Source organism: Panthera onca, chromosome C1 (genome assembly GCF_046562875.1).
Source record: "Panthera onca isolate mPanOnc1 chromosome C1, mPanOnc1 haplotype 2, whole genome shotgun sequence".
NCBI classification, from domain to species: domain Eukaryota; kingdom Metazoa; phylum Chordata; class Mammalia; order Carnivora; family Felidae; genus Panthera; species Panthera onca.
In genome coordinates this window covers 50940023-51066709 of record NC_138346.1, presented here as the reverse complement: position 1 = coordinate 51066709, position 126687 = coordinate 50940023, and the positions used below count along the sequence as shown (strand labels likewise).

The following is a 126687-nucleotide window of genomic DNA, read 5'->3' as shown; positions in this document are numbered from 1 at the left end:
ATTGTTATAAGTAACACAGTGTTCGCTGCCTCCTTAATGAAACGTGCAGTGCTTTAAAGAGATCCTGTGGCTTCTGCACATTATATAAGCCATAGTTAGTTTGCCTCAGAATGATTGCAGAAAAATTGTAAATTTAGTCTCAGAAACCTGCTGCTTAAAGCAGACTCAGCCAGCTTTTTAGTTTTCAAAGCTGCTCTGTATAAAGCAGCACATTTGGAAATCTGTTGCTGATATACCCTATTCATACTCTATTCATAAGAAGACCACCTGGGTGGCTCAGTCGGTTAAGCGTCCGACCTAGCCTCAGGTCATGATCTCACTGTTCTAGCCTCAGGTCATGATCTCACTGTTCGAGCCCTGCTTTGGGCTCTGTGCTGACAGCTCAGGGCCTGGAGCCTGCTTCAGATTATGTGTCTCCCTCTCTCTCTCTGCTCCTCCCCCACTCATGCTCTCTCTCTCTCTCTCTCTCTCCTTCAAAAATAAATAAAAATATTTTTAAAAATGTTTTAAAAAAGGAAGTAAAACTTAACTTGAAAGGGACATGGCATACATGAAAGAATCACAAAAATGGAAGGAGCAATGAATTCTAAGAAAATCCAGTATTGCTTAGGTTTTCAAATACTGGGACATTAAAATATCTTTGAATGTTGATAATATACTCTTATTAGCGAAATAACCCCTCTCTTGACTTCTATGCCAGGTGGCAAATTCCCAGTCTACCAGCTTAAATTGGCACCATGTTTCACACTGCTATTGCTTTTCTGGGGAAGCAATGTAAATACAAAATAAATACAGCCCCCACCACTACCACCATCATTTAACGTTAAACAGCAGTTTGACACAAAGCAATGGACTTGACTACAATGACCAGAGTTAGGTAAGCTGCCTCAAATTCTTTGAGGCAAAGAATATAACCAAATACTAGGATTAAGGGATTTTTTTCCTCTCCTCCATGGGAAACAGATTAGTTTAATTCATGTGAAAGATTTATTTTTCTTTTATGTATCTTTTATTTCTAGAGGTATTTCAAAAGGTATCTATTCAAAGGGAAGGTTTTCTAAATTTTAATTTTTTATAACAAATTGTTTTAAACATAAAAAGAATAGAGGGGCACCTGAGTCGGTTGAGCATCCAACTTTTTTAAAAAAGAGTAGAGTATAATAACCTCCTATATACTCATTACCCAAGTTTGACGCTTAATATTTTCCCAAACTCGAATGCAAAAGATTTTGATTTGTCTATAATCAAAACCAGAATTTTTTAATTTATGCTATAAATAATACATGATTATAATACAAATAATAAAAAAACTAGAAACTCTTGAAAGAGATCACTTTGAATTACTTTTTAAAAGACAACTTTTTAGGGGCACCTGGCTGGCTCAGTTGGGGGAGTATGCAACTCTTGATCTCAGGATTATGCATCAAGCCCCATGTCGGGTACAAAGATTACTTAAAAATAAAATCTTACCAAAAAAAAGACAACTAATTATTGTTGACTCAGGATGGGCCTGGAGTTATAAACAGCATTCTTAAAATGGGGCTAGTTTTATTTTCACATCTTTTAATGATAATGTTTAACCAGATATTTAAAAAAGGAGCCTGTAAGGACAAACATCAAAGTGGCGTGCCTAGCAACAGCCAAACCAAGTAGTAAAACTTACTAAGATCAGTTAAATACATATCTGTCTATCAAACTGAAGCTAAGCTCACAGCAAGTGATACCACAGCTGTCTGAGTGGGGCCTCCTAATCTTGGCTTGATCGGAGAAGCAAATAAAGAACGCACCAAAGTACATTCATTATGCTGAGTCACTGGGTTGAAAGAGAGAAAGATAAACCACTTACTGAACAATGACATATTTTTCTTTTAGGTGATTCACAAGTCTTTGAGGACCGGCAGGCATAAAGCCACTAGGCTTTGTGTTACCTGTCCAGTCTACAATAATACTCACCAGTATTTGTTCTGTATATTTTGATCTCAGGCAACTTTGATTATGAGAATTTGCTTATGTAAAAAGCTCTCTGGCTGGTACATAGGTGCAAGTAAAAAAAAAAAATTTTTTTCTTAATCAGATAATATTCAGAATCCTAGTGAAGTATTTTATTAACCAAAACCTTTTTAGATTAGTATTAAACATGTGCTAGATATTTACACTAATTGACAAGAAAATTACAAAATCATTCTGATTGACTCAGTTCATTTGTTTATTTAAAAAAAATTTTAATGTTTATTTATTTTTGAGAGAGAGAGACAGAGAGAGACAGAGCATGAGTGGGGGAGGGGCAGAGAGAGACGGAGACACAGAATCCGAAGCAGGCTCCAGGCTCTCAGCTGTCAGGACAGAGCCTGATGCAGGGCTCGAACCCACGAGCTATGAGATTATGACCTGGGCCCAAGTCAGACATGCAACAAACTGATCCGTGACAATTTAATAGTTTCTCCATGTTTCATTTCCAAAATAATCATGGAATACCACTTTTCCTGGCCATATTGGCTGTAGCTTCGGGAAATTTAACTTATTATATTGACAAGCTTGATAAATACATCATTTATTTTTTGTTTAGTAAATTTTAAGTTAAGCCTAAGATTCATTATAAGAAAAAGAGCTACAATAAAATAGAGAAATATTATTCTTTATAATTTTGTGTTTTTCATGATATCAAATGCCTTTTCCTCTCTATGACACAAAAAATCCAAACTGCATTTTCTTCATGAATTTACAACATGGGAAAAAATGAGGTCTCCAAAATTTAGAGCAGCAAGACTTCATACTTTGGAAAACAAGAAAAATTAAGTATAAAATTAAGCTGCTTTTGAGGTGCCTGGGTGGCCCAGTTGTTAAGCATCTGACTTCAACTCAGGTCATGATCTCACTGTTCATGAGTTCGAGCACCATATCGGGTGAGCTGGAGCCCTGCTTCAGGTGAGCCCGGCTTCTCTCTCTCTTTCTCTCTCTCCCTCTGCCCCTCCTGGGATTCTCTCTCTCTGCCTCTTTTTTTCAACGTTTTTTTTTTTTTTGTTTTGTTTTTTATTTATTTTTGGGACAGAGAGAGACAGAGCATGAACGGGGGAGGGGCAGAGAGAGAGGGAGACACAGAATCGGAAACAGGCTCCAGGCTCCGAGCCATCAGCCCAGAGCCTGACGCGGGGCTCGAACTCACAGACCGCGAGATCGTGACCTGGCTGAAGTCGGACGCTTAACCGACTGCGCCACCCAGGCGCCCCAACTCTCTCTCTGCCTCTTGCTCACTTGTGCCCTGCCCCCCCCACCCCGGCCTCAAAAAAGCTGCTTTTGTAGTGAAAAGAGCACTTTTATACAGTGCTGTAATCTTTTTGGAGATCAATTTGGACATATGTGTAAAATACATTAAAAAAATCCATGACTCCTGGGGCGCCTGGGTGGCTCAGTCGGTTAAGCATCCGACTTCAGCTCAGGTCACGATCTCGCGGTCCGTGAGTTCGAGCCCCGCATCGGGCTCTGGGCTGATGGCTCAGAGCCTGGAGCCTGCTTCCGACGCTGTGTCTCCCTCTGTCTCTGCCCCTCCCCCATTCATACTCTGTCTCTCTCTGTCTCAAAAATAAATAAACGTTAAAAAAAAAAAAAAAATCCATGACTCCTAAATACAGATCTGTATACCCATAAACTGAATATTTGAACCCTGGAAATAATCCTTAAGAAAAAAACTCAAAAATAATTTTGTGTATAAGGATATCCAGGTATTACTAAAACCTGTTATATATCTGCTGCTAGTTGAGGCTTTTGATAGAAGTTCTTGGTCCTCTGTTAGCTTTTGAGAACTAAAAGGTAGTATTTCTTGGTAAAGTAGTCCATATAATAAAAGCAAGTAGATCACCAACTTGATGTGATATGAGTAACATTTTAAGCTCTTGATAAACTATTATAATATCACTTACCTTCAGTTCAGATTCTTAGTAGAAGGGAGAGAGTCGGGTGAAATACTAAACTATCTCTCAGGCCCGTTTAAAAGTACTAGGGTCATAACGCAAGATTTAGTAATTCACATAAATAGGCCTTCAGAGAGGGATACCTGGAACTTTAGTCATCTGAAAAAGGGTCAAGACAAGGCAAGCACTGCCTTTTCAAGTCACTTGGCCTGTGGACAATGACTAATATGAGGTACAAAATCCACTAACCTCTGGGAACCAAAACAAAGTTTCCACTTGGGGTTCTTTGTATTCTCTGTCCACTAACAAAGCCAAATGCCAAAATCAATCCTTTCATGGACTGAAGAGGTCATTGGGCAAACTATGTGTTTTGTAGGCATTCTGCGGTTCTGCCCTACCTTTTTAAAAGCCCCCAATATTCTTGAGGTGAGACAAAAAACATAAGGACACTGACTGCAAAGGCTGCTTTTAAAATATACTTGTATCCAAAAGAGATCCTCTTTCTCCTCATCCTCGCCAACATCTGTTGTAGCCTGAGTTGTTAATGTTAGTCACTCTGACAGGTGTGAGGTGGTATCTCATTGTGGTTTTGACTTGTATTTCCCTGATCATGAGTGATGTTGAGCATTTTTTCATGGGTCAGTTGGCCATCTGGATGTTTTCTTTGGAGAAGTGTCTATTCATGTCTTTTTGCCCATTTCTTCACTGGATTATTTGTTTTTTTGGGTGTTGAGTTTGGTAAGTTATTTATAGATTTTGGATACTAACCTTTATCTGATATGCCATTTGCAAATATCTTCTCCCATTCTGTCGGTTGACTTTTAGTTTTGCTGATTGTTTCTTTCACTGTGCAGAAGCTTTTTATCTTGATGAGTTCATTTTTGCTTTTGTTTCCCCTGCCTCTGGAGATGTGATGAGTAAGAAGTTGCTGCAGCTGAGGTCCAAGAGGTTTTTGCCTGCTTTCTCCTTGAGGATTTTGATGGCTTCCTGTCTTACATTTAGGTCTTTCTACAATTTCGAGGTTTTTTTGTGTATGGTGTAAGAAAGTGGTCCAGGTTCATTTTTCTGCATGCCGCTGTCCAGTTTTCCCAGCACCATTTGCTGAAGAGATGGTCTATACTCTATTGGATATTCTTTCCTGCTTTGTGAAACATTAGTGGCCATATGCTTCTGGGTTCATTTCTGGGTTCTCTATTCTGTTCCATTGATCTGAGTGTCTGTTTTTTGTACCAGTACCATACTGTCTTGATGATTACAGCTTTTTAAAAAAAATTTTCTTTAATGTTTATTTATTTCTGAGAGAGAGAGACAGAGTGTGAGCGGGGGAGGAGCAGGGTGAGATGGAGACACAGAATCCAAAGCAGGGTCCAGGCTCTAAGCTGTCAGCACAGAGCCCAACATGGGGCTTGAACCCACGAACCGTGAGATCATGACCTGAGCCAAAGTCAGACACTTAACCAACTAAGCCACCCAGGCACCCTGATGATTATAGCTTTGTAACACATCTTGAAGTTCAGGAGTATGATGCTTCCAGCTTTGGTTTTCTTTTTCAAGATTGCTTTGGCTATTCAGGATCTTTTCTGGTTCCATACAAACTTTAGGATTGTTTGTTCTAACTCTGTGAAGAATGCTGGTGTTATTTTGATAGGGATTGCATTGAATATGTAGATTGCTTTGGGTAGTATCAACATTTTAACAGTGTTTGTTCTTCTAATCCAGGAGCATGGAATGTTTTTCCATTTTTTTATGTGTCTTCTTCAATTTATTTCATAAGCTTTCTATGGCAATGTTTATAGCAGCCCTATCAACAATATCCAAAGTATGAAAAGAGCCTAAATATCCATCAATGGATGAGTGGATAAAGAAGACATGGAATATATATATACAAGGGAGTATTACTTGGCAATCACAAGGAATGAAATCTTGCTATTTGCAACTACATGGATGGAACTGGAGGGTATTATGCTAAGTGAAATTAGTCAGTCAGAGAAAGACAAATATTATATGACTTCATTAATACGAGGAATTTAAAATACAAACAGATGAACACAAGGGAAGGGAAGCAAAAATAATATAAAAACAGAGAGGGGAACAAAACATAAAAGACTAGTAAATATAGAGAACAAACGGAGGGTTGATGGAGGGGTTGAGGGAGGAGGGATGGTCTAAATGGGTAAGGGGCATTAAGGACTCTACTCCTGAAATCATTGTTGCACCATATGTTAACTAACTTGGATATAAACAATAAATAAATTGAAAAAAAAAATACTTGTATCCAAAAGGTGTACACAAATTCTCCAGTCCCTCTTTTCCTTCATTAGCATGGATTAGGTCATTAGGCAGCCTACCAAGAGTGGAGACCTAAGAAGAGTTAGTGTGTTTGGGAGTGAGTCTGGGATTGGCAAGAATAACAGTGATTATCTTGGTGGTCTGGTCAGGATGTGCTAAGCCCAGATAAGAGAAAAAAGAGCTTTCCCCATTACTGAAGAAAGCAGAAAAGGAGGACTGGTTAGCATGCAGGTGAACTCTGAGAGAAGATGTGATACTCCAAAGGAAGGAAGTAATTTAAAAGGAGTTCTAAAGGAGTTGGGCCCAAAGTAAGGATTACTCTCAAAGGAAAATGTGGTGTTACAATTCTGCCACAGTCTGCTCTGAATGAAAGTTTAGGGAACCTGCATCTTTCCGATCCTTACAAATCTAGGAGCATAGAGAATGTAAGGCCCTGAAGGTCGTTGGAGGAGTAGTAGAAAAACTAAAGTCCAAGGAATCAGCCTTCCATTTCCCTGGAACTAAAAAGGGTTGGGTAGAATCTGTCCTGCTTTTTACCATTCCTCCGTTGATGTATGTTCTGACCCAGCCCATCTGAGGGTCACAGAGACTTTCTCAATCCCTTGGAGGACTCAGATATTGAAATTCCAACAGAGGAAATGTGGAGAAGAAAATGTGCAAAATGAGCATCCTTAAACCACAGGCAGGATTTTCTCCAATGAAAGAATTCCATTCAACTAGTCCTCATTTTGTTGTGAGTTCAAGCCCCATGTTGGGCATGGAAACTACTTAAAAAAAAAAAAATATATATATATATATATATAAAAAGGTGCATTGCAGATAAAGAAAATTCTTTTTTTTTTTAATTTTTTAAATGTTTATTCAGTTTTGAGAGACAGAGAGCAAGCAGGGGTAGGGCAGAGAGAGAGAGGGAGACACAGAATCCGAAGCAGGCTCCAGGCTCCGAGCTGTCAGCAGAGAGCCCGACGTGGGGCTCGAACTCACAAACTGTGAGATCATGACCCAAGCCAAAGTTGGACACCCAACTGACTGAGCCACCCAGGCGCCCCTAAAGAAAACTCTTAAGAAAAAAAAAACTTAACTCTCCTTTATTTAACCTAGTAAGGAGAAAAAAATTGTCTGACTTAGGTTTCAATTGTTTTTATTTTCCAAGCTCATGTTCTTATAATGCTTCAAGCTGAGTAGAGAAATCATAAAATCATAAAATCTTAGAGCTAAAAGAGATCTGGAAGATCACTTCTTCCTCTTTATTTTATAGCCAAGAAATCTCAAAAAGGAAAATGGCTAAAATGTAGGAAGCCAAAAAGTTTCAGGAGAAGCAATAAATACAGATAATCCATAAAATGAAAATGAGACCAAACAAAATCTTGGGTTTATTATAAAAATTATTATTGCACTTAACCATAGTTTCTCCACAGATTTGGATATATATTTGTTGTCTCTATTTTTGTTGGTTAAGGAATGGATCAAAATTTTTCAAAATTATTTTTTGCTGCTACAATGGAAATCTACAAAAACGGGTAATAGACTATTTTGGGATCATTGTTCAGAAGCACATTTATCTTAGAAATGGTTACCATGGAGATAAGCACACGTCGTATGACTCTACAGCTTGTGAGTTAGAAGTCATCTATGCTACTAAGACATAAATAGCCATATATACACATACACGCACATAAGCCCATCCACACACGCACAGTGAAGTTATATTGTTCCTCTCCTTTCGTAAAATAATAATAAAACTCCATTCAATGCTGGTCTTTGATGGTGGAAGGACTGGCAAAACTCTACACCTTTTAAAATGTAATATTATACAATGACATAAAAATCACTTTTTAAAAACATTGTGAAAGTAATCTGAATCAAGCTTAAAACATACTTAACATGTAAAATAAATGATGAGAACATACTTCTTAGACATCACTCCTCTTAAAGTAGAAATATAAAAATAAGAAAGTAAAATGAAATGCCTGGTTGGCTCAGTCTGTAGAGCATGTGACACTTGACCATGGGGTCATGAGTTCAAGTCCCATGCTGGACATAAAGCTTACTTAAAAAAGTAAATAAAATACATTTTAAAAAATAAGAAAGTAAAAAAAAGCCCAGAGTAGATTACAAAAATTTATTGAGTTATTTCCCCAAGGAATTCAATAATATTAATACTAATATATTATTAATATTGATAGCAATTAGCTATTAATAATAGTTTTAATAATATTAGGGCCTAGTTATCAGGCTAGCCTTTCTCTCCCTGCCTCTCTAGCTAGATAATTTCTTTGTTATTTGTTTGCTTTCCTTTTTTTTTTTTTTTTTTTTGCTTTTTCTTTTCCTTCAATAAATACAATTTTTAAGCTGCTTAAATTCCAAAGACACTGGCCAAATTCAGAGTATCACAAAGGTATATATTCTGATTAAAGTTAATTTGCTTTTATTTATTTTACTTATTTGTTTACTTTTCAGTAATGGACATTTTCAAATTTTCAAGCAACAGGAGAAAGAATAGCAAAATTAACACCCCCTCCCATGTACCCATCACCCAGCTTTGTTACTTATCAACATATAACTAATTCTGTTTGATTTATAACCTCCTTCCTCCATCATTTTAAATCAAATGTAAAACATCATGGTAAAGACTTTTTAAAATAATTACACTATCCAATTAGAAAACTTTTCCTCCACAGTTAGAATTTTTTATACTTTTCGTAGAAAAGTACTTCAACAGTTTCATTGTGTATAGGGTACAATAGCAGGTACTAAATTCAGTAGTATAAGAATGTCCAGAACTAGAATAATAATACTTCCTTGAACATTCACCACTTAATACACTGATGACTTACTTATGTAAAAAGAAATCTTTTCTTATGCAGTATAATTTTTTTAGACTAATGCATGTGTTTAAAAGTATACTTAAAGAAAGCCATGCACCTTGATTTGTTTTATAGAAACACAAGAAATGTAAAGCAAAAGCAAAAACAAAAACAAAACACCACAAGAAATGTATATTAAATAAATAAAACCAAATGTGTTTTTGCTTTTTTCCCCAAGACAGCTATTTTAACATGTTTGATTAGCAGACAAAACTCTATACTTGCTAGAAGAGTGTACAAAAAGGACAATTACAGAACAACACATCATCTTTCACAGCCTTTCCATAAAAAAAAAAAAATAGTCATGCAAAGTTTCTCAATATTTGCTGCTATTTTCAAATTGAGGCAGCATGTAGTTTTCGAACTGGGTGGCTCAGTCAGTTAAGCCTCCGACTTCAGCTCAGGTCACGATCTCGCGGTCTGTGAGTTCGAGCCCCGCGTCGGGCTCTGGGCTAATGGCTCAGAGCCTGGAACCTGCTTCCGATTCTGTGTCTCCCTCTCTCTCTGCCCCTCCCCCGTTCATGCTCTGTCTCTCTCTGTCTCAAAAATAAAAATAAAAAACGTTAAAAAAAATTTTTTTAAAAGAAAAATTAAAATCTGAAACTGAGATCAGCAAAAAGTCTAGTCATATAACCTTTATTCCCTTTTACTTCACTACTCTTGCACTCTGCTTTCTAGAATTTCAGCACTGAAAGAGTTGTGAAATTTGCATTTTTCCTCCAAGCTCATCGATCCAATATTCCTTACTCTCTTCATGTTAAATACTTATTTATCAATGTATTTAAACCCAAGTCTTTAAAATCTGAAGTCTTTCAATCTTGCTTTTTTTTAAAATCCAAGCATCAGGAAATGAAAGATATAACTATCATCAAATGAGTGACCTCTCAGAGATCACAAAAAATTGTTTCACTCTAATAGTGTCATCCCAAATAGTTTTAAATAACCACTTTTTAAAAAAATATGAAACACTTCACAAATGTGTATATCATCCATGCACAGGGACCATGCTAAGCTTCTCTGTAACATTCCATTTTAGTATATGTGCTTCTGGTGTAAGCACTTAAAGAAACAATTTTTGGGGCGCCTGGGTGGTTCAGTCGGTTAAGCAGCCGACTTCGGCTCAGGTCATGATCTCTCAGTCCGTGAGTTTGAGTTCTGCGTCGGGCTCTGTGCTGACAGCTCAGAGCCTGGAGCCTGTTTCAGATTCTGTGTCTCCCTCTCTCTGACCCTCCCCTGTTCATGCTCTGTCTCTCCCTGTCTCAAAAAAATATAAAACGTTAAAAAAAATTTTAGAAAAAGAAACAATTTTTAAAAAGAATGAGTGCTTTCTTCTACATACTTAGGTCTAGTGATTCTAGCTTTTACTAGTCATTCTCATAGAATTTCTAGAGATACTTCCAGATAAGTATACAGTTCCTTAGGAGCATTTCCAGAGAAGCAACTCCTGACTCAACTGAGAGACTTGAAGATAAAAGTAGAAGAAATGTCAGATTGCATCGTACCAGTTGGTCATCCAGCTGAATGCTGACACCAAGACACATTTTTTAAGTTTTAAATTTAATTCCAGTATATTTAACGTACGTTATATTAATTTCAGGCGTACAATGCAGTGATTCAACAATTCTATACATTTCTTAGTGCTCATAATGGTAAGTGTGCTCCTTAATTTCCTTCACCTATTCTACCCATGACATCAAGACATTTTGAAGGAAAGCACTATGGCTTTCTAATTCATCCATCTAAAATCCAGAAATATAGATGGTTTCCTTACTGTATTGGATCAGTTGATATATGACCTAGACATTTTCTAAACTTCTTGACAATTATTCTCTTGTTTGCTTATTCCAGTGCTTTAGGCAACATTTTCAGTTCACATTACTACCCACCGTGTTCTTTTGGTTGACATGAAATTACTTCTTTTAAACTTCAAGATACACTCACTAGTATTTTTTAATATCCTAGGATTTATTAACTTAGTTAACATTATCCATATTATTCCTGATTTTTTTTAATAATTTGATCACAGTTCTCCATTTCTATCATTTTATTTATTTTTTTCTTTCTAATTTTTTTCTTATTTTTTTTAATTTTATTTTTTATTTTTTAAAATTTACATCCAAATTAGTTAACATATAGTGCAACAATGATTTCAGGAGTGGATTCCTCAGTGTCCCTTACCCATTTAGCCCATCCCTCCTCCCACAACCCCTCCAGTAACCCTCAGTTTGTTCCCCATATTTATGAGTCTCTTCTGTTTTGTCCCCCCGCTGTCTTTATATTATTTTTGTTTCCCTTCCCTTATGTTCATCTGTTTTTTCTCTTAAAGTCCTCAGATGAGTGAAGTCATATGATTTTTGTCTTTCTCTGACTAATTTCACTTAGCATAATACCCTCCAGTTCCATCCACGTAGTTGCAAATGGCAAGATTTCATTCTTTTTGATTGCTGAATAATACTCCATTGTATATATAGACCACATCTTCTTTATCCATTCATCCATTGATGGACATTTGGGCTCTTTCCATACTTTGGCTATTGTTGATAGTGCTGCTATAAACATGGGGATGTATGTGTCCCTTCGAAACAGCACACCTGTATCCCGTGGATAAATGCCTAGTAGTGCAATTGCTAGGTCGTAGGGTAGTTCTATTTTTAGTTTTTTCAGAAACCTCCATACTGTTTTCCAGAGTGGCTGCACCAGCTTGCATCCCCATTCATTTCTATCATTTTAAATAAAAATATCAGGTGTTACACATATATATGTATATATTTATATGTATATATTTATAAACATATATATGGTAGGCATAATCATATATATATGTATGTGTTTAGAAAAAGATAAATTCCTGGCAGAAAGTGGAGAGGTCAACATTACTTGAGGATGATGCCATGGAAGGGAATTTTCTATCATTGACAATCTAGTACTTTCTGAGCACGACCTACATCTGCCTCTGTTTCCAATCCATCAAATCCCTTCAACCCCCTAATTTGACAGCTATCTCTATCACTCTGATGGAGCCATTCTATATAAAATCTCCAGTTGATCTCATTTTATTATGTCAAGTTATTTTTTGCTGTTTCTCTATACCCTGGCCTCTCTGTAACTTTTTATACCACTGGACAACATTTTTGTTTTAAACTCTTATTTAACCTTTGATTACACAACCCATCTTTTCTACCTGCCTTCATGACTTCTCCTTATCTGGTTTCTTTTCACATTTCACTTGCTTTTCAGCCTTCCAAAATTTGTCCCTCAGGGTATTGTCCTTGGCTGGGCTTTCTCTAAACTGGATCTTTTGAGAAATTCATATTTTCTTATTGACCATCACCTCTATGTGAATGGCCTCAATTCAACTCAGATGTCTTGGCTTTACTCACTCATTTGTCCATCTGTGAAAAAGTTATTGAATGCTTACAATATGACAGGCACTAAATAAATAAATTGGGTTCCTCAAAACTCTATAAAACTGTAATTCATAACCCTCATAAGACTAATGTCCAAGTTTCCCTAGCTTTAAACTTTCATATCATGTTTGATGAACCTTTGTTCAATCTCTATATTCATTTTTTCAATATCTTTCACTTATTTTTAAAAAGTGTCTTTTGAGGCATCAGTTCTTCTTATGGGCTTCAACATAATCCAAGTTGTCATGTCCCTTATACCTGGGTTATTACTTTAGCTTTCTAATTGGCCCTCTGATTATTTTATTCAGCCTGTATAATATTTCTTATCATGTCACTCTTACTGTTTATAAACACTACAAGTCCAAACATTTCCACCTGATTTTTGAAGCTTATATAACTAGAGTTACCGTGCTGCATAAATGTTATTCCTAACGTGCACCTGTCTTTATAGACAGGAAGTTTCCCTACAAAATTAATCGTTTTTTTACCTCCATATTTTTGCAAATACTGATTTCCCCATTCTGTGATTTATTTTGTTTCAGTTGATTTCCCCCCTCCCAAATGGAATTGTAAGCTCTTGGAAATCAGGATCTATTTTTAGTTATTGAATTGTATCAATTCTATTTAAAAAAAAATTTTAGTGTTTATTTATTTTTGAAAAAGAGAGAGAGAGAGAGCATGAGTGAGGGAGGGGCAGAGAGAGGGAGACGCAGAATCCGAAGCAGGCTTCAGGCTCTGAGCTGTCAGCAGAGAGCCCAGTGCAGGGCTAGAACTCTTGAACTGCAAGATCATGACCTGAGCTGAAGTCAGACATTTAATGGACTGAGCCACCCAGATGCCCCAAATTTTATCAATTCTAAAATGCACAATTTTTTCATATTATTAACTTCCCTAAAGTCAACATGCATCTTATAATCAAAGTTGACATCTTAAACATTATAATAGTTTACTTGTTTTTAATGTTTATTTATTTATTTTGAGAGAGAGAGAGAGAATGAGTGAACAGGGGAAGGGCAGAGAGGGGAAGAGAGAGAATCCCAAGCAAGCCCTGTGCTGCCAGCACAGAGCCCAATGCAGGGATCGATCTTGATCTCGCAAACCCTGAGATCATGACCTGAGCCCAAATCAAGAATCAGACACTTAACTGACTGAGCCATGCAGGCACCCCACACATTGTAATAGTTTAACTGGCATTATTATTCTCTCCTGGTGGTAAACAAAATAATGGTGTGTATTATAAGCAATAGTATATTAACTGCAATCAAATACCATTTTTTTTTTTTACTTTTACAGCACTTGAAGAAGTAATAGGCTCATTGCAGATATGCCATAAATGCTTGTTGGTTGATTTCTTTTCTAGTTATATGGTTTTGAACCACAAAAGTGGCTGCAATAAAGTAACCCATATACGTAGCATGTTACTAATTTCAAAAATTAAAATAAAAATCATTTGTTTTTTGAGGGGAGGTAGAAAAGATAAAGAATTAGACAAGTATGTGAATCCCACTTTAAAAAAAAATGTTTATTACAAAGAATTGAACTCTAAAGTTCTAAATTATATCTTAAACTCTCTTTCTCCAGGCTTTGAGAAGATCTCACTTACTTTGGACCATGTGAGATCCTTAACTATCATTACAGACATGAAGATTGTATATGGAAGGAAATGTAGAAAGTTTCTGCTTCTGTTTTTATTGCTTATTTTTGTATTATCACTATAGCCATGCACATATAAACAAAAAATGTTTTGTAATCAAAATATTCTAGTAACATATAAGAGGCATTGTATTCATAAAGGAATTTGCATTCAAACTTGTTTTAATTAAACTACTATAATTAAAGTTTATTTACTTATTTTGAAAAATAACAAAGAGAGTTGGGGCGGGGCAGGGGCAGAGAGAAGGGGAGAGAAAGAATCCCAAGCAGGATTGGCATCATCAGTGCAGAGTCCTATGCAGTGCTCAAATCCATGAAATGTGAGATCATGACCTGAGCGGAAACCAAGAGCCCACGCTCAACCAAGTGAGCCACTCAGGTGCCCTTAATTAAACTAATTTTTAAAAAATATCTTTAAAAAGTACGCACAAGGAACAGTGCCATAATCATGACAGAAGTTTGGTTTTTCTCTGTATTTATTTCAGCCTATGTCTGCATATTCTCAATGAAGTGCAGAATTGAGCCCAAAATTGTAATGCAAAGTAGATTTTTTTTAATCATTCATCGATGTTTTCAGCCATGCCAGCCATATCTGAATTAAGATTATATATTCCCATGATGATTTTATCATGTAGTATGTCTGAATGTGTAATGTAGCGGATGAAAGTGGGCACTGGGATCCAACAGACCTGAGATCAAATACTGGATCCACTGCTTACTAGGTCTCTGCATTTTACTTACTTTATCTAAAGGTGGGATTTTTGTGATGATTACAGATAATACTTAGAAAATACCTGGTATAATAATCAGAAGGAAGAGGAAAGAAGGACTTTGTCCGTTTTGATACTTTGCTGTAGGTGGCCAGTTTCTCATAGGGAAATCTGCCCCACCTGTTGTGTTGGCGCTTAAGGAACTGCTGTTGTAAGTGGCTCATCAAGAGTTGAATGTCATGTGGCCTTGTTGGGACTATGGAAAAGGAATTAAGCCACAGGATTGCCCATTCAGTCTTGGGAAGATCTGGATGATTCTGCAGAAGCAAAAATGATTTCAAAATGTATATATAGATACCTCTCTACCAATCCATCCTCACCTGACTGAATGTTGTATAATAGCCCTTTTCCAAAACAGGGGTGGAATGTTCTGGTTTCACCACAGATTTTCTACTCATTTCATTTTTAGAATCAGCTTAAAGATTTCAGGTCCCTTTTGTATATAACCTTTATTCTTTAGCTTTTAAAAAAATAATATTTTTGCATATTAAAAAACAAAGAAGGGGCACCTGGGTGGCTCAGTCAGTTAAGCCTCCGACTTCAGCTCAGGTAACGATCTCATGGTTTGTGGGTTCGGGCCCCGCATCGGGCTCTGGGTTGACAGCTCAGAGCCTGGAGCCTGCTTCGGATCCTGTGTCTCCCACTCTCCCTGCTCCTCCCCTGCTCACACTCTGTCTCTCTCTCTCAAAAGTAAAATAAAAAAAAAATTAAAAAAAAAAAAAAGAAAATACCAAGTACTTGGCATAAATACTCTAAATCTGTTAGAAGAGAGAAACTATATGGGGGTCATGGGAATATATTCCAGGGTGTATTCACTTCACACTTTCCCCTTTGGCCCAGCCCAGGGCCTCTTAGCCCCTGTAAGGCTGTGCCCGTCTTTCAGGATAACCCCTTACCAGTCACATCCCAGGATAGGCAATGCTTCCTGCATGGATGGAATGCTGCCCTCTCCCTCTGACTGGGTCTCATAATCTTTTGCCTCTTCTTTCTCTTCTGCCAATTCTCCAGGCCTGAGAGAGTGGTACTTCTCCCAGTCCCTCTGCATCCAGACTAGCTATGTGGAAAGGAGTTTTGACCTTAAAGGACTTTTTGGAAAACCATAAACTGAAATAGAACAAGCAGTAAAATTTGAGTCAAGGGACCTGGAATCACAAGTGATGTGCTATTAGACAAATCAGTTTCCTTCTCTGGACCTTGGTTGTTGTTCTGTAAAATGAAGGGTTGAGTTGGATAGAGTCAGTGAATAGAATCAGTGTCTTAGTGTCCAACGCTACTGCAGGCATATTAATCTTACAGAACTATCATCAGAGACTGGAGCTATCATTGTGTAGCCAATGATTCTACCCATCTTCTATAGAATGATGTGGTGTAAAGAGCACGGGCTTTTGAGTAAGATGGAACTGTGTTCATCCTTGTTATTAGAATCTAACAAACAAACCCAAACTCTGTGACCAAAGGCAAGGTCCTTCAGTTCTCAATTTAATGTCCTTCTCTTTAAAACTGCAGTAGATATTACCTACCTCATTGGGTTGTCATGAGGATTGAATCAGATACTGTTCATATAGTGCTGGGACATAGCATCTGTTCCTGCTAAGGAGGCCTTTACATCCAGTAGCAGTGCTCACTCTCCATCTTAATCAACACGATCAGCAGCATGCAACAGTTGATCACACTGTCCTCTTTATTTGTACTCTCTGACTTCTCTCTCTCTTTTCCCTCCTATCTTCTGGGCCTCTCCTTCTTAGTCTTCTTTGCTGGATCTTCCTCCTCTTCCTCCCTGTGAATGAGGGGTGAGGCTTCTCTGTCACTCTTCCTTACTAGATCTTATCTACTCTTGTGGCTTTAAAAGGCATCTTTAAGCTGATTACTCCAAAATGTACACGCCTTGCAGAGATCTTTCCTATGAAGTCTAGATTCATATAGTTCAGCTGCCCACTTGACATATCTACTTGGTTGATTCATAGGCATATTAAGTTTAACATATCCCCAACTGAACCTTTCATCTCCACATCACCCCTTTCTTGGTAAATGGAAAATCGCCTCTTTAGTTGCTCAGGCCAAAAATCCTTGTAATTATCCTAGTCTCCTCCACATTAATCTGGTCATAAATCCTCTTGGCTTGGTTCTCATATGTATCTAGAACCTGACTGTTCCCTCTCCCTCTGCTGTTATTCTAGCCCAAACAGCCATCTTCTCTCATGTGGACGTTTGCAGTAGTCTCCTAACATATCTCCTTGCTGCCATTTTACCCCCTCTCCTCAAAGAAGCTAGAAAGATCCTTCTGTAGCATAAGCATAGTATCATGTTACTTGCCTGGAAGCAGACTGGGGTGGAGTTCCAGCATGCAAGACTTTTTTAAGGATTGCCCTTGGTATCAACATTTGTGGAAGGGAAGGGAAGGATCAGGACTGGACAGAGAAGTACAAAGGTTATGCGTGCCCACTGACAGTCTTGGCCAAATACATGTTGGCCTGTAGAGCTACAGTGCCCTTCAGAGTTGTTTCAAATTGGGCTAAGATGCCAGACCTTTATGCTCCCTCATCATGGACAGGGATGTGGTCTGTTCTGTGAAAGGCACAACTGAAGGCAAGGAGGTCTCTGAAGCTGAGGCAGTCCCGAAGGCATTGTTGACTTTCAGCCAAAAGCACACCCAGACAACAGGCATTCACGGAAGGGGGATCCAGGTAGCACAGCACAGGATCTACCACTTCTCTACCCATTTCCCTCCAGTGGCTTCCCATCTCACTCAGAATAAAACCCAAAGTCCTTATCATTTTTCCCTTGAACTCATCTCTTACCGCTCTTCCCTTCACTCACCCCCAAAGCCACGTTTGCCACCTGTAAGTTTCTTGAACGTCTCCATCTCCTTCCTCCCACCACTACACTTCTGGCTCAGCACTTGCTGTTTCTTCCATTCGCAAAGTTCATCTCCCAGATGGCTGGGAGGGGCTGGCTCTTGAACTTTATTCAAGTCTCTGCTCAAATTTCACTTTATCAGAGAAGCCTTCTCTTACCAACTCATAGTACGTAGCACATTGCCCTTTTCCTGTGTTCCCTTATTTTACTCAGTTTTTCTTTTTAGCACTTAAATCATGACCTAACATGGTTATATATTTATATATTGCCTGTCCATCAGCTCTCTCCACCCGGATATAAGTTCCAAGAAAGAGGGGACTTATTTTTATTCGTTGCTATATCCCCAGTGACTGTGACAGTGCCTGGCACATAGCAGATAATAAATATTTGTTAACTATAATTTTGGGGGAGCAGGGCACTGTTCCAAAGAAAATAAGAGCTAACACATTGGACTAAAACGTAGGTTTTATTTGTAATTATAAACTTAGGAGCTGTGAAGTGTAGGATATGTTATTTGCTCTCTCTGCACCTGAGTTTGCTTAGTTGTAAAATGTAGATGATTTTAATATTCATAATAGGCTTGTGGTGAGATCAAAGGGATAATGTGTGTAAAGCATCATTAAGCACCGATAGGTAACAGTGAGAATCTGAAAACTGCTTGCAAGCACAGTTCCTAACAAGTAGGAAGTGCTCGAGCGTTGATAGTTCTTTTATCATTGTATAATAAACATACGGAATAATGTGTGGTTAGAGTTGATTTTAATGAACCTGTGATTGTTTAAATGGTGCAAATCATTGCTTTCAGTTCTTCATTTTAGGGTGTCTTGTAGATAGCCTGGGCTTATAGCTCACTCTTCAACAGGGAGATTTGGTTTATTTTAATTCTACATCAGAAAAATTCAAAACAACAAAAAGTTTGATATGCAGTGTTGGAGAAGTTTTCATTAAGTGCAACTTCTTTACACATGTGTAAATACATTGTGTGTAAGCCCACTTAAAATTGCATTTTAAGTGGGATAATGCATTTTAAGTGGGATAAGGAAAATTCCTATTTAAAGTATTCTTGGGATTTCTTTTGCAAAACAAACCATCCTTTTGAAAGCAGAATCACCATTTCATAATTGATCTGTTTTGTAAATTTATGTTTGCATGCCCGGTTTTTTTTGGAAACTATGAATGGAAGACTTGAGGACATGCTTTATTTACAAAGAATGCATATCCACTGCATAAAGGTTCTACTGATGGTGAAAACAGGGGGAAAATTGGAAAACATATCTTAAGCTCCTCTCAATACAACAGTTCTTATGCAGCAAACGTTTTTCTTAGCAGTGATAGCATAAAATGTGCAAGACATAAGTGAAAAGTTACTTCTGACAGACATCCAGGCAGACAAGAGAAGCTATGCGAAATAGAACTGTTTGCACTATGATTTCGCCCCTTCGCTAAAGCAGGAGCAATACCTACATCAGCCCTTTTTGTTCATGGTCACTATCACAAGTGACACCAACCAAACACAGCAGGAAAATCCCTGCTTTCAAATAGCGAGGAAATATCAGACGTCTCTCCAACTAAGTCTTCTATTTTACCATTTTACGTGAAAAATAAAGCTAGATTTAAAAAGCAATAGTAAGAAATCTCTTAGCGAATTCCTTGAGACGGTAGAAATAATGCTAATTTTCGGCTGACCGGAAGAAGAAACAGCATCCAATCGGGGCCCGTTTCTCAAAGGCCAATCAAACTTCACCTTACTTGCCTGGTGCTGGGGAAAACGGACCTGGAGGTCTTTGTCTGCAGTGTGTGGCTGCTGTTACCTGAACAGGGTTGCACACCTGCGGCTCTATTTTTTCTCTGAGCGCTAAGGGACGAGCAGTTTGGCCTTTTCCACCGTTGGCTAGATTTGCTTGTATTGTTTCTAGCCACTGCTCATGTAATGCACTCCCTTAACCAGGAAATTAAAGCGTTCTCCCGGAATAATCTCAGGAAGCAATGTACCAGGGTGACAACGCTAACTGGAAAGAAAATTATAGAAACATGGAAAGATGCCAGAATTCATGTTGTGGAAGAAGTAGAGCCGAGCAGTGGGGGTAGTTGTGGTTATGTGCAGGACCTTAGCTTGGACCTGCATGTTGGTGTTATTAAGCCTTGGTTGCTCCTTGGTGAGTATATCGATTTGCCACTATCTCGTTGATTCTTTTTAGCCGTATTACTTTCTCATTCCCCCCACCCCGCCATGTGTAATATTCTGTTCTATCCGCTATCCTGCTGAAAAGTTGAAATGTTTCCTTTTTTAGATCTGGAACATCCATTAGCTGGCCAGTGATGTTTCTGCACCACAATCCATCCACAAGAAGCATAGATTCTGGTAGCACATGGCACCTGGTATCTGGATTTTAGAAAAGCTTTCATCCTGTTTTTTTACTTCTCTGGAGGGCAGCATGTTAATGTTGTATTTTCTTGGATTATAAATGAACATAGCCTTAAAAATCATCATATTAAACAGAATGTTTTAATTAGGTAAAACTACAAGTGGCAAGGTTGTTAAGGTTATAGACAAGTTAATACTTGAAATAGCCAAGTGATTGTCATATGGAGTGCATGGCTCCTGTAGCCATATTAATCTATGTGCCTGTTTTTGGAGTGTTATGGGGAAATTGTGTTTTTATTTATAGCTATGAGCCTGATAGTTTTATGCTTTCTTGTATGATGGAGAATATTGTTTCCCTATACAAAGCATGGTCCACAAATAGCAAATGAAGCACAGTTATGAAAACACAAATTTGCTAGCTTGGAAGGATATGTTACGGTATTCTTTAAAAAAAAAAATCAGCAGTGTGTTCAAGTAGGTGTTCATTTAGGAATGCAGAAATTAAGACTTGAAAAGATTAACCATTTCCCAGTATTTATGCAGCCAAGCCATTCTTGAGTAGAAGGAGCACTGTACTGGGAGTCAGAAATAGCTAGGTACTACTGCGAAGTGCACACAGCATCTCCTTTTAAAAACTCTCTGAATTAGGGATTATCAGCTCCATTTTACAGGTGGGAACTGGATTTAACAATGGTTAAGTAACTTCCACAAGGTAACATACCTAGTAAATAACAGAGCTGGGCATCAGGCTCAAGTCTGATCCACTCCTGCTCTACATCATCATATAGATTGCCCCGGAGAGTCCAGGTTTTCAGTCCTGCTCTACCTCTTAATAGATGAACTAGCCCAAGTCATTTATTCTCTCTGGTCTTCCAAGAAACCATCTGTAAAACTGAAGTAAAGGTATCTTTCTCTCATAGGGCTGTCCTGAGGTTGTGAAGTTTTGAAACAAACTAATGGCAGTATACATAGGATTTGTTATTGTGTTATGATTACATGAGTTGCTGCATGAGCTATCTTTAACTTTAAATAAGTATCTCCAACCAGTTTCTGAAGCCCAGTGAAAAATTAAGGGATCATTTAGCAAGTCTGAAAGGTTCACTCAGGACTTGCACACCATATCTAGGAAAGAAAATATGCTCAGGTACATTTTTCAGTTATTTGCCTTCCATCGTAGTACCAATGGTTTAAAATACCTATGGTAGAATTTTAAAATATTTCACTCTCACAAACTTTGTGATTTTTTTATCTAGACTTATCCAGAGTGAGCTGATCAAGGTAGTGTTCTCAGATTGGCGTTGGAACCCTTCCCACAATCCTGGGAGAGTTCTAGGAGAGACTTCTGAAACTAGTCCTTAATATGGTCTCCTCTTTGGGCCAGGAAATGGGATATTTTTGTCAGGTACAACCACCTTTCCTGTGAGAGGTAGATGGACCTTTTTCGGCCTAGTAACAAGTGCCTTATTCCTGAGGGACCCATGGATGATTACATCTTAACTTCTTCCACATGAATGATGCAGTGGTTGTGTCTGACCAGACTAGGTTTCTCTCTGGACATGGGGTTTGGTTCTATGTTGCTTCAAAGAGCTTTCTTTATCTCTTCAAGCATCACAACTCCCACACAGCACTATATGAAATTAACTTTTTTTGTTGTTGGGGAACTATAATCTTTTTCAGTTAGCTCATTAATTCAAACCAGCTTCCGCATTCCAAAAATCTTATATAGGCCCTTGATCTAACAGGTTGACAAAAAAGATCTTATTGAGCATTTATGTCCTAGGATTTGCAAATTATATTTTTACAACAAAATCACTAGGACTTTTCTTAAAACCAACTTAATTTTTAAAAGTAGAAAATTCCATTTCTCTTGGGTAGTTAAAAGTTACACATATTATTTGTTGTATACATTCTGTTAAGAAGTCCCTACCCTTCTCTTTAATTCTAGGTGAATATCTTAGGGTCCTTTATAAGGTTATGGAAATTTCTGATATTTAGGAAGCCCAATATTCTTCGGAGGTGGATAATACATTAAACTTGCATAGCTCTTTATTTTGTACAGTTCTTCCATAAATATTGTTATTTCATCCGCATAGTAATTTATGCTCTTGTTTCTATTCATTTATGAATGTTCACTCCTACAAATTTTCTCAAATAAAACATTTCTCTTTTGAATATCATTTATTTCCTTTTTCAATAATAATGCTTTTTCTTTTGGTTGGTTTTTGTGATGATGAAAATAGTGATTTATAAATTAAGACATACTACATCAGAATTTATACAATAGTTAGTATTTTCACTAAAAGAATCTTTTAAACAGAAACAGGATTCTGGAGATCTTAAGTAGCTATTTTTTATGATACATATGTTATGATTGCAAAACACTGAACTTGTTAGAAGTCCCAACTCCAATAGCATGTAATATATATCCTTTCTAAATTAGTTACCTCATCTTTATACTCCCATAATAATCCTTGGGCAAATAATGAATATTAGTGGCTTGTAAATATCAAGGTAAAATAACTGTAAATTGTTGTTATTGGCTCTCTTTGTTGTTTCTTATTCAACTTTTTAATTATTTTCAAAACTATCCTATAGTAAAGTTGACTTGGTATTCAGTGCTGTGAGGTGTTTTGTTTTTTTGTTTTTTTTTTTACTTCTGTGAGTTTTAACATAATTATGATTCATGTAGCCACTTTTATAATAATAAAATTCTTAAAATTTGTATTTGTTTTTAAAAATTAAGATATGCATAAAAGGATAACATTCTACTTTTTTAAAACAAAGGTTTAAGTAACACATTATCATAATATATGATTTACAGTGTTTATTTCTTTTAACCATGTGTTTTTCCAATAAGAGTTTACCACAGGACTGTAACACAAATCAACAACTTTAAATTGGAGGAAAGCTGATGTTTATATCTAGAATTTAGAGAGAATTAACTTGAACTGTAATACTAAGTATTAGATGAAAGCCAATTACCTGAAATCCATTTATGCTAACTAAAATTGTTTCCCCACACTATTAACACTAATATAATTTTCTTATTTGAAAAGGCAGAGCACAGAAGTTGTATTTTTTTTTTTTTTTTTTGGCTTCAAGAATACTAAATTTGTTTCAATATGGTTCATATTCTGGAAGGGACTTTCAAAATGGGATAGCTAATTCTGAAATATATAATCAACCTGTTCTGTTTGGTGTATGTTCAGTGGAAATGATCTAAGTATCCAGCTTTGATAAGTGTAATAATGATGGTTTAGGGTTCGAAGAAAGAATTTCATTTATTCATGTTTGTTTTTTTTTTTTTTTTGCTATTGAAAAGGCAGAGCACAGAAGTTGTATTTTTTTTTTTTTTTTTTTTTTTTGGCTTCAAGAATACTAAATTTGTTTCAATATGGTTCATATTCTGGAAGGGACTTTCAAAATGGGATAGCTAATTCTGAAATATATAATCAACCTGTTCTGTTTGGTGTATGTTCAATGGAAATGATCTAAGTATCCAGCTTTGATAAGTGTAATAATGATGGTTTAGGGTTCAAAGAAAGAATTTCATTTATTCATGTTTTTTTTTTTTTTTGCTATTGTAAGAAATAGGCAGAGTGGAATTAATTATTATTTAAAAGATGATATGTATTTAATTTATTTGAAGCCATTTTTCCCCTGGAAGTGGTTAGGACTTCCTGCAGAAAATTGAGAAATTATTTTTTTAATTTAAGCATTTCAAATGTGTAGAAAATTACAGACAATAATATAACAGCTGCATATCCACCATCCAGCTTTAACAGATATTAATATTTTGATAGGCTAACTTTTAACTATAAAGTTAAATGTAGGCTCAGTAAGGAGCCCGCGAGTTTCCGATTACCAATTACCAGGGGAATACTGGCCAACCAGTGGATTTGCTGGCTTTTCAGCTACCTAAAATCACATAACAGAAGCTGGCAGATTCCCCAGATAGGTAAGGTAAGAAAAACATTGTTTATGGAAATGGATCCTAATCTAGAAAAGTAAAATACTTGAAATCTTTAAAAAAGAAATGCCCTATATTTTTCAATTGTGTAACTCACTTTATTTTAACTAATAATCTCATGTTTAAACTTGGTTATTAGCTAGAGTCATTTTCCAAGTTTGGTAGATATGGGGAGCCAACTTTAACAGGAAGAAGCTGTAAAAGGGGATAGCCCTATTGGTGCAGGGAATGTGGGTGGAATCTATAAACCCAGCAGTGTTTGCTCTAAGCTATTAGATATTCCTAAACCAGAGTCATTTTGTGGGTGTTTTTTTAACATCTTTTTTTAAGTTACAAAAGTAGTAGATATTGGGGTGCCTCAGAGTGGCTTAGTTGGTTAAGCATCTGACTCTTGATTTTGGCTCAGGTCATGATCTCACGGTTCTTGGGTTTGAGCTCCATGTTGGGCTCTGCTCTGACAGCACTGATCTCTCTGCCCCTCCCCTGCTCTCTCTGACTCTCAAAATAAATAAATATTAAAAAATCTTTTTTAAAGAAATAGATATGTAGAGTAAAAATACAAATGAGTGTAAAGAAGAAAATCACCTGTAATCCCACTATCAACATTTTGTTCTATATCCTTCCTGTTCATTTTTAGGCATATACATATTTTTTGTTTTCACAGAAATGGATGATGGTGTTTTGTAATATAATAGTATTATCACCTAATATGTTGAGAATATATTTCCATGCCATAAATATTCTTCTACATTCTTGTTTGTTTGTTTGTTTTAAGTAAACTCTGCTCTCAGCGTGGGGCTCAAACTCATGACTACAAGAGTCACATGCTTTACCAATGAGCCAGCCAGGTGCCTGAGCATTTTCATTTTAATGGGTGTATGTATTTAACTACATAATAGTATCATATTTTATTTAACCCAACCCCTATTATTAGGCTTTTTGTTGTTTTTTACTCATTTTGAGGGTTTGGAGGTTTTTTTTGTATTATAAACAATACTACAATGAACATCCTGATGGCTAACCTTTGCAACATCCAGGGCTTGCAAGAAATTGTTTGAAGTGAGATTTCAGAGTATGAGATATATACAAGATGAATATTTTGTAATGAGTAGTTCCAAATTGTCTTTTAGAAAGTTGGAATTAGGTCCTCCCAAGTTGCATTTTTTATTTTTTATTTTATTTATATATTTTTTATCTTAGAAAGAATGTATGAGCATGAGCCGAGGAGAGGGACAGAGGAAGAGAGAGAATCTTTTTTTTTTAAATAATGTTTGTTTATTTTTGAGAGAGAGAGAGCACGCAAGTGGGGAGGGGGCAGAGAGAGGGAGACAGAGGATCCAAAGCAGGCTCTGTGCTGACAGCAGCAAGGCTGATGTGGTACTTGAACTAAAAAACCACGGCACCATGACCTGAGTTGAAGTCGGGCTCAACCAACTGAGCCACCCCGGTGCCCCATTTTTATTTTTATTTTTAAAAATTATTTATTTGCTTATTTATTGAGAGATAGAATGAGAATCTTAAGCAGGCTCCACACTGAGCACGGAACCTGACACAGGGTTCAATCCCATGACCTTGGGATCATGATCTGAGCCGAAATCAAGAGTCAGACATTCACCTGACTGAGCCATCCAGGTACTCTCCAAGTTGTATTTTTTAAAATAAATGAATAACTAATAGAATTCCTGCAAAACTTATATTAAAAGTCCGGATGATTATTTTCATGTTGAAGGTGATATGATTTATTTCTTATAGGGTCACAAGATGCTGCTCACGATCTGGATACTCTGAAAAAGCACAAGGTAAAAAAAATGCTTCAGGTCTGCAGCCATGTATAGAAAATATTTTAATTGTTACATTTGTTTTTTTTATTTTAATTTTAATTTTTTTGAATATATTAAATTTTTAAAAAATAATTACTATTATTTTCTAAATTTACATCCCAAGTTAGCATATAGTGCAACAATGATTTCAGGAATAGATTCCTTAATACCTTTACCCATTTAGCCCATGCCCCCTCCCACTACTCCTCCAGTAACCCTCTGTTGTTCTCCATATTTATGAGTCTCTTCTGTTTTGTCCCCTCCCTGTTTTTGTATTATTTTTGCTTCCCTTCCCTTATGTTCATCTGTTTTGTATCTTAGATTTCTCACATGAATGAAGTCATATGATATTTATCTTTCTCTGACTAATTTAGCTTAGCATAATACCCTCCAGTTCCATCCACATAGTTGCAAATGGCAAGATTTCATTCTTTTTGATAGCTGAGTAATATTCCATTATATATATATATATATATATATATATATATATATATATCACATCTTCTTTATCCTTTCATCTGTAGATGGACATTTGGGCTCCTTCCATACTTTGGCTGTGGTCAATAGTGCTGCTGTAAACGTTGGAGTTCATGTGCCCCTTTGAAACAGCATACCTGTATCCCTTGGATACACACCTACTAGTGCAATTGCTGGGTCGTAGGGTTGTTCTATTTTTAATTTTTCGAGGAACCTCCATACTGTTTTCCAGAGTGGCTGCACCAGTTTGCATTCCCACCAGCAGTGCAAAGGAGATCCTCTTTCTCCACATCCTCGCCAACATCTGTTGTTGCCTGAGTTGTTAGGGTTAGCCGTTCTGACAGGTGTGAGGCGGTAGCTCATTGTGGTTTTGATTTGCATTTCCCTGATGATGAGTGATGTTGAGCATTTTTTCATGTGTCAGTTGGCCATCTGGATGTCTTCTTTGGAGAAACATCTATTCATGTCTTTTTCCCATTTCTTCAATGGATTATTTGTTTTCTGGGTGTTGAGTTGGATAAGTTTTTTATAGATTTTGGATACTAACCCTTTATCTGATAATGTCATTTGCAAATATCTTCTCGCATTCCATCAGTTGCCTTTTAGTTTTGCTGATTGTTTCTTTCACTGTGCAGAAGCTTTTTATTTTGATGGGGTCCCAGTATAGTTCATTTTTGCTTTTGTTTCCCTTGCCTCCAGAGACGTGTTGAGTAAGAAGTTGCTGCAGCTGAGGTCAAAGAGGTTTTTGCCTGCTTTCTCCTCTAGGATTTTTAAAAATTTTTATTAAAATTAATGTTTTTTATTTACTTTTGAGAGAGATAGACAGAGACAGAGACAGTGCAAGCAGGGGAGGGGCAGAGAGAGAGGGAGACACAGGATCTGAAGCAGGCTTTAGGCTTGGAACTGTCAGCACAGAGCCCAACAACGGGGCTCGAACTCAAGCCCACATGATCTCATGTGAGATCATGACCTGAGCCGAAGTCAGACACTTAACTGGCTGAGCCACCCAGGTACACCTCTTCTCTAGGATTTTGATGGCTTCTTGTCTTATGTTTAGGTCTTTCATCCATTTTGAGTTTTTTTTGTGTGTATGGTGTAAGAAAGTGGTCCAGGTTCGTTCTTCTGCATGTTGCTGTCCAGTTTTCCCAGCACCACTTGCTGAAGAAACTGTCTTTATTCCATTGGATATTCTTTCCTGCTTTGTCAAAGATAAGTTGACCATATGTTTGTGGATCCATTTCTGGGTTCTCTATTCTGTTCCATTGATCTGAGTGTCTGTTCTTGTGCCAGTACCATACTGTCTTGATTACAGCTTTGTAATACAGCTTGAAGTCCAGGATTGTGATGCCTCCTGTTGTGGTTTTATTTTTCAAGATTGCTTTGGCTATTCGGGGTCTTTTCTGGTTCCATTCAAATTTTAGGATTGTTTGTTCTAGCTCTGTGAAGAATGCTGGTGTTATTTTGATAGGGATTGCATAATTGTTACATTTATTTAGGAAACTATGAGTCCATTTCAGAATTTAATTGGTAACATTCTGGCTGTCATTTTAATAAAGTTGCAAAAATTATTATACCTAATTAAAATATATGGATTTATAATTCATCTTTCCAATTTTATATTCTCTCAGTCTCCCTTCATGGACCCTCACGAACCTGACTTTGAGGCATGTTTTCTTGCCTCTGCTTATGTACTTCCTTTGTGTGGGATAGACTTTCCTCTCTTCTCATCCAAGACATACCCATGCCTGAGTCCCAACTCAAATACCACTTCTTCCCCAATGCCATCTTCCCCCACCCTTCCCACACAACTGATGTGATTTATTACTTATTTTAGCCCTCTATTTTGTCCAGCAGTGTTTTGGCATCATGGAATTGCTGTGGTTTATTAACATGAAGCTTCTGGAGCAGAGGGTAGAGGAGAGAACAACAAATAAGCACCTTCAGTCCAGGGTATAATGTGCTTTGATGGGGAAATGCAGGTGCTACTGGAGAGCATGTGAGATGATGCCCTCCATATCTGGATTGAGTTGGGTTGGGTAGGGGATTGTAAGGTCAGGGAAGTGATGAAAGAAGTGATATTGAAGTTTGCTCTGAATGGGGTGGGGAGGGAGCAGACAGAAAAGTGTTCAGGTAAGAGAAGTGGTTTGTGTGCAGCTCCAGAAGAGAAAGGCTGATGCTTTCAGAGACGGAAAAAAAATTCAGTAACCCTGGAATAGAGAGTGACAAAGAAGGATACCAAGAAACAAGGCCAGGGATGTAAGCATGAATCAGATCACAAAAATCCATGTAAGCCTGGGTAAACTGTTGGACTTTATCCAAAAGTATGTGAAAGTCTTTACCCAGGGAAGTAACAGGATCAAATTTGCAGTTTAGAAAGGTTGCTTGGTAGAGGCCATGTGGAAAATAGAATCGGAGTGTTGCATAAACTAAAGATGGGAAGAGTAGTTACAAGGCAGTTGCAGTAATAGTTATAATAATAACTGGCTGACAAGAAGAGATAATAGCCTGGAATTGCATAAGGATATGAGAAGTACTGTGTTTCCTAATAGCATCCATCTTAGATCAATATTTTAACATAAGTAGGACAAGTTTCAGAGTCTTGTTTACACTAGCAAATTAATACTTCTCAGAGAAAAAAATGGAAACTAGAAAAAATGATAAAATTTATTCATTGGCAAATGTTTCATTATCTATCCCCTTTTATGATACACTAGTTCAGATTCACTTTCATCTGGCGATGTGAAGCAAGCAGGTGTTTAAAAGATCCTCCTAAGGTAAACTGACCAGCTGAATAGAGGGTTTATTGAAAAATTTAGTGACTCTACAAAACATGATTATTGATTTAAATGTGTGGCACATTTCAAAGGCATATTATTCTAAGACTTAAGTGCTATAATTAATAGAAATTCTTTTGAAGATCATTTCAGAAATTTCATTAGGAATTTCATTTTAATGTTTAGATATAGTAATAATAGTTGCTTTGTTAATAAGGTACCCAAGTGCTTGGTGTGTGTCCAACAAAGTACTATGGAAGATAGAAAACTGAAACATAAAACGTTCCAAGTTACTTATTGATGCATTGTTTATTTACAGCAAATCATTGACAAAAACTCACATGTTCATAGATAGGGAATTGGTTAAATAATAGTACACTCACACTACAGAACTATATAGCTATAAAAAAGAACACCAAAAAAAAGAGTCTGTAAATACTAATCTAAAAAAAATTCCAGGACATTTATTTTTTATTTATTTATTTTTAATTTTTCTTATTCTTTATTTTTGAGAGACAGTGAGACTGAGTGTGAGTGGGGGAGGAACAGAGAGAGAGGGAGACATAGAATCCGAAGCAGGCTCCAGACTCTAAGCTGTCAGCACAGAGCCTGACGCAGGGCTTGAACTCACTAACCGTGAGATCATGACCTGAGCTGAAGTCGGATGCTTAACCGACTGAGCCACCCAGGCAACCCTTACTTACATATCTATATCTATATCTATATCTATATCTATATCTATATCTATATCTACATCTACATCTATCTATATCTATAGATAGCATAGATAGCATATAGTGCAATAATGATTTCAGGAGTGGATTCCAGTGATTCATTCCCTATGTATAACACCCAGTGCTCATCCCAACAAGTGTCTTCCTTAATGCCCCTTACCCATTAAGCCCATTTCCTCACCTACAACCCCTCCAACAACCCCCAGTTTATTCTCTATATTTAAGAGTTTATGTTTTGCCCCCCTTTCTGTTTTCATATTATTTTTGCTTCCCTTCCCTTATGTTCATCTGTTTTGTATCTTAAATTCCACATATGAGTGAAGTCATGATATTTTTCTTTCTCTGACTAATTTTGCTTAGCATAATACCCTTTAGTTCGATCCATGTAGTTGCAAATGGCAAGATTTCATTCTTTTTGATTGCTGAGTAATACTCCATTGTGTGTGTATGTACATACACATACCACATCTTCTTTATCCATTCATCAGTAGATGGACATTTGACCTCTCTCCATACTTTGGCTATTGTAGGTAGCGCTGCTATAAACATTGGGGTGCGTGTACCCCTTCAAAATAGCACACCTGTATCCCTTGGGTAAATAACTAGTAGTGCAATTCCTGGGTCGTAGGATAGTTATATATTTAATTTTTTGAGGAACCTCCATACTGTTTTCCAGAGTGGCTGCACCAGTTTGCATTCCCACCAGCAGTTGAGCACATATTTAAATGAGAGGAGAACCCAAGGTGTTGTCTTTGTGTAAGAAAGGGAATAAACAAATTTGCCTGAAGATGCTCTAAAAGAATATACAAGATGCCAACAAAGGTGGTTACCATTAAGGTAGGAGAAAACGGAGTAGATAGGGACAGGGTGAGAGCAAAACTTTGTTTCTTTTTTATAATGTTCTGATTTTTGAACCAGTTCACAATATGTAAGTTTACTAAAATTAGAAATAATAATGCCTATATGTGAGGATTAGGTGAGATAACTTATAGGCCTAGCATACATTAGGTTTGCAATAAAGTGGTTTTTCTTATTATCCCTATTACAAAGGGCATCCCAAGGGCAACCATTGTTAGGACCTCCATACCTACATTTTGGAAGTATGCTTAATTACTAGAAAGGGTTTTAGGCTGGGTCCCCATCACCACCACCACCTGTGATTCAGTACAATTCTTTTCTATCAGGCCCAGTCAATACACATATAAATTGCACTTCCCAACAGCTAAACTACCCAGGCATTGGTAATCCATAATATTTGTAAAGCACTTTTACCTTTCAAGAGGTTTTCCTAAGATTCTCATTTGGTTTTCTCCATAATCCTGTGAAGATACATAGGTAATAGGTAATAAGTTATATATACCTTATATTGTGTGTGTGTGTGTGTGTGTGTGTATATATATATATGTATATTGTGTGTGTGTGTGCACATTGTATGTATAGATACAATATATATATATATTGTATTTATATATATTGTATATATTATCCAGGGCAGAATCATATAATCCTGGTCAGAAGTACACTGGCAATGAGTGAGTTGACATAGACAAGACTTCACTGGGGAAAGCAGAAGGACATTTCAGACTTTATCTTCTAAAAATGTTCTTACCTTTCTAGTTTCTCCCATCTCATCTCTATATAAGAATGTCTCTTGAGTAGACATTTGAGGTTTTTTCTGTTGTCTGTCTTCTACAAGGCAGTTAGGTCAGTAAATGAATGGCCTGTGGCTCTGTCTTCATGGGGCCTAGCTCCCGGAATGTTTTAATCAATGCTCTTTGGGTTGGGAGGCACAGAAACCCTAGCAAGAAAAGAGAATGTGTGTATAGTAATTTAGGGGGAATCTCTGGAATCTGAGGGCAGAGACTGGCTGTGCTAGAGAATAGAAGGCTCTCCAAGATGGTCCCTCTCTGCTGCTGGCATCATGGCCCCTTTCTGCACAGGTATCTACTCTGTTCTTATTTAGGAGCAGAAATTCTTCAGCTTCTTTGGGCACATAATAGAAAGCAGCTATCTTAGACCTCTCAAGTTTGCGGACCATTCAGCTGTCTTATGTACCTATTTTAAATTTCTGAAAATAATTTGATCAGTGTTGTTTAAGTCTGGTGTCTGCCTCAATCTAGTTAGCTGTACTAGGTGGATAAGTGGGGCGCTGCCAGAGCCATGTCTATGAGGGTAGTGGAGGCAAGAGAGGCAGAGCTGGAAGATACTCTAAAGTGTGTAAGGGGCACCTGGCTGGCTCAGTTGGTGGAATGTGCGGCTCTTGATCTCAGTATTGTGAGTTTGAGCCCCACTTTGGGTGTAGAGCTTATTTAAATAAATAAACTTTAAAATTTTTTTTTTAAACGTTTTATTTTTTTTTATTTTTTTATTTTTTTATTTTTCAACGTTTTTTTATTTATTTTTGGGACAGAGAGAGACAGAGCATGAACGGGGGAGGGGCAGAGAGAGAGGGAGACACAGAATCGGAAATAGGCTCCAGGCTCCGAGCCATCAGCCCAGAGCCTGATGCGGGGCTCGAACTCACGGACCGCGAGATCGTGACCTGGCTGAAGTCAGATGCTTAACCGACTGCGCCACCCAGGCGCCCCTAAACGTTTTATTTTTGAGACAGGGAGAGACAGAGCATGAACAGGGGAGGGTCAGAGAGAGGGAGACACAGAATCCGAAACAGGCTCCAGGCTCTGAGCTGTCAGCACAGAGCCCGACGCAGGGCTCGAACTCACGGACCACAAGATCATGACCTGAGCCGAAGTCGGCCGCCCAACCGACTGAGCCACCCAGGCACCCCTAAATAAATAAACCTTTAAAAAGTTTAAAAATTAAAAATAAAATACGTGTGAAATACATGAAAATATCGAGATCAGGTAAAACCGAACACCCATGCTAAGAAAGAGAATATGGTGAGGCATGTCATGACAAGAAACAGTGCCCTATTTTCTTGATCCATTTAACTTTTGGATTCTTTTAATTAACCTTCCACATGGCCCCTTCCATATGCTTGGTAGACTGTAGGAAAGGAGCTCAAATGCATAGATGGGTAGAAGGTTGCTTTTGTGGACCATTTGAAAGAAATGACCATCCTTTCAACCAGACTAATTCATTGGAGTCTCTAGGTTTGAGGCCCTGTGGCACTGACATTTTAAAAGTTAACTGGGTGATTCTAATGTGCAGCCACACTTGAGAACCGTCATACTACTAAAGAATATGAAGGAAAATCGGAAAATAATTATTGAAAAAGAAGTCTGTGTTATTGATGTACTTCCCTTAATCAAGTTTTTTATATGCATATTCATTGATTTATCCAACAAATATTTTAAGTACTTTTTGTGCTAAGGTCATTGCTCACACACAGTGCTTACTCATAATACTGAAGAAGCCAAACATGGTTCCTCCCCTCATGGAGTTTCTAGTACCATGAGGGAGACAAATAATGTCAAAGTGGTAAGAGCTATAATTAGGGCAAGTAGAGGGTGCTGTGAGAGTGTACAGAATTAGCCCTTCTGGTGAGGGATGAGGCAGTCAGAGGAAGCTTCCTGTAGGAAGTATTATTCAAGTGAGTCATGCTTAAGTTGTTTGTTTATTCTTATTACAAATCTCAACATCTCATTCTCTTTTTAATTAACCTAATTTTAATTCATTAGAGAATTTTTAAAAATCATCTTTTTTTTTTTCCCCTTTAAGGTGACACATATTCTCAATGTTGCATATGGAGTTGAAAATACTTTCCTCAGTGACTTTATATATAAGAGTATTTCTATATTGGATCTGCCTGAAACCAATATCCTGTCTTATTTTCCAGAATGTTTTGAATTTATTGAACAAGCAAAAATGAAGGTAAGTTTTATTTTGATCCACAGTTCTTCAAAGACAGCAATTTTAAAATACAGGTCCATTATCTAAGCTTTATTCTTTTTCTGATTAATACATAGAGAACCATTATGAAATTTCCCCTCCAACAATCTTTTAACTCTTACAGCTGTTAGAGATAACTTATTTTTTATTTTTTAAGTAATCTCAATACCCAACATGGGGCTTGAACTCATGATCCTGAGATCAAAAGTCACATGCTCTACTGACTGAGCCAGCCAGGAGTCACTCAATGAGTTACTCACTTTTAACCTTAATATATCATCTTCCTAGGGCTTCCTGAGAAATGTTAGGAGATAAAATTCTCCATTTACTGAATTTTCCTGTGTTTATGTTTACTTAGATTTCCTTTGATGGTTTATAACCACCTGCTGTATGGGATAGATACTAGTATTGTCCTTTTAGTGTATTTATGAAGATTAATATGCATTCATTTTTATGGCTGTGATAGGGATAGTGAATCTATACATTTTTAACAATAGAAAATTATAGGGTACTCCAGGACTAAATGTATTGCTTTACTGAGATTGTGTGAAAATGCTGATCAGAAGCTGTCCGTTGGTTCTCTGACTTTAAAAGACCAACAGATAATATAATACTTCAACATTGGTAATAGATCCCGGTCAAACTGGGCTTCTAAGTTAGCTGTTACCAGTAATTATACCTTGAAATGACACCATTTTTAGTTAGTATACAATTCTTACAAAATTTATGTGAGGTAAATAGATGGGAATGTAGAAGCACTTAGAAAAGTTTATTCTCCTAGAAGACCTAACACTTAATGACATGAACATTAGAATCCAGCTTAATTGAATTCTGGCTAATGATTTCCCTTCTACCTTTCTCCTCTCATTTCTCCGTCTCTCTCCCTTCCTTTTATTTAGTAATATTTAATGAATGCCTTACGTGCCCAGTACTATTCTAGGTACTTTCCTTTAGATTATCTGAAAAATGTAGAACTATTCACCTCTACCTTTCAGCTTTGTTTAATAGCGGATATTTAGACTAAAGAAAACAAAGAGGTTTTCTAATTCAAGCCCTAATATTGGCCAGTGTTTTCTCTTATGAAAGATTTTATAGGGTCTAGATGATAACATTCCAGTGTGCCAGTTGATAGTGTCAGAAATAAAAATGATAATGTTTCTGTATTAGCTGCTTCTCTAAGGCGATGTGAGATAGGCCTTAAATGGTAAAAGAAAAATTTAGGCATAATCCATATTGATATTCATCATTAAAAGATACGTACATGTTGCAAGTAAAATGTGAAAAGGGTAATAGTTAATTAAAAGGGTCCTTTGCTTGGGTTTCCTAAAAAAACAGAACCTGAGGCAAAGATTAGTAGCTGATGCTTCATTTGAGAGAATCCATGGGTGGTGAAAGTGGGAAGAATGGGAATCGATTCAGGGACTGATGGGAAGCAGCACGAGATGGTGTGTTCACCCTACTGAGCACAGGTGCACAGTTGAGCTGACGGTGAAATAGCTGTGTGCTCAGCACATATACCTGCTTTACCACTTAAGGCATCTCCAGGCAGGGAGTACAAAGGAACTGTACCTCAGTATAGACTTTGGGAGGGAAAGAAGAGAGAATTTATCTGCCTGGCTCTCTGTCAGCTCCTGTTTCCCCCTGGGGAAAAGTTTACCCATGGGATGGTAACTAATCCCACAGTTCCAGATTACAGCACTCCTCCAGCAGCTGCCTTGAAGCCAAATTCAGTGGCCTGTGGTGTAACTTTTCATCCAAGTTCAGAAGCAGCAAGAGAATCCAGAACTTGGGGTGTACTTGTCTATGCAGAGACGATAATAGGGAAGAGCCAGGCCTTCTTAGGCAAGCAAAACTCATTAGGCCTAAGGGGGTGGTTCCACAGAAGTGGAGGCTGAGATGGAGCAAGCTTGGGGCCCATGAGATAATAACACTAAGAGAATCTGAGGAGGTACCTAAAATGTTTCTGCTACAAGATGTATTAGAATTCCACAATTTGTTCCAATCTCTCAAGCGTTATATCTTACACCGCAGTTGTAACCTCAGCCAATATTTCCTTACCCTGAAAATTCTTTACTGTTTAGATTAATACTTTTTAGTTTCAGCATTAGCATTCTTGAATTTTCTTCATTTTTGTTTTTCTGGAAGAGATCTTTTCATAACCTTGTCTGTTGTATATGCAGGTTTTATTAAATGTGATTACTCAATGAGTTGCGTATTTCAAAACTACCTTTCTAGGCCATAGTTTCTTGTTTTATCTTTTTGTACACAGCTGCCAGATGGAATCTCTTCTATTTCCCCATGTTCTTCCTCATTCTGTAGTTGTAAAACCCTGTTGTTTGGTTTCTCTGTCTTCCTCTATCTCTGACCCCAACATCAGTTGTTAGGTATATGCCTTAATATGCCTTAAGTAACAGAAATACACATGAGAGGAAAGTAGCAGGGTAACTTCTATAGCCTCAGGAGTTCTTTCATGAAAATTTACTTGTCTTCCCCCCTTTTTTTAAGGTGTAAAAGGTTTTGTTTGTTAATATGGAAATGTGTTATTTGATATTCCATGTTTACTTTATTACTCATTTTATAAGATGGGATTTCAAAGACATGATGTAAATAAGGTATGTCACTGTAGAAAAATTGGAAAATACAGATAAGTAGAAATTTGCCCTACTTAAATCATTTAGACATAACTACTGTTAGCAGTTTGGGAAATTTTTTTATATATCAGAAGACTCACTTAAAAAAGACCTACATTTGGCTCAGTTAATCTGCCAACAAATATTAATTACTTATTCTGAGAAGATATGAAAAATACATAGTGCTTCCCTCAAGGAGCTTGCAATCTAGTTGAAAAGCTACTCCTAACAGCACGAGAACACAGAACACTTGATAAAACAGGTACACTGTCACACAATTCCTGTCTGCCCATGGCAAAATGGTGATTCAAATTTTTAAGAGAACACTTCCTTCTTATCAGAACAAAATTAATTTATTTTCTTAGCAAACATTTATGGAATATCCACTATGTGCCTAAAATTGATTAATTGATTATTCCATTCATTGCTCACAATGAATTGTATTTTGGTAATTGAATATGTTGAATCAAGCAAATTGATAAAATGAATATTTTTATTTTATAATTTCAAGTAGTATAAGAATGTGCAACTGATTTAACAACTTTCTAGGTGAATAATGAAGATTTTTGATTGATTTTTATTGCAGGATGGCGTGGTTCTTGTTCATTGTAATGCAGGAGTTTCCAGGGCTGCTGCAATTGTAATAGGTTTCCTGATGAATTCTGAAGAAATCTCGTTCATCAGTGCTTTTTCTTTGGTGAAAAATGCAAGGCCTTCCATATGTCCAAATGCGGGCTTCATGGAGCAGCTTCGTACATACCAAGAGGGCAAGGAAAGCAATGAGTGTGACAACATATAGGAATTAGAAAAGGGTGACAGTTCATGAGTTACATTCCAGCAGATAATGGACAACTGTAATTTCTGAACTGGCCCCCACAGCCACCTGTCCCCATTTTTGAAGAGTAGACTAGTAAAAACTTCCTTTTGTCTTGCATTTTTCAAGTGGAAGTGGAGGTTAATTGATTGTCTTGAGCTAGTGTACAAATATGTTTTTAAATCATGTCATGTTTTCCTTGGTATTATAATGTGGGATTGGATGCTTCTTTGATTTGCTAAGAGGAAATAATGTATTACCAATAATTGGTTTCTGTAGAAGAAGAAGGTTTACATTTGAAATCTTTATTAGAGCATGAAAAGATTAAATCAGTTGATGAAGACTTTTAGTATTTTTCTATGCCAGCAACCACTTCCATGAAGGGAAAAACTTGAAGTGCTACTTGACTTACTATTTCAGAGGGAGGTAAATTTCTATGTAAAGAATTTGGGATTAAAAACTAATATCTTAAACCTCCCAAAAGAGATAACCAAAATCTGAAGGTTGACACAATATAGGCATACTTCGTTTTATTGCGCTTCACTTTATTGTGCTTCGCAGACGATTTGTATTTTAGAAATCGAGAGTGGTAACCCTGCATCAAAGAAGTCTTTGGGCACCATTTTCCCAGCAGCATTTGCTCACTTTGTATCTCTGTATTGCATTTTGGTAAATCTCACAATGTTTCAAATTTGTTCATTATAATTGTATTTGTTATGGTGATCTGTGATCAGTGATCTTTGATGTTACTGTTGTAATTGTTTGGGGGGGGGGGTGCCATGAACCATGCCTCTGTAATATGGTGAACTTAATTGATAAATACTGCATGTGACGTAACTGTTCTACCAGTTGGCCCTTCCCCCATCTCTCCTTCTTGGGCCTCCCTATTTCCTGAGACACAACAATATTGAAATTAGGCCAATTAATAATCCTACAATGGCCTCTAAGTGCTCGAGTGAAAGGAAGAGTCGCATGTCTCTCACTTTAAATCAAAAGCTAGAAATGATTAAGCTTAGTGAGGAAGGCATGTCGAAAGCGGAGATAGGTCGGAAACTAGGCCTCTTGCGCCAAACTGTTAGCCAGGTTGTAAATGCAAAGGATAAGTTCTTGAAAGAAATTAAAAGTGGTACTCCAGTGAACACGCGAATGATAAGAAAGCGAAACAGCCTTATTGCGGATATGGAGAAAGTTTTAGTGGTCTGGATAGAAGATCAAACCACCCACAACATTCCCTTGAGCCAGAGCCTAATCCAGAGCAAGGCCTTAACTCTCTTCAATTCTATGAAGGCTGAGAGAGGTGAGGAAGCTGCAGAAGAAAAGTTTGAAGCTAGCAGAGGTTGGTTCATGAGGTTTAAGGAAAGAAGCCGTCTCTGTAACATAAAAGTACAAGGTGAAATAGCAAATACTGATGTAGAAACCGCAGCAAGTTATCCAGAAGATCTATCTAAGATCATTAACGAAGGTGGCTACACTAAACAACAGATTTTCAATGTAGATGAAACAGCCTTATATTGGAAGAAGATGCCATCTAGGACTTTCATAGCTAGAGAAGAGAAGTCAATGCCTGGCTTCAAAGCTTCAAAGGACAGGCTGACTCTCCTGTTAGGGGCTAATGCAGCTGGTGACTTTAAGTTGAAGCCAATGCTCATTTATCATTCTGAAAATCCTAGGGCCCTTAAGAATTATGCTAAATCTACCCTGCCTGTCCTCTATAAATGGAACAACAGAGCCTGCATGACAGCACATCTGTTTACAACATGGTTTACTGAATATTTTAAGCCCACAGTTGAGAACTACTGTTCAGAAAAAAAGATTCCTTTCAAAATATTATTGCTCATTGACAATGCACCTGGTCACCCAAGAGCTCTGATGGAGATGTACAACGAGATTAATGTTGTTTTCATGCCTGCTAACTCAACATCTATTCTCCAGCCCATGGATCAAGGAGTCATTTCAACTTTCAAGTCTTATTATTTAAGAAATACATTTCGTAAGGCTATAGCTGCCATAGATAGTGATTCCTCTGATGGATCTGGGCAAAGTAAATTGAAAACCTTCTGGAAAGGATTCACCATTCTAGATGCCATTAAGAACATTCGTGATTCATGGGAAGAGGTCAAAATATCAACACTAACAGGAGTTTGGAAGAAGTTGATTCCATCCCTCATGGATGACTTTGAAGGGTTTAAGACTTCAGTGGATGAAGTAACTGCAGATGTGGTAAAAATAGCCAAAGAATTAGAATTAGAAGTGGAGCCTGAAGATGTGACTGAATTGTTGCAATCTCATGATAAAACTGTAATGGATGAGGAATTACTTCCTATGGATGAGCCAAGAAAGTGGTTTCTTGAGATGGAATCTACTCCTGGTGAAGATGATGTAAAGATTGTTGAAATGACAACGAAGGATTTAGAATATTACATAAACTTAGTTGATAAAGCAGCAGCAGGGTTTGAGAGAATTGACTCTAATTTTGAAAGAAGTTCTACTGTGGGTAAAATGCTGTCAAACAGTATTGCATGCTACAGAGAAATTGTTCGTGAAAGGAAGAGTCCATCAATGCGGCAAATTTCATTATTGTCTTACTTTAAGAAATTGCCACAGCCACCCCAACCTTCAGCAACCACCACCCTGATCAGTCAGCAACCATCAACATCAAGGCAAGACCCTCCACCAGCAAAAAAATTACGGTTTGCTAAAAGCTCAGATGATGGTTAGCATTTTTTAGCAATAAATACTGTATTTTTAAATTAAGGTATGTACATTGTTTTTTTAGACAATGCTATTGCACAATTTAAATAGACTGCTGTATGGTATAAACATAATCTTTATATGCACTGGCAAACCACAAAATTCATTTGACTCACTATTGCAACATTTGCTTTATTATAGTGGTCTGGAACTGAACCCACAATATCTCTGGGGTATGCCTGTATTTCTATAGAGGTTACAGTGTTCACAAAGTTTTTATGTCCTTTTATGAAAATGTACCTACTTTTCATTTTTATTTTTAACTTAATTCTATTGCCTGTATTTATTTTTTTTCTTTTTAAAACTTTTGTATAGATGTTCTCTCTTACATGATTGTGACCTAACGGTTCTTCAGGTAATCTAGTAGTCTTTTACAGTATGTTTTTTATATCCTAGCCTTCTGTTTTGGGTTACATGTCATAATTTTTGGTATCCTTGGGTCTGTGAGAAAATGTTTTACACGGAAAGATCATTTTTTAGGTGTGATTGTTCAAATTTGTTTTCCAGTTTGGTATTCTAGAGAACGTATTTTTAAGGAAAGAAGAGTTATGGTTTTGTAAGAAATTTTAAGTATTTTGTTAGAAAGTCTAAAATCATGTACAATTTTATCTCTGGCCAGAGGCGTAATAGTTTTCTTTTTCTTTTTCTTTTTTAATTGTCTCCATATTGGCAAGGCTGAACTCTGTACATTATAAATTTGCTTAAAGATATTCTTTGAATTATTCAGAATAAAGTGTACTTAAAATTAATTATAATAAGTAAGATAGAATTTATCTAATAGCTTTCAAATAGCCTTTCATGACTTAGAAAATTTCATTGACATCTAGATTTTATTAAGAAAGTCTTGAGCTCTTCTTCAGTAACACATTACAGAGAGCAAGGACATTCCTAGGTGTAAGTTGGAAAGTGCACATTGAGTATATTTGTGCATTTGAGAAGGCAGTCTTTCTTATGCTGTCATGATCAAAGAGTAGAAATGATAAATACAAATTATGTTTTGAGATTGCTTGTAGCCTGGCAAGATGCCATTACATGCAAAGCTATGAACTTTGCTTCTGTTGAGAAGCAGCATAAATGTAATCAACTTACAGTGAGCTCTTTGAGGCAGGCCAAGGAGACAGAATCCTCCTGAAGTATGAGACTGATCTGTAATGTTGTCTTTATGGTCAGTATTGCTGAGGGTTTGCTAAGTGAACCTTTTCTTTTCACATGAAAGCATTTATTTAAATACATTTTCTTTTGCTAGGTGTTCCTTAGTTTTCAGCCATTAAATGTTGTGAAGCCTTGACTAGAACTTGTTCATAATGGATAGTATATTATTTATGCCTCTGGTTTGTGTGCTTAGTTGTTGCCTATAGTTATCTGGTTATGGTGCAAATGCATATTTTCTGTATCATTTACAGAAATGCTTTGAACATCAATACTTTTTTAAATGTTAATTTATTTTGAGAGAGAGAGAGAGAGTGCACACATGTGCGTGAGAGCTGAGGAGGGAGAGAATGGGAGAGAGAAAACCCCAAGCAGACTCCACACTGACAGCACAGAGCCTGACACTGGTCTTGATCCCACGAAGTGCGAGATTACGACTTGAGCCAAAATCAAGAGTTGGAGGCTTCACTGATTGAGCCACCCAGGTGCTCCTCAGTATTGTCTTGTTTTAAATGATAGAAGTTTGCTGTATTTCGAATAGGTCAGTGAATGTAATTCAGTCTTTTAAATTAGGAGTACTGTATAAGGCAATTGTGTGTCATCTGTATGTCATACACACAAATGTATTTCTTATGCTTCCCATGGATGTGTCTTTCTGTCAGACCTGTTTATAAAAAGGAAATTGTTTCATTATGATCCTCTATCTCACATATTATAAGTAAATAAAATGTATACCAAATATAGGTCTGTTTTGAGGAGAGGAAAAATGTTTCAAGCAGTTTTTGCTTCTATTTTAAAATAGACTTTTCTACCACTTTTAAAGAGGAAATATCATCTGCTTTTAAATATTGAAAAGAAATCTAGAGCCTTCCTAGCAAGCTGAAAAAGATGAGTAAAACAAAGATACTAGAACATATGATAAAACTCTATTTGAGTTTAATATTTTTTAAATGTCTTGGTAACTTTGTGCTTTATTTTGTTTTAATGTTCATTTATTTTGAGAGAGAGAGAGAGAGTGTGCGAGTACACACACATACACGTGGGCCGGGGGTTGGGGAAGTGCAGAGAGAGAGGGAGAGATTGAATCCCAAGCAGGCTCCTTGCAGTCAGTGCAGAGCTCGACATGGGGCTCCATCTCACAAATTGTGAGATCATGACCTGAGCGGAAATCAAGAGCCATTTAACTGAGCCACCTAGGTGCCTCTAACTTTGTGCTTTTTTTTTTTTTTTTTTTTTAAACTTTGTGCTTTAATATAGGTGTATGAGGGGCACCTGGGTGGCTCAGTCGGTCAAGCATCTGACTCTTGGTTTTAGTTCTGGTCATGATCTCCCAATTCAGGAGACTGAACCCTGCATGGAACCTGCTTGGGATTCTGTCTCTCCCTCTCTCTTTGCTTCTCTTTTTTTCTCTCTCGAAATAAATAAACTTGAAAAAATAATATAAGTTTGTGATTACATATAATTTGAATTGAAAACCCAATAAGTATTTAGATTTTTGGAAAATTGAAGAAATATTTTTCTTAGTTTCTTTTGGGCAAAATGTAGACCATTATACTAACTCAAAGATTTCAGGGAAAATGTAGTATAGTATTTAAAATTCTTATTGCAGGGCATCTGGGTGGCTCACTTGGTTGAGCTTCCGACTTTGGCTCAGGTCAGGTCATGATCTCACTGTTGGTGGGTTTGAGCTCCACATTGAACTCGCTGTTGTCAACGCAGAGCCTGCTTCAGATGCTCGGTCCCCCTCTCTTTCTGCCCCTCCCCTGCTCATGCTCCTTCTCTCAAAAATAAACATTAAAAAAAAAATGTTATTGCAGTTTTACTTTTACATCCCTTCTTCCCTTTTGAACCTGATTGAAATGTATGGGTATAGAACTTGGAAATTTCTTTGCCTGTGACATACGGAACCTACTTTAATTCTAACGAATAATTTTAGTGATGGTGGGGAAAATTTCTGAATTTGTCAATGTGATTATCAGTAACTCAAATGGTTCAAATGTATAAAGTTCCCTCAAAAGTAATTTCTCCAAATATTCCAAATGTAGCAAGTTTAAGAATCCCGTGTTAAATATTAACACCTTTATAAGCAAAACCACAATACATTTAAAAATAATAGAAATATAGCACAATGGATTGATCCTCCTTGAACACCACAAGGATTAAGGGCTTTGACTCCCGCCCCCTGCCCCAAATTTAACTACTAATAGCCTACCGTGGACTGGAAGCCTACTGATAACAAACAGGCAATTAACACATTTTGTATGCTATATGAATTATATACTGTATTCTAACAATGGAGAAAGGAATGTTATTAAAATCATAAAGACAAAATACATTTATAGTATTGTACTGCCAAAAAAATCTGCATGTAAGAGGGCCCATATAGTTTAAATCCATGTTCAAAAGTCAACTGTATTTGGTTTGCTAGGTGACTCTAAGTAATTAATTTTTGTACCCAAAGGATCCTGAACATCTTTAGTCACTCTGTAGTTACAAATTTAAAGAACATTTTAAAGTTTTATGTTCTTAAAATCCATATACTGACATTTCAAGGTAACAAACTTATGGTTTGTTTCCATTGACACACTTTTAAAAATAACTTCTAGCTAAACTTTTCCATTTCAAGTGATGCTTTGACCTACTTATTTTGTATCCATATTTATAATGTAGCCTTTATTATTTCTAGGTATTGATAGAATTTAATAAAAATAATACATTTACTGTTTCCACCTATTAATACCTTTATTTGAGGCTATTTTTTTTTAAGGTTTATTTATTTTTGAGAGAGAGAACGAGAGGCAGAGGGACAGAGAGAGAAGGAGACAGAATCTGAAGCAGGCTCCAGGCTCTGAGCTGTCAGCACAGAGCCCGACATGGGGCTTGAACTCACAGAGTGCAAGATCATGACCTGAGCTGAAGTCAGAGGCTTAACTGACTGAGCCACCCAGGTGCCCCAAGGCTATTTGTTTTAAAAGATCTACTACTTATTGTCAAATTCTGGGTTAAAGGTTCTGTTGGCAAGACACAAAATTACACGTTTTGGAATATAAGATAGTTTAAGGTCTGTGGAGATTTGTGGTGCCAGTCACTTGAGGAAATGAAAAACTAAAGATCATATAATTGGCATTACAGTGGATAAACTGGCAGTGAAAATTTGATAGAACATCCTAGTATTTTAAATCAAGAGAATGTGTTGAGTCACTCTTAGATTAAACTACTGAATATTCTAACCATGACAGCATTGAGATTATTTGGACATAGTCTGACTCCTACCTCCCATGTTCACTATCACCTCTCTGGCCTCATTGCTGACTGCTTTCTTCCTCTCTCTGCTTCAGCCACACTGGCCTCTGCTTTTCCTTAAAAATGCAAGACCTCACTGCATTACCAGCTTTTCCCTCTCTACCTGTAACACTTTTCCCCCAGAAACATCAGATCTGAGCTCAAGTGTTAACTCTTAGTAAAGCCTTATCTGGCCACCTTATTCAAAATTGCCCCATCCCTACTACTTGAATCTTCCTTTCCGGTTTGTTTACTGCATGCCCTAATTATCACCAACATTCTCTATATATTTTACTTATTTGCTTTGTTGTTTTTCCATCAAAACTTGGGCTCCCAAAGAGGGCAGAGACTTTTACTATGTTGTGTATGTATACCAGTGTGTATCCCATTGCAGATTTTCAAAAATTGCTTGTTAGAAGGAGGGAGGAAGGAAGGGGAAAAAATGATACATGTTGTGGCAGTTTAATACTAGCCACTGCAGATTACAATTAAAGCTATGGCAGATGGTCCACAATGTACATCAATGGCCATATCTGTTAGTGCATGGAGGTGATAGTTTGGAATGATAGGTCTGAAACAGGATCCACATAGCACTCGAAGCAGCAGCAAATAGTGCCTTTTTCCTAAGGTAAAGTCTTCCACCAAAATTATTTAGAAATCAAATAATCACCAACAGTATTCAGTATATGGTATTTTGCATTCACTCATGATATGAAAGAACAATGTTTATGTGCCAATAATCAATTTATTGTCTCTCAGCTCTAAACCCACCCTTCACTGCTCCTGAAAAAAGGAAGATGGGCCATTGGAATATTTTTCCATTGACAGCTGGTCTGATGCTGAGTTTTGTCAGTGGAAGGCAACTGTGTTGGAGAGACCTTTCAGGAGGAAGGGGCATCTCTATCTGGTCCTGGTGGGCTCCCACAGTACAGTACAGTTTTCTGGCAGTACAGCCAGGCTCCCACAGTGCTCGCAGCTTCTCCCACCACCTGGTCTTCTAGTGCAGGTGGCTTCTCCACTACCTGGCGCCTGTAGCACCCAGCACCCAGCAGCTTTCAGAAAATGCCCTGGGGCGGTGTTGTAGTAATGCCTATGGTGAGACAACTCCCCATCAACAGTTTTTCCTGGCACCCTAGAGGGTGACTTCCATAAGTTCTACCAGTCAACATCACAGCACTTTCTCTGCCCTCCAGTGAGCTATGGCTTCACTCTTTAACGAGATTCAGATTTCAACCCTGAGAATGTTCTCCCTTGAACTCTCATCCTCATGGGTGGTGGCTGTTCTTTGTATCTGTATGTCTGCTGTATCCCTGTATTGTTTAGGGTTCTCTTCTTTCTAAACAATCCCTCATTACTCCAATCCTATTATAGTTAATAAACCTTTATATTAAACTTGTTCAAATTAGTGTGTGGTTTATCTCACACACCAATTGGATCCAGATTGATCCAGTCTATAGTTTACAATTATTTTAGTAATGGTTCTTGTGGAGTATTTCTTTAACACCACCAACAACAACAAAGTTTATTTTTGAGAGAGGGAGAGAGAGAGAGAGCACAAGGAGGGGAAGGGCAGAGAGAGGAGACAGAATCCCAAGCAGGCTCCAGGCTGTCAGCACAGAGCCTGATGTGGGGCTCAAACTCACGAACTGCAAGATCATGACCTGAGCCAAAATCAAGAGTCTGATGCTTAACTGACTGAGCAGCCACCCAGGAGCCTTTCTTGTGGAGTATTTCTAACAGCATGCCAAGCTATGCTACAATCATGCAGATTATGATAGTAATTGATAATGATACTAATGTTGTAGGATTATTTTTCGGAGTTTAATTCTATCAATATAAATGATGCCCAATGTAAGGATATATACACAATGACCTGATTTTGTTAATGCTTATTATCTACAGGGTGGTGATTCTTCAGTTAAAAAAAAAAACAAACAAATAGTACAATTTGCTTTTGCTCTTGTTTTTTACCCACTCTTCCACTTGCATATCAGCAAGAGAGGAAATGTGTTCCATTGCTTGTATTCTGAGCTGCCATTTCCCTCTGTCTATTGCTCAGTTCTTCTACTAAATTTGTGAATTTACTTAATAATCACTGTAATTCCTACTGTGCAGCTTCATGAACTCTTAGGGGTACATGAAAACAGATAATGTCTTGCCACTAGAGATATGTTTGTATGTACCTTTTATAAAAGCAAATGTGTGTGTGTGTGTGTGTGTGTGTGTGTGTGTGTGTGTTTTCCTGAAATAAGAGTCTGAGCTCTGAAGTCAGATTGTCTTAATTTAAATTTCTACTCCAGTGCTTACAGGGGTAAGTTAACATCTCTAGGCCTCTTCACTGAGTTGTTTTAAAGATTGAGATAATATAAACTAATCTTTTAGCACAGCACCTGACACATTGTTATTAATAAGTGTTAGTTACTATTATTATAGTAGTAAAAGTATAATAGTTATCGGGGTTGGATCCAGTTGGCAGCCTCATCTGATAAACCTATTCCCTTCGAAAGATAAATACGTAAATCTTTAAGAGCACAAGAAAGCAAGAAACAATGTCATCAGTGGAATAGAAATTGTGAACAATTCCTAAAAATATGTAGTATTAAGGATAAAAGGAACCACATCTCAAATCATATGTACTTAGGACTCCTTTGAAGATGGAGTCATTCCAGAATTGCTCTAAGCGTAGAGACTATGGATGGATATTGTCTGGGGAAAGAGTATGTTGATGTGGGCTGTGTATAAGGGTTGAGGAGTTACATGGACATTTGGCCAGCTCCTCCACACTTTTGCTGAAGAATTAGCAGTGGAGGCCTTTAGCCACTAGTTGTTAAAACAGGGATGTAGGTGCTTTGCCTAGTGAGGCAGATAGCTACTGAGAATACAGGAGCATTTCCCCTACCCCCACCATTAAAAAGACCACTAATGTCCCTAATGGCAATTAGCATCACTCAAATAGTGTGATTTTCACACAAAAAGAGACAAATAGATCAGTGACACAGATTAGAGTACAGAACAACATACCTAGGTATATGTGAGGATGACTTCTCTTATTGTGGTCACTGATAGATGCACTAGGGCAACTCAAAGTTATACGCTTTCTCGGGAGCCTCATCACATTATAGTCTCATATTGTAATTACAATTTTTTTGATCCTGCTTTTTTTTCACATCTCCATATTGTATTTTTTTTTTTTTTTGCCCCACCTCCAGTTTAAATAGAATTTAAAAATAGTGGGGAAGGGGTACCTGGGTGGCTCAGTCGGTTAAGCGTCTGACTTCAGCTCAGGTCATGATCTCGTGGTTCGTGAGTTTAAGCCCGCATTGGGCTCTGTGCTGACAGCTCAGAGCCTGGAGCCTGCTATGGATTCTGTGTCTCCTTATCTCTCTGCACCGCCCCCCCCCCCACCCCTGCCCGCTCTCTCTCTTTTTCTCTCTAGAATAATAAAACATAAAAAAATAAAAACAGGGGGGAAGATGCCATACTCAAAAAGGACTTAAAGAGAATGTTATAAAGGGTTTATTTACAAAGGTGTAGGGGGAACACTCAGCAGATGGAGAAGCACCTTGAATCTAACAATAGTGGACAGCCATTGCAACCTCTTGGACAGAAAGTGCAAAGGGTAAAAGAAGTTACCTGAATGTTGGAAAAGTTGTAGCCATGGAGAGGTACTGCTACATAGGAGGGGGCGGTGGCCGTAGGTAGAGGCACAGAGCCATTGCCAAAGTGTGGCCTGACAGGGAGGGAGCCCTGGAGATAAATACCTGGACTTCTCTTTCTTCTCTTCCTCCAATCTCTTCCCTGTGACTTTAGTTGGCCAGACTCTGCCAGAAGCAGGAAGTCAGTGGAAGCCAGATGACACAACCTTTATACATAGATCTCCCCAGGCGCATGGCAGGACAGAAAAAAGAGTAAATCTGTAGGATCCAAGAGAGAACATCTAGGATACTTAACACTGAAAATCATTTGGGATCCTGATTGTCACCCACCATATTTATTATTATTTTCGGTTTCATAAAATCTGTGAACTCTGTAAGAATGCCATGTCTACAAGTTACTGACAAAAGGGTTGGATTGCTTTGGACAGAGCAATTCTACATATTAGTACATATAATTAGACAACAGCTCTCTTAGCTGAATTTTCCTTTTCATATGGTAAGTTAATCAACCATTTAAACAAGTATAATTCATCCCCTAAGTAAACTCTTTCGTATGGTTAACAAGGCTAGTGTGTGTGTGTGCGTGTGTGTGTGTGTGTGTGTGTTTTCATACACCTAACCTTTCTCCGTCCAGCAACCTAGTAATTCCATCACTGAAAGAAGTGGTTCTTTATCTGACATGACTTCATAAACCAAAGCTATCTCTGGTGTATCCTTTTTTTCAGAAACAAAAAGATTTATAAATTTTTCCCAGGATTGGGAAATGTATAATTTCCCATAATTATACTTTTTATATTTAATTTATAGTGTTCTCCTTTCCCATTTTTGAAAAGAACTCATATAATCAATCATTGCCTATCTTCAGCTGTATGGAACTCTCACAACATGTCTCCAATATGATCTGGCTTTGAGGACATTATTAGCAGTTTTTCTCAGTACTTCTTCAACACATAGAACTAGTTTCATATTAGACGCTCCCCTGTAGGCTCTACTTTTTCATGGAACAAATATTTATTGGTGATGACCAATAATTGGTCTGACCACATGTCAGACACTGTGTTTTAGGCACTGGGGATACAAGGGTGAGCAAAACACAAAAATTCCCACTCTGTGGAGCTTGTGTTTAAAGTAATACTGTTTAGTAATAATCAGACATCATCTACATTGATTTTCTCCAATTTTAAAATGTCTGAACCATGGAGCCCTTTTTCTTAGGAGAAGTAGACAAATTATGAAGAGTCTTGGCCTGCAGGGGCAGTATTTTCTAAGGATCTCCAAACACAATTACTCCTGTCCTATTGAAGGGAACAGAAGCCTTAAGAAGAAATACAAAAACTCCTCCTCACCAGTAACTTCCTACAAAGGTAATGTCAATTAAAACCAAAAAGTTTAAAGAAAGCAAATTCCTGGTTTTAGCATCACCAGGAAAAACATTTGTCTACAGATACCAATTGTGTATTCTTTTCATTGTAAGAAAAGATCCATAAAAATTACAGGTTTTTTTCAGGTTTTAATTTAAATTGTAGTTAACAGACAGTAGAATCTTGGTTTCAGGCATAGACTTTAGTGATTAATCATTTACGTATAACACCCAGTGCTCTCCCAACAAGTGCCCACCACCCATTTAGGCCATCTCCTTGCCTATCTCCCCTCCAATAACCCTCAGTTTGTTCTCTATAGTTAAGAGTCTATTTTATGTCTGCCTTTCCTTCTTTTTTTTTCCCATGTCCATCTGTTTGGTTTATTAAATTCCACATATGAGTGAAATCAAACAATATTTGTCTTTCTCTGACTTATTTTGCTTAGCATAATACACTCTAGCTCTATCCACATGGTTGCAAATGGCAAGATTTCACTCTTTTTTTATGGCTGAGTAATATTATTCCATTGTATATGTACCACAACTTCTTTATCCATTCATTAGTCGAAGGACATTTGGGCTCTCTCCATAGTTGGCTATTGTTGATAATGTTACCCTAAACATAGGGGTGCATGTGTCCCTTTGGATCAGTATTTTGATATCCTTTGGGTAAATACCTAGTAGTGCAATTGCTGGGTCCTAGGTAGTTATATTTTTAACTTTTTGAGGAACTTCCATACAGTTTTCCAAAGTGTCTGCACCACTTTGCATTCCCACCAACAGTGTAAGAGGGTTCCTCTTTCTTCGCATCCTCACCAACATCTGTTGTTTTCTGTGCTGTTAATTTTAGCCATTCTGAAAGGTGTGATATCTCATTGCAGTTTTGATTTGTATTTCCCTGATGATGAGTGATGTTGAGCATCTGTTCATGTGTCTGTTGGCCATCTGGATGTCTTTTTTGGAAAGATGTATATTCATGTCTTCTGCCCATTTCTTAACTGGATTATTTGTTTTTTTTGGGTGTTGAGTTTCATAAGTTATTTATAGATTTGGATACTAACCGTTTTCTGGATATATTATTTGAAAATATCTTCTCCCGTTCCAAAGGCTGCCTTTTAGTTTTATTGATTAATCAGATTGACAAGACCTAGCATTCATAATTGTGTATGTACAATACAGATGCAAAATATGCAAAGCATAAACTTACAGAACTGAAAGAATAAACAGACAATTCTACAATCATACTTGGAAACTTCATTCCTTTCTTACCAAGTGATAGGAAAAATGTACAAAAAATAAATAAGGATATAGAAGAACTCAATATCATCAACCAACATGATCCAGTTGACATTTATAGAATTCTCCACCCAACTGCAGCAGAATATTCATTTTTTTCAGGTGCCCATGCAACATATGCCAAGATAGACCATATCCTGGGCTATAAATCAAACCTCAACAAATGTAAAATCATATAGAATGTATTTTCTTAAGTTAATATATTTATTTTGAAAGAGACTGAGCATGCATGTGAGTTGGAGAGGGGCAGAGAGAGAGGGAAAGAGAATCCCAAGCAGGCCCCATGCTGCCAGTGCAGAGCCCAAAATGGGGCTTGATCCCACTAACAGTGAGATCATGACCTGAGCCCAAATCAAGAGTCAGATGCTTAACTGACTGAGCCACCCAGGTGCCCCTGGAATGTATTTCTTGACCACACTGGAATGATATTACAAATCATTAATAGAGCGACACCAGGAAAATCTCCCAACACTTGGAAATTAAGCAGCATACTTCAAAATAATCCATAGGGTAAATAGGCAGATATTTCAGAGAAACAAAACAAACATTGAACTGAATGAAAATAAAAATAATCATAGAAAAATGTGTGGGGCATAGCTAAAACAGTGCTGAAAGGGAAATTTATAGGAGACATGAAATATATACATTAGAAAAAAGGACAGGTCTCAAATTCATAATCTAAGCCTTTACTTCAAGAACCTAGAAAAATAAAAAAAATAAAAAAGAACCTAGAAAAGGAAAAGCAAAAGAAATACAAAGAAAACAGAAGGATGAAAGAAATCAATGAAATTGAAAACAGAAAAATAATAGAGACAATCAATGAGACAAAGAGTTAATTCTTTGAAAAGACCAATAAAATTAACAAACCTCTTATAAGATTGACAAAGAAAAAAGAGAGAAGACACAAATTACCAATATCAGCAATTAAACAAAATATCAGACTGTGGACATCAAAAGGACAGTAAAGAGGTACTATGAACAACTCTATACATATAAACTTGGCAACTTAGACAACGACAATTTCCTTGAAAAGTACAAACTACTACAACTCACCCAACAGGATTAAATAATTTGAATAGCTCTATAAACTATTAGGTAAATTAAATTAGCAATTTAAGAGCTGCTAAAAAGATAAATCTCCAAGATCAGATTTTCTTATAAAACTTCATTGGAGAATTCTACCAAGTATTTAAAAGAATTCTACCAAGTATTTAAAAGTAGTATTTAAACACTACTTCTACACAATTTTGTCCAGAAAACAGAAGAGGAGTGAATCAAATAAAAAGAAAACTACAGCCAATATCACACTTAAAATATAAATGTGAAATTCCTTGACAAAATATTAGCAAATAGAATTTAGCTTAACTCATTACAAATTCATTAAAAAATGAATTGTATACCATGACAGAGAGGGGTTTATTTCAGATATGCAAAGCTGGTTCAACATTTGAAAGTCAACCAGTATAATCCACCATGTTATCAGGCAAAGAAGAAAGGTCCCATGATCACAGCAATCAGTGTAAAAAAGGCATTTGACAGACTTCAACACCCGTTCAGCATCCTCCCAGAAAAATAAGAAAAAGGAAGAACTTTCTCAGCTTGATAAAGAGGAACTACAAAAAACCTATAGCTAACATTATAATTCATGGTGAAAGACTGCATGTTGTTTTTTTTTTTTTAAATTGGGAACAAGGCAAGGATGTGCATGCTCACTGCTTTTCTTCATCATATTGTTTCAATTTTTAGCCAGTGCAATAAGTCAAGAAAAGGAATTAAAAGGTATACAGATCAGAGAGGAAGAAATAAAAGTGTCTGTTTTGTAGACAGCACTGTTGTCTACATAAAAATCCCAAATAATCTATAAAAAAACTAGAATAAGTGAGTTCAGCAAGGTTGTAGTGTACCAGATAAATATCTAAAAATAATTTAATTTCTACACACTTGCAATGAACACTTGGTCACCAAAATTTAAAAGGCAATACCAGGGACGCCTGGTGGCTCAGTTGGGGATCTCATGGTTTTGAGTTCAAGCCCCACATTGGGCTGTCTGCTGTCAGCACAGAACCAGTTTCGGATCTTCTGTCTCCCTCTTTCTCAGCCCCTTTCCCTCCCCTGCTATCTCTCACTCTCACTCTCTCTCAAAAAAACAAATAATAATAAACAAACTTTAAAAAAATAAAAGGCAATACCATTTATAATCAGTCAAAAAAACAGAGAGAGAGAGAGAGACAGAAAGACAGACGGACAAATACTGAGATATAAATCTAACAAAACATGTATATGACTTATATGCCCCAAATCTCAGAATGCTGATAAAAGAAATCAAAGATCTAAATAAATGGAGAAATATACTGTGTTCATGGACTGGAAGATTCACCATAGTGAAGATGTCAATTTTTCCCAGGTTGATATACAGGTTTAATGTAATTATTATCAAAATCTCAGCAAGAATGTTTATAGATATAGATAAGATTATTCTAAAATGTATACAGAAAGGCAAAGAACAAGAATAGCTATAGGAATTTTGAAAAGGAAGAAAAACGTGTGCTTATTATATACCAGTACTTATCACATAGCTGTAAGATTTACTATATAGCTACAGTAATCAAGATTGTGTGGTTGGCAGAGAGACAGGCACATTGATCAATGGAAAAAGAAGAGAGAAGCCTGGAAATAGACCCACAAAAATTCAATTGACTTCTGACAAAAGTATAAAAGCAAAGAAAGAAAGATAGCCTTTTCAACAAATGGTGTTGGAGTAACTGGATATTTGGATTTCCATAGTTTAAAAAATGAACTTTGTTGCAGTCTAATACCTTCAACAAAAAATAATTAAAATATGGACACAGGTGCCCGGGTGGTTCAGTCGGTTAAGCGTCCGACTTCGGCTCAGGTCATGATCTCACAGTTCGTGAGTTAGAGCCCTGCGTTGGGCTCTGTGCTGACAGCTCAGAGCCTGGAGTCTGCTTCGGATTCTGTCCCTCTCTCTCTATCTCTCTATCTGCCTCTCCCCCATTAATGATCTTTCTCTCTCTCAAAAATAAATAAACATCAAATTTTTTTTTTAAATGGAGCACAAATTTTAACTTTAAATGTTAAATTATAAAAATTCTAGAATAGAATAGGAGAGACTCTTTGGGATCTAGCACTAGGCAAAAAGTTCTTAGACTTGACACCAAACTCATGATCCATAAATGGAAAAATTTATAAACTGGACTTAATCAAGATTTAAATTTTTACTCGGTGAAAGACCTTATTAAAAGGCTGAAAAGATAAGCTACAGAGTAGAAGAAAATACTTGCAAACCGTATATCCAACAAAAGACTTGTTATATAGAATATATTAAAGAACTCTCAAAACTCAATAGTAAAAACTCCGTCAAATTAGAAAATGGACAAAAGACATGAGGAGACATTTTACTGAAAGGATATACATACGATAGATAAGCACATGATAAGATGTTCAACATCATTAGCCATCAGGGAAGTGCAAATTAGAACCACAATGAGGTATCATTACAGACCTATCAAAATGGTTAAAACAAAAAATAGTGACACCATAAATTTTGGCAGGATGTGAAGAAACTGGATCACTTTACATATTGCTGGTGGGACTGTTAAATGGTACAGCCACTCTGGAAAAAAGTTTGGCAGTTTCTTAAAAAGCTACATATACAACTACCACAAGACCTAGCAATGGTAATCCTGGCCATTTTCCTCAGAGAAATGAAGATGTATATTAATACAAAAACCTGTACATGAATGTTTAGAGCGGCTTTACTTATAATAGCCCAAACTGGAAACAACCTAGATGTTCTTTAATGAGTAAATGGTTAATGATATCATGGTGGCAGTGCATCCATACCACAGAACACTACTAAGCAATAAAACCGAATGAACTACTGATACCTGCAACGACCTGGATGAACCTCCAGAGAATTATGCTGGGTGAAAAGCCAACCCTCAATGTTATACAACTGCGTTATTTCTTTAATATAACATTCTTGAAATGACAAAATTATAGAAACAGGGAACAGATTAGTGGTTGCCAGAGATTAAGAAATTGGTGGCAGCAGAGGGAAGTGGCTGTGGTTGTAAAAGGGCCACATGACAGATCCTTGTAGGACTGGATACGTCTTCTGTCTTGATGTATCAATGTTCAATATCCTGGTTGTGACATTGTACTACAGTTTGGCAAGATGTGACCATTGGGGTAAACTGGGTAAAGCAGATATAGGATGTCTCTGCATTATTTTTTACAACTTTCTGTGAATCTACAAATATTTCAAAATAAAAACAGTTTCATTAAAAAAAAAAAAATGTTAACAAGGGGCATCTAGGTGGCTCAGTCAGTTAAGCGTCCAACTTCAGCTCAGGTCATGATCTCACAGTTCATGAGTTTGAGCCCCATGTCGGGCTCTGTGCTGACAGCTCAGAGCCTGGAGCCTGCTTTGGATTCTGGGTCTCCCTCTCTCTCTCTGCCCCTCCCCTGCTCCCACTGTGTCTCTCAATCTCTCTCTCTCTCTCAAAAATAAATAAACATTGGGGCGCCTGAGTGGCTCAGTTGGTTAAGCGTCCAACTTCAGCTCAGGTCATGATCTCACAGTTCATGAGTTCGAACCCCACATCCGGCTCTGGGCTGACAGCTCAGTGCCTGGAGCCTGCTTCAGATTCTGTGTCCCCTTCTCTCTCTGCCCCTCCCCTACTTGTACTCTGTCTCTCGCATTGTCTCAAAAATAAATAAACATTAAAAAAGTTTTTTTAATAAAAAAAATAAACATTTAAAAAAGTGTTAACAACAACAACAAAACCCACGTACCTGGCCTCATAGAGTCTACAATCTAGTTGGGGATAGATATTATTCTAAAATTTGTAGAAGTGTATAATTCAAAGTGTGATCTTGTCTAGTTACACAGGAAAGCTTTTCAAACTTTTGAGCGACATTTGAGATCAGTTCTAAAAGAGAAATAAATGTTAACCAACTAAGGGGGGTGGGGTGTCAGAGATCTTACAGAACTGAGGGAAGAACATGTGTAAAGACCCAGGAATGGGAAGAAGCATGGGACATTAGAGTAATGGAAAGAAGGCTGAGTGGCTGGAGCAGTGAACAAGAGGAGATGAGATGGTGTCAGAAGTGGCTGAGGTGTTAGGCCAGTCAAGTAAAGGCTTGCAGGCAGCTTTAGGATTCTGCTCTTTTAGAGCAGTGGAAACAAGGGAAAGGTTTTAAGCAGGAGAGCAACTTGCTCAGAAAGTTATTTTTCAAAAGGTCACTCTCTTGGGGCGCCTGGGTGGCTCAGTCGGTTAAGTGGCCGACTTCGGCTCAGGTCATGATCTCACGGTCCGTGAGTTCGAGCCCCGCGTCGGGCTCTGTGCTGACAGCTCAGAGCCTGGAACCTGTTTCAGATTCTGTGTCTCCCTCTCTCTGACCCTCCCCCGTTCATGCTCTGTCTCTCTCTGTCTCAAAAATAAATAAACGTTAAAAACAAACAAACAAAAGGCCACTCTCACTGCATTGTGGAGAATGGATTAAGAAGGAGAAGGAAGAGCAATCAGGAAGCTAAGTCCAGGTATCAGATGATAAAGCTGGGATTTGGCTATAGCAATAAAAACATTAGGGAGTGGATATATCTGCAAGGTATTTAAAAGCAAAATTCACAGGACCTGGCACCGGATTGGTGTTGGAAAGAGGTTTTCAAGACCGTTCCAAGGTTTTCGGCTTTACCAGCTAGATAGCTGGTGGTATCTTTCTCTGAGATAAATATATTCATGTTTTACAGAAAAGACTTTAAGTTTGGGCTTTTATATTTGATTTTGGGGTGCCTTTGAAATATCTAAGAGCAGATGTTGTAGAAGCAATTGAATATATAAATTTGGACCTCAGAGAATGATCTGGTTTGGTGGTATGAATTGAGAGTCACTGAGGGTAATGGACACAGATGACATCACATAGGAAAGAGTTTTGAGTAAGATTGAGCCTTGGGGAACAACATTTAAAGGCTGGCTAGGGAAGGATGAGTCAAGAAAAGAAACGTAGCCATATGATCACAGAGGTAGGAGGAAAACCAAGAGAGTATAATGTCAGTGAAACTAAGGAGAATTTCAAAGAGTATTTAATGTGAATTGATGCTGTTGAGATTTAAGATGAGCACTGAAAATGTCTGGATTTAGCTTCATAGAGATCTTTGGTGACCCTGGCAAGAGCTCTTTGGTGAATTAATGGGGAAAGAAGCCAAATTAGTTTATTAAAAGCTATGTAATATACTGAATGACAGATAACATTAGTGTAAATTTCAGTTATTGAGTATATATTTTATGTATCTATGCACTAGGTGAATAAGTCAATGTATGACATATGAGTTAGTTACTATTATTTAAACTATTCAGATTAAAAAGCTAACTTTCAGAGATTTTAATGTCACGTAACTATGGAGTATTTAAAATCAGGCTTGCTCCTGTCTTAAACAAAATGCTGCCGCTTCTCTAAATGAAGACATTGTCAAGTAAGAAAAGACTTACTTTTCCATTATTTTGCTCTTTTTTTTTTACATAAACTGGGTAAAATGTATGACCTTTGAACACCCTAGAATTTAGGCTTATTGAATTAAAAAAAATAATTTAATTAAGGAAAATGTCAAACATACACAAAATTATAAAGAATAGCATAATCAATTACCCATCAGTAATTATCACCCCGTGGCTTTTCTTGTCTAAAGGATTCCCTTAGCCATTATTTTCCTTCCCTGCTCCTGCCCTCACCCATCCCAACAGATTATTTCAAGGCAAATCCTAGACAAAGCCCTTTCTAAAATCAATCCTATTTTTTTTTTCAAAGTTGTCTACTTTGCCTGTTATAAACTTCCACAGGGCTTTCAAATATCTGATTAAACCTGTATGACAGCTCAAATATAAAAGCAGGAAATAAAATTACACCTGAAAGTTATACACATTTAAAAAAATATACACCTTATTTTTTAGAGCAGTTTTAACTTTACAGCAAGTTTCCCATATGCCCCCTGCCTCCTCCCCACATAGCCTCCCCCATTATCAACATCTCCCACCAGAATGGTACACTTGTGATGATGGGTGATACTACATTGACACATCATTATCATCCCAAATCCATCATTTATATTAGGGTTCTAGGGTTCCTCTTTGTGTTGTACATTCTCTGGGTTTGAATACATTTGTAATAGCATGTATCCACTATTATGTAGTATATTATGTATTATATACAGGGTAGTTTCACTGCCCTAAAAGTCCTATTGCACCTACTCATCCCTCCTCTCAAAGTTATGTAAATTTTGAGGCTACTTTTTCACTTCCAACAGATGAAAGGAACTATTTAATTGGTTTAAAGGCTGGGGTACCCTGGGTGGCTCAGTCGGTTGAGCGTCCGACTTCAGCTCAGGTCATGATCTCACACTCCGTGAGTTCAAGCCCCACGTCATGATCTGTGCTGACAGCTCAGAGCCTGGAGCCTGTTTCGGATTCTGTGTCTCCCTCTCTCTCTGTCCCTCCCCCGCTCATGCGCTGTCAAAAATAAATAAACATTAAAAAAATTTTTTTAATTGATTTAAAGGCAACAGGTGAACCAGCTAAACTGATGTTTCCTTTGATATTTGGCTGCCCCCTTTCTGCCAGTTGTTTACAAAAATTCATACACTTCCAAATGTAAGAGTTTATTTTTAATTTATAAAGACATGGCTTTGGTAATTATATTTATAGACATCAGATAATGCAAATAGTTATTAATGGATTTATATTTTTCTGAACATGTTCCCTATGTCCTAAACATTATAAAAGTCTCTAGGAGATCATTTATCTTTGGCCCTATGAAGTCATGGTTCCTCTGTGTGCTTTACATGACATCACAGTCTAAGTGACTCGCAGCTCATGCTATACCAAATGCCAAAGTCTGAGATAATGAGAACGTGAGTGACAAGATGCTTCCTCTCCTTGCTTTCTTTCTGAAGGTGACAACCTCTGTCCTTTTCTTAAAGTTTGACTAGAGGTGGATATCTTTTTCTTCACTTTAATTTAAAAAAATTATTTGTGTTTATTTTTAGAATAGATGGAGAGTGGGCTTTTAGGAGAACGAATTTACACTTACACACAAATGTTGCAAATTAATAAATATTTATAAATAGCTACTGAGTATTGAGTTATATATATGATATACACAAGCAGTTTGGCTGTGAATATATCAAATATATTGAACATAAATAAATTTTGAGATTTCACATATTTCTGACTTTTAAAAAATTTGTTTTGGCTTTAGAAAAAAATTGAAATATATATAAGGCCCAGAGCTAATTTTCAAGTGGGCTCTCTGTAGCCCAAGGTACTCTATCCAAGTGTTTCAGGGCATTTGGAGGTGTGATAGTCAATAGACACTTTAGGGCACAAGAACCCTGAGTTAGTGGGGCTTGTATTCTTCCCTTTTTTCCAACCAGAGCAGTTCTGTTGTATGTAATAAGTATCTGCACCATACATTGTTCAACGAAAGGGTTTCTCATCAAAGTTTGAATATCCACTTTCTACAAAAATAGCACTTTGATGAAATCTTATGTTATCAGAGGGCAGACTTCAGGGAACCATGAGTCCAGAATAGAAACAGGGAATAGGTGTTTCACTTTATTTTTTAAAAGAATTTTATTTTTATTTATTTTTTAATGTTTATTTTTGAGAGAGAGACACACAGCATGAGTGGGGGGAAGGACAGAGAGAGAGAGGGAGACACAGAATCCAAAGCAGGCTCCAGGCTCTAAGCTGTCAGCACACAGCCTGATGCAGAGCTCGATCTCACGAACCATGAGACCATGACCAAGTAGAAGTCATAAGCTTAAGCGACTGAGCCACCCAGGCGCCCCTTAAAAAGAATTTTTTAACGTTTATTTATTTTTGAGAGAGAGAGAGAAAGAGAGAGAGAGAGAGAGAGAATGAGAGATAGAGTATGAGCAGGGGGGAGGCAGAGAGAGAGGGAGACACAGAATCTGAAGCAGGCTCCAGGTTCTGAGCTGTCAGCACAGAGCCTGACGTGGGGCTTGAACTCATGAACCATGAGATCATGACCTGAGCCAAAATTGGACACTTAACTGACTGAGACATCCAGGTGCCCCATAGGTGTTCCATGTTATGTGAAATCTTATTTAATATGTTCAGAAAGGAAAGTAGGAAAACAAGTATTGCAATTAAGATAATAATATTCATGTACAGAATATGGTGAACATGGAATATTGTTAAAGATAATAAAAATAAAGATAAAATAAAATAAAAATAAAATAATATATAAATAATAAAATAAAATACTATATAAACAAAAAAATAAAATAAAATAAAATTAAATTAAAATAAAGAAATATAAAAAAAAGTAAATCATGCCACACAAGTTTTCCATTCAAGTTAATGCAAGTTATGATCATTTCATTTTATCAAAAAGGATAAATAGTTAGAACTATAAACTTCATTGTATAATATAAATAGAAGTACTTATAATAGACTTAATGTCCAAAATTATAATTTAAAAAATCTGAAAACATATAAAATATATCAAAATGTCAGATAATTAATCTTTATTCTAAGTTTATTTATTTAGAGCTCATTCATTCATTTACTTTTTCATTATATCACTCATTTACTTTTCCAATATATATTTACTGAAAATTGATGGAAATACAATAAAGTAAAGTTATGGTCCCTATCCCCAAGAAAATCCATCTACTATGGCTGAGAACAAAAACTTAAGGGGCGCCTGGGTGGCTCAGTCGGTTAAGCGTCCGAGTTTTGATTTTGGCTCAGTTCATGATCTCATGATTTATGAGATCGAGCACCACATCGACTGCTTGGGATTCTCTCTCTTCTCTCTCTCTGCTCTTACCCTTCCTAGCATGCGCAGACTCTCTCTCAACATAAATTAAAAAAAAACAAACTTAAAAAATAAGTAGTTTATGGCAAATGAGTTCCAGAAACAATGCATCAGACATTCTGAAATTGAATGATGGCTGAGGGCTGGCACAGCTGGGGCAGGCTTCATGATGGAAGAGAGGCTTGAGCTGCTACTTGTAGGAAGGACAGAACTTTGTAAATTGGGGTGAAAGGAAAGAGTTGGTAGGCAGAGGGATTGCTGTGATCAAGGAATACAGTGTGACTATCTTTCCCAAGAGGTTGAAGGTTTGCCAAGGGAAATAATGGGAGAATTGATTAGAGAAGTTTAGGGTAAGAGGATAAAGGGACCTGATTTTTGAAGCCAGAATTTTCAACACTTTAAGGTGAAGTTAGGGTGACAATGCGTATTCCCTTTAGGGTGCCTATTGCAGTCTCTAAAAGATACTCCTACTCTCCTCTCTCAGTCTGTTTGGTCTGTTATAACAGAATACCATAGATGGGAAGACTTATAGACAACAGACATTTCTTTCTCATAGTTCTGGAGGCTGGGAAGTCTGAGATCAAGGCATTAGAAGATTTGGTTTCTGGTGGGAGGCTGCGTCATGGTTCACAGATGGCAGTCTTGTCACTGTATCCTCACAAGGCTGAGATAGGATGGGGTAGAGAGCTTTGTTAGGTTTTTTATAAGACTCCAAAGACTCACTTCCGAAAAGCATCATATTGGGGGTTAAAACTTCAACATATGAATTTTGGGGGACACAAACATTCAGTCTGTAGTGGCTTCCACCCTGTGATTCTGGTTCCCCCCCCCCCCCCCCTTTCCCTTTCTGCCCAGGTGAGAATGTATGTTATGTAATGAGGGACATCATTGTTTGGTATGTGCTGCACACGTGAATCTTATGGAGTTGAGGATAAGGAGGTTTGCTGTAGGGAATAGGAAATCAGTGAGAGCTTTTGAACATCTGGGTAATATGTACAAAGAAGAGAGTATTGGCTATTGGTATGTTAGATTTGGTGGGAGAGATGGAAGGCAAGGAAATGTTAAGTGCTGACTACAATTTAAGAATTGAGGAGGCAAAATAAATACATAAATAACACTTGGTATCTGAATGTTTGATAGCAGGGAAGATGGAAGCCAGAAAAAGAAAAGTGGACCAGGGACCTATATTAAGCATAACCTCCCTTTTAAACGTATTTTTTTTTATTATTTTACAGACAATAAAATCTGGAGATATTTAATAGAAATCCAACCAATATAGGATTTAAGTGGAAAAGTTGGGCTCTGAATTTAAGTCTGTTTGACCTTAAATTCTGCTTTCATGTGCAATGGTTTTAATTTGGGGTTTCTAAGATTCTAAAAGAAAAAGGGACAAATGGAATGGTTTGTGGGATACGATGAGTTTTTGAGGTTTGATGTACTGGTAGGTTGTTCAGCAAGCATCTAGAAAAGTAGCATTTGGCTTTAGAGAGTGGTGGGGCATTAATTGTTTGCATAGATGAGAAGAGAGAGAGGATCAAGTTTTAACTAACAATAACATGTCCAGGTTAGAATGAAATGGGACCAGGTATGGAAAAGTTAGGGAAAGAGTAGAAAGTTATAAGGAGAAATAGGAAGTGTAGCATCACCAAAACAAGAAAAACACTTGAATTGAGGAAAAGATTGTCAAAGCTATTGAATATTGCAGATGTCATAGAGACAGACCTTCACTTGGCAATTAGGAGAAAAGGAGTTGCAGTCCGTGGTTTCAGAAGAGGATTTACCCAGGAGCAAGTGTGTAATGAATTAAAAGACAAGATGGTGAACTTAGGGAAAGAGATCGTCTACTGAAGTCTGTAGACCCTTATATTGAGATCTTAAAAAAAAGAGAAGAATGTGAATGCAATTAGTGCATGGTATCCAGAAGAAGGAGCAAGGTCTAGAGAAGGTTTTTTGATAGGGCAAACTGGGCATTTTTATAAATTGATAAGGAAAGAGCCAGTTTAAAGGTAGAATATTGAAATGCAAATGAAGAAAGGAAAATGACTTTTCTTAAAGAAACCAAGTTTTAATTTGAAGAACAATAACAACAGTAAATAATATCTATAGTCAACCATTAGTTAAATAGAATAAGCTAAAGGCCCTTCTTAAGCCCTCCAACTACAAACGCCTTTCCTCTCCATCTTCCCTGTGAATAGTTTGGCACAAATGTTTTCCAGCTTCCTTCCTTCCTCCTTTCCTTCCTTCCTGGCTTCTCTCTCTCTCTTTTTTTTTTTAAAGTTTATTACTTATTTTGAGTAAGAGTGTGAGCAGGGGAGGGGCAGAGAGAGTGGGAGAGAGAGAATCCCAAGTAGGCCCCACACTCAGTGCAGAGCCCAACTCTGGGCTCGATCCCACATACCATGAGATCATGACCTGAGCCGGAACCAAGAGTCGGATGCTCAATTGACAGAACCACACAGGTGCCCCACTTCTTTTATTTAATAAGCATTCCTCCCCACCCCTTTGCATATGTATTCAAATATGCTTTTTAGTGGTAGCTAGGGGGTACATGTGCACTCTCTCTCTCAAAATAAATGAATAAACGTTAAAAAAACAAATATACTTTAAAAAAATAAAATGATGCCATATATATTTTTTCAAATTGCTACTTTCAGTATGTCGATCATGAAGACTTTTCTAGATCCACACACACACACACACACCAAATATAGCTCATGCTTTTTAACAGGTGCATAATGTTCTTTTGTTTGGACAGATCATAATTTAAATTTATAAATATAATACATATTATAATATAATATTTATATTACTTAGAAATCCTTCATTTATAAACCCTTCTTGGAATCTTCATTCTAAAAAGGGATTTCGTGAGCATGTTGGGCTGAATGACAGCCCCTGAAGATATCTTCACTCTAATCTCTGGAATCTATGAATGTTACCTTACACAGCAAAAGGTGCTTTGCAGATAGGACTATTGACTTACTCAGCACAGTTGGCTATTGAAATGAGAAGATTATCCTGGATTATCTCAGTGGGTCCTAAATATAATCACAAATGTCCTTATAAGAGGAAGGGACAGGGAAAGTTTACTACAGAAGTTCATGTGATGACAGAAGCAGAGAGAAACAGTGCCAGAGAAAGAAAAGATGCTGTACCACTAGCTTTGAAGGGGGAAGGAGCTACAAGCCTGAGGAAATGGATTTTCCCCTGAAGCCTCCAGAAGAAGCCAGTCTTACTGACACCTTGATTTTGGCCCCTTTAAGACTCATTTCAAGTTTCTGCCCTCAGGACTATACAAGATAAATTTGTGTTGGTTTAAGCTGCCAAATTTGTTGTAATGTAGTATGACCTCATCTGAACTTGGTTGCATCTATGGACCTTATTTCCAAATAAGGTAACATATGTATTGGAGGTTAGACATTGAACATACCTTTTTGAGGGATGCAATTCAACCCACACACCTGTTTTTAAAAAAAAAAAAAAAGTCAATTGGTTTTAAGTTTGATTTCTGGGAACTTGCCAGAAACTAAGTAATGCTGGAATTGTTATTGCCTCATTCAAATTACAACATTCTTGCTGGATTTGGGATTTCAGGAAATCCCAGAGGAAAGAGGGAGAGAAGATGGGTGGGGATTTAGAGGATAACGAGTTTGTTATGGACCAGAGAGCATCTCAGAATATATACATGCTGCATATCATTTTTATAAAGTTAGTGAACAAAACAACGTATAGAATGCGAATATGTGTAACCTATATTTGAAGACTCTAAAAAAAAGCAGCAAAGTAGGAGGAGGACGGAAGAGATGGGACAGTGAGGAGCACACAGGATTCTCCACTGTTATTAGCCTCCACTGTTCAGTATCTTTTGTATGTATATAAAACAATGTATGCGTTACGCTTAATGTAAAATAGTGCCTTTATAACAACATCTTTAAAAAATGGCATAGAGATGGTAGGAAATATACTTTGAGAACGCAACTCATATACTCATATACCAAGCCTGAAATCAACACTGGAAAGCGGCACCGTTACTTCGTTAAGGTAATTTTTTCAGGTGTTACTCGGAAAAGCTGACAGATGACAGAGTGCTGGGTAAACTCACTCTGAAACCGTGAGTAAAAGAACATGTGCTTCCATGAAACTTAAGCACCAACAGTTCAGGAGGCGCACAGCGTTAGCAAAAACCATTGCCGGAACCATCGTTTTCACCATAGTTCATCCCATTTCCTGCGAAATTCTTCTCGGAAACGCAGACTCTGCGAAAAGACGTTTGCCCGATTCCAAAATGACTGCTGCGGCGCCCACAATAAAAGTATAGCGCAAGACCGGAAGTTACGCAACCTCATAAGGCAGCGCGCCCTTACCCGTGAGAGAGTTTCCGCCATTTTTGAAAATCGGGAAGGTCCGGGGCCAAGTGTGGTTGCAGCTGCGATGGCAACCTTTGCCGTGGAACCCCAGGCGCCCTCGTTGGGTGAGTGAAAAACTGCTTTTCCTCGCTGGCGCTGCGATCCACGCCGTAGGACTAGGAGCAAGCAAGTCATCAGGCTCTTTGCTAGTTTCAGTCGCGGGTACGAGCCCCTGGTTCACCCACAAGTTTTCAGTTGTCCCCCTGCTCAGGGCGTCATCACCCTGCCGCCAGCAAGGCGGCTCCGGGAAGCTGCGGGCCTGGGTAGGGCGTGGGAATGGCTGTCCAGTGGTGACTAAGCCGTTTTGTCCCCCAACACGCGGGCCGCATTCGTTCTGCCCATACCTGAGACTCTCCGAGCGCCGAGGACGCGGTGCTGAGTTCCTGGATCCGGGGAGGCGTCGGTGTAAAGGAACGGATCCGCGTACACGTGGGTGGGCGGTGACCTGGAGTGTGGTTACAGCTCACCGTTCTTTGGTCACTTGGGCTTTTAGTTTCTGTCGGATTCCTACCTGCCCTGGGCTTAGCAAAAGGAGTCTTATTAGTGGAAACTACGGTTGTGCGCCGTTTAACCCCTTGATGGTAGCCATGGAGATACTGGCGTTAATAGGAAGCCGGGAGTTGGTACGATTTTCCCGCCTTTATCTTGGGGAAGTGACTTTGTAGGAGGTCTTTTTCTCTAATCAGTTACGTAATGAATTTTTAAAAAATTCATTCCCATTGTTTAACGGAGAGCCTTGCTGAAAGTGTTGTTCAAAAAAAAATCTATCAAGTTAACAGGATGTAGATTTCCTTTTTGTTTGCTGAGTTTCGGCACTTGTGAGAACCGTCAAAATTTTTAGCAGAAAATTGCTATCATAGAGACGCATTTGAAAATTAGGTTACAACTTTGAGTTTGGAAAAGAAAGCAAGCGCGATATTTGTAGAACGAGGTTTTTTGTTTGTTTTTTGTTGTTTTACATTTGAAGGGTGTAATAGTGCTTGCTATGCTTTGTGCAAAATGTTTCTTTTGGGAATGGAGTTAACTTGGACTGTTTTAGAATTAGTCATAAAAAACTAAATGCATAATGTCAGTGCAGATATTCTGCTACCTTTAAACTTAAGTACAGATGTTTGTCTAGGTATTTATGTTTTGTATTATTTTAGAGATCAGGAAATCATTTCCAGTCCCAAAGTTTTCTATTCAACAAAAACATTTTGGAGTGCATATTTCTTGGGGTTGTAAATGTGAATAAACCCGTCTCTGTTTATTGCCTCATCAGAAATCTGACATTTGCTGATATTGTTCAAGTTCATATATTGCAGGTGAAGAATAAATAATTTTCCCAGCACCTAATGCTATATGAAAATCAAGGATTATTTCAGCAAACAGTGCTAGCTGAGTAAGACCTAGTATTTAACAGATTTTAGGTGTGCAGACTGAAATTGAATTTAAGACTTGCATGATGATTGTTCTAGCTCTCTAAGTGAAATTTAGCCTAAGGGGTGATAACTGACAGGCGGATTAAGACCTCTCTGTGCTCTCCTCACTCTGGTGCTTAGTGTTACCACAATATATATACAGATATATCAGAACTTTTCTTAATTCTTCTTACAATGCCATATATGTTTTTTTTTCTTTGGGGGAATGGGAGAATGAGGTAGTTGGTGGTACCTAAAACTTTGTATTTACTACTGTAAGTTTCTAAATATCTGTTCAGAATTTGCTTTTGTTTAGGCTTTTGGTGTGTATATTCTTTGGAAATATGTACTAGCAACGTAGTAACAGCACTTTAAAACAATTACAATATAGTTATGGTTCTTCATACCTTATTTCAGTATTTGCTTCATTTTTTTTTCCTGACTTTGCCTTTTTCCTCTTTTATACACTTGCATTGGCATTGTTAATACCTAAGTCTACTATAATGAGGAAGGATAAATAATTGACGCCATTTGAATAGCAAGAAACAAATTCTTGAGACTGCTTAGAACTTAAGGAATAGTTAACCATGTAAATAATACATCAAACGTTTGGCCTTTCTGAGTGCAGTGAATCACATTCAGTTTTGTTACATAGTTGAAAACTTAAATTTTAATAAGTAGAAATTGCAAATCCTACATTTACACTTTAGTCACTCAGTTTTCCTATCCTAGGATACCCTTAGAATAATAAGGGTTGAGCACTACTGATATTAGATACTGGGTCAAGTGCTTAATTTGCTGTAATACTAATCAAAGCTCTGTGAGTGGATGCTGTGATTATGCCCATTTTGCCAAGAGATACGAACCCAGGTCTCTGAGTCCAGGGCCCATTTTTTTTTTTCATACTGTGCTAATTTGTTCTGAAATTAGAGTAGGTTATAGCTTCCTTTTCTTCAAAATGGGAATAATAATACCTATCCTGTAAATTGTGAAAATTAATTTTAAATTGATGATTGTGAAGTATCAACTGTCTTTAAATTGGTTTTATGTTAGGGAGATTTTTATTGATTATTCCTAACTTTAAAATGATTTTTAAAAATGATCCAAAAATAAAGTTTCCAAATCTTTCAATGTTTCTTAGTTTCTAATCATCACTATTATTTCATGTGTGCTCTTTGTGCTCTAATGTATGCATGATTACACATCGCAATAATGGTTTATAGTTCTTGTTTATGGAAAAGAAAAAAATGGAACATATAGCAAGCTACACCCATTGTGTTTGATTTGCTAAAACTTCGTGTAACTAGCGCACCCACTCTTTCCTTGTTTTTGGTTGTTGCATAGTAGAAACTGACCCAGAAGTGGAAAGAAGTTATTCTGTATGCATTAAGAATTTTTTAAAGATAATACAGAAATTTTCCATTTAAAACTAAATGTTAATTCTCTTTTTGAAAAATGTTTATTTATTTATTTTTGAGAGAGAGTGGGGGAGGGTGCGAATATGAGCAGGGGAGGGGCAGATAGAGGAAAAGAAACCCAAGCTGACTCCCTGCTGTCAGCGCAGAGCCTGATGGGAGGCTCAAACTCATGAACTTGAGCCAAAATTGAGTGGGCCCCTTAACCAGCTGAGCCATCCAGGCATCCCAATAAAAGTGGATTCTTAAATCTGTGAAATAATATAAACAGGAACAGGGGTGCCTGGATGGCTAAGTTGATTGAGCAGTTCGCGTCATAATCTCACAGTTGTGAATTCGAGCCCTGTGTTGGGCTCTGTGCGGAGCTTGCCTAGGATTCTCTCCTCTCTTTCTGCCCCCCCCCGCTGCTCTCTCTCTCTCTTTCAAAATAAATAAATACACTTAAAAGAAAAATGAACTAGGACAATTGTAAGATTAGTATTGTTAATAAAAATACTTTTACATTTTTATAAAAATAATTTTTATTGGTTTTTAAAATCTCAACTTTGCTTCTGTAATATGTAAGTTTTGATTAAAGTCTCAAAATTTTTTGTGCTAGCTTCTTACATCTTTTTGTTAGATATTGTAACATTAAAGTCCTTTGTTTTACTTTATTTTTTGATTAATTTAGGATCTGAACCAATGATGCTAGGTTCACCCACATCTCCAAAACCAGGGGTTAATGCCCAGTTCTTACCTGGATTTTTAATGGGAGATTTGCCAGCTCCAGTGACTCCACAACCTCGATCTGTCAGTGGCCCTTCAGTGGGAGTAATGGAAATGAGATCACCTTTACTTGCAGGTGGGTAAATGCTTGAAATGGTTTCTTAGTACTATTAAACCATATATTAGAATTTTAAAAAGAGTAATGATGCAACATTCACCCTTATCAACACATTTATTAATTAAAACAAATAAGCAATGCCTCTATTTTTGATTTTTAGACTCTTGGAATAAAGGTATAAGTAGTATAAGCTACTGTAATTCTAAGAACCACTCATTAAAACTATGTATACTGTATTTCATCCGATCTAAGATGCCCTTGATTGTAAAACTCACCATTATTTTAAGTAGTACTAAGAAAGAAAAGCACTAAATATGATACAATGCCAAGATACTGTTTTTTATAAATTATCCATATCAGAGATGTTAAAGTGTGGGGGAAGAAATACCATTTAACTTCAACTGAATAACTTAATGCATTTAAATAGTTCATCTTAAATATGATAATAGCAAATATTCAGTCAAAAGAAACTAAGTGTAATCAACATGCAGTGCTATATTAGTTTCAGCGTACAGCATATTGACTTGACAGTTCTGTATATTACCCAGTGCTCACCATGACAAGTATAGTCAGTCACCATCTGTCTCCATACAACGTTATGACAGTATTGTTGACTGTATTTCCTATGCTGTACTTTCATCTCTGTGGCTTATTTATAAATAAATAACTGTAAGTTTGTACCTCTTAATGCCCCTTGTCTATTTTGCCCATCTTCCCACTCACCTCCCTGTGGCAGCCACCAGCCCTCTGTATTCAAGAGTCTGGTTTGTTTTGTTTTTTGTCTGACTTCACTTACCACCCTCTAGGACCTTGATAGATGAATGGATAAAGAAGATGTGATATATATGTGTGTGTGTGTATATATATATATATATATATGTGTGTGTGTGTGTGTGTATATATATACACACACACATATACATATGTATGTATGTATATATATATGTACGTATGTATGTATATATACACATATATATGTATATAAATAAAATGGAATGATGGAATGTTAGCCATAAAAAAGAATGAGATCTTGCCATTTGTGGTATAAGAAATGTAATTTGAAATGTGTAGATATAAATTCTACTTCTAGTCATAGTGAATTAAGATTCTCAGCATGTTTAGTGGAAAGATTTATTCTACAAACTATGGGGAAGTTTTTTACACAGAATTTGCAATTATCAGCACAAAATATTATCTAAATGCAACACATATCTTACAAGACTCCTTTAGCAAAGAAATATTTTAAAAGATAACTTTGGGGGCACCTGGATGGCTCAATCAGTTAAGCGTCCAGCTTTAGCTCAGGTCATGGTCTTGCAGTCCGTGAGTTCGACCCACGTTGGACTCTGCTGACAGCTCAGGGCCTGGAGCCTGCTTCAGATTCTCTGTCTCCCTCTCTGTCCCACCCCCACTCTCACTCTGTCTCTCTCTTGCTCAAAAATAAATAAACATTAAAAAAAAGAGAGATAACTTTGAGGTTTTCACTATGAGTAGTGAGAATTAGCTACAGAAATGGTTGGATTCCAAATGTGAGCTGATATCCTTTTAATAGATGTTTAAATGGAAAACTTCTCACTTTGCTCTTAAGGTATTATTTGGTTTGAAGTGGTTTATTATTTTAAGATTGATCAGGGAAAATATAAATTATATTCATAATTGACTTATTGTTATTCTGGATAGGTTTTTGTTTTTTATACGTTTGACCCTTGAACAACACAGGGGTTTGGTGTGCTGATCCCCTGGACACTTGGAAATTCTAGTATGATTTTGACTCCCCCAAAACTTAACTAATAGCCTGTTTTTGACTGGAAGGTAGCCTTCCCGATAACATAAATAGTTGATAACTATATATGATATAGTTGATATACTGACATATAACTATATATGATATAGTTGATATGCTGATAACATAAACATTTTGGATATGTATTATAAACTGTTCTTACAGCAAAGTAAGCTAGAAAAAGAAAATGTTACTAAGAAAGTCATAAGGAAAAGAAAATACATTTACAGTACTGCACTGTAAAAAATCTGTGTATAGGTGGACCTACATGTGCAGTTCATACTTGTGTTTGTCAAGGGTCAAATATGTATTTCAAATGTATTTTTATTGTAGCTACTATATATTGAGTACTTATAAACCAGGCAATACCCTAAGCATATTATATGTTACTTTCATTTTTTCATCAGTCTTAAAGGTTAGGTAGTAGTATCTCTGTTTTTCAAAAGGGGAAACTGAAGCTAAATGCAATAAAGAACTTCCTTAAGCCTACTTTTTTTTTTCTTAACTTTTTTAAATGTTTGTTTTTGAGAGAGAAAGAGACAGAGTGTGAGCGGGCAAAGGGTAGAGAGGGAGAGGGAGACACAATCTGAAGCAGGCTTCAGGCTCTGAGCTGTCAGCACAGAGCCTGATGCGGGGTTGAACTCAGGAACCGCAAGATCATGACCTGAGCCGAAGTCGGACGTGTAACTGACTGAGTCACCCAGGTGCCCCAAGCCTACTTGTTAGTAAGTGACAGAGCAGGAGGTTAAAGCTCAGATTAGTTCTGTTTTATAGTCTATGCTCTAAACAGCTTATGATGTACTATCTAAGCTTAGACATTAAGTCATAACAGAGGGTCAGGTCTGTTTCACTATTTGGCATTGATGATTCTCTGATTTATAAAGGCATCTTTTTTTTTTTTTTTTTTAATATTAATTTTTGAGAGAGAGAGAGAGAGAAAGAAAGAATCCCAAGCATGCATCTTGCTATCAGTGCAGAGCCCATCCTGGGGCTTGAACTCACGAACCATGACCTGAACTGAAATCAATAGTCAGATGGTTAGCCGACTGAGCCACCCAGGTGCCCCTTTAAAGACCTTCTTATGTCCCCAAAGTTGATTTTTTCCTATATATATATATATTATGTACTTCAATATATTTCTATTATGAGGAACATGAATGGGATCTCTTTAATTTTGACAAATTCCACATTAGGCGATTATATTCAAGTTAATTTTGACAAATTCCACATTAGGCAATTATATTCAAGTGTATATAAACTGGAGCTGTTTACCTACTTTCAAGTGAGAAATACGATCAAATTTTGTATTGAAATGTTAAGGATTTGTAGAGAAAGCAAAAGCTACATGTGTTTACAAAAAACTAAAATTTCTGTTTTCTTATTCTGAAATTTTTTATTCACACACAGTCTATGAATCACCAGCTTTGGCGTAGCTGGAAACTTGTTAGAAATTTAGTGTCAGGCTCCACCTCACATGTTCTGAATCAGAATCTGAATTTTAACAAGATGGACTCTTAAGTGTATTAAAGGTTGAGAAGCCCTAGGAAACAAGAGTTTAAGTTGATATTTTAAAGATACAAATGAAAAAGGGGCACCTGGGTAGCTCAGGCTCTGATCTTGCGGTTCATGGGATCGAGCCCTGCATTGGGCCCTGTGCTGACAGCACAGAGCCTGCTTGGGATTCTGTCTCTCTCTGCCCCTCCCCTGCTTGTGCACTCTCTCTTGCTCTCTCAAAATGTATAAATAAACACTTTTTTAAAATGTGTAAATGACAAAAAAATCTTATCAGAAAGGTGGAAGACTTGTTTTCTCACCTGTTTTTTGTGCATTGTAGGTGGATCACCACCACAACCAGTTGTGCCCGCTCATAAAGATAAAAGTGGAGCCCCACCAGTTAGAAGTATATATGATGATATTTCCAGTCCAGGACTTGGATCAACACCTTTAACTTCAAGAAGACAGGTAATGTACACACCCCCATTTATGATCCACAGTAATTTCTTATTTTTATGTGGATACACAGCGAGGATCAGTAATTTGAAATGTTCTTCTGAGGTCTACTTTAGCGTAACTGTGTTGCACAGAATAACTATCAAGGACATTTATCATAAAATCTACTTACATTGTGTTTATCATGAAATGTTCTTAACAAATATAATAGAACAGCCGATTGTTTTCTCATATTGGTGATTCTGTGGTGTATTATAGGTAGGTCTTATTTACTTGTCCCTGCCCTAAACCTAGCAATACACACATGGAAATGATTATGGTTTCAGTGATTCCAATTGTTTAAAAAATTCAGTATGCATAATTTTGTGAAGGAACAAATGAAGAGTTAGGGTTTCATCCAGATGTAGGGTACTTTGTAATGATTTGAGATCTTTGTTTTAGGAATGGTTTTATTAATATAAGACAAATATCCTTTTAGAGCTATGCTCACTGTTTACTTATTTTACTGAAAACGCATCCTCCCATATTTATGAGCTGATGGTTTAGTTTGTTCCAGGTGCAGGTGTTCTGATGGTGATGTTTAATTTTGGTTGGTGTGGGTGTAGGCGTTCTGATGGAGTTATTTTCAGTCATAGATTATGCAAGGTAGAGATCCTGTGTTTTGATGGGACTGATAGCTATAAAAGAAAATGATACTTTTGAAGTACCTCTGGTATTCAGGTCCTGATCTTAAAACTTCCTGTTTTATGTATTTTTTTCACTTCTTCCTCATGGTAATTTTGTGAATTAGTTGTTATTAGCTTCATTTTATCATTGAGGACACTAGGGCACAGAAAGCTTAAATAATTTGTCAAGAGTAAGGCAACTAGTCTAGTGGAGCCAAACTTTAAACCCAGGCAGTCTTCAATCTAGAGCCAACGTTTGTAACAGCCATGCTGTCCTAACACTACTATAATAACTCTGGATGGTCAGTTTAAAGGTAGTGTGGATTTTTCTTTTAAGTAGAAAGGTTAGTAGCTTATGGAGTCACAAATATTCTATCCCTATTGTGCTTTAGCAGGACATACAGTTACATACAGTGTGTCAGTTAAACTGATAAGTTGTTTGTATAAGGATATTTCTGCAGTTTGGTTTGATTTGCCTTTCCCTGAATCAAATAGAGCATAGTGGCTAGAAAGTTTAAGAATGGTAGAAAGCATCTTCTAGTAAATTTTGACTATTTTTAGACTTGGTATGCCTAGCATAGTAGGCCTACTTGTCAAGCAAAGCAGAATTAGTTCACTGTGTAAAACACATTACCTTCTCTTTCCGTCACTTTTAGAACTGCCCTACTGTCCAATACAGTAGCCATTGGCCAAATGTGGCTGTTGACACTTGAAATGTGGCTAGTCCTATACATAATTGAGATACGCCGAAGTGTAAAATACACACTGGATTTTGAAGACTTAGGAAGAATGTGAGCTATCTCATTTAGTTTTTTATGGTGATTACGTATTGAAAATGATGATAATTTGGACCTGCTAGATTAAATAAACTACTTATTTTTACTTTTTTAATGTGTCTCCTATAGAATTTAAAATTACTTCTACTGCTTATGTTCTATTTGGACAATGGTATTCTAGCCAAATCAGAATATTCTGGCCTGGGATATTTTTCTAAAAGGCTGATAAGTAAATTTCATGTTTGGTTTGAGAATGACTGGCTTATAAATTTATGCTAGTTTTCATTACTTCTCTGATAACCAATGAAAACAAAGGTAGTTTACAGTTATTACTATGTTCAAAATGTTTAAAAGTCTTGTGTTATAATTTGTAGAGAATGTTTTTGATTTAAAAGTTGGTAAGAATATTATTATTAGTTAAAAGCCCTCATTAGTTTTGCCCCAAGACTTTGCTTAGCCTCTCTCTAATCGTGAAAGAAAATGGCATTAAGAATTGAACAGTACATTTTGTATGTCTCTTAAAGTTATTTCAACATTTGGTTCTGGTTGCTAGATAATAGCTAGATTTTAGATTTCCTTAGTTTAATCAGAATCTGTTACTAAAAAATCTATTTCTGTATATTTACTTCTAGAGAAAGTCTGTTCTCATTCTTGATTAGATATTGCCTTTGTTTAATCTTTAATTTTCTCACATTTAAAGGAATTAGTATAGATAATTTTCTTGCTTTGTAACTTTCTACTAGTAGAGACAGAGGCATACTGTCTTTTTTATTATATAGACTGATTTGTTTAAAAAAAATTTTTTTTTTTTTTTTAACATTTATTTATTTTTGAGACTGAGAGAGACAGAGCAGGAGCAGGGAAGGGGGCAGAGAGAGAGGGAGACACAGAATCCGAAGCAGGCTCCAGGCTCTGAACTGTCAGCACAGAGCCTGATGCAGGGCTCAAACCCACAAACCATTAGATCATGACCTGAGCTGAAGTCAGAGGCTTAACCAACTGAGCCACCCAGGTGCCCCTATATAGAGTGATTTGAATCTGTATTATTTCATGGTTTGTAAATGTCTGCTTAAAAATAGAATTCTGCCATCTTTCTGTTTTTCTGTGTGTTATTTCAAATATTGTGCTTTAGGAACTAAAAACAAATAGCAAAGTTATTTTCTACTAAGAACAGTGTCTTTTTATTTAATGTAACTTAACTTTAAACAAAGAATATGCTAAAGGGTATAACATATTTTAGAATCATACTGCTCAACTTAAAGAAAAAAGTTGGAGTACTCTTAGATTGTGAACTAATTAGAGGCATCCTTAGTACCTGGTAGACATGCAGTTGTCTATTGAATGAAACCTTTCAACACTTACTGTGTTTATGTTCTGGTAAGATCATTGCGTTTTTACTCTAACACTTTATTCTATTTTCATGTAGCCAAACATTTCAGTAATGCAGAGTCCTCTTGTTGGAGTTATGACGACTACTCCTACTCCTGGAACAGGTAAAGGCCTTTTAATGTCAAAGACTATTCTGTCTTTTTTGAATGAGATAATATAAGACTTTGTTGATAATTGGCCAAAATTTTTTCTTTCATATTTCAAACTTGGAGACCTTGTCAAATGTTAGTAACTTCATTCATAAGGGAAATACTTTGTATATTGGATTTTTTTTTCCTGAACTTATAGTAGGTAGGATGTGATATTCTCAAAATATTAAGAGTTTAAAGAAAATATGTACTTAGTAGTGTTTCCTCAGTTACTAAAAACTGTAATTTAAAAAAGAGGTGTTGCAGTTGGGAAGAAAAGGAATACAGAGACTGAGCAATAAAGATGTTTTGAAAGCTTTTAATATATAGCTATAAATCTAAATGTCATTGACTACAAACAGCCACTGATTATATGTAGTTTTTCTTTAAGATTAATGGTATTTTTATCACCATCAGCATCATCATTAGCACAACTCTTGTTACATATTCATATAATTTATCAAATGATCTCTCAGTAAATATATGAACACATAACCATATGTGCCAGGCCCCGGGAAACTGAACAAAATAGGTAATCCATACCTTTATTGAGTTTGCATTTATTTAAAGAATTTACATTTACATTTATAAATGAAATAATTAAACTATAAAGTTTATTAGAAGGTGATATATTTTATGGAGGAAAATTAAGCAGCAAAGAGGGGGAGTTAGCAGGTGAGGGCTTATAGGTTTAAATGGGGGGTAGTATATTAGTTTTCTATTGCTGCTGTGACAAACTACTACAAACTTAAAAGTGGCTTAAACAACAGTTCTGGAGGTGAGAAATCTCAAATGGGTCTCAATGGACTAAAATCAATGCATTTGTAAAGCTGTGTTTAGTTTATGGAAGCTCTAGGGGATAATCTGTTTTCTTGCCTTTTTCATCTTCTACCCACATTTCTTTGCTCGTGATCTCCTTTCTCCATCTTCAAAGCTAGCAACTTTGCATCTCTCTGATCATTCTTCTGTAGTCACATCTCCCCCTTCTCTCTTTTAAATACCCTTGTGAGTACAGTGGATCTGTCTGGATAATCCAGGATCATCTCCCTATTTTAAGGTCAGCTGGTTAGCAGCCTTAATTCCATCTGCAACCTTAATTCTCCTTTGTCATGTAACATAGCTTATTCCCAGGTTCCAGGGATAAGGACATGGGCATCTCTGGGGGCCATTATTCTGCTTCCTACAGAAAGGTAGAGGAAAAGTGACATTTACTCAGAAACCTAAACTAAGTAAGGGAGGGGCGCCTGGGTGGCTCAGTCGGTTAAAGCGTCCGACTTCGGCTCAGGTCATGATCTTACGGTTCGTGAGTTTGAGCCCCACGTCGGGCTCTGTGCTGACAGCTTGGAGCCTGGAGCCTGCTTGGGATTTTGTGTCTCCCTCTCTCTCTGCCCCTCCCTTGTTCATGCTCTGTCTCTCTCTGTCTCAAAAATGAATAAACGTTAAAAAAAAAATTTAAAAAAAATTAAGGGAGGTGGGGACAGTGTTCTAGAAAGAGAAAAACGTAGAGGCACTGAGGTGGCAGTGTGTCTTGGGTGTTCAAGGAGGCTAGTGTGAAATGGAGCGAGTGAGGGGTAGAATACTAGGAAATGAGGTCAGAAAGATAACGGGGACCCATAGTACAGGGTCTTGTATGTCATGGAATCAACTGGTTTTTACCCAGAAAAGGCAGAAAACAAATAGGATGAGACTGCTGCTGTGGTGATTACAGACTTTTGGTTAAGGGGCGGGGTAGAAGCAAAACCAAAATAAGAGGCTACTACTGCATTAATCCAGTTGAGGGACAAAGCAGGGTGGGAAGAGAAAGAGGAATAACAACAACAAAAAAGATGGGACAGAAAAGCCCAGCAAGACAGTAGATTTAAAAGGAACCAGATCAACCATTATATAAACTGAAATGTACTAAACACTGCAGATAAAAGGCAGAGGTTATCAGAATTGTTAACAAAAGCAGTATCCAAAGACAAGTTTTTGTTTTTTTTTTTTTTTCATCTTCGAGTCCAGAGTTTTTCAAGCGTCTGAATCTTCACTGGTGGCAGTGGTTTTTATAGTCACTTATAGGTAGATTTCTGCTACCAGTTTGATCAAGGCTATTTAGGCTTTTTCTGTACGTTCCTCAGATTTCTTCTACCATCCAGCCACTGCCTGGTTCCAAAGCCACTTCCACATTTTTAGGTATTTGTCACAGCAGCACCTGGCTTATAATCAGAATCTGTATTAATTTTTGTAAGTTTATTTATTTTGAGAGAGAGCACACACGAGCGTGGGAGGGACAGTGAGAGAGGAAGAGAGAGAACAGCTCAGAGCTTGACTCTGGGGCTTGATCTCACAGACTATGAGATCATGACCTGAGCTGAAATCAAGAGTCTAACGCTTAACCGAATGAGCCTCTCAAGTACCTCATAATCTGTGTTAGTTTAAATTTGCTGCCTTAACAGATTATCACAAATTTAGTGGCTTAAAACAATACAAAACTTTTTTTTTTTTTTTTCAATTGTAAGTAATCTCTACAACTGTTGTGGAGCTTGAACTTGTAACTGTGAGATCAGGAATTTCATGGTCCACCAACTGAGCCAACCAGGCACCCACCCCTGTTTTTTCTTTTTAAAGATTTTAAAACAGATTTATTTTCTCACTTTTTTTCTTTGCTTTAGAGCTCGGGTGTCAGCAGGGCTGTGTTCTCTTCGTGAGGTTCTGGGTATTAATCCACTTTCAAGCTCATTCATGTTGTTCAAATTTACTTCCATGTGGTTGTAGGACTGAGGTCCCTGTTTCTTTCCTAGCTGTTGCCTGGAGGTGTTTCTCAGCTTGTAGAGTCTGCCATTATTCTTTGGCTTGTGACTCCCTTTCCATATTCAAAGACAGCAGTGGCAGATCAAGGTCTCTTTTATACTTTGAATCTCTCTGACCTCCCTCTTCTCTTGTATTTCTGACTTGACTTTCCTGCCATCTGCTGCTATTAAGGGCTCATTTGATGATATTGGGCCTACTGGAATAATCCAGGGTAATTCCTTATTTTAAGATCCAGCTGATTAATAACCTTCATTTTATCCAGCAGTACCTGGACTAGTGTTTGAATTACCAATGAATTAAACCAGGGGACAGAAACTTTGGGGGTATATCTTTAGATTCCTGTCTGCCACCTATACCATAGTGAACAATTTAGGTGTGTTACCTCAGTCTTAGTTACATATGTGAGGTGGAATGTTCTGGGGGGAGTTCAGGTATTAACAGTCTTAATCTGATCATGCAAATAGGTAGATGACAATGTTTTGTTACTTGACTAGTTGCTACAATAGTGACTCTTCATTATTCAGTTGAGTCAGTTAAGTCATCCCAGGGACATTGAAAATGCAAAAACACAATGTTAAGTAATGTACTTCATGCTTTAAAGGTTCTCTTAGTTGTTTGAAAAGCATACATGATAATATTCTTATTGTTGTCAAGTAGAAGAACACATGATTAAAGTTATTTAAACATCCTTTTGTTATTTTTCTCAAATAGTGTTAACTTCTGTGAGGTTCTTGTACTTTTAGAATTTTTTATGAAAATACAAGAACCATGGTAGGAAAATAATATGTATCGTAAATTGGCCACTGGGAGCCACTGCTGCTTCTACTTTGAGGTTAAGGAATTTATGTTTAGAAAGTCTTCATGTGGCATATGTGAAAAAGAATATTTTTGAAAAGATATGATGGGCATGAGGATCTATCGTGTGATCAATAATAAGCAACAAAAAGGGGGAAAAGAAGTTGACTTGAGAAAATTGAAAGGAAAATGTAGACTTAAAACTTAGAGCTTTTTTTTTTTTAGCTCCTATAGTGTTAACCAAATGAAAATTTCTTGTATAATTTGTAAATTTTAACTTTCTGAGATAGACAACTTTTATAAAGAGATATCATGGGGTTTAGTGATGTTAGTGTGTTTATGCTTAGGTCTTTGTGTCCAATAAGGAGTTTTTTGTTTGTTTTAATTTTGTAAGTGATGTTAAAATCTTTTTAAAAATTTTATTTCTGGTGCAGGGAAACCTTGGTCATATGATAAAGTGAGAAATCTAGATTAGAGAATTTCAGAAACTGTTTTCAATCATGGCATATTATTGCCCTGAGTATGTTTGGCCTGTTTCCCTGTCTGCACCTCTCAGTTTTCTTCTGCTGCTATTTAAATATTCCTCTGTTTTTCACACTCTTTTAAATTTTTTCTTAATTTTTTTGAACTGCTTTCATGTATCTATCCGTTTTCTTCTCAAATGGTATACCACTTTTGTCTACTGAATTAGAATCCTTATTTATGTTAGCATATTGTTAACGGACTAAGTGTGTTATTCAGACTATAGTACTTTCCAAGTGTTTTTGTTGATGCTAGGAGCTCAGAGTTCTGATAGTGTTCCTAGGAGAGGAGGAAGAGGACTAATTTATCTGTGAGGGACCTTTTCCTGACACTTCTTTTTCTGATCTGGGTTAGCTGATCTTGCATGTGCTTCTGTACAGCTGTCTCTGCTTAGCTCCTATCTTTCTCCACTACTGGACTATGAACTCCTTCAGGACAGAGATTCTTTCTGTATTTTTCATTATTTACCCATCACAGAGCTGGTTATAAAGGGACCTCAGTAAACATTTGTTGACTGAATGGGTTGATGGATATAAACTGTAGTGAATTGAATAGTGGCCCTGAAATGGTATGTCCTTGTCTTAATCCCCAGAATCTATGACTCTTACTGTGTGGTTCAAATAAATAGTTAAGGTCTTGAGAGGAGGAGCTCCCAAGGAAATCTTGAAAATTCAGGAGAGAGCAGAGTAGGGAGAAGGTAATCTTGATAATTACCTAGATGGTCCCTAAATTCAATCATTAGTGTCCTTAACAGGAAAGAGAGATTTGACACAGACCTCCAAAACATGCAGTGGATTAGGTGATGTGAAGACAGGCACAGATTGGAGTGTTGTCACCACAAGCCAATGAACACCAAAATATGCCAGCAGTAACCAGAAGCTAGGAGAGGCAAGCGATTGATTCTCTCTGAGTGCCTTTGGCACACATTTGGTCCTGATGAAAATTTGATCTTGGACTTCTGGCTGTGACAAGAGCTGTGAGACAATAAATTTCTCTTGTTTTCAGCCACCCAGTTTGTGGTAATTTGTTAGAACAGACACAGGAAACCAGTATATATGTATATAACGTTTTGAGGTGATGACATCCCAATACCAAAAAGAGGATTGGAATATTTGTGTCTAACTTGACATGGCATAGTTTTAAAAAAAATTACAATTAGAGTAGTAAACACTAACCTTACTCCAGATTGCATTAGTTTCGGATGCTGCTGAAACAAATTATCGCAGATTTATGGCTTAAAACAACTCAAATTTGGGGTGCCTGGGTGGCTCAGTTGGTTAAGTGTCCGACTTTGGCTCAGGTCATGATCTCACGGTTCATGGGTTCAAGCCCCGCATCGGGCTCTGTGCTGACAGCTTGGAGCCAGGAGTCTGCTTCAGATTCTCTCTCTCCCTCTCTCTCTGGCCCTCCTCTGCTCACTCTCTGTCTCACTCTCAAAAATAAATAAACATTAAAAAAATTTAAAATAAAAAACTCATTTATTACATTAAAATTCTGGAGGTCAGAAGTCTAATATTGTCAATGGGCTGAAATCAAGGCATCAATAGATCTGTGTACTTTTCTGGAGGTTCTAGGGGTTAATCTTTTTTTTTTTTTTTTTCTGTCTCCTTTCTAGCTTTTAGAAGCTATCCATATTTCTTGGCTCATGGTTCCCTACCATCTTCGAAGTCTGCACTAATCAGTTGGGCCTTTCTTCTACCACTCTTTCTTTCTCCATTTAAGGAATCTTGTGATTATGTTGGACCTACTAGGTTAATCCAGGATAATATTCTCATTTAAGATCAGGTGATTAGTAGTCTTAATTCCATGTACATCCTGTATTTCTTTTTACCATGTAATGTAATTTGCTCACAGCTTCTGGATATTAGGATTTGGACATCTTTGGGAGACCATTTTCTGCCTAACATACTGATTTTTTAAAATTAGTCACCAAAATTTATTTAATCTCATGCCAGACTAACCATAGTACCATTGAATAGAGTCTAGCTTTGGTGGGGATAATATTTTCTATTTTAGTCAAAATAATAAAAGCAGATAGTTTTTAAAAATCAAACAGTACTAAAAAAAAAAAAAAATCAAACAGTACTTAACTATGTACAATGAAATGCAGCATTCTTTAGCCTTATTCCTCCAGAACCAGTCCAGACCTTAGAGCTATTCCTTTTGGAATTTACTTTCATTTATCTAAATGAGATGCTATGTTAGTTTCAAATTACCACAAATTTAGTGGCCTAAAATAATTCAGATTTATTCTGTTGCAGTTTTGTAGAAGCCAGAAGTCCAGAATCAGTTTCCTTGGGCTAAAGTCAAAGCGTTGGTAGGACTAGTTTCTTCTGGAGGTTCTAAGGAGAATTCATTTTCTTTTTTTCTCCCAGCTTCTAACAGTTACCTGTATTCTTTGGTTTGTGGCCCCTTTCATCTTCAAAGTGTATCTCTCCAATCTCTGTTTTCATCATCACATCACCTCTATGGAGTTAAAAAATCTTCCTCCCTCTCCCTTTTTTAAGGGCACTAGTGGATATATTGGGAGCCCACCTGAATAATCTTGGATAATCTTCCCATTTCAAGATTGTTAAGCACATCTGCAGAGTCCCTTTTGCCATATAAGTAAAATATTCACAGGTTCCAGGTATTAGGATATAGTCATGTTGGAGGTCCATATATTGTTGGAGTCCACCATATATGATTATGTGGCTAATCGATTGTCAGTTTTCAATGTTGGTATATTATCTTAAGGTAATTGGAGTTTATCTTACCTCCACATTATCTGAATATAATTATATCAGACTTTATTCCTTTGTCAATGTTTGTTATGACTATATAAACACTTTTTTATGCTTAACCAAGTAGTATAATTTATCTTTCTCTAAAATTTTTCTAAGTTAATAATTGTATTTTTTCCCATTTGTCTAATTTTCTCTGTGCCATCTACTCCTTTGATTTTAGGCAAATGTCGTTGCTAAGATACATATCTGAGCATTTTAAAAATGCTCAAAGATAGTTTCAAATAGTTTTTTGTTTCACTTTAAACTGAGAACTCTCTTTTAGCCTCTGTTTGGGCTGTTTCCTGTTTGAGCATGGTACACAGCTATCTTCCTAGGACTTGCCTTGGCAAGTTTCTGAGCTATTTGCTCATTTTTGTAGGGAACATATTTGAGTAGCTTTCTAAGCTTGTGAGGGAAATGAAATTTTTGACCTCATGTTGACTGAAATGCTTTTTTTTCCCCTCCCTCCCCTGTCTTCACACCGAATTGCTAGTTTGGCTGGGTATTGTATTTTAGGTCAGAACTTTGGAGTCATCATTCCATTCTCTTTAAGCTTCTAGTGTTTTGTGGAAGTCATGTGTGGTAATGATTTCTTAGTCTTTGTATATGGCCTGGTTTCAAAAAATTTTAAGATCTGTGGTTAGTATTCTCAATTGCACAACTGTGCTATCGCGTGGGGCTTTTTCATTTGTTTCTCTGGGGAATTAATTGATCCTTTAAGTCAAGATACTTACCTACAGTTTGGGGAAATTTTCCTGTATTTGTTCAATAATTGCTCTTCTTTTTGTTTCCTACTTCTGGAATTCCTTTGGTTTGTAAGCACTGCAGAGATACTTTTTCTCCCTTACATTGTCTTTTATATATGTATTCTACTTTCTGAGACATGTCTTCAGTCTCAGCTTCCAACTCTTGTAATAATTTATTTTGTCATTTTTAATTACCAAAAACTTTTTTGTTGTTGTAGATCTCTGAATGTCTTTAAAAACATAGTTTCCTTTTCTTGTTTCATGGGTAAAATGTCATTCCAGTGAGAATAATGTTGGTCTTTTTTATTCTTGCTCATATTGTCTTGTTTTTTAAGTTTTCTTTCTTGGTAGAGGCATATTTAATTGAATGAGAGACTAAAAAAGCTCCTTGAAATCTGTGCATGTGTATGGATCAACATTGTCTGGAAAGTGGAAATTGGTGGCTTTTTTGTCTCTTACTGGACTTTCCTGTAAGAGGAATGGACCATCAGTTAAATTTTTGTTGGGGAAATCTCTGATTTCAGCATATGTAGGTCTTTTTTTCTTTTAAGTTTTCTCAAAGAAGAATTCTTTATATTGAGCCTTAATGTCTGTGTAGGTGGTCTGAATTTAGAAAGGGGAGAAGTCTCCTTTTCAGTATGCAGACTTTCACTTAATCAGTTTCCATACAGTTGTTCTCTGCTGTGATTAGACTTACTGGGTCCTGAGCCATTTAGATTCCTTTTCCTCAGATATTAAGTCCTTGGTGTCATCAGGTCCAGTGGCTGAATGATAGTCATCTGGCTGCTTAAGATGAGGTAGGACCTATCCTCTCATTTCTTACTGTATACACTTTCAACTAGTTTTCTTTGATTTCAGCCAGCAGCCTCTTTCATACCTTCCATAGTTCCTGTGTTCTCAAAACCTGAGGCTTTCTAGAATGATTGTCATTGGGTGTCTGACAGGGATTAGAGGTGAATACAAGTGTTCAGTTCACCATGTTTGATTGGGTGTTGTTATACACATTGTTCATTATGTTCTTGGGTACAATGAGTTTGTTAAATTGAAAAGTCTGAGGACACATTCCCTACAAGATTGCCCTCACTTCTGATGCCAGTTACAAATTTGGAGGTCCCCAAGCCTACCCTCACTTCAGACCAACTGGCTACAAATGCAGGGATTTCCAGCCCTACTCTAAGATTTGATAATTTACAGGAAAGACTCAGAACCCACTGAAAGTGCTATGTTTAAAGTTACAGTTTTTATTAGAGCAAAACAGTATAAATTAGAGCCAAAGAAAGATGTATAGGGCAAAGTTTGGGAGAATTCCAAATATGAAGCTCCCATGGCATGTTACCCTCTATGAGAAATAAGCCCGCTAACCCAAAGGAGGGACGTGGAGACTCGGAGCACAGTGAAGTGAGTCTTTAATCAAGATTCTTGCAAGAGTGGGGTGTCTGATAGGCATGCTCCCTACAGTTACAGCAGACAATGTATCTTCTCGTGTGCAAGTCCCTCCCCTGATTCCTCATTAGCTGAGTTACAGAGGTTACAGCCTTACCCAGAAATCACTTATGCCCATGTAAGGCAAAAAGTACATTCCCTGAGGTGATGCAGAGACTTCAGTTCTTTGGCGCATGCTCATTGCAAAGCCCGCAAAATGGAGATGGGGGCGGGGAAGAAGAACCCGGAAGTAAGTGTCTAAGGGTTTGGGACTCCATGGCGGGGGGGGGGGGGGGGGGGGGGGGGGTGTACATATTTCCGATAGGTTGTAAACCTATTGTTAATCAGACAGCACAGCCTTTATTTGGTATTTCTGAAAGTGAATCATTTCACTTCTCACACTCTTCAGAATTGATATATGGTGCTTATACTGGCAGCTAGGGAAGTTCACTGAAGCCTTCATGTCCAGAGTTTTTATTAGAGTTTCATTAAGTAAACATGACTGATTGAGTCATTGATCTAGTGGCTCAAATCAAATTTCAGGCCCCTCTGCCCCAAGGTGGGATGATAGCATGTGGCTCAAGGCTCCAACCAGAATCACATGGTTGGTTTTTATGGTGTGACCTGCCCCCCATCCTGAATCACCTTGTTAGCATAAACTTATCAGGTGCACTTGAGGGGCCTGCCATGAATAACAGGGGAAAGTCTCCTGTCTCTGGGGAAGTTCCTAGGGTTTAGAGGTTCCCTCCCAGGAACCTGACAGAGGTCAGACCTCTCTTTGGGCTGAGGCCAAATTCTTTTTTTTTAATTTTTTTTTTTAACGTTTATTTATTTTTGAGACAGAGAGAGACAGAGCATGAACGGGGGAGGGTCAGAGAGAGAGGGAGACACAGAATCTGAAACAGGCTCCAGGCTCTGAGCAGTCAGCATAGAGCCCGACGTGGGGTTCGAACTCGCGGACGGTGAGATCGTGACCTGAGCCGAAGTCGGAAGCCTAACGGACTGAGCCACCCAGGCGCCCCGAGGCCAGATTCTTTATTGCACATAGAGCTACTTGGTTTCATGGTAAGAAGGAAGAGCACTGTCAGGAACCACTTTTTTCCCAAGTTTCTTGTGCCGTATATCTGTTTAAAATTTATCACTCTTTTTATCTCCATTTATGTTAGTGGCCTATTTTGAAATAATTAAATCTATTCTTTAATTGAAGACATTTCATAAAGGGTAATAAGGTCTTTTGCCCTCTACTTTAATTTGATCTTATGAAGAGTGTTTGAATAGTAATTTACCAAGGGAGACACATTACAGTCCAATTTGATGTGGTTTGATAGGTGTACTTTATTTTCATCTTATAAAGCTTAGCATGTGGGTACAAGAAGTCTGATTGAAAGGAAGTAAAATCAGTGGAGCAATTAAACATTAACAAGGTGGGGGGCAATTATGCTAAAGTTATGTAAATAGTTTTAGATTATGTATAAGTAATTATGTTTTTCAGAGTAGTTGACAGGGCAAAAATTAGATTGCTTATTCATTTGAGACTTAATTTTGATTTGTTTTATTTTTAAAGGTCATAATGGTTGTCTCATTTTGAGCCTTCATTTAATTTCTTGCTTGAAGGTTATTACATGATGTAGCATAACTAAATTGAACCTTTTTAATGGTAATACACAACATAAAAAATTGGAATTGGCTTTAGATTTTATATTAAAATGCTCTTTACCATCTTTTGTATGTTAAAGGCATGTCTTTGTGGTAAGAACTAAATTCATTTAAAAATATCTTTTGTGTCTTTTGCTTATTTCCTAAAGGGATAGTTGATAAGTTAGTTGATAAGCAGACACTTGTCAAAGTAGCGAGTTACATTTTAAATCATCCTCATTTTTTTTTTTTTTTTAAAGTTTACTTATTTTGAGAGGGCATGTGTTTGCACGTTTGCGCCATCAGGGAGGGGCAGAGAGAGAGATAATTAATCTCAGGCAGGCTCCACACTGACAGTTAGATGCAGGGCTCGAACCACCACAAACTGGGAGGTCATGACCTGAACTGAAATCAAGAGTTGGATGCTTAACCAATTGAGCCACCCAGGCACCCCAAATCCTCATTTAAAAAATGCGTTGTACTTATTAAATGCATCTGTGATGATGAGGAAAAAGAATAATTGGTAGATAAATGTATTATAGCATGTATGTAGTTTGATTCTTTTTTTTAAATGTTTATTTATTGTTGATAGACCGAGTACAAACAGGGAAGGGGCAGAGACAGAGGGAGACACAGAATCTGAAGCAGGCTCCAAGGTTTGAGCTGTCAGCACAGAGCCCGACGCAGGGCTAGAACTCATGAACTGTGAGATCATGACCTGAGCCAAAGTCGGATGGATGCTTAAACAACTGAGCCACCCAGGCACCCCACAGTTTGATTTTTTTCAATAAATTGTATTATCTCTTTTATTAAGCATGAATTTGGTTTTAAAATTTAAATCTATAAGACTCAGCCATGTAATACACTGAGATTCCATTTCCTTCTTGTATACCTTTTGTGTTCTCTAGAGTTAATAATGATTGCATATCATCATTTGCTTGATTACTTTTGTAAAAATATTTGAATATTCATTTTTCAAGCTTTCTGGCTACTGAGCTATTTTTTGTTAACCTGGTTACTTGATGGCTGAATGTAAGCAATCTTGAGCATCTTTCCTTGTTTCCTAGTAATGTCTAAGAATGTTCTGTTCTGAATTAAATAGATTCTTCAATAATCGTTTATAGAGCTGAGGTGATCTGAAACTTTTTTCTGAAAGAAAGGCTGCATTACTAGGTTAAATTAGATTAATTGTGGGTTTCTACATTTGAGTCCAATTAAAGGACATGGATGCAAGTTGTATGACATAGATAAAAGAGTTAAGAATTTTCAAATCTTTAGGTGATCATATTTTTTCTCTTTAATTAGAATCACATTGTTGCATTATAGTTTTTACTTGATTGATTAGCTTTAACTTTTGATACTGTTGAGGGTATAGTTTTGGTTTAGTACTTTTTGGAGGTAAGAGATGGACATCATTCCTGGAAATCTTTCAGACTTTATATATTTGTGCCTTCAATGTAAAAGAAGTACCAATGTATGTACCAAGTACATCATTTATATTGAAGTTTAGTATTGTTAAAATAGTTAACTTTTGTGAGTTCTTGTCTAACACTATTCCATTTTATTATTGGAGTAACAGGTAAGTCTTGTGGGTATAATAACTAAGGGAAACTAACACTTATTACAGGTTTAAGATACAGTTGACATAAAACATGTATATGTTTAAGGTATACAGTATGTTTATTCAACAAGCATATGTTGTAGAATGACCATTGTGTTGACTTTCAAGTATATAAAACGATATTATTAACAATAATCACCATGGTGTTGTTTAGATCCCCAGTACTTACTCACCTTATGACTGGAAGTTTGTACCCTTTGACCAATATCTCTCCATATCCTTCAGCTCCTAGGCCATAGTAACCACTACTCTACTCTCTGTTTGTCTGAGTTGGGCTTTTTTACATTTCACATATAACTGAGATCATACGGTATTAAGTATTTGTCTTTTCTTTGCTGACTTCTTTCACTTACCATGCACGTCATGTTAATGGCAGGATGCCATCCAAATGGCAGGATTTCCTTCCTTCTCATGGCTGAAAAACATCCATTGTGTATATGTACCATCTCTTCTTCATTCATCCACTGAGGGACACTTCGATTATTTTCATATCTTGGCTAATGTGAATAATGCTGCAAGGAACATGGAAGTGCAGATACCATTTTGAGATCCTGTTTCCATTTTCTTTGGATCTATATCCAAGAATGGGATTGTTGGATCATGTGGTAGTGCTATTTGTAATTTTTGAAGAATCTCCATAGAGTTTTCCATAGTGGCTGTACCAATTTATATTCCCACCAGCAGTGTACAAGGATTTCCTTTCCTTCGAATCCTTGCCAACACTTAGCTCATGTCTTTCTGATGATAGCCTTTCTAAAAGGTGTGAGGGGATATCTCATTGGGGCTTTGATTTGCATTTTCCTGATGATTAGTGGTTTTGAGCATCGTTTTGGTACCTGTTGGCTATATGTATGTTGTCTTTGGAAAAATGTCTATTCAGTTGCTCTGCTGACTTTTTTTGCTGTTGAGTTGTATGAGTTTCTTATATATTTTAAAGAGTAACCCCTATCATATACATGGTTTGCATATACTTTCTTCCATTCCATATGCTGCCTTTTCATTTTGCTAATGATTTTGTAGATGCTTTGGGTAAGTATGGACTTTAACAATACTAATTCTTCCTATCTGTGAACGTGGTATATCTTTCCATTTGTTTTTTCAGTTTCTTTGATCAGAGTCTTGTGGTTTTCAGTATATAAATCTTTCATCTCCTTGGTTAAATTTATTCCTATGTATTTTATTATTCTTGATGGTATTTTAACATTTATTTATTTTTGAGGGACAGAGCATGAGCAGGGGGGGGGGGGGGAGAGAGAGAGAGAGAGAGAGACAGGATCCCAAGCAGGCTCCAGGCTCTGAGCTGTTTGTTAGCACAGAGCCAGACACGGGCCTCGAACTCACAAACTGCAAGACCATGACTTGAGCTGAAGTCGGAGGCTCAACTGACTGAGCCACCCAGGCGCTCCTTCTTGATGGTATTTTAAAGGAGATTATTTCATTTGTTTTTTAGTTATTGTTGTCAACGTGTAGAAATGCAACTGATCTCTGTGTGTTGGTTTTGTATTCTGCAACTTCACTGAATTCATTAATTAGTTCTAAAGGTTTTTTAGTGGAGTCTTTAAGATTTTCTATGTATAAGATTATTTTATGTGCAAAAACAATTTTGCATCTTTCTTTCCGATTTTGGATGCCTGTTATTTTTTATATTTTTCTTACTTGATTGCTTTGATAAGTACTTCCAGTACTATGTCAAAAGGAGTGGTAAGTGGGCACCCTTGTTTCTGATTGTAAAGGAAAAACCTTCAGTCTTTTCATCACTGAATATGATGTCAGATGTGGGCTTATCGTATATAGCCTTTATTACGTTGAAGTATGATCCTCCTATATCCAGTTTGTTGAGCATTTTTATCATGAGAGAATGTTTTGTTTTTGTCAAAAGCTTTTTCTGCATCTGTTGATGATCATCTGATTTTAATCTGGCATTTGTGTCAGAATAATGCTGCCCTGGTAAAATGGAAACTAACATTTATTGAACCTATTAAACATACTCTTTCAGTTAATCTTCTCTATGTTGGATAGATGTTAGATACGCATTTGTGTTTTGTGTTCTTCATATGTAAAAAGCAGAAGCTAGGTTCTGTCTCATAGAATTGCCTTTAGGATTAAATATGAATACATGCAAATAACCTGTAATCCCACCTTGAACATAGTATAAATGCTCAATCCTTGTTAGCAATTATCATTAATATTGTTACTGTTTTTTTATTTTTTGTTGTAATATTTGGGAAGTAAGGCTCAGTAACTCTCTTTAATTGTGACATTAAGTTATAGAACTATAGTGTGAACTAACTACAAACCCTTTTACTCTATTCCCACTCATCTTCCCATGATGCTCTCTAGCAAGGTGAATGATTGGTTCAGGGGTAGCAACACTAGCCTTCTGCCATCCAGTCCAATCCTTTCTGGGCTTCTGACACAATTACGTGTTACCTTCCTCAAAGCAAGGTGTTGTACTTCCTTCTCCCCCTATACATTAAAGATATTTTCATTATTTTTTGTAATTCACTAGCAGTTGGAACATGAGGATCTAAATAAGAATGTTCCAAAATAGATTGCAGGGGGCCTGTTTAGGTTTTTCCTTTTTAAAATTTGCTCTGACCTTTTAAGTGTTGTATCTGGAAAGTAACTTGATTCTCCAGTCCTTCTTTGTTACGGATTAACAGTGTGTCACTGTGACTGGTCGTTGAATGTGTTTCTTTGTTAAGAGAACTTTTTGTGTGGTTCTAAGAAAATCATTCTGTATTCATGAGTAGGAAAACTCAGTTACCCTTTTTGCATCTCAGCTTTGGATTTGAATACTAGCTTTATTGCTCATTTCCTAATAGCAGTTCCTATGTGTATTAAGCATTTTTAAGGTATATACAATGTACTCAACCCAAGATCAGCATTTACCAAAGTATGTGTTTTATGAAGGTAAAATGTAGTCATTATAGTATAGGAAATTTTGGGTTGAATAAAGTTTTAAATATTTATTGACTAATCTTCGCAAGTTTTTTTTATGTGCATTATAAATCTCCCATCAGGATAATATATTATATGGCCTTTTATAAAACTTAACACACTGGCTCTCCCCCCCCCCCCCTTTTATTTTTCTAAGAATATACTTTGAGGACTCCCATTTGACTACAGACACTTTGGAATGTTAGGTTGATTTTCAACTCAACTGGGAATTCAGGACAAATGACATGACTAAGCAGCAGATACACAGTTAGAATGTATTGAGCAGAGAACCTCCAGAAAATCAGTAAACGTGGGTTGTGAATGATGTACAAGGCCCTGTAAAACAGTTGTTCTCAGGCTTCTTTGTTGTAGGATCCTTAATACATTCTTAGAAATTAAAGGCCAGAGAGGTTTGGGGTTATACCTATTGATAGTTACTGCATTAGAAATTAAAAAAATATTTTACAGTATGTATTAATTCATTTTAATGTAATTTGTTTCATGTAAACATAAGGAACTTTAAAAAATAACTTTTCTACAAGAAAAGATTATGATGAGAATCCATTGCTTTGTGTTTTTCAAATTTTAATGTCTGGTTTAAAATAGAGTTGAATTCTCATATCTACATTTTTTTTTCTTTAAACATTTATTTATTTTGAGAGAGAGAGCATGCGCAAGGATGGGAGGGGCAGAAAAAGAATCCCAGTAGGCTTGCGCTGTCAGCATAGGAGCCAGATGCAGGGCTCGAAGCCACAAACCATAAGATCATGACCTGAACCGAAACCAAGACTTGGATGCTTAACCTCCTAGACACCCCCTTATATCTGCTTCTGTATTCAATCTCGGTGCTTGATTGAATGCTTGATTGAATTGCATCAAGCATCCTTTGGAAAGGTCCATTGTACTCATGAGAGAATTAAGAGTATAAAGGCAAATGAAACCTTAAATCACTATGAAAATAACTTTGACTTGGCTGATCCCATCAAGAGAGGTTGTAAGTTATTCAGAGTCTCCAGTCCATACTTGTAGAATTGCTGGTGTAGTAAATACAAATGTTAACTAGATTACTTCCTAAGAGCTTGTCCTTTGAATTTGGATTGCATAGATTGGAATTTTGGCTGCACTTCTTGACGTTATTTAACATCCCGTTTCCTAATTCGTTAATTGGAGTTACTAATAGAACCTACCTTGTAAGATGGTTAGAATTAAATAAACTTAGACCTGTAAAATGGTAAAATAAGTACCATGAAATAAATAAATGAAATGTTGCTGTTCATTATTATTTCAAAATTTTAGTCCTGTTTTGGCACTTTTGTTCACAATTTTCCATTGGCTTCCCAACTCGTTTGAGGTAAAAGCCAAAGCCTTTACTGTAGCTTACAAAGTTGTTTTTTTGGGGGGGGGGATCTGATTTTTTTGTTACCTCTCGCTGTGCTCATATACTTGTTTTGACCTCATATCCCCTCTTCACTGTCTTGTTCATCAAACACCAATCATATCCTTTCTCAGGTCCTTTGTATGGGGTTTTTTCTCCATTTAACATTTATTTCTTCAGATACTGGCATGTTTTGCCCTCCCCCTTCTTTGGGTTTTTATTTTAATGTCACCTCAGCAAAATCTTTGTTTCATTTAACGCTTCCGTGTATGTATATAGGTACACACTGCTTTATCTATTTTTCTGTAGGATTTTCCTTCCTTCCTTCCTTCCTTCCTTCCTTCCTTCCTTCCTTCCTTCCTATTTGAGAGAGAGTGTGAGTGCAGGAAAGGGAGAGAATGAAACCCAAGCAGAGCCTGACCCAGGGCTTGATCCCACAACTCTGGGATCCTACCCTGAGCTAAAATCAAGAGTTAGACGCTCAACCAACTGAACTGCCTAGCTGCCTCAAGGAGTTTCTGTTTTCTAATGTACTAGGTATTACTTATTTGTCTCTTTTCTACTAGAATTTAAGCTCTATTAGAGATAGATGGGGTTTTGTTTATTTTTTTATTTTTTGTTTTTTATTTTGGTCTTACTTTTCATTACTGTGTCTTCAATACCTATAATGATGCTAGGTGTGTATTTAGGCACTGAAAAAATATATTTTTTTGAGTGAATCATTATCATTACTGCAAAGAGGAAAGAATGGTTTCCGCTTCTCAGAAACGTGTGGTTTCAATAGGACAGTGCCTCTGAAATAAAATGAACATGTAAAGCAGTTAGTTTGGAATTTTGGACATGTAGAAGTACTCATTAGTTGGTAGCTGTTATTGAAGGATAAGCAAAGAAAGAACAGAATTAGACATTTAAATTAGAAATTACCTTAGTAAAAGAAAACTGCATTTGTATCTCAGGATCTAGGGTAGATACTGTTTAGGGACATATTGAAAAATATAGGTTGGAACTATATTGTGGAGCTTCTTGGATTATTCTGTAGGTAATGAGTTATTGCATAATTCTAAGGCAGAGGTGCTGTGATGAAAGTGGTAGATTTGGAAGATGAATCCAATAGTAGTCCTTGAGGTTGATTGGAGACCCTTTTGGTATAAGCTTAACTGGAAATTAAAACATTAGCAAATTTATAAAAATAAAACTTTTACAAAATCATAAATTATGCTCAATTATTAATGACCTCTGAAATTGTACAGTAGTATAAAATGATCATTTGATTACAATTTGCGTATCTTGAAGTATTTATGCAATTGCCAACTTTTAATATATCTTTTCATTTACAACCAAGAGCTTTGATTTAAAATAAACCAAGATGTTTATATTGGTAACTAACTTACTAAATATACTAATATAGGGCAAAGTATGTTTAGTCCAGCAAACATTGGTCAGCCACGAAAGACAACATTATCTCCTGCACAGTTGGATCCTTTTTATACTCAAGGAGATTCTCTGACTTCTGAAGATCACCTCGATGACACTTGGGTAACTGTGTTCGGGTAAGGTTTCTGAATCATTTACCTTTCCAAAAAAACTAATAACCAAACACTCCTTAACATTTCATAATAAATATTATCAGATGTCCCCCCCCCCAAAAAATACTGCACAGCAAACACACATGTACCCACCACCTACCTTCTACAGTTGTTAATATTTTACTTCATTTGTTTTATGTTCCATTAATTCATCTTTCTTTGTTGGTACATTTCAGAATAAGTTGCACACATTAGTACAAATCACGCTGACACTTCAGCATGCTATTATTAATTAGTGTTCAGTATTTGTTGATACTTTTAAAAAAAATTATCTGCTTCTCAGATGTATTTTCTTTAGTGTATTTGCTGGATAACAAAACAGAAATCCTTCTTTAGACTTACGAAACTCCCTTCTTTCTAGTGGTTATTCTCCATCAATTGGACTTAACCGGTTTGGAACTAACAAATTGAATTTCATTTGTGTATAGATGTGTGTGTGTGTGTGTATACACGCATATATGTCACAAGGTTGGTACTTTATAGTCACAGGATATTGGATATTAGTAGACATTATACATGATATTCCTGGATACATTTTGAATAGATTTTTAGATCCAAAAAAGTACTTTAAAGCATTTTGGAGATCATATTGCATCATTTCCATATGAGAAAACTGAGGTGTTAGACTAAGTGATTTATTCAGGGGTTTACATATAGTTATTAGTAAAGTGTCAGCAAAAAACCTTGGGTCTTTTGATTTTTAAGTTGTTACTGTTCATGCCATGCTACATAAGGTTTCCTTCTGAAAGTGTGATAGGTCATACTGATATTGGACCTTACTATATTTAGTTTTGGGGTAAAAAATATAACAATAACACTTGAGCTTCTTGAAGAAAGAACAATGCACAGTAAATGTTAGTGCATTTGAATAGACTATGTACATTCACTTTATTTAAAATTTAAAATTCAAAAGTAAATGTAAAAGAATATACAATGAAAAGTTTTCCTTCCCACTTGTGTCCCCAACTACAGTTTTTCTCCCTTTTAAGGCAGTAATTGCCACCTGTTTTTTTGTGTAACCTTCCAGAGAGAGTCTATGTGTTATTGATTCTGTTTAGGTAAAAAAGCAAGATCATTGCTTTCCTTTATTCCCAGAAAGCCCATGCATAGCTCATAGCAATTGGATGGCTTTTTGACTTTTTTCTTTTCTTTTTTGTGTTTAAATTTTCATACTCTCTCACAACATGGCTATGTTTTTGAATTTGGGTGTCCCATCCCGTCTGTCAGGCTCAGTAATGTGTCACTTTTAAGATTCTGTAGTAATTGGATAAATTACTTGAATATCTTCTGCTAGTCTTTTTCTTCATTTTTAAGATACACACTTTTCCACCTATTAACTTTCTGTTGGTTTTATGTTTTAGTAACCCTCTGTATGAGTTTGATTGCGAGAACTGAAATGTTTTCTTCTAAGAGATAAAATATTTTATTTTGACTGTTTATAGGATAGTACATCTAAAATATATGTGTTCTTTGATAATTTAACTTTTTCCTACTGACTCAAGGTCGTCATGATATATCATTCGTTGTTTTGGGGTGGTTCTTTTATAGGGTATTGAAATGTTTCCACTCAAAGTGGTCGTAGAGTCTTAGAATTACATTTTATTTTTCAAGTACCTCCCCTCTCTTGGAACCATTATTTCTCTTTCATTTTTATTTTCTTCAGCTCTTCTTTGTAGGCACTTTGCCTCATTTGTTGCTTTTCTTTGAGGTTAGAAATTTTATATCCAAACATACATAACATAAAATAAAATTTCAGTCCTGAATGCAAGCTCTCGATAACTAAAGCTACTGGTTAAGGAAACTCCAGATTTTCAACTTAAAATAGCTTCATTGTTTGGACTATAAAAGTAATAACACCTCATAAAATATTTTTAAACCATAAGGAACTTTATAAAGAAGAAAAGAAAAATCACTTAAAAATTTTCAGAGATATATGGCTATTAAAATCTTGGTAACCACCCTTTTAAATGTTTCTATACTAATGATGCTGGTATTGATTTTCATTTTTATTTAGAACTAAACTTCTGAATTTTCAGTTGGTACTCAGTGTGTAAATAATATGACCATATAATTTAAAATTCTTTTCCTTTTAATAGCTGTAGTATACCTAAGTATTTCACACACACACATAGACACACGCATATATGCCCTCGTAGAATAAATTATATACATAGCTGTGACATGATAATTCTTTTCTAAGAGTGTGATAATGGCAGTGAGAGTAGAATTTTAGAGATTTCATATGTGGAATCTGGGGTTGGGGAAGAATGACTGAGTCAAAACTAATTTTAACATATTTGCTTTTGAGTAATGGGCAATGATATATTTAGCTGATACAGAGGAAAACAGAATGATCAGGGATCTCCTATTAATATTCTAGTCCATTGGGGGAAACTTATCTTGAAATACTTATACGTAGGGTAATTTGCATTTGTATTTATTATGGAAGTTGACTGTTTGGACAACTCTTTTTTCAGGTTTCCTCAAGCATCTGCTTCCTATATATTATTACAATTTGCACAGTATGGGAATATCTTAAAACATGTGGTAAGGCTTACTTCTTTTCAGTTCAAGATTTAGTGTGAAGAAAGAGAAGCTGTGAATTGAGGGAGACTTTGCTCCTGAATATTGTCTGCTTTTTTCCAAACTTAAAAGTTTTTCTTTCTTTTTTTAAGTTTTCATTGAATATGTCTGTTGCAGTCTAGAAGGCTAGAGGTTGCATAGTAGTTAATAAAAGGGATAAAGAAAGAAGATAAGAGAGCGAGAATTTCATGCTCCCCCCCTCTTTCCTTAAATGCTTCATAGTCTCTTAACAAAAATTACACCAAATATTATATAACTGTCTTCCAGTATCCGCTTGTTTTATTGGAGATGAAAGAAAAGAGAAGTTCCTTATTTACAGAGTTCATAGGGCGTTTTTAGCTTGTAGAGAGCTTTTTAAAAACAAGTATCTTACCTTGTCTTACCTATAACAAGTTATAAATAACAAATCTTTTTTCTGTTATCAGGGATTGACTTAATTCCTACAGAAATAACATTGATGAATACAATTTTTAACAATTTCATAGCAAGGGTTAGTAAGATCTTTTTATTTTTTTTTTTAAATTTTTTTTTAACGTTTATTTATTTTTGAGACAGAGAGAGACAGAGCATGAACAGGGGAGGGGCAGAGAGAGAGAGGGAGACACAGAATCTGAAATAGGCTCCAGGCTCTGAGCGGTCAGCACAGAGCCCGACGCGGGGCTCGAACTCACGGACCGTGAGATCATGACCTGAGCCGAAGTCGGACGCTTAACCGACCAAGGCACCCAGGCGCCCCAGTAAGATCTTTTTATAAGAAACAATTATCTTTTGAGAATTACTTTCAGAGAATTTTTGCCACGTATTCTTTATATTGGAGAATTGAGAGGTAGAAATTATTGAAACTGTTTAATAGGATTTTTGTTGAATCCTAGCATTCAGTTTTTTATGGGGCATCAAATAAAAAGTAGAAGCATATATATCTCCTTTGTATTTTCTAATAAAATTCATGGTTAGGTTTTATGTATTTTATGTTTTAAGGGACAACTTCATTCTTTGCAGATGTCTAACACAGGAAATTGGATGCATATTCGTTATCAATCTAAACTGCAGGCTCGGAAAGCCTTAAGCAAAGATGGAAGGATTTTTGGAGAGTCCATCATGATTGGTGTAAAACCATGTATAGATAAAGTAAGTTATTGCTGATGTAAGGAAAATGGCTTCATCTGTATGAAGAGTACAAGTCTAAGTATAGACATTGGCAGTTATGTCACTTTGCTTCACTGTGCCCCTTTTTCTTACTTCGTAAAATATGATGATGTTATAGTATTGTTTTCAGGGGAAGCTAAATTTTTAGTCATGGGACTTTAGAATTTAGAGGTAATCCATCCTGACTCCTTCATTTTATAGATAAAGAGGCCAACGGGACTTGGGTAACTTATCTAGAGTTGTTAAAGGTAAGATCTAGATTTTAGGTCTCCTAACTTCTAGCTCATTCTCCTGTGCAAAAGCAACATAAAAGTCTTTAAATACTTCAAAGGAATGCTGCTCTTTCAAAATGAAATACTTCACATGAATGGTAACAGGGTTAACTATTTAATGGCTGAAACTTTTTAGTCATTTTTATTTTAAAATGTTTAAAAACTATTATATGCCTATAAATAATACTGAGAACAATTTATACTTCATGGCTTGTAAAATGATCATAATTGTTCTTAAGTAATTATACATGAACTTCTGTCTACCAGGCACTGTGCTCATATATACACATTAATGCACAAAGCAGGTCTGGCTCCTGTTCTTACAATCTGTGGTTACTTTAGAGTTCTGTAATTATTATATTATGCTGTAACATATGTTTGTAGAGGCCAGAGGAGAATCTGGGGTTCCTGGCTACTAAGTAGCACTGGAATTTCATGCCTTACTTCCCCCAGGATTTCCCCAAGAATCTTCTTTTTTCTCCCTTGAGGGTTTTTCATAGTATTTTTTAGGAGATTTTTACTCTTGTGAGTCTCTAGTCATCTTGAGGATGTTTGAGATCACTGAAGTGAGCTTTCTGGTTGAGCATTAGATCTCAAATACTAGCTAAGAAGTATGTATTGCTTTATCAAGCCTAAAATTGTTTGAAAGTTTAATTAGATCAAATAAAATGTGCCTCTTTCAATAAATTTTTCTTTTTAAGTAGGGTGTAATAGTGGATAATAGCATATTATGTTTATAAACAGAGAAGTTCTTTACCTTTCTTTCTCCAGAGTGTTATGGAAAACCATGACAGGTGTGCTTTGTCATCTCCACCTCTAGCCTTTACACCACCAATCAAAACTGTAGGCACACCAACCCAGCCTGGAAGTGCTCCTAGGATTTCTACCATGAGACCTCTTGCTACAGCATACAAAGCTTCTACTAGTGACTATCAGGTATTTTAAGAATTAGATAAAGATAAACTTGAAAAAGTGAAATGCATAGCATGTTTAACCATTGGATTGATTTGTGTGCCATTAAATATTTCTTACGTGATTGCCTTGATGAAATCCCTATAAATTTGCATTCTTAAATTCCTTATTTTAAAAATTATAGTTTTGGCCAATTGAAAACTTACCTTGAATTTTAAAAAAATTTTGCCATTATTTAAAACATTTTGAAGGTTTTAGTTTTTTCTGAGTTATACTTGCATACATTAAAGTTTCTCTTATGAACATCTCTTGGTGTGAGGGAATATTAAAAAACTTGTTGAACTGATGACTGAATCTGATGGTATCACAAATGAAGAACCTCACTGATGTTGGAGTAGCTGTGGTTATCAAAGAGACCATTGACTAGCTCCCATTTCACTGTTTCTTGTTTCAAAAAAGTTTAAAGGGAAAGTTCATTATATTCATTGAAGAATGATAGAAGTATTATGACTCTCATTCAGTATGTTACTGTCTCCTACTTAATCAGGTTCTGAACTTGCCTAGTCACAGACACAGGTCCTGAAACAGCAAATAAAACATTTTTAATTTAGTAAGATAGTGACAATTTAGTCTTTTTATTTCCCCTGAAATTTGGAGACTAGGACTGGATTTTTCATTAAGGTTTTCTTTTAAGCCAGTCCTGTCTCTTTTATAGTAGGCTCCATGCCTGGTGTGGGGCTTGAACTCATGTCCCTGAGATCAAGAGTCAGATGCTCTGCCAACTGAGCTAGGCAGGCACCCCTAAGGATTTTAAAACCCTCATCTCTTGTAGCTTTTGTATTGTTTGTTCACTTTTCTGATATAAGGAGAAGATATAATTTGTCTTGCCAAAGGAATAGGATTTTGTGCTTTAAAGCATAAAGTTGTTCTAACTAAATCCCTATCTTCTCCTTTAAATATACAATTCGGTACCACAAATGCATTTAACTGTTTGGCTCTTTTAAATTAGCCATTAACTCTAGAATTGACTATGATACTTAAGAAACTATAGCCTAACAATTGTGTGTGCTTTTTTAATAGGTTATTTCTGACAGACAGACGCCAAAAAAAGATGAAAGTCTTGTATCAAAAGCAATGGAGTACATGTTCGGCTGGTAGTATAGTAAGAGCTAAGAATCACCTGCCACGGAGGAGGCTGCTACACTAAAACAGAGTTAGCCCAGTACTGCCAGCTTGCCTTTGGTTAGTTATATAACCACTCTTGGCAGTGCTGAATCGCTCTCTCTCACTTTCTTAGAAGCCTTTTTTCTTTAAGGATACAGCATATTTGTAGCTTGCACTTTAAAAGATGATTGAGATACGTTTTAAAGAAAACAAAAAATCCCTGTAAATAGGATTTTGTGCTTTCTGTGTTAGTGCATGCTTTAAGCACAAAAAACTCAGCATTGATTACTGTAAATTGTATAATTGAATTTGTGGTGAGGTTTTGTAGTCTTCATGAGTTGGTGGGGTGAATTTCATGAAGGGTAAACTATACAACTCCTAACAATACACAAAGATTATAATCAACCAATTTGAATTATGGCTTTTTAATTTAGATAGTATTTAATATTTTAATTATCCTTGTTTATATATGTCCTGTCATGGATTGTCATCTTTCAGTATTCTAAAGTCAAAAGTCTTTTTAAAAACCTACTAAAGTTTCGTGATAATAAACTTTGTCAATTGTATATATTAAACATTTTTTGAAAGTGATTTGTTATTTTATTAACTATTTAAAAAAATTTGAAGTGTCTGCTGAAATAGAGAAAATACATCATGAATCTCCACATACTGTAATCTAGCTTTAATAACCATATAACCATAAATATTTTGCCATAGTGATTTCTTCTCTCTCCCTTTTGTTTAAAGCATATCTCAGATGTGATGTCATTTTAATCTAAGTACTTGAGGATATATCAAAAAAAGAACATTCCCACTTGTAATTACAGTATCAGTATCATACCTAACAGAATTAGTAAGTTTCTTAATATCTAATATATAGCCCATTAAAAAATTTCCCAGTTATCTCCAAAATATATTTATGGTCGGTTAGTACAAATCACTGTCTAGAGTAGGTGTACATAATATATTTGATTATTTTGTCTTTTAAGTATCTTGAAATCTAAATTAGCTCCTGCTGTCTTTACACCGTGACTTCTTGAAGGAATTGTGAGAGTTGCCTACAGTGTCTCATAGACTGAATGTGGTCAGTTGCTTTCTTTAACTTGTTCTGTCATTTATCCCATATCCTAAAAGTTGGATCTAGGGAAGATTAATTAGATTCTGATTTCTTTTTTTTCTTTTTTGAGCAACAATACTTGATAGTATGGTGCACTTTATATTTAATCAAGAGACATTTAATCTGGTTGTCCCACTTTTACTGAGGCTCAAATTGGTCATTGGGCACATGGGTAGAAGCCCAGCATCTTGTTGAAAAATTCCTCATAAGGTTCTTGCATTATGTTTTTGAAAGCATACATTAGTGATATTTGCCTGAATAAATTATTTCATTAAGGTTTGCAAAATGATTTTCCAAATCTATTATTTCTGTTGCATTTATTACCTGGAATTCTTTTATATACAAAAACTTTGCTCCACCCACTAGGGCTATTTTGTTACATGGAATATATTCATACCAAAATGGCAGGATAAATATTTGATCCTTTTCCTTTATTATTTTTCAGAGTAACTGTTGGTGCACTGGAAACTCTAATTGGTGTCCAGTGAGTTAAAAAAAAAATGTTTTTCTCTGCAGTATCGCTATGCACTTAGAGCATTTTTTTGTTTTTTTTTTTTTGTTTTTTTTTTTAATTCACTGTGTTAGTCACTTGGTGTCATTAGTCTTTTGTTCAAATTATCACCCTTGGCCAGTGAGAACCTCATTAAGCTGGCTCTTGAGTGAAAAGGCCTTTAATTGAAATAATATTTCACTGTAGTATAAGTATCTAGGTAATCAGCATCTCTTTATCTTCAATACTTCTTGATAAAGAATAACTAAAATAACACATTGTATGGAAAGTATTGATATGCCTTTTAAATCACAGCAAACTACCATTAAAGATTTGTTTAGTTCTCTGAGGTGAAGTGTGATACTAAGGACTGTACTGGCCTGGTGAAAATCCATTTATCGTTATAGAGTATTTTTATTCTGATACTTACATATTGAAGTCTTTCTATTCCAACTTAAAATAGGATTTTATTTTATATCTTCTAACATACAGAACTCAATTATTCAAAGTAGAACTGTGGCTACTAGATCCCATTAAACCCTAGCATTTGTATTTGAGTTTTATACATTTTTGTAAAAGGATTATACTTTTTGTTTCTTTTGAGAGGTCATTTTATTTCTGTAGACCTTTGTGGAGCATGAAGTTTGCTTTCTGACTAAAAGTACTTGTTTGCTATGTTTGGGTTTGTGTTTTTATCCAGTGTTTTATCTTACTTGTCTTTATCTCCATCACATCATTTACTTAAAAAGAGCCAGAAAACCTATAAATCTATCAAACCAACACATCTATGACATAAACTTACACAATGTTACATGCCAATTATATCTCATTTTAAAAAGTATATAAAATAATAAAACAAAAAACAAACTGAACAGAAAAGAGCTAGGAAAATCTAAGAAAGCAAACTCCCGTATTTTTCAATGCTACAAAACACAACAGAATTGGGAACTGAGAAGGCTAGAAAAGTTACCCTGAACCAAGCCTCTTCCTAAAAGTTCAGAAAAGCTGATTTCACACAAAAATAAGTAACAAAAAACTATAGTCATGCAAAGTTGTTATACAAAATAAGAGGATAAGGAACAAAGTATCATATAGACATTGGAAGCACATCAGAAAGGCACGCCCATAATAGATCAAAACTATGACCTGGTTATTTAAAAATGACTTCTCAGATGTTTTGGGGTACCTGAGTGGCTCAGTTGGTTAAGTGTCCGACGTCAGCTCAGTTCATGATCTCGCAGTCCGAGAATTCAAGCCCCGCGTCGGGCTCTGTGCTGACAGCTCAGAGCCTGGAGCCTGCTTTAGATTCTGTGTCTCCCTCTCTCCCCTCCCCTGCTCACGCTGTCTCTCTCTCTCTTTCTCTCTCTCTCTCTTTCTCTCTCTCTCAAAAATGAATAAATGTCAAAAAAATTTTTTAAGTGACTTCTATCATTTGAAAGTGAACCGAAGTATGAAAGAATACCAATAATCAGAATTTTTAAAATTTGGGAAAGTACTAGAAATAAAAGGAAGAATAATTTGGAAATGAAGACTAAACTAGACTAAACACAAAAGCAGGTAATGCCTTATGGGAACTAGAATGTCAAAAAGTAGGATGGCCTTAGAAATCAGAAAAGATATAAAAAGGATTTGTGGGAAAATGACAAATTAAAAAATATTTATTTTAATTATAACATAATTCTGTAATGAAATATATATAATATATAATAAATATATACATACATATATATGTATGTATATATATATATAACAAATTACATGAAGAATACTTTGCTAAAAAAATACTTGGAGCTACATATTGAAAGAAAACCCTGCCTACCTGAGAATGTTCTCTTATGTAAAAACTTCTCATTTGGCTTTAGACAAACAGCAAGTGACTTAGAAGAGCAAAACTTATATGGCACTATGCCAGGAGCAAATACTACATTTAAGATACTTGGGAGGAAAAATATGAACAAAATATTTTATTTCTAACAAAACTGATTTTGAAGTGTAAAAATTACTTCTTACATATCAGTTTGCAGGAATTCAGGAAACATGTTTTCCTTGAGTGCTTCCTGGGAAATGGACCACAGAATGTGCTCAGATGAGCTAAGTAACTGGAAAGCTGTTGACAAAAAGTCTTTGGTGAGCATTAAATTTGACGTCACATCATGACCAAAGTGCTGACCAGGTTCATTGCTTGAAGCTTAATCCGCTGGGTGGATTTTCCCTCATTACTTTCAAGTCCACTCTGTGTCTAATATGGCATCAGTCAGTGTGGTTGGCCTACAGCAAGCTGATCCTTCTGTGAATAAAGCCTGGATTTCCTTTCCCCTATTGGCTGATGGTAGTGAACTCCAATTAAGTCATAGATTGTGAAAGGGAGAGGTGTCAGTACCTTGGAGGTAAGTGATTTAGAGTTCTGGGCCACTTTTTCTTGAAACTTGGGAGCCTGTGGACCTGCTTGGGAGCCATCCTGAATGTACCATGGATTATTACCATGCTGGCCAGGCTGGTGGCTTGGTGAATCTGACAGTACTGAGCTTTTGTGATGGGCAGCTTTGGTGACATGGTTGATATACTATGTAACTGATTAGTTACTAAGTCACTTGGTGTGGTACCCTCTCTCACTGTGGCCCCACTAAAACTTAGGAATAGGTTAAAGCATTGTCCCCATGTATTTTGTGTTGTCTCAAAAATCCAGAAGGCTGCCGAGTGCTGTAGCTTTTTTAGTGGTAGTAGAAGCAAGATACAATAATTTATTCTTTGGAGAGAGATGTCTCAGCATGCCCCAGTGGTAGAACTTCATAACTTCACCAATGTAGTAAAACTGAGTTTTTGTGCTTTACCTCCTACCAACTGGCATACATTTGTCTTTAGAGGATGTCTTGAGTATTTGCCACTTACCTTCTTGCAGGTTTAGTGAACATGATGCCATCAATGCACACTATTTGAATAATCAAGAGTTCTCTGACTGGAAGACAGATTTGCCCACTGTTAGGGGTGGGCCAGGGCTCCATTTATCACCAGACCTTATGACCTCATGCTAACAGGAACCATGAGAACATCTGGGTTCATCAGTGTCACCCTATGACCTTGTATCAGCCCCTAAAATCTGAATATTTGGTGCACTTTGAAAAATGAAGACTCTGGAGAATTCCTACTGTATATACTTGCTATGGCATTGAAAATTCCTTTCTCAGTTGGAACTTGCCTCCCATTTCATTTGGGTCTAACAGTTGAATCCTATCTGTACACTGGGCTGTGGGGTGGCTGACCTCAGTCTTCTGCATATCTGGTCTTGATCTTTTTAGATTGTATGTAAAACAAAACCTCTTTTGTCTTCCTTTCCCTTTCTCCTTTTTAAGAAATATTTAGTTGCCCAATAAGACATAAATACAGAACATTAAAATACACTTTAATGAATTATAAGGTGAATAATCTTGTAACTACCACTCATCAAGAAACAATCTTAACCTGCAATGTCCATATGCCCCATTCCAACTTCTATCCTCTTCTTCCCCCACAAAATTAAACACTACTATAATTGTATTTTTTGTAGGTCCAGGTAGTAGGCTTTAAAAGAGTTGGGATTTCTACCTGATGTAGAAAGCTGGTGAAAGTTAAAATTCTTAATGAGGTGGTAAGATTTTTGAATGTTAATGAAGCAAAAGTATAGCTGTTGTAACTCCAAAATCCAGTTTTGGAAATTAACTGGTTAGTAAATAAGTTGGATCAATATTATTTTAACTTACAATTTTTTTACATTTTATTTTTACTTTTTTAAAATTTACATCCAAATTAGCATGTAATGCAACAATAATTTCAGGAGTAGATTTTTTAGTGCCCCTTACCCATTTAGCCCATCCCCCCTCCCACAACTCCTCTAGTAACCCTCAGTTCTCCATATTTATGAGTCTCTTCTGTTTTGTTCCCCTCCCTGTTTTTATATTATTTTTGTTTCCCTTCCCTTATGTTAATCTGTTTTGTCTCTTAAAGTCCTCATATGAGTGAAGTCATAGGATTTTTGTCTTTCTCCAACTGACTAATTTCACTTAGCATAATACCCTCCAGTTCCATCCTCGTACTTGCAAATGGCAAGATTTCATTCTTTTTGATTGCTGAGTAATACTCCATTGTGTGTGTGTGTGTGTGTGTGTGTGTGTGTGTGTGTGTGTGTATATATATATATATATATATATATATATATACACACACCACATTTTCTTTATCCATTCATCCATCGATGGACATTTGGGCTCTTTCCATACTTTGGCTATTGTTGATAGTGCTGCTATAAACATGGGGTTGCATGTGTCCCTTTGAAACAGCACACCTGTATCCCGTGGATAAATGCCTGGTAGTGCAATTGCTGGGTCATAGGGTAGTTCTATTTTTAGTTTTTTGAGGAATCTCCATACTGTTTTCCAGAGTGGCTGCACCAGCTTGCATTCCCTACAACAATGCAAAGAGATCCTCTTTCTCTGCATCCTCGCCAACATCTGTTGTTGCCTGAGTTGTTAATGTTAGCCATTCTGACAGATGTGAGGTGGTATCTCATTGTAGGTTTGATTTGTATTTCCTTGATGATGAGTGATGTTGAGCATTTTTTCATGTGTTGGTTGGCCATCTGGATGTCGTCTTTGGAGAAGTGTCTATTCATGTCTTTTGCCCATTTCTTCAATGGATGATTTGTTTTTTGGGTGTTGAGTTTGATAAGTTCTTTATAGATTTTGGATACTAACCCTTTATCTGATATGTCATTTGCAAATATCTTCTCCCATTCTGTTGGTTGCCTTTTAGTTTTGCTGATTGTTTCCTTCGCTGTGCAGAAGCTTTTTATTTTGATGAGGTCCCAGTATAGTTCATTTCTGCTTTTGTTTCCCTTGCCTCCAGAGACATGTTGAGTAAGAAGTTGCTGCAGCCAAGATCAAAGAGGTTTTTGCCTACTTTCTCCTCGAGGATTTTGATGGCTTCCTGTCTTACATTGAGTTCTTTCATCCATTTTGAGTTTATTTTTGTGTATGGTGTAAGAAAGTGGTCCAGGTTCATTCTTCTCCATGTCGCTGTCCAGTTTTCCCAGCACCACTTGCTGAAGAGACTGTCTTTATTCCATTGGATATTCTTTCTTGCTTTGTTAAAGATTAGTTGGCCATACATCTGTGGGTCCATTTCTGGGTTCTCTATTCTGTTCCATTGATCTGAGTGTCTGTTGATACTGTCTTGATGATTACAGCTTTGTAATACAGCTTGAAGTCTGGGATTGTGATGCCTCCTGCTTTGGTTTTCTTTTTCAAGATTGCTTTGTCTATCCAGTGTCTTTTCTGGTTCCATACAAATTTTAGGATTGTTTGTTCTAGCTCTGTGAGGAATACTGGTGTTATTTTTATAGGGATTGCATTGAATATGTAGATTGCTTTGGGTAGTACTGACATTTTAACAATATTTGTTCTTCCTATCCAGGAGCATGGAATCTTTTTCCATTTTTTTGTGTCTTCTTCAATTTCTTTCATAAGCTTTCTATAGTTTTTAGTGTACAGATTTTTCACCTCTTTGGTTAGATTTATTCCTAGGTATTTTATGGTTTTTTGTACAACCGTAAATGGGATTGATTTCTTGATTTCTCTTTCTGCTGCTTCATTGTTGGTGAATAGGAATGCAACTGATTTCTGTGCGTTGATTTTATGTCCTGCAAGTTTCCTGGATTCATGAATCAATTCTAACAGTTTTTTGGTGTAATCTTTTGGATTTTCCATATAGAGTATCCTGTTCTGCGAAGAGTGAAAGTTTGACCTCCTCCTGGCCGATTTGGATGCCTTTTATTTCTTTGTGTTGTCTGATTGCAGAGGCTAAGACTTCCAATACTTTGTTGAATAACACTGGCAAGAGTGGACATCCCTGTCTTGTTCCTGACCTTAGGGGGAAACCTCTCAGTTTTTCCCCATTGAAGATGATATCAGCATTGTGTTGTTCATATATGGCTTTTATGTTCTTGAGGTATGCTCCTTCTATCCCTACTTTCTTAAGGATTTTTATCAAGAAAAGATGCTGTATTTTGTCAAATGCTTTCTCGGCACCTATTGAGAGGATCATATGGTTCTTGTCCTTTCTTTTACTGATGTGATGAATCACATTAATTGTTTTGCGGATATTGAACCAGCCCTGCATCCCAGGTATAAATCCCACTTGGTTGTGGTGAATGATTTTTTTAATGTATTCTTGGAGCTGGTTGGCTAATATCTTGTTGAGTATTTTTGCATCCATGTTCATCAGGGAAATTGGTCTATAGTTCTCCTTTTTAGTGGGGTCTCTGTCTGGTTTTGGAATCAAGGTAATGCTGGCTTCATAGAAAAGAGTTTGGAAGTTTTCCTTCCATTTCTATTTTTTGGAACACCTTCAAGAGAGTAGGTGTTAACTCTTCCTTAAATGTTTGGTAGAATTCCGCTGGAAAGCCATCTGGTCCTGGACTCTTGTTTTTGGCAGATTTTTGATTACTAATTCGATTTCCTTACTGGTTATGGGTCTGTTCAAATTTTCTATTTCTTCCTGTTTCAGTTTGGGTAGTGTATATGTTTCTAGGAATTTGTCCATTTCTTCCAGATTGCCCATTTTATTGGCATGTAATTACTTATAATCTCTTATTATTGTTTTTATATCTGCTGTGATGGTGTGATCTCTACCCTTTCATTCTTGATTTTATTTACTTGGGTCCTTTTTCTTTTTGATCAAACTGGCTAGTGGTTTATCAATTTTGTTAGTTCTTGCAAAGAATCAGCTTCTGGTTTCATTGATCTGTTCTACTGTTGTTTTTTTTTTTTTTGGTTTCGATAGCATTAATTTCTGCTCTGATCTTTATTATTTCCTGTATTCTGCTGGTTTTGGGTTTTATTTGCTGTCCTTTTTCCAGCTCTTTAAGGTGTAAGGTTAGGTTATGTATCTGAAATCTTTCTTCCTTCTTTAGGAAGGCCTGGATTGCTATATACTTTCCTCTTATGAGCACCTTTGCTGCATCCGAGAGGTTTGGTTGTGGTGTTATCATTTTCATTGGCTTCCATATACTTTTCAATCTCCTCTTTAATTTCTTGGTTAGCACATTCATTCTTTAGTAGGATATTCTTCAGTCTCCAAGTATTTACCTTTCCAAATATTTTCTTGTGGTTGATTTCGAGTTTCATAGCATTGTGGTCTGAATATATGCACGGTATGATCTCAATCTTTTTGTACTTGCTGAGGGCTGATTTGTGTCCCAGTATGTGGTCTATTCTGGAGAATGTTCCATGTGAACTGGAGAATAATGTGTATACTGCTGCTTTAGGATGAAATGTTCTGAATATATCTGTTAAGTCCATCTGTTCCAGTGTGTCATTCAAAGCCATTGTTTCCTTGTTGAGTTTTTGATTAGATGATCTGTCCGTTGCTGTGAGTGGGGTGTTGAAGTCTTCTATTATGGTATTACTATCGATGAGTTTCTTTATGTTTGTGATTAATTGATTTATATATTTGGGTGCCTTCACATTTGGCGCATAAATGTTACAATTGTTAGGTCTCCTTGGTGGATAGACCCCTTGTTTATGATATAATGCCCTTCTGCATCTCTTGATACAGTCTTTATTTTAAAGTCTAGATTGTCTGATATAAGTATGGCTACTCCGGCTTTCTTTTGTTGGCCACTAACATAATAGATGGTTCTCCACCCCCTTATTTTCAATCTGAAGGTGTCTTTAGGTCTAAAGTGGGTCTCTTGTAAACAGCATATAGATGGATCTTGTTTTCTTATCCATTCTGTTACCCTGTGTCTTTTGATTGGAGCATTGAGTCCATTGACGTTTAGAGTGAGTACTGAAAGATATGAATTTATTGCCATTATGATGCTTGTAGAGTTGGAGTTTCTGGTGGTGTTCTCTGGTCCTTTCTAATCTTTGTTGCTGTTGGTATTTATTTACTTACTTACTTATTTATTTATTTATATTTTCGTCTTTTCTCCCCTCACAGAGTCCCCCTTAAAATTTCTTGCAGTGCTGGTTTAGTGGTCACAAACTCCCTTAATTTTTGTTTGGGAAACTTTTTATCTCTCCTTCTATTTTGAACGATAGCCTTGCTGGATAAAGAATTCTTGGCTGCATATTTATCTGATTCAGCACACTGAATATATCCTGCTACTCCTTTCTGGCCTGCCAAGTTTCTGTGGATAGGTCTGCTGCAAACCTGATCTGTCTTCCCCTGTAGGTTAGGGACTTTATTTTTCCCTTGCTGCTTTCATGATTCTCTCCTTGCCTAAGTATTTTGTGAATTTGGCTATGATATGCCTTGTTTATGGTCGTTTTTTTTTTTTTTAATCTCATGGGAGTCCTCTGTGCTTCCTGGATTTTGATGCCTGTGTCTTTCCTCAGGTTAGGAAAGTTTTCTGCTATGATTTACTCACATAACCCTTCTACCCCTATTTCTCTCTCTTCATCTTCTGGGACCCCTGTTATTCTGATATTGTTCCTTTTTAATGAGTCACTGATTTCTCTAATTCTTAAATCGTGCTCTTTTGCCTTAATCTCCCTCTTTTTTCCTTCTTCATTATTCTCTATAAGTTTGTCCTCTATATCGCTGATTGTTCTGCCTCATCCATCCTTGCCACCACTGCATCCGTCTGTGATTGCAGCTCAGTTATAGCATTTTTAATTTCATTCCATTTTTTACTTCTTTTATCTCTACAGAAAGGGACTCTAATCTATTTTCGATTCCAGCTAGTATTCTTATTATCGTGATTCTAAATTCTGGTTCAGACATCTTGCTTGTATCTGTGTTGGTTAAATCCCTGGCTTTTGTTTCTTCTTGCTCTTTCTTTTGGGGTGAATTCCTTCGTTTTGTCATTTTGAAGGGAGAAAAGGAATTAATGATGTAGAAAAATTGAAATTAAAAGGAATTAAAATTTAAAAAATATTAAAATTAAAACACACACACACACAAATTGAATAAATGATTGGTAGATCCTAAGTGTGTTTTGGTCTGAGTGTTGATAGTGCTTTGACAGATTAGAGAAAAGAAGGGGGGGGAAGGAAATCGTTTGAGAATTTGAAAAAATGAATACGCTGAAGTAGACTAAAATGAGATGATGGGAGTAAAATAGAATTTAAAAAAATTTACACAAAAGTAAAGAATATAGTGGAAAAAATTAAAGAAAATATTTTTAATAAAAACTAAAATAAAAATTAATTTTTTTCTCTTTCTGTAGTCAAGAAAAAGAAAAAAAAGGAAATCATTTGAAAATTTGAAAGTGAATACACTGTAGTAGATTAAAAAAAATGGAAGTAAAATAGAATTTGAAAAAATTTACATAAAAGCAAAAAATATAGTAAAATTAAAGAAATATTTTAATAGAAACTGAAAGTAAAAATGGAGTTTTTCTCTTTCTGCATTCAAGAAGAAAAGAAATGAAAAAAAACATCGTTTGAAAATTTGCAAAGGTGAATACACTGAAGTACACTAAAATAACATGATGGAAGTAAAATAGAATTTGAAAAATTTTACACAAAAGTAAAAAATATAGTAAAAAAATTAAAGTATATTTAATAAAAATTGAACATAAAAATGAATTTTTTGTCTTTCTGTATTCAAGAAAAAGAAAAGTTTAAAAGAGAAAAAAAGGAAACTGAATAGATAAACCTACTAACAGATTGAAGTAGGACTGAAATTACTTTGTTTTCCCTTAGAAGTCAGTCTATGTAGTGCTTAATAGTCCATAAACTAAGCAGGTGGTGAGACTCGTGTTCTTGAAGAGCGATGTTGGCCCACTTGGGCAGGACTCAGTGTAACAGCTCCACTCTCCACTAGATGGCGCTGACAGCCTACTGGGGTGGATTTTTGTGGTGCTCATAGGGGCCTGTGCGCATGCACAGGAGCGGTGAAAATGGTGCCACCCAGCTACCCAGTCTGTTCTCCCGGATCAGCAATCACTCACCTGTCCTCTGTCTTCAGCTTTCCTCCACTCCCTGCTTTTTCACTCTCTGTGACCAGGCCCCAGGCAGTACCTCTCTCCCGAGTTTTGTCTCAGATGTGGCTGTTTTCCCCGGCCCCTTACTTATGAAGGACTGCGGCTTTGACCTGCTCCACCCCTCTGCGGGAGGGTCTCACCGAGCAATGGCTAAATGAGCAATGGCCAAATGTCGGCTGCACCCAGGAACGCTTGCTGGACCCTGCTGCTGCCAATGCCCAGAGACTGCAGCCAGGAGCCAGCCCGCCCCAGAAAAAGTTCGCAAGACAGTGTAGCAGCAGCGTTTCAGGGATTATGGAAAATCACAACCCACATCTGGCACCAGGCTTCACCCTTAACCACCTTGTTCCAGCACCAGCGAATGCGGCTGTTTTCTGGGGTCTACTGGGACCAGGTGGCTTCAACAGTCTCTACCAAAAGTCCTTCCAGCAGTGGAACCACTTTTCCCCGTGTGGCCCAAGAACCTCCCGGACCCCATTTTGTTCCTGGGGATTGGCCCTTCCCACCAGAGTACTGCCAGGTATCGAGCTCCAGAGTTGCAGCCTTTGCGCTTCCCTTGTTTACAGTCTTAATGGAATTTAAACCCTCTCCTTTCTCCTTTCTCCTTTCTCCCTTTTTAGTTTAGCCCCTGCGGCGATTTCCAATTTTCCACTTTCTCTCCAGCTGCTTTTGGGGAGGGGTGCTTTTCCCGTATTCTCCCCCCGCACCCCCCCACCAGTCTCCGCCCTCTCTCAGCTCGCAAAAGCACCTCCCTTTCTGCTCCGTCTCGCTCCCCAAGTTCACCTCTCCATGCCGCGTGCCTGCTGAATTCTGTGGTTCAGGTTGTGCAGATTGTTGTGTTAATCCTCCAATCAGTTTTCTAGATGTGCAGGATGGTATAGTGTTGGTCTGGCTGTATTTCACGGATGCGAGACAAGCAGAAAACTTCCATGCTGTTCCATCATCTTGGCTCCTCTCCTACAATTTTTTTTAATTAGGTTATGATTTAAAGGGAAAGTAATCTATCTGACATAATTTTAAATAGCTTTCTAAAATGATTATCTGACTAACTCTAATAGTTACCAGAACGTTAACTAAAAATTAATGAAGTTCAGAGAAATTGTAGTATTTGCTGGTAAATTAAAAAGTAGTGGTTAAAGTTACTGGAATTTTATTTTTTTATTGTTTATTCTTTATTTATTTTTGAGAGAGAGAGAGTACAAGTAGAGAGGGGCTGTCAGTGCAAAGCCTGATGGGCTCAAATCCACAAACCATGAGATCATGACCTGAGCTGAAGTCAGAAGTTAACTGAGCCACCCAGGTGCCCCAAAGTTACTGGAATTTTAGAATTTGTTTTATACAGTGATTAAGAGCATGGATTTTGGAGTGAGACTTAAAATCCTCTCTCTGTTTACCAGCTTAGCTGTTTAACCTTGGACAAGTTACTGAACCTTTTTGTGCCTCAGCTTCATCATCAATAAAATGGTAATAATGATAGTGTCTTCTTCATAGAGTTGTTAGGATTAAATGAATGAATACAGTAAATCATTTAGAACAGTGCCTGGCTGTACTAAGCACCCATTAAACATTAACCATCATTAAGTAGTTAGCAAGATTAGTTCACGTGCTAGCTTATTAGCCTCATTAAAAAAAAAAAATGAATATGTGGTAGATTAAAGATGACTTCAAATTTTTGACTTTCCTCCCCGCTGAGAGGCAGGATCTATTTCTCCTGTGTAGGTGTTTTTATTTGCATTTTACTTTTTATGAAACCAATGTAGTACAGGGAAAATGGTGTTATGCCAGTTTCAAAACACGTATAAGAGGACCAGCAGCTTCTACCTTGGTCTCTTGAAGTCCTGACCTGCCACGCAAGAAGACTCCTGCGGGGCAGAGCTGGGAAGAGCCTGAGACCACATGGAGTGGAGAGAAACTCAGCTAAGCCCAGCCTTCCAGTTGCCCAAGGCACCAAGTATGTGAGTGAGGCTGTCACGGACCCTTCACCACAGTCCAGCTGCCAGGTCGCTATCACTGAGAGTCCATTTATATACACAGCAACTGGAACAGAAGGGAGAACACATAATGTCTCCCCTAAGATCACATAGATATATACTGATAGAAATAGGGCAGAAATCCAGATTCTTTACTCCAGAGTGCAGTGTTGTGGAATTATAGTGTATTTCTTTAATATTTAGGTTGATTTTTAAATCACTTAAATTTAAGATGCACTGGAGAAGTGTTTTAAATGAATTTCCCACATTCCAGTTGTAGCTCTAGAATCAACTACTGTGTAAAAGAATATTTGAAAAGAAAGTATTAAAAACAATATAAAACCAAATTATTTTTGGCATAGAAATTATTTTTGGACCTATAAAGTTAAAATCTTTATAATATGCAAAGTATTAACAAATGACTGCACACACTTGTTAATTGAATATTTAAACATTAACGGTTGCTGAATTCTTCATATATTTTGTTTGTGCTAGCATTTAGGCATTAGCATAGGGAAAGTCTTGGGACAAAAAGGTTCCAGGTTCTGCTAACTGGGAGAAACCTCAGGGCAACTTGTTCTGGAATAGGGAGATGGACTCTGGAAAGGGGCTCAAGATTGTTTTTTTTTTTTTTTTTTTTTTAAGAGGTGGGTCAGCAAATGGGGTTTTTGGAGACTTTGGGTCATATTACCAGGTTATTTCTTGGTTAATTAGTGGAAGATATTTTATAAATTTAATTAATCTGTCACTCCTGGTTGTTTCTTATAAGTAGCTGCTAATTCTTGCAGAAACAGTTTTTGAAGTGGAATTTAAATAGGTTTTCTATTGTTGAATAAGGGGCGCCTGGGTGGCTCAGTCGGTTAAGCGTCCGACTTCGGCTCAGGTCATGATCTCGCGGCCCGTGGGTTCGAGCCCCGTGTCAGGCTCTGTGCTGACAGCTCAGAGGCTGGAGCCTGTTTCAGATTCTGTGTCTCCCTCTTTCTCTGACCCTCCCCTGTTCATGCTCTCTCTCTCTCTCTCTCTCTCTCTGTCTCAAAAATAAATAAACATTAAAAAAAATAGGTTTTCTATTGTTTAATAAACTTCAGAAACAACTATAGATGTACCCATCTTGTGGTGACCATCAGAAGTGTCCAAAATGAAAAGGTTTTAGAGTAAAAACAAGCTGGAATATCTGAGATTAAAAGCATTAGCTATTTACGTTTTTGGAAATACTGACCACTTCTTTTTTTACATTTTTGTTACTTTCTGCCTTTTTTTTTTTTTTTTTTTGAGCCCTGGTGTTAGTCTTACTGCATATATTTACTTTAATAATAAAAGATAAAAAATATTTTTTGGAGGGAATGAATGAACAGGTCATTTTTCTTTTTCAAAGTTTTCTTTTGAGCCAGAATAAAAGGAATATTGATAAGTTGAAACATGGAAACCTTGAGTTATGTCATTGATTTAAAAAGGAGAAATTAGTATCAAGGAGATGTAATCTGGTATTTCAAGCAGCTGTACTATAGTTTATATGATCTACAAAAAGTACGTAGAACATATACCTGTAATCCCACCCGTCAGTGTTTGGAAATTTTTTCAACAACCAATTCAAGTAATAATTGAGCTCTTAATATGTGCTAGAGCCTTGGGATATATGGGATGAATAAAGACAGGCACCCACTTTTGTGGAACAAACATACCAGCAGAAAGAGGTAACAGGAAATAATCCTAGTAAATAAGTCATAGAGTAAGTTAAAAGGTAATAGGTGCTGTGGGAGAAAATGATCAGAAATGCTGGAGTGTTAAGCAGCACTCATGGTAGGCCTCATTCATAAGGTGAGATTTGAGCCGACTTGAAGGGGATGAGGTTGTTAGGGTGGAATTTGGGGAAGAACATTCCAGGCAGAGGGAACAGCAAGAACAAAGACAGGAGTTTGCCTGGTGTGTTCAAGGAACAGCAGAGGGGAAGGTTGAGTTGAGTGAGCAAGGGGAGGAATAGTAGGAAAATAGATCAGAGGTAATGAGGGCTCAGATCACATAGGATCTTCTAGACCTTAGTAAAGATTGTGACTTCTATTCTTTGTGGTAGGCAGAATAATGGCCCCGAAAGATGTCAGTGTCCCTATCCCCAGAACATGTGAATATGTTACATTACATGGCAAGGGGAACTATGCAGATAGGATTAAGGGTGTGGCCCTTGATGACAGGTACGTGTGAAGATGCTCACCATCACTAATCATGAGAGATGCAAATCAAAACCACAGTGAGATAACACCTCACACCTGTTAGAGTAACTATTATAAAAACAAGAAATAAGGGGCACCTGGGTGGCTTAGTTATGTGTCCGACTCTTGGTTTTGGCTCAGGTTATGATCTCACAGTTCATGGGATCAAGCCTTTCATGGGGCTCTTTGCTGACAGGTTGGGGCCTGATTGGGATTCTCCCTCTCTCTCTGCCCTTCCCCTGCTCATGCATGTGTGTGTTGTGTCTCAAAATAAACATTAAGGCGCGCGCGCACACACACACACACACACACACACGAGATAATAAATGTTGGTGAGGATGTGGAGTAAAGGGAATCTTTGTGCACTGTTGGTGGAAATATAAATAAGCACAGCCACTATGGAAAACAGTATGGAAGTGCCTCAAAAAACTAAAAATAGAACTACTACATGATCCAGTAATTCCACTTTTGGGTATTTGTCCAAAGAAGAAAAAAATACTAATTCAAAAAGATGTATGCACTCCCATGTTAATTGCAGCATAATTTACAATAGCCAAAATAGGGAAACAACCTGAGTGTCCACTGATGGATGAATGGATCGAGAAAATGTAGTATACATACACAACAGAATATCACTCAGCTGTTAAAGAATGAAATATTCTCATTTGCAACAACATGGATATACCTTGAAGGCATGCTCAGTGAAATAAGTCAGAGAAAGATAAATACCATATGATCTCATTTATATTTGGATTCTAAGCAAACAAGGACCAACAGAAGAACAAAAAAAGCTCTCATAGATAACAGAGAAGAGGTTGATGGTTGCCAGAGGGGAGATGTGTGGGTGGGGAGGGCAAAATGAGCGGAGGGAGTAAAAAGGTACAAACTTCCAGTTATAAAATAAGTAAGTCATGGCATGTAATGTACGATATTGTCCTTATAGTTAATAACGCTATAATATGTATTTGGAAGTTACTGAGAGTAAATCTTAAAAGTCCTCATCAGAAGAAAAAAATATTTTGTAACCATGTATGATGATAAATGTTAACTTACTGTGGTGACGATTTCATAATGCAAATAATGAATCATATTGTACACCTGAAACTTATATGTTAATTGTACCTTAAAAAAGCCAAAAAAACAAACAAAAGGGTATGGAACTCCAGGTGGGAAGACTGTGTCTGATAATTCAGGTGGGCCCATTTTAATCATATTAGCTCTTAAACTTGGAGGAGGCCCTCCTCCCTGGAAATCAGAGAGTCTCCAGAATCTGAGAAGAGCCCTCAGCTGACAGCCAGTAGGGAAATGGAGACATAGTCCTACAGCGCGGAGAAACTGAGAAACTGAATTCTGGCAACAACCTCAGTGAACAAGGAAACAGATTTTCTCCTTAGAGCCTCCAAAAAGAGGCACATCCTTGCTGACTTCTTGACTTTGGCCTCGTGAGACCTAAGCAGAGAATGACTCATCCTAGCTCACCGGACTTCAGACCTGTGGGAACTGTAAGAATAATACATTTTGCCCTGTTTTAAGCCACCAAATTTGTGATAATTTAACAGTAATAGAAAACTAAATACCCGGAGTGAAACAGGAAGCGATTGGATACTTTTTAGTAGAGGAGTATCATGATATAACTTGTTTCCTTTTTATTTATATGAATTTCTGTGATCTCTTGATGACACAGGTGGTTTTTCACAATCTCTCAGGAAGGGTAATCACCTTTCACCTTTGGTACTTGAAAGCCAAGTAATTTATATTCTTGACGACACTATTTTGATAATTTGAAAAGGCTTTTACACTTTCTGAATTTCAGTGTTAATATATGTTTCTTTTTCAAGAAATCCAGATTAATATGATCTGGAACGTTTAAGTGAATTTAAAGCTATTTTACTCATTTAGGGAAAAATGATACCTATCATCTGTAGCAAAGCCAACCTGAATTATCTCTGAAGTTAATTTTAATCCTCTATTTTCTCTTCTCCTGTTTTTTTTTTTCCTTTTCTTCTCACAAACTAAATCTTTGTTAAAACCAAAGTGCCAAGGATTAAGTGAAGAATAAAAAGATACTAAGATTGTCTTTAAGCTCCTGTTTCAATGTTTCTTAACATTTGGGTATATTTTCCACAGCATTCCATTTTGGCTATCTCAAGCAGAAGCAGCACAGAAGTTTAGTGAATGAATCCTCAGTAAATAACTATTTGTCTTCTAAATTTGCATAGAATAGTAGCTCAGTAAAACCTAGCTCCATTCAAGGTAACACATTTCAGCTTGGGACCACAGAGCTTTTCCAATCAGCTAGAGATAGGAAGTTGTAGCTGTAGGAAAATATGACAAAAGAAAACCTCTGGGCCAACCTGCAGAAAGGCCAAAAATGGGACTTAGCAGTTACTAATAGAATGTTCCTAAAAAGAGGTTTCCTCAAAATTATCTGTATTCAGTATCTAGTATATACATTGATGGAAGCTAATCCTCTGTTGTGCTTTTGTGTTTCAAAATAAATTGACCAACTCTGTGCACAAGAAGGCCACTAGCTTTAAAAAATAACTTAAGTGAGGGGTGCCTAGGTGGCTCAGTTGGTTAAGCGTCCAACTCTTGGTTTTCGGCCCAGGTCGTGGCCTCACGATTCTTGAGTTGGAGCCTTGTGTGGGGCTCTGCGCTGACAGTACAGAGCCTGCTTGGGATTCTCTCTCCCTCTCTGCCCCTCCCCGACTCACACTCTATCTCTCTCTCACAAATAAATAAACAAAAACTTGAAAAAAAACCCTTAAGTGATAGAACTATAACATATAAGTATTCTTAGGGAGAAATTGAGAAATTCCCATGTCCCTAGAGAGAAGAAGTTTAATTCTCTTTATTTTTGTGTGGTAAAATGCTGGACACAATGTATGCACTGCTTTGACAATTCTTTCTAAGCTAAAAAAGATAAAGTCACTTAACCTAAGATTAAATTCACTTAGGCATTGTAAATTGCACCAAACATCAAGGCAATTGGCTCTCGAAGGGTCAAGAAAGCCTGTTCACTTTAGCATAATGCAAATTCTCATAGCAGCAAGTTCCTATTCCCCATGAAACCCAATCTCAATGTAACATTGTCAGATTTAAGTTAAACCTTTTAAAATATTAATGATTAATATTATGATTAATTTAGGAAAGAAAATTAGTACTATAGGTTTTGAAATATTAATGATTAATATTATGATTAATTTAGGAAAGAAAAGCTGGTACTATGCAGTGTTGAAAACCAAGGAGACTGAGGGCTTGTAAAACTTAATGTAAACTTGTTCATAATGAGTTAAGAGGCTTCACTCTGGGACTTTGTTGGGTGACTCAGAATCTTTATTGTGGTGATTCAAGTCAGACCTAGTCTACAAGTTAAGACTTTATATACCTGAAATTAATATAATACTGTATGTTAACTGGAATTAAAATAAAAATTTAAAAAAAACATGCAAGTAGACTGCCCCTTATTCAGTGTTAGGGATGCCATGTTAGTTAACATATAGTGCCATGATCAATTACCTGTGCCAAAGATAATCTAGGTCAAACTATTCTGATTACTGCTTTGCCTTTTCTACACATCATGGCAACCATGTCAGCTCTAGCATTCCAATCTACCTAAGCCTTGGATATCTTCCTCTCCCAGTTCCCAAAAGTATTGTGTGGGGACCAACGGGAGTGGCTGAGAGCCTTTCTGGGTGTCCATGAGCTCTTTTTTTTCATAATTCGAGGACATTGCCTTTTCTATTCTTATGTGAGTGCACAGTGAAGTTTTTCAGAGGCTACATGACATTTGATGATAATATCTCTATGATGGCTAATGGAATATGGGGGTGTGCATTCTTGTGTTTAATTTTTTAGGGGGATGTTATCAGTAATTTCTAAGAGTATAAAGGGGTCCTGAGACTAAAAAGTATGAGAACTAATGCCTTATAATATCTCAAGGAAGATCTCATTTCGACTTCATTTAGCATGAACTACCTTTGATTGTATAGAGTTTTCTCAATTATTTTTGTATTTTTAAGTTCACTGATTTATGCCACAATGTTTATTATTTCATTATTTTTGTTTGCTTTAGGTTTAATTTGTTCTTTTTCTGGTTTATTCTTTTTTAATAAAACTATTTAATTTTTAAGTAATCTCTACACCCAATGTGGGGCTTGAACTCACAACCCTGAGATCAAAAGATAAATGCTCCATGAACTAAGCCAGCCAGGCATCCCTTTTTTTTTCTGGTTTCTTAAGGTAGAGCTTAAATTATGGATTTTAAATCTTTGTTCTTTTTTAATACAGGCATTTGATGCTATACATTTTCCCTTAAGCACTGCTTTAGCTGTATTAAACAAATTTTGAAATATTGTATTTTAAGTTTCATTTAGTTTAAATTTGTAAATTTCTATTGCAACGTTTTTCTTTGACCTATGAGTTATTTAGATGTGTGTTGTTTACTTTTCATGTATTTGGGATTTTTTTTCAGATATCTTTCGATTATGATTTCTATTCTGTTATGATCTGAGAAAGTACTTTTATGATTTCTTTTGTTTTAAATTTGATGAGATTTGTTTTATCACTTTGAATACGGTTTATCTTGTTGCATGTTCTGTATACACTGTATACAGAAGTATACAGTAATTGGGAATTGGCCATATATTAGAATGCTTCAGAGTAGAAATGGCATGTGAAATAGTAGGTAGATCACAAAAAAGCCCAATTCTTTACTTTACATCCATATCCCTTGCAATGTGACTTTGCAGTTCCTTGTATCACAAAGCAGGGTCCCTTTCCCCTAAATCTTGGGTGGCTTAGTGAGTTGCTTTGGTCAATGGAATGAGTGGAAATGATAGCTGCGAGTCCCAAAGTTAGGCCATAAGAACACTTGGTCTCTTCTTACTCTCTTGCAACCCCGCCATCACCCTAAAAGCAAGCCCAAACCTAAAGGAGGATGAGACAGTAGGTAGAAGAAGCCAAGTCATCTTAGGTATTTTGAATCAACCCACCTGGCTTGGATCAGCAGAACCTCCTGCCTGACCCACAGCTGACTGCAAAGGTCTGAGTGAGACTAGCCCAGACCAGGGCTGCCTAGCTGACAGACTTACGAGAAACACTAAATAGTTGTTATTTTAAGATTCTAAGTTTTGGGATAACTTATTAAGCAGCATTCTTATGACAATTGGCAATTGATAACATATCAAGCCTCAGTTTAGTTTCTCAAAGTAAGTTTACATGGAAACATATAAAGACACTAAAAAAATTACAAAGCCTTTCAAGTAATTCAATGTATCACAGATTTTGTGGTGACCAAGGGTCATTTTTCCTCCTAAAGGCACATCTCTCCCTCATCCTACCTTTGGTCAGCTACCTTCATAAAACAGGCATCCTATTCAGTAATGCTTCTAATAATAATAAATGTTCCCCAGAGACAAATGAAAGACAGTTTAATGATTAAGTGTGTGGCCTTTAGGGTCAAATTCTTCTACGCACTAGCTATATGATCATGGGAGATGTGTATCTATCATATGGGACTGTTGAAAGAATTAGATAACTTAATGTAAGGGTTCCTGGCTGGCTCAGTCGGTTAAGTGACCAACTCTTACTGTACTTAGGTCATGATCTCGCCTGTAGTAGGATAGAGTTCAACGTTGGGCTCCCCTCTGAGCGTGGAGCCTGCTTGGGATTCTCTCCTCCCCACCCCCCGGACTTGCACTTTCTCTCTCTCTCTCAAAATAAATAAACTTAAAAATAATAAATGGATTAATGTATATAAAGTGCTTAAAAGAGTGTATAGTACATAGTAAATATCATATAAATAAATGTTAAGCAAGCTCTTAGTATTAAGTACAGACTTCTTATTGCTGGGAAATGACAAAGCTTATATACTTTAAGAAAATTATAAAGAGGTCAGTATTCAAGAAATTTCATTAGTGAGTTGGATAAATCTTAATGTGCTTGAAATATTTTATTCCTTTTGTAATCACTGCACTCAAAATGCAATTTAGACTTACTTGCTGGTAGAGAGTGGTGAGCAGGCAGGAGAGAAGTAATAGCACTTATAGATCCATTCAAGGAGCAAATGTACATTTTGTTAAATGGCCTAAAACAACTTCTCTGAGTGATTTTTAGAGCCATAAAAGTTTGAGATTGACAATTCTGTGACTGTACAAAAGAAATATGAACCCATATAACTTTACAAATGTCCTTGTACACTTATCATGATGAAATATAATAAAATGAAATAAAATGATTAAAAAAAATAAAAGCATCCTTAAGGTGTTAGCTTTAGTTCTTTGCTGGGCATAATGCTAATTATCTTACCAATAGCTTTAGCTTACATGCTGCTAAAGATAGTGATATTTGAATCACCTAAAATAGTTTTTATCTTTATATTAAGCTTGATAGATACTGCTTTAACCTTAAAAAAAAAAAAAAGTCTAAGGAAGATGTTTTCCCACAGTGGGTAAAAATATTCTTCCAGGGATTAGAATGGGAAGGGTCAGAAGAAAATATAAGTATACTATGTAAGTATTCATGCCTATATTTTTACTCTGGTCTTTTTCAAAAAGCATTTGAAGTAGTCTCTAAAAATATATAACATAAAGCGGGGCCTGGGTAGCTCAGTAGGTTAAGCAGCTGACTCTTGATTTTGGCTCAGGTCATGGTCTCACAGTTTGTGAGGTCGAGCCCCACATCGGGCTCTGTGCTATAGTGCAGAGTCTGCTAGGGATTCTCTCTCTTCCTCTCTCTCTGCCCCTTCCTTGTTCATGGTCTCTCTGTCAAAAATAAAATAAACATTAAAAGAATAAAAATACATACCATATAATAGAGTGAAAATCATTTAAAGGGAACATCAGTTGAATAACATAAGCAGTTTCTTCCCTTATCTGTCCCCTTTTGTTTTTGTTTTTTTTGTTTGAGAATTATTTGCATAGTATAGAAAATCAGGCATTATGTGAAAGCTGATATCATCAGATGAGTAATAAGGAGACTATATACTAGTTTTGATAAGTGGCAGCTGATCTTTTTGAAGGTTGAACTATTTAAGCAAAGCAGAACTTTCAGGACTAAAATGTCATATATAGATAACAATATAGATATTATCTATCTCTATCCATCTATCTACCTATGTAATTTCCAGTTCACTCTACTGATTACTCTTTGGGAACAAATTAAGTCAGAGCAAGGTGTTGGGGAATTCTGTGACCCCCTTAATGTAGCTTGTATAGAACTCTTCTCGGTAGGGTGTGTATTTCTAGTTACAATGCTCAGTCATGTCTTCCAGATATGAGGTCTCCTTTGGGCAATGCTGAACAGAAACTATAATTAATCTCATACTGCTTAGCAACAGAGACAGAAAAGGCATTTATTTAATTAGCATTGAGTCACAAAAAAGTTTTAATTTTTTTCTTTCAATAAAAAGTATAAATGGGTTCACAATAAATAATACCTTAGAAAATTTTTAAATGAATATTAAATGGTCTCACAGTTAAGAAATCAAAAGCAAACGACAAATTCATAGGAAAGGAGAATGCTGAAGTGGTTGCTTCCTAATCTGTTTAATGTGTCTGGTTTCTGAAGAAGTGAAAGTCCATCTTGGAAGGAAGGATTTTGTAGATGTTGGAATTGGGGTCTAGGGTTCACAGAAAGAAAGCACTTGAAGAAAACAAGCCTAGAAGAAAAATATACAAGTAGACTCTAGTGATAACTATAATGGCTCAGATATCCTATAGTATCTCAGATTTAGAAACTTCTAGTCTGGCTCATGATTTGCAAGGTTGCAAGTATTGTAGACTGATGAGGTGCAGAGGGGTCCAGAGCATCTGAATGAGATGGTCCTGAAGACACAGCCAAAGCAAGGGAGCAGAAGCCTTTAACAATCAGTTGGGATGTCTGATTAATAAACCTTAATTTGGAAGTTTGAGAAGAATTTTATTTGGAAGAAATCTCAGTGGACTGGTCTGTCAAGAAAAGCAGTCATCCTGGAGTACAAAACGATTAAAGGGACTGGTAAGAAGGTTTATAGTTTGAAAACATACAGGGACCGTGAAGAAAGTTTAATAATGGCTGTTTATTGGGAGGAGAGAGAAATGTCGACAGGAATTTTAGGCAACTTTCTGTGTTATGTGCCATGTATAACTTACCCTGTGCTGCCCCCTTTTAAGGAAAACTATGGTAAATAGGTGATTTTTCAAGGCTTTGCAAAGCTTTTTCCTTCCCTTCCCTTCCCTTCCCTTCCCTTCCCTTCCCTTCCCTTCCCTTCCCTTCCCTTCCCTTCCCTTCCCTCCCCTCCCTTCCCCTCCCCTCCTCTCCCCTCCTCCCCTCTCCTCGCCTCCCCTCTCCTCTCCATATGTCACCTTACTTGGCAAAAGAGACTTCGCAAATTGATTAAATTAGGAAACTCGATCATTCTGTATTCTCTGGTTGGCCCCAATGTAATCACAAAGGTACTAATAAGTGAAAGAGGGAGGTGGGAATGTGAGGGTCAGAGTCAGAGATTTGAAAATGCTACACTCCTGGCTTTGAAGCTGGACAAATGGCCCATGAGCCAAGAAATGCAAAGTGGTCTCTAATGGCTGGAATATGCAAAGAAAAGAATTATCCTCCGGAAATTCCAGAATAAATGCAGTCCTGCTGACACCTTGATTTTAGCCCAGTAAGACCCATTTTAGACTTAACCTCAGGAATTTAAGATAATTTCATGTTGCTTTAAGTCATATACCCACCGACTGCCCATTTTCCTCAAAGTCAAACAGCTGCATTCAGACCCACAGATGCCTTCAGTTGCTGACTATTGTTTAATTGGACTCTCCCAGTTCCAAACTGAGCAAGCAAGCCAAATATAATGGTAGCTGTGCTTTTCTCTTCCAGAGCAGGTACATGTAGGAACCAGAAATCTGGGCTATTCTTGTCTCTTGTTTCTTATAATAGCCATTAGGAAACACTCAAGCGTAATTTGAACAAAATAACATAGTTTTCTTTACAGGTGCCCTTATTAACAGTATTCAAATTGGTTTCTTTAGGTCAGGGACTGTTTTATTTAATTGTATCTTCAGTCCCTCACAGAGTACACAGCATATAATAGGTGTTGAATGAATGGGTATTATTTCTGATTTCAGATAGCTCATCAGAGAATTACTTGCCTTTCAGTATGTCAGCACATCTCAAAATTTGTTCTCTGAAATTATTTAATGCACTTCTCTGGGTTTTAGAGAGAATAAATATATAACTAATCAATTTGAATATCATGTTTTATTTACAGTCTTTAAATTGCTTGTCGGTCTCCTTACCTGATTTTCTATTCCTTTCACCCTCTGCTTTTCTCTACTTTTCACTTTTCTCCATGAAGAAATGACCCACTTTTAGGGATTCAAACATTTTCTCCTCATGGTTGACTGTAACTCTTCTATTATTGGTCTTGTACCCACTCTCCCTCAAGTTCCAACCTTCCTGCCAAATATTTATTTCCAGCAGGGGATCACGCTGTTATCCTAAACTTCACGTTTGGAAACGGAGCTCTGGCATTTTTCCTTTGCAAATCAGTGTCTCTTACCAATTTCTTTCATTCCATTCCCCCCATTCTTCTAGGTCTGACACTGTGGTATTATTTGGGGGATTTTACATTGCCTTTATTTTCAAAATTTAATTAATGAGACCTTTGACTCTTGTCTAGAAATACGCTTCAATTCCACCAATTATGTTCTATCTTACTTCAACTGCTTCTTATCTATCTAGTCCTTGATAATTTCGTGAATAGATTAATATATGTTTTAATTTTTTGCATATATTTTCAATTTATTCTAGACTGAATGCTGGAAGACAGATCTTAAATTGTGACTTCTTTTTTTTTTCTCCCTATGTTACTTGCCCAATAAAGAAAACTTTGGGGGCTCTTGGGTGGCTCAGTTGGTTGAGTGTCCAATTTTGGCTCAGGTCATGATCCCAGAGTCATGGGATTGTGCCCTGCATCGGGCTCCATGCTGAGCATGGAGACTGCTTAAGATTCTCTCTCTCTTTCCTTCTGCCTCTCTCCCTGGCTTATACCCTCTATCTCTCTTTCAAAAAAAAAAAAAAAAAGGTATTTAAAAAAAACAAAACATTGCATAGTTCTTAGCTTTTCAAGGTGATGCATTATGCACAAACTGCTGCTTCAGAATCACCAGCAGCATTTGCTAAATGAACCTATTGCTGTGCACATCCCATGTGTACTGAATCAAATCTCTGGATGGGTTCTGGGAATCAGCATTTTTATAAAGCAACACAGATAATTCTGATGTACAGTAACACTTGAGAACTATTGGAAAGGATACTATTCAGCCAAACATTTAAAACCCTTTCAAATATGTCCCTGTGTATTCCAGTTTTATTTCCCACTAGTCTTAATAAAGCTCTCTGCTTAGAAGCAATCACTCTGGATATGCTATGCTCAATTTACCTCTGAGACTTCGGTCTCAGAATGCCTCATTCATTCAAAATGGCTTATGTTTCCTCTGCATCCAGCTTTCAAGTCCTCGTTTTTAATGGAATCTTTCTATGTTTTACTGAGCACCTACCGTATGTCAGGAAAATACTGTCACTATCCATAGAGTAACCTAGCTATAATTGTTCCCATTTTACAGGCTAGATCATTGAGACTGAGTACAGTTAAGCAGCTTGACCTCAGCTATAGAAGTAGTAAGAAGTAGTTTAGTTTGATTCAAACCCAGGACTGACTCAAAGCCCATGCTCCTTCCAGTGGTGGTTTTTAAGTTGCCTCTGCAGGACCCTCTGATGTGACTGCATAAACACAGCAGATCTGTTTTCGTGTGTTTACACACTAGGACTTTCATACAAGGTGAGTTTTGGATTCGGCTTACCCATTTTGGAAGCCCATTGTACAAGGTACATAAGGGCAGTTAGGGCACTCAAATAGAATGCATTAGGTTATTATTTAACTGCTAAACATGTGTTGGCTTTTCAGAAGCTAGATCATAAGCTCCTTGGGGAATGAAAGCAATTAAAAAAAAACAAACATCCCACTTATTACCTAGTGTATTAATACTTGCATTTAGTAGGTCACTAAATATCTGCTTAAATTAAATAAAATCCAGGCCATTGAAAGATGTCCTTCCATTGAGTAGGAGACACTAGTCCCAGAAAGTTAGAAATTGGGAATATCTGAGGGCAAGAACTATCAGTTTCATTAGGGCATGTATAAGATGTGAACTTAATAAATACGAACAGTTTTAATTGTTATACGTTTACCATCAACTGGCTAGATTAGAAAACATTTTCCAGAATATTTCTGTGTTCAATGTAAAATAAAGCCCAAAATATTAATAGAAAAATTCTACTAAGAAGATATAACATAAAAACTACATTGAGATATAAAATTTTGGTATTTTATAGACCTAATATC

The 126687-nt window shown here is 36.7% G+C and overlaps 2 protein-coding genes, 1 long non-coding RNA gene and 1 other non-coding gene across 14 annotated transcripts; 2 read left to right on the top strand and 2 right to left on the bottom strand.

The window, feature by feature from the left end:
- Positions 1-10018: 10018 nt before the first annotated feature.
- LOC132673994 (U6 spliceosomal RNA) lies at positions 10019-10124 on the bottom strand. Its single transcript, XR_009608323.3, has one exon. It is a non-coding gene; the product is annotated as a U6 spliceosomal RNA (small nuclear RNA).
- Positions 10125-16428: 6304 nt separating this feature from the next.
- Positions 16429-65382, bottom strand: LOC144617145 (uncharacterized). 8 transcript variants are annotated; one of them, XR_013557239.2, is made up of 6 exons: positions 64909-65085; positions 63975-64005; positions 48130-48282; positions 31500-31688; positions 31163-31209; positions 16429-16671 (listed from the first exon to the last, which is right to left on the bottom strand). It is a non-coding gene; the product is annotated as an uncharacterized LOC144617145 (long non-coding RNA). The 8 variants fall into 8 exon arrangements; XR_013557236.1 differs by lacking the exon at positions 16429-16671 and adding an exon at positions 24805-25869; XR_013557237.1 differs by lacking the exons at positions 16429-16671; positions 31500-31688 and adding an exon at positions 24805-25869.
- Positions 19512-37171, top strand: DUSP19 (dual specificity phosphatase 19). Its single transcript, XM_060622124.2, has 4 exons — positions 19512-19906; positions 25838-25884; positions 33572-33724; positions 36959-37171. The coding sequence occupies exons 1-4, from the start codon at positions 19681-19683 to the stop codon at positions 37169-37171; spliced, it is 639 nt and encodes a 212-aa protein (XP_060478107.1). The 5' UTR covers positions 19512-19680.
- On the top strand, positions 64908-103287 carry NUP35 (nucleoporin 35). Of its 4 annotated transcripts, XR_009607065.2 has the most exons (10): positions 64908-65015; positions 68436-68606; positions 72206-72333; positions 75189-75255; positions 93299-93440; positions 95954-96023; positions 97059-97187; positions 98249-98413; positions 99470-99631; positions 100543-100956. XR_009607065.2 is itself a non-coding variant. In XM_060622122.2 (9 exons), exons 1-9 carry the CDS (start codon positions 64976-64978, stop codon positions 103208-103210), a joined length of 945 nt encoding a protein of 314 aa, XP_060478105.1. In that variant the 5' UTR covers positions 64908-64975; the 3' UTR covers positions 103211-103287. The 4 variants fall into 4 exon arrangements, 3 of the variants coding, with proteins under 3 accessions (XP_060478105.1, XP_060478104.1, XP_060478106.1); XM_060622122.2 differs by lacking the exons at positions 99470-99631; positions 100543-100956 and adding an exon at positions 103178-103287; XM_060622121.2 differs by lacking the exon at positions 100543-100956 and having other exon boundaries at positions 99470-99958.
- The last annotated feature ends 23400 nt before the right edge of the window (positions 103288-126687 follow it).

Excerpts from the sequence above, each read along its gene's own strand:
- DUSP19 (XM_060622124.2), top strand. The coding sequence starts at position 19,681 with ATGCACTCCCTTAACCAGGAAATTAAAGCGTTCTCCCGGAATAATCTC. Across the intron at positions 19,907-25,837 it reads TAAGCCTTGGTTGCTCCTTG|GGTCACAAGATGCTGCTCAC; the intron begins GTGAGTATATCG and ends TATTTCTTATAG. Across the intron at positions 33,725-36,958 it reads TTGAACAAGCAAAAATGAAG|GATGGCGTGGTTCTTGTTCA; the intron begins GTAAGTTTTATT and ends TTTTTATTGCAG.
- NUP35 (XM_060622121.2), top strand. The coding sequence starts at position 64,976 with ATGGCAACCTTTGCCGTGGAACCCCAGGCGCCCTCGTTGG. Across the intron at positions 65,016-68,435 it reads ACCCCAGGCGCCCTCGTTGG|GATCTGAACCAATGATGCTA; the intron begins GTGAGTGAAAAA and ends TGATTAATTTAG. Across the intron at positions 96,024-97,058 it reads GGAATATCTTAAAACATGTG|ATGTCTAACACAGGAAATTG; the intron begins GTAAGGCTTACT and ends CATTCTTTGCAG.